General features: G+C 36.6%; 10 protein-coding genes and 1 non-coding gene across 13 annotated transcripts in view; 5 read left to right on the top strand and 6 right to left on the bottom strand.

The window, feature by feature from the left end:
* The first annotated feature begins 4,938 nt into the window (after window positions 1-4,938).
* Window positions 4,939-9,882, top strand: LOC130932555 (COP9 signalosome complex subunit 3). Its single transcript, XM_057861899.1, has 11 exons — window positions 4,939-5,300; window positions 5,598-5,713; window positions 5,823-6,069; window positions 6,863-6,920; window positions 7,076-7,165; window positions 7,462-7,533; window positions 8,097-8,186; window positions 8,343-8,501; window positions 8,583-8,704; window positions 9,391-9,463; window positions 9,546-9,882. The coding sequence occupies exons 1-11, from the start codon at window positions 5,116-5,118 to the stop codon at window positions 9,609-9,611; spliced, it is 1,278 nt and encodes a 425-aa protein (XP_057717882.1). The 5' UTR covers window positions 4,939-5,115; the 3' UTR covers window positions 9,612-9,882.
* Window positions 9,883-10,468: 586 nt separating this feature from the next.
* LOC130933545 (protein TPLATE) lies at window positions 10,469-19,152 on the bottom strand. The gene is made up of 7 exons (XM_057863175.1): window positions 17,648-19,152; window positions 16,720-17,316; window positions 15,579-15,940; window positions 15,005-15,308; window positions 14,006-14,128; window positions 12,069-12,524; window positions 10,469-11,767 (listed from the first exon to the last, which is right to left on the bottom strand). The coding sequence occupies exons 1-7, from the start codon at window positions 18,779-18,781 to the stop codon at window positions 11,264-11,266; spliced, it is 3,480 nt and encodes a 1,159-aa protein (XP_057719158.1). The 5' UTR covers window positions 18,782-19,152; the 3' UTR covers window positions 10,469-11,263.
* Window positions 19,153-22,231: 3,079 nt separating this feature from the next.
* Window positions 22,232-25,686, top strand: LOC130936423 (translocase of chloroplast 34-like). 2 transcript variants are annotated; one of them, XM_057866489.1, is made up of 8 exons: window positions 22,232-22,418; window positions 22,813-22,926; window positions 23,060-23,167; window positions 23,253-23,377; window positions 23,479-23,743; window positions 24,245-24,313; window positions 24,409-24,570; window positions 24,769-25,686. In XM_057866489.1, the coding sequence occupies exons 2-8, from the start codon at window positions 22,828-22,830 to the stop codon at window positions 24,868-24,870; spliced, it is 930 nt and encodes a 309-aa protein (XP_057722472.1). In that variant the 5' UTR covers window positions 22,232-22,418; window positions 22,813-22,827; the 3' UTR covers window positions 24,871-25,686. The 2 variants fall into 2 exon arrangements, with proteins under 2 accessions (XP_057722472.1, XP_057722471.1); XM_057866488.1 differs by having other exon boundaries at window positions 22,264-22,422.
* Window positions 25,687-25,777: 91 nt separating this feature from the next.
* Window positions 25,778-32,671, bottom strand: LOC130936422 (glutamate receptor 2.8-like). Its single transcript, XM_057866487.1, has 5 exons — window positions 32,371-32,671; window positions 28,962-30,199; window positions 28,336-28,633; window positions 26,895-27,295; window positions 25,778-26,300 (listed from the first exon to the last, which is right to left on the bottom strand). The coding sequence occupies exons 1-5, from the start codon at window positions 32,648-32,650 to the stop codon at window positions 25,851-25,853; spliced, it is 2,667 nt and encodes an 888-aa protein (XP_057722470.1). The 5' UTR covers window positions 32,651-32,671; the 3' UTR covers window positions 25,778-25,850.
* Window positions 32,672-36,929: 4,258 nt separating this feature from the next.
* On the bottom strand, window positions 36,930-41,782 carry LOC130935819 (kelch repeat-containing protein At3g27220-like). The gene is made up of 7 exons (XM_057865723.1): window positions 41,334-41,782; window positions 40,733-40,921; window positions 40,122-40,351; window positions 39,696-39,866; window positions 39,342-39,447; window positions 38,937-39,143; window positions 36,930-37,929 (listed from the first exon to the last, which is right to left on the bottom strand). Exons 1-7 carry the CDS (start codon window positions 41,541-41,543, stop codon window positions 37,762-37,764), a joined length of 1,281 nt encoding a protein of 426 aa, XP_057721706.1. The 5' UTR covers window positions 41,544-41,782; the 3' UTR covers window positions 36,930-37,761.
* A 3,238-nt stretch (window positions 41,783-45,020) lies between these two features.
* Window positions 45,021-52,913, top strand: LOC130935818 (transcription factor GTE8-like). Its single transcript, XM_057865722.1, has 11 exons — window positions 45,021-45,349; window positions 45,613-46,923; window positions 47,171-47,219; window positions 47,308-47,439; window positions 48,078-48,148; window positions 48,276-48,348; window positions 51,483-51,563; window positions 51,643-51,758; window positions 51,874-51,940; window positions 52,049-52,179; window positions 52,266-52,913. Exons 2-11 carry the CDS (start codon window positions 45,688-45,690, stop codon window positions 52,533-52,535), a joined length of 2,226 nt encoding a protein of 741 aa, XP_057721705.1. The 5' UTR covers window positions 45,021-45,349; window positions 45,613-45,687; the 3' UTR covers window positions 52,536-52,913.
* Window positions 52,914-76,941: 24,028 nt separating this feature from the next.
* LOC130938431 (small nucleolar RNA R71) lies at window positions 76,942-77,049 on the bottom strand. The gene has a single exon (XR_009069597.1). It is a non-coding gene; the product is annotated as a small nucleolar RNA R71 (small nucleolar RNA).
* A 17,406-nt stretch (window positions 77,050-94,455) lies between these two features.
* On the top strand, window positions 94,456-95,722 carry LOC130933152 (TLC domain-containing protein At5g14285). The gene has a single exon (XM_057862690.1). It carries the CDS (start codon window positions 94,831-94,833, stop codon window positions 95,572-95,574), a length of 744 nt encoding a protein of 247 aa, XP_057718673.1. The 5' UTR covers window positions 94,456-94,830; the 3' UTR covers window positions 95,575-95,722.
* Window positions 95,723-99,877: 4,155 nt separating this feature from the next.
* Window positions 99,878-101,353, top strand: LOC130934607 (protein FAR1-RELATED SEQUENCE 5-like). Its single transcript, XM_057864163.1, has one exon. It carries the CDS (start codon window positions 99,878-99,880, stop codon window positions 101,351-101,353), a length of 1,476 nt encoding a protein of 491 aa, XP_057720146.1.
* A 16,897-nt stretch (window positions 101,354-118,250) lies between these two features.
* On the bottom strand, window positions 118,251-123,094 carry LOC130936078 (lysine histidine transporter 1-like). 2 transcript variants are annotated; one of them, XM_057866058.1, is made up of 8 exons: window positions 122,982-123,094; window positions 122,729-122,852; window positions 122,478-122,635; window positions 121,705-122,088; window positions 119,353-119,852; window positions 119,188-119,279; window positions 118,612-118,680; window positions 118,251-118,498 (listed from the first exon to the last, which is right to left on the bottom strand). In XM_057866058.1, the coding sequence occupies exons 2-8, from the start codon at window positions 122,804-122,806 to the stop codon at window positions 118,400-118,402; spliced, it is 1,380 nt and encodes a 459-aa protein (XP_057722041.1). In that variant the 5' UTR covers window positions 122,807-122,852; window positions 122,982-123,094; the 3' UTR covers window positions 118,251-118,399. The 2 variants fall into 2 exon arrangements, with proteins under 2 accessions (XP_057722041.1, XP_057722040.1); XM_057866057.1 differs by lacking the exon at window positions 122,982-123,094 and having other exon boundaries at window positions 122,729-122,926.
* An 18,690-nt stretch (window positions 123,095-141,784) lies between these two features.
* Window positions 141,785-144,179, bottom strand: part of LOC130932544 (lysine histidine transporter 1-like) — a 7,522-nt gene continuing 5,127 nt past the window's right edge. The window contains exons 4-8 of the mRNA XM_057861884.1: window positions 143,997-144,179; window positions 142,993-143,098; window positions 142,779-142,870; window positions 142,471-142,539; window positions 141,785-142,383 (exon numbers count right to left, since the gene is read on the bottom strand). The exon at window positions 143,997-144,179 is cut by the window's right edge and continues 211 nt beyond it. Of these exons, the coding sequence (XP_057717867.1) occupies window positions 142,285-142,383; window positions 142,471-142,539; window positions 142,779-142,870; window positions 142,993-143,098; window positions 143,997-144,179 (549 nt within the window). The 3' untranslated portion in view covers window positions 141,785-142,284. The remainder of the gene's footprint in view (window positions 142,384-142,470; window positions 142,540-142,778; window positions 142,871-142,992; window positions 143,099-143,996) is intronic.

Genomic DNA, 144,179 nt, shown 5'->3' on the forward strand with positions numbered 1-144,179 from the left:
AAATATTATTTTCAAACATTCTTCGGTTTACCAAGAAAAGGACTTCCAAACAGTCTGTTTCACAAATCACCTCTTGAGATCCACTATTCCGAACTAGAAGTAAATCTCTCCAAATAGCATACAATTCAGCAAAAAGAACACTACACATTTGACTTTTTCAGTACAACTTTTCAACTAACATCCATCAAAATTGCGAACCATGTAACCAAAACTAGCATAGTCAAAAAGAGCAAAACAACTAACATCATAATTCAATTTAACAGAATTAACAGGAGGAGGAATCCAATGCAAACAAAATGAAAGAAGAGACAAAGATTAATGCATAGCAAAAATGGTGTGGAGCTTCCTTATTGAACTACGAATCAAACTCACTACTTTATTGGCACTCCAAGAGTAGTATGTATTAAATAAGGTATAATTCTTGCTTCTCCAAATCTACCAGATGGTTGAAAAAAAATAAAAACATCCTTACTCGTGGTGCTTCTATAGAGCCAACCACCTAAATCTGAATTATCTAAATACATGCCTAAAAGGTTCCAGATCTCTTTGGCATTGGGGCATTCTCGAAGACAATGAAGCATGGTTTCTAAACCACTCTGACACTGATGACAAGTGCTTGATAAAGTTAAGCCATGATCAAATCAAAACTCAACCATAGGGAAAGCATTATGAAGACTGAGCCAAATCAATAACTTGTACTTCTCAGGAATATGTAGTCGCCAAACGGCCCAAATCCACAATCAATTATCATGCTCATTCCAGTCAAATTTTCTTTTGCCTAGCCAACCGTATCCACTTCTAACTGGGTAGAGTATAGAAGATGCCACACATCACGATCAACCCGGACTCTCTCCAGCATTTAAATCCGGAATATAAGCATTCAAACGCTATCTAACATCTTCTAGAATATTAGAGAAAACATCATGGAGATTCCATTGGCCACCTTGCCAAATGTCTCTAATAGTCAAAACAGAATCAAATATAAGGGAGATCCTAAGCAATTGAGCCCTTAATACTCCACTTGTCAAATCTGAAAGATTGATCAAGTGATCTAATGCACCATGAGAAGCCATCTTTAAGAATACCAAGAGCCTTCAAGATACTCTTCCAAACATGAGAAGTATTGCAAGACATAAGACCATCTAAAACTCTCTCATTCTTCAGGCACTTTACCTTTAATAGAGCAACCCAAGACTTGTCCTAGCAATGAAAAAGTTGTCAAATTAATTTACTAAGTGAAGATATATTAGCATATGTAGGATCTTTAACACCCAAGCCATCAAATTTATTTAGAGTGACCATGGTCCTCCAATTAACAAAAGAAAGGCCTCTGCTATCAACTTGATCCTTTGAAAGGAATTGCTTCATCATAGAAGACAATTGATTACAAACCCAATTTTAAAAAAAGAATACCTACATATGAAAGATAAGAATGGATGTCGCAACAGAATTGATTAGGCAAAGTCTCCATACTTTATTTAGAAGCCTTTCTTTTCAATTAGCTAATATTTTCCTCACTTTTTCAATCACCGATTGAAAAGAGGTCCTACTAGCATGGAAATGCTTAAGATTAACTCCAAGGTATCTTCTTAAGTCCAAAGCAAATCTTATTGAAAAAACATTAGTAAAAATATCTCTTCTACGAGTAGTCACATTCTTAGAGTAAAAAACTTTGGTCTTGTCAAGATTCACTTTCATTCTAGACACCTTGCAGAAGATGTTAAGAAAATGCATGACCATTTGGATCTGACCCTTTGTATTCTGACGAAAAAGTAAGAGATCATCTGCAAACATTAAATCAGAAAATTTCGGGCCACTCCTAGAACAGAAGTCAGTTTTCACACATCCTCGACCTTCTTATGAGATATATAGCAAGCAAATCTCTTCATACAAAACACAAATAAGTAAATAGATATTGGATCACCCTATCTAAGCCTCTTTCTAGGAGCAAAATTATCAATTCTATTCACATTCCACAAAATAGAAAAAGATAATGTACGGACACAAGTCATAATCAAATTAACAGTGATGATAGGATAACCAAAAGCAATGAGAGTACTCTCCGAAAACCTCCAATCCACCCTATCATAAGCTTTTCAAGATCAATTTTAAAAGTAAGAATGCCTTTCTTAAATTTTGTATGTTTCATGAAATTCAGAATTTTTTAGGCCACAATCATATTATCAGGGGCACCATAACCTGAGATGAAACCTCCCTATAAAGGACTAACAATATATCTGTAAAAAGGACAAAATCACATAGTCAGGACTTTGGCAATTATTTTATAAATAATATTACACAAGCTAATAGACCTGAAATCCTTCACAAAGATAAGGTTATCAACTTTAGGAATAAACACAATCAGAATTTTGATGATGCTACGATTCAAGTTCTCTCCCAAAAAAGTGCTTCGAAAAATATTTCAAATCTCAGTCCCTGTTATCTCCCAATATTCTTTAAAAAATAAGCTTGAAAAATATCTGGGCCAAGAGCTTTAAAAAGGACTCATACTGAACACTGCTGGCTTGACTTTTGCAAAGGAGACAGGGTCAGTTAACTTAGCACAAGCCTCAGTGCCTAGAGTGGGCATCAGAGCATCCCTTAAACAATCAACCTTTAACCACTTCTATTGTATCAAAGAGATCCTTATAAAAAGAGAGGATTTTTTCCTATAGAACATCCATATCAGTAGACTAAGATCTATCTCTAACATATAATCCATGCACTTTATTATGGTTTTTAAGCACCAAAGTCTGAAGATGAAAGAATTTAGTGGTTCTGTTTCCATACTTGTCCCAATGCTCTCTAGATTTGTGGTACCAAAAAAGTTTCTTTTGCAATAAAAGCCTATTGTAATATTTTCTCAATTCAGTTTCTTTAATTCTTAGAGAAAACACATCGTTAACCTCCAAACACCGTTGAATATGATCAATCTGACTTTTCAACTTACTTTTTCTCACAATTATTTTCAAAGACCTTTGAGTTAAATTCCAAAGAACTTGTTGAACCATCTTTAGTTTTCAGTAATGCTTTTAATTCCTTAATTTCAAGTCTTACTAACAACATGTTTATAAGAAGGGTGTGTTGTCCATGCAGCCCAGAACCTAAAAGGATGAGAACCTTTCATTCTAGAGCCACCATGACAACGAACTAAAATAGGACAATGGTCAGAATGAAGCCTGCTAAGAATTTCAGAATAACCCTCAGAAAATATTATCATTCGCGCCTCATTAATTAGTGCCCTATCCAATTTTTTAGCCAAGTCCCTGCCATTCTGCACTGTTCTATACCAAGTAATCTCCTGCCAATAATTTTAAGATCAAAGAGTTCACAATCATTTAGAGTAGTAGCTAATAGACTAACTATGAGAAGAAAAATAGACATCTGTACTCTCATCTGGCGCCACAATTTCATTAAAATCACCAATGACCAACCACGGTCCATTACGACACAAATTAATAGAACACAAATAATCTCAAATCATACATCTTTTTTTGAATGAGGACTCCCGTACATTGCACTACAATGCCAAACTAAGTTATCCACACTCACTTTAAGCGTAATACATTGGTTAGTTTGGTCAGTAGCCACACAACAATAATTAGCAATAAAATAGAGAAACCAAATGCCACTCCTGTGTCCCACTGCTTTCTCAACACCAACACAAAGGAAACTCAACTTATCTCAAAATTGCTTCAAATTATTAAATACAGTATGAGTCTCAAAGAGAAAGAAAAAAAGAGGATTTATAAATTCTCACCAATTTATTACAATCCATACGGACCATCTTGTTAGATGCACCCTCACATTTCAGGCTAAGATATTAAAACTATCCATAAGAATAGTAAAAAGAGAGCTCTAATAACAAATTCAAGACTCAACATAATGCCTCTGTCTTTGCCAGCGAATTCTGCAGTGAATTCGGGCGAAGACGCTTGCACATAGTGCCATTTGTTGTCTCATCCTTCTATTGATGATGTATGCTATGACGAGTCCTCGAAGAAGCTACACTAACTAGTTTTTCAATATTGATGTCCCGGTTTCATTTTAATTTGGACCCATTAGCACGTGTTGCGTGTTGATGATTAAGCCTTGTCCAAGTATTGGTAGCCTTGTTAGGAGTCTTCATTGCTTTTGTTTGGGTTGATGGGTGTTAAGAGAAGGTATTTGGCCTATTTTATATTTTTCTTTTTTAATCACTTAAGTCTAGCTTTCCAAATCCTCATGTTGTGTATGTTCTACATGATCAACATGCAAATCACTTGCCACTAAATTCGAGACAGCAACAATTACAGTATTAAAGTTGATTAGATAAAAACCATCCAATGAAATTAAAACAAGTCAAAGAGGATAGAGTGATAGACAACTTTCTATTTATTAGAGAATTAAATTTTTAAAATTAGATTAATTATTGAACTAACAAAACTAAAAATTAAAAAATTTAAATGTTTATTGAAATTTAATTATGGTTAAATTAGATATAATAAAATGATATATTTTGTAACAAAATATATATTTTTTAAAAAATGATTTTTATAAAAATTAAATTTTTTAACTGGTTTTTCAATAAAAAATTGGACCAATTCAATTAGTTTACTAATATTTTGTTACCAATTTTTTTACCGATATTTTATAATTTATTTTCTTATGGACCAAAGAATTTTAATTAATCCAATTGGCTAGATACCAGCTTTTTTTTTTTTTTTTTTGGTCAAGGCTAGATACCAGCTTTATTTTTCCATGTGATGCCACATTCAACGGCCTCAACTCATTTGCAATTAGGCCCAAGATATAACTGGGACACTATCCCACTCACGGTACACATGGCTGGGCTTAGTGGTGGCCATGTAGGTCTCTGATGATGGCACCGGAGGCCCAGGGTAAGGTGGCCCGTAACATGGCCTAGCGGTTTCACTGAGTTGAAGCGCCCGCGTTGATTCCAAAAACGATGCAAAGCATTGCAATATGCCAGTGATCTAGTGAGGAACAGAGAGGGAAGAAGCAAAAAATCACCAAAATCCCCCTGAATTGAACTTCGTGTTGTTTAATTACTTTCTTCTATGCACTAACAGTTGGGATCCTTGGAACTTGTGTGTGAACGATTTAGTTAGAGGAATGGACCCTATGGAAGCTCTTGTTGCCCAAATCCAAGGGTTGTCGAGCACCCCTGGAGACATCGCACGCCTCCACATCATTCTCAAGCAAGCTGAGGACTCGCTCCGTGCTGAGTCGACTCGGTTGTCCCCCGTTCTCGGCCAACTCGCTCCCTCCGAGCACTCCCTTGGTTTTCTCTATGTCCTGTAATTACTCTCTCTCACAACTTGTTCTTTCCGCTTTTCTTCGTTTTTCGCGCTGTAAAACCCTCAAATCACTTGATCAAATTCTTTAGGGTTTCTGGAATAATTGGGGGAGTAAAAAGGTTGCAACTTATTTGAATACGAAACTATCGATGTTAAGTTGAAAGCCCTATTTATGGGAGCCAAGGATATTGTTGCATTACATGGCTTACTTATGTCTACTTAATTTTAGTGCGTACGTAAGTGAAATATGGTTATTTTCTTTTTCTGATTTGGGTTACGCTTGTGATATAATGTCAGAGATGCGTTCACATCTGGTCAGATTTCAAAGCAGCAAGCTGAGACATCAGTTCCTATCATTACTGGGTTTATTAATGCTTGCAATGCAGAGCAAATTCGGTTGGCGCCGGAAAAGTGTATTAACCTTTGTTACCCGAGTTTGAATTTCCATTTGAACAATGCTGATGTTGTTTACTTATATATAATTGCTTGGTTTGATAAAGTGTTGTGTTGAAAATTTTGCAGTCGTATTGGTATGCAAGAGACTCAAAGACCAAGTAATGATGCTTGAAGCTCCCATTCGTGGCATTGGTCCCTTGTTAACCGCTGCTAGGAAACTTCAGTTGTCCACCGAACACTTGACTCCTTTGCACTCGGACTTTCTTATGCTTTGTGTGTTGGCAAAATGCTATAAAACTGGCCTATCAATATTGGAGGATGACATTTTTGAAGTTGATCAGCCGAGAGACCTTTTCCTCTACTGTTACTATGGGTGTGTTCCTCTCGTCCCTTTGCTTTTTGAAAGGAGAAAACAAAAGGATTGTGAGGATTTGTCCATAACTATTTTAATTTACTTTATGGAATATATGCTTAAATGCCATTGACTTTGATAATAGTTTATTGAAGTAGTTCTCATCTTAATTTACATCTGTGTAGTGTTTGAACTTTGAACATCTTCCTTATGCATAGTTCTTTTGCTTTTAATCTGAAAAGCATGGGGATGAGAAGTTAGCTTCAGTCCTCTCAACCCTGTCATTCACTAATATAAACAGTGTGAGAGAAATTAAATCCTTCTGTCCAATCCTTTCCACATCTTTTTGTAATTTTCTCACGCATTATCTTCTTTTCTTACTAAACACACCTTCAAGGTGAACAACGGAAAGACTGTACGCCTGTACTTAGCAATCAGCATCTGCATTGACAAGTTGACATTAAGTAAATGCTCAATTTGGTCCCTCAAAGTAACTAGCATGAATCACTTTGGTTCTTACCCCCTTTTCCATCTTGTCATTGGTTGTCCCATGCTGAATCATGTTAGTTAATTTTCTGTCTTCTCTTTTACTGGCCTCTTCTCGAAGTTTGTACTCCTTTCTGAATTCCCTACTATACAATTGCATGCTGGCACCTGGAAACTATGTTCTTATCTGATGTTGATCATGTTTAAATTGAACTTCACAAAGGTAATTTAAAATGATTTTTTGCAGCCTTGTTAGATTATGCTTCTTGTCATGAGCTTATAACATGAGGAATTTGTATACTGTGTCTAACACTTGACCTTTGGACAGAGGCATGATATGCATTGGACTGAAACGATTTCAAAAGGCATTGGACCTTCTGCATAATGTAAGTAATCTTTTATCTTTTATCACTGCAGCTTATATCTGTGATGGTTTGTTCTTTTAACAACCTTCCCAATTTTTTATAAAACAACAACAACAACAACGACCTCCACCTTCCCAGTTTGTCTACTTGTAGTAATTTGTGTGTTATATTTCCAGGTAGTAACTGCTCCAATGTCTACATTGAATGCTATAGCTGTTGAAGCTTATAAAAAATATATATTGGTTTCTCTCATTCATCATGGACAGGTAAGCATTTATATTCTTGTTTTTATCGGTGACATCGCATAATGAAGCCATGAAATTACATTATAGCAGCACACAAAAAATAAAGAAGGCAAAAAATCAACATTAAAATCGAAATCAAAGAAGTGCTCAGTTAGATCTTTCACATTTTTAAGAGATCACACTTGTAGTGTCAAGCTTTATCAGTTTTGTGATCAGGATAGTAACATTGCGAATAGGCTTTCCATTCTTATCAGTTTAGTCTTTATTAAATGAGGTTTATCATTGTAACTAATCACCTGAACTATCATTATGTGTAGTGGCAGCTATCTACAAGCCTTCCTAAATATGCCTCGTCAGTTGCTCAGAGAAGCCTAAAGAACTTCTGTCAGGTATAACTTAGTGAGGTCAGGAAGGATGCAAATCAGTTGACAAACTTTTGTCCTAATGTTATCATTGTTATGTTATGTTGACAAGCTTTGATGTTTGCTAAGAGTATTACATATTTTATATTTATATCTGTTTAACTATATTTTTTTTTATAATTTAAACTTTTCTGAAGGATAAGAGAATTTTCTCGTTTGGGTTTATTTATGTGATTTTCCATTATAATCATTATAATCATTGAAGAATTTTAGATACTCATTGCAAAATAGATTTGCTATTATATATCATAGTTACCCAAAATGCAATACATTTTGGTACGGGAACATGTACGTGGTGTGCCATAGGTAATACATGTTATGTGGGAAGTATACCCATCGCATCCGAGTATGCAAACAAATTGTGAATGGGTATGCACATACTGGTATGCGGTACATGTTGATTTCATGTAATTATGTTATATACTTCATGTTGCTGGATATATGTACATGCTTTCGAAGAGTATTGAGACGTATTTTTTAAATAATAATAATAATAATAACTTAAATGTTTTTTTTTTTTTTTTGAGCAGCCTTATATCGAATTGGCAAATAGTTATGGCACAGAGAAAATTGCAGAATTAGAGGCTTATGTCCAGACAAATACAGAGAAGTTTGAAAATGTGAGTACTTTCACAATCGTATCCTTTAAAGCATTTGCATCGAAACAGCAACTCCTGCACCATGTCGAACTTATAATTTTTGTTTTTGGGTGTTATTAAGCTTTCTCCTTAATTGTCTCTGTGAACACTGATATATCACGTCGTATTGGTTTGCAGGACAACAATCTTGGGTTGGTTAAGCAGGTTGTATTGTCCATGTATAAGCGAAATATTCAAAGATTGACCCAGACATACTTGACCCTTTCTCTCCAAGATATTGCCAACACAGTTCAGTTAAATAGTCCCAAGGAAGCAGAGATGCACGTACTACAAATGGTGGTGCTCCTAAACTCCAGTTTTCGCCCATCTTGTAGCATTAAATTTCTGTTATTTATTATTCACACTTGTGAATTGCAGATTCAAGACGGTGAAATATATGCAACAATTAACCAGAGGGATGGAATGGTTAGATTCTTAGAGGATCCTGAACAGTATAAAACTTGTGAGATGATTGAGAATATTGATTCATCAATCCAGAGGTAAGACTTTTTTATGTGAAGTCAATAAAAGTTCCGGTATATTTTTTCATAAGATTAACTTGCCATTTGGATAGTATCGGAATTGCAATATAGTGTTTCAATTTCTATTCCGATTCATTGGAATCAGAATTGTTTAAATTTTTTATGTCATTGAAAATCTAGATGACTTGTAATTCTATGTTTAATTTTAGTTTTATTAGTATATCTTCAGATTCAAAATGAAATGAAGATTTTAAATTTATATGCCATAATATATTTTGACAAAATAGGATAGATAGCATATAATATTCCAAAAAAAAAAAAACAAAGGGAGAATCATATACAAAGTAATGAGAAAAGAGACATTTAATGATTTAATGAGTCTTGGAATTGATATTAATCATATGGGTATGGTCGTATGGATTAGGATTTATAAAGAGCTTATTTCATTTACTTTTCAATGTCATATAATTATGTGTAACTAATTTTTAATTCCATATTTTATTTTGAACATGAAAATTGAAATTGAGATGCTCATTTCAAATTCCAATTCTCTATTCCGTAATTCTATATTATATTTTAAATCTTTGCTTGAAGACTTAAAGTAAAAATATGCTACCAAAGCAGTATATTGTTATTGTTGATTTGATGGTGATCTGTCTCATTTGCCCTTCCTCATGTAATCAATTTTCTTAATTGCCCCACAGGATAATGGCATTATCAAGGAAACTAAGTGCAATGGATGAACAAATTTCATGCGACCAGTTATACTTATCTAAGGTTTGTGTGTTAATTAATTATTCCCATACTGTCATCAGAAATTATATGCAAGAATAGATAACAAAAGCAGCTTCGTCCACAGGTGGGAAGGGAGCGGCAAAGATACGACTTTGATGACTTCGATGTTCCAACAAAATTCAACATTTAAGGCTTTAAAAATGAAGACTATATATGGTGGGAATGATGCTAGTAGATTTGTTCAGTTGATCATTTTCCCTTTGGTGTTAATGGGTTTTTGTTTATTTTGCCGCCAATTGGAAGAACAAAGTAGTTCATCTTTGAATTATCTTGGGGAATGTTAAACTGTACTTGCTGATGAACTTGTTGACTGTTATCTCAAGATTCTTTCCATTTTTGTGATATTTCCTTACTGATATCATATTTACATATTAAAATTCAATTTACGGGGCATATATTTTGCGGATTTCTCCAGTACTATTTGTGGATAAAAATAAGTTTCCATTGTTATTTTTTAAATAATTAAATCTTGAACTAAATCGCGACTGATGAATATACAATGTTCCAATGTCTATTAAAACGAGTATGGATTCTGTATTGTGGAAAAAACGGGAGCTATTATATTAACCGTTAGGTTATCTGAACACTATATGTACAGAAAAACTGCTAAATGAAGAGGGGCTTGGGAGTGACTATGTGAAAACATTCTGACGGTTTTTCTTTGATGGTTCTGGAAGTATTGGCTAGATGGTTTCTAAGAGGTGCTAAGGAAAGGTTTTGGACTGGTATGGGATGATGGCAATTGAGACAAGAAATTTCTTTCAAAGTTTTGGGACCCTTGGAAGCTACCGCTTGGGTGTAGCTTGGTACGATTGAATCATACAAGGTTGCAAATGGAATTTATGTCTTCTCTTTTTTTTTTTTTTTTTCTCAATAATGAGACTAAAGACTCCACCATCCAAATCAAGGGAGAGAAGACTCTTTGCAAAAGCTCAGCTCTTCACTTTTTATGTAAATGAAGGCCTTAGTTGTTGTCTCCTACTTACCTTTGGCTAGTCCTTCTCCCTCTCGATCTTGTTCTGATGGATATCTTATCCGCCTTGTCAGTTTCGGCAAGCTCCTCCTTCTGAGATATGTAATTGTTGCTTCATCATCACAAGTCATCTAACTCAACCTTTCAATTGAACTTAGGAAGCCAATTCAAAATTTAGTAATTGTTGATGTACATGCTAAGGAATATAGGATTCAGAGATCATTATTCGAGGAAATATGAACCAAATGTAGCCAAAAGTCTGGTCTGTGTAGCCAGAAAAGTCAGGTGTTACTATCTCAACATAATATCAAAAACTCAATGTGAAGGAGTAATATTTTTATTGAGGCCCTTATTCAAAAGCACAGATTTAGATCATTATTCACTCTAATCCTGGCCTTCACTTGACACAGGCCGGATTGGCATACCACATAGGAAATCTTATTGACAAATATGATAGTTATACCACAATAATATAGATTTCCAACATGAATGAATCTGAAATTCTGAATACAAAATCATTTTAACATGTGAATACATTTAAATAAAAGAAAAATACACTAGTAACATTTCTACATCTTCTCAAAGCAAACAATAGCCGGTACATATACAAAGCACTTTCCTCAAGATGTGGTGGAAAAGGTAACAAAGGAATACAGTCAACAATTTCTCGAGCAAACTTCTACTTCTACCTGATTGGTGCATCTAAAATGGAATCAGGGAACACTGAATATACTCACTCATTTGTCGGGCAACCCAGAGGAAGAACAAAAAGAAACAAAAAACGCAAAAAATAATGTAACATAAAAATGTTAGTTAACTTCAGTGGTTCTATCCTTGCATAGCATATGCCACTCCTGTAGCACTGCTGCCTGAAGAGCATGATGCTCAGCTTCCTCGGCGGTTAACTTCGACAGCGTTGAAGGTCCCTTCTTTTTGTCATCATCCTCGCCATCTTTCTTTTCTTTCCTGTCATCATCTTCGCTCTCCTCATCATCAGATTTTGCAGTCTTTCGTGGTTGGGCCGCCTTCAACAATGCTAACCTTTCCATTGATATCCTAAGCCTCTCAGCAGCAGCTGCTTTCACTTCATCTTCAGGCATATACTCCACGCCCCCATCTGTAAGATCATCCAACCAGCCCTGAAGATCTGATCCAATCTCCTTGGTGATAGATGAATCTGATGCTCGCACAACAAACTTGCACAGCATTGTTGTTGTCTCGTCACCCAAGTCGACATTTCTACTCACTTCACTGGCACCAAAAATCATCATGCCCAAGAAGCCACCGTGCCATGTTTTAGCAAAATAACACAACTATGCCAGCAAAAGAGAAACAGGATAAAAGGGTCAGTAAAATTATAGAATGAATGATGCAATGTCTAACAACTCAATGTATATAATCCCCATTGTACCATTGCTTCATCCTATTTGTTGTTCTGTTACTTTGGGTATATATTTACGGTACCCATCGAAGTAGAAACACACTAGTAATACATGATACTAAGAGGACTATGTGATACTGAAGGATATTCAGGGAAGGAAAATAATGAACATGCTTTGAATATTCCAAATAGATGATGATGACAATGAGTGATGACAAGTAAAAAATTCACACCTCAAACCCTGCTACTGTGCGGATAATATGAGAACAAACTTTGTGGAATGGCTTAGAAGATAAGGATTTCAGTCCACTTAAGAAGGGAGAAGTGCCATACTGCTGGGCAGCAGTTGCCTTAAAGCCACTTCCTTCGTATGTATATGTACCGGTGTATTCTACGATAGCTGGCAAACTGGGCCACAGTCGGAAAAACTCGACAGGCGATATTTGATGGGGCAAAAGCATCTCAGTCAATGGAATTTTATAAGGAAGACATCTCAAAATCACAGGTTCGCCTAATTCAGGTCTCAAACTTCTCTTCTGTCTCATGATTTGAGGATCCTCTTCGGCATAGTCACCTTCATAGTCACCGACAGCACCACTACCATAGAAAGGATAATACAAAACTTGAACCCACAGGGCACATCTTTCAAAATGGGAAACACCAACTGTCACACTGCACAGTACTGGATCCTGAATTGGGAACAATAAAATGAGGACCACAGATTAAGAAACTATAGCAAATAGAATATTAAAGAAAAGAAAACAAAGCTTGTAAAATTCAATTGTTAGATGCATTTATGTAGATGAACATCAAACTTGATCTATAGCAAAATTTACATAATGTCCTTCAAACTTTCTATTCCCAAATAAATGGGCAATACAGCAATAGTTTTTTGTTCATGATCAACATGCGCTTCTATATATAAAACTATGAATTGTGAGAAAGGATAGAAGGAAAGAACAACTGAAGCAAATATAATAAATCATCTTTAAAGAGAGAAATGCTAAACAATTACTTCTAGGACAGTAGCATTTTCAAATGTATATTATATGTTTATTCTTGTTTTCACATTATTTTTAAATGTTCAGGATTATTCCATTTTCACCTTTTGTAGAATCCAAGAAATGACACTTTTATCATAAAAAAAAAAGAATCCTTCTAGCTTTTGCAAAAAGAAACCAGTAAATAAAAACAACTTCATTTCAGGTTTTGGTTTCTACAAAAATTAATCAAATTATTTTTTAAAAAAAAGTTGCATATAATATAATATTTAACCGAAAAGAACTTAAAGGAAAGCTCAAATATTTGGTCCAATATAGGTGCTTGGTATCTCAATGATTAGACTACAAAACTCAAACTGCTTGAATTGTGCGGAGGAAACCTATCATACGACCAGATAGTAGCATCATTGTCACCCTTTTCCTTGTTCAGAGTCCTTCTTTAAGGGTTTCGCTAACCAATGCCTTTAGCCATTGGGACACTATGTATGGTTTCTAATTATGGAGAAAGTGTTGAAGCTTTCAACGCATTAGAAACAAATTGTTTCTTGGGTTTGTTCTTCGTTAAAAAATTTCTACCATATTTACCATGGAAACCTTAAATAAATAAACTGGTTAGCAAAACCTATTATTTGAATGTCATGCATGCCTCTGTACTGTAATCGATCACATAATTTTGTCCAATACATCCTTCCATGCTGTATTATCCAATCAATTTTATAACATACATCTTAATGTCTTTATGTGTCCTTTTTATTAATCATGACAGTCAGCTGCACTGCAGGTAACAATTTATCACCTGAAGTTTTTTAAACCAATATTTTTTTTTCTGGGCGAATCCAAGTAAAGCCAGTGCCTCAAGTTTGGAAAACAATTGTGGCCGGCCATGTTCTCATAAGTCCAAAAATTCAGGCAATTCAGAAGTGTGGTTGGACTAGCACAAAGGTCAAAGGATGTAAATCCTTTCAACAATAAAAATAGTTCAATCTCATCTAGCCTTGCCATTTGACACTTCAGCCTAAATCCAATACAAGCATGAGATACTCAAAGTAGAGATGTACCTATCTAAGCTTGCCAGACATGTAACAAAAGATGGAAAAGCAGCCAAGATGCAAATGCAAACTAGCAAAATATCAAACTGGAGTGAATATGCAATTTAGAGGAGAAGCAACCTGTGAAACAAGATTACGCAACTGCCGCACTGCTTGAGAAGAACCATCCATATAATACAATGCACCTGACAATCCCACACGTACATCCACCCGATTTAATTCAAGTTCAGTTAAGTTTAAGACCTGAAGCATTTCCATTGAGATGACAATGAGAAACACTTGGGGGTTAGATCTTTTAAGGAAAAAATTGAGAGCCAAAACCAAAAAATATTATTCTTCAATATAATTTAGAGGTGAAAGAAATAAGCATTTCTAACATGAAATTAACGAGGAAGTCTACTTTAATTTTTCAGGTACTGGATAATGGTAGGCATAATTAACATCAGTATTTCTACCAAGAAACCATTAATCCAAATTTAGGAACCTAATGCATGACAAGATGTGATACTTAACATATTTATTAAAAAAAAAATTGTATTGTACTGTTCACCAGAATAGTATCCACACTAAAGTAACTTCCTCACCAATATATCAAAAGATTAGCATTCACAAAATAACACCAAAGATAAACTCCGAAACTTTGCCTATATCATAGTGATACAAAACAGTAGTATGTAAAATCAAATGTGCCGTGTAAAGTGAATCTTCGTAAAATATATTTAATTAATATATTAGCTTCAGATCAATTGATAACAACTGTCAAACCACTAATCCTTTTTTACAGGGAAACAATATGACCACTACTATGTACTCTATGCAAGTACATCTTATGATATACAGAGTATCTAACATTATACCTTAGAATATTAAGGAGTATTAGAGTTGATCTTTAGGATTGGTTTTCATATTTCCTTGTATTTCATGGTTTTTACATTTGGATAGAATTAGAATTCTAGTGCTATTAGAAATAGAGTTTAGTGTTTTCTATTCTGTCTCAATACAATACATCAAAACAATTATATCATGTGAAGCCATTATTTTTTGCTTTTCTTAATTGAGAAAGAAAGAAATAGATTGAAGCCTTATTAACCTAAAGAAATAAATTGAGGCTTTATTAACCTTTAAATGCAGAGTAATCCTCCCATCACTTGAATCTGTTAAATGATAACCTTCAACATAGCAGGGATCACTGCTTCCAGTCAAAGTAATTGCAGTTGGAGGAACCTTCAGTAAAGTAGAATCAAACCCTTTCGTGAGGAAAAGGGTTAATTCACTGGGGTCAGGTCTCCACACCTCTAAAATAGCCTTGTGAACCAATCCTTCCAACTTTCTATCTTGAGCAGCAGATGCTTCATAAAACTGAACAGTCAACTTGTGGTGGCTAAATGGGTAGTCACCTCTAGCAGCTGTAACACCTGCCCACCTGGAAAAACAACAAGACAATCAAACTAAGTCATCACAGCCGCACAATGAATTAAAATTTATTATTTAACAAAGAACATAAAAATCAAAATGGTCATTAAATTCCAATATATTCTGAAATAGGAAGAAACTGGCAAGAATCTTTTCTAAAACCAATACCAATTACAATTAGAAAATTCCATGATTTTAAAAAGTTGGACTGATGGATTACTCAAACACTACAGTAACAATGACTGCAGATACAAAGGTAAACTTGAACACAAATTCACACCTAGAATCTGGATGACTTGAAGCATATTTGATTTTTTGCAATATAAAACGGCATTGATGCTTGCTGACAGAATCAGCTGAAGCATGGCTCCTATACTCTTCAAGTTCTTTGGTAAGTAACTGCCCAGCCCTAGGATGGCGTGATCCCAACCGCTGAGCAGATATTAGAACTGCTTGTACATCTTGAATTCTATTGGTTGCTTCAGCAGTTGAATCAACATTGAATAGAACTTTGTGAATATTTGATATAATGACATTAAGAGGATCATCTGGATCATCTGCTAGGAGTGGATCCAGTCCCTCTATATCTATGTGCTCTGTAATAGCCCAAATAAGACGGGCCAATATTCTTGGGGTAGTCACCTGTTACATTCAAAACATTAACCATCCAACTGTGGAAACCAGATTTATGCATGACTATAAAAGAGATCATGAAATTTCACGTGTTTCAAGGGGCTCAAGTCAGGTATAGTTGAAAAAGGTGTGTATTTTCTCAGTATTACCAGTTCCGCTAGAGAACCAATTTTTTCTTTTTCCTGCCAACAATCAACCAACATTTCTTTCCCTCTTCAAAAATTTTTTTTCTCTCTACAAGAAAAAATGTGGTCTCGGCTTGGATTATTTCTGCTCAAGAAAAATAACTGAAGCATCATATCATACTAAACAATCCTATTAGTCGATACAACAAAACAAAAACATTTACAACATCGTGTAACAGCAAAGCATATTTATTAAATAAAGCCACAGAGATTCATTATTAGTTACTTACTGAATTATATTTCACCTACAAGAGAGTTCATGCTCTGATGCAAAAATTACATTATGGAAGACATTTTAAACCAAACATTTTTTCTGATGAAATTCATGAAAAACAGAGTAAGAACTTATTATCATCAACTAGCAAATTCAGTATCAAGTTCAGGGGTAAAAGGACAGATATAAAAGAGAGGGATGAAAAGCTTTAGGGGAATTACACAGAGGAAAAATGGAGATTTGTTATTATCATCAGTCTTCTGTAAAATATTCTAATACCTGTAATAATCATCATTTGGATGGTATAAGCTACATGCATGCAATTGTCAAAATAAGGAATCTTTATAGATTCCGGTGCTGCTGAAGTTAAGGTATAAAATTTTAAGTACCTCGCGCAAGTCCTTCACAAGTTCACGTTGCAAGTTTTGCAATCTAGTCTCATTCAAAATTTGGTCTTGAGAAGCTCCATCTTTGACTCTTTTTACACCACCCCTTGTGTCATAAATGCAACATAATCTAACAAGCAACTTCAAGTAGCAGTCAATGGCATAGGTTCGGCCATCACAATCCCATTTAACACAAGGCCGACAAACTTCCACCACTTCTAAAGCAGGTTCCGTCCAATTTAATGCACCATAGCCAGTTCCATATGCCAAAGCTCCAATAACCCTGCTCTCCATTCCCGTGTTATTTTGTTCAGGCAAAGGCAGGGACAGCTGAAAGCAACTTTCCACTAGTGATGCAACTAACTCCTCCCTAAATATGCTTTTACTTGTAATACTGTTAAGATCGTCACTGACTCTGGCATCCTCAAAAAGAGAAGCAATATCAGTTCCAGCCAGAGGTTTCTGCCCTCTTCGGACACTTTCCTTGGCAAATAGGTCAACACAAAGAGCTGTTCTACATATACATGCCAAAGCATGCATCCGATCTGATTCTGCCCTCAAGTTTCTCACCATCAAAAGTAGCCTCTTGAACAGTGACACCTACCAGCAGCCATTTATAGGTAATAAGCATTGCTATGTGAAGCACAACAAACTGTGACATCAAACATAGCTATATTTATATTATATAGTATAATGCAAGATAATATCCAAAACAAAGCACATTTTAAACACTAAAAAGCATAAGATTAATATCAGGAACCATAAGCCTAGTATAGCCACGACAATACTTATATCAATTATGACCAATATCACATTAATATTAGGCTTTCTACCATAAGCATCCATAACTAGTAAAATCATGAGGCTATTCACAATTCATAGGTAAAAATCCGTTAAGCCAAATCAATTAGACAATTAAAAGGGGCATCACCTGCATGTGAAGATCAAGGAGATGAAGATTGGTAACAACTGCCCTAACAATACTCTCTCTAGCAGAGGCAAACTCCTGCCTGTCCCACAGCGTTAGGATTGCGATAATAGACTGCGAGGCCCATTCTGTCTTCCCTCCAGGTACGTCAGCCAGATACAGCATATTGATCCCAACCTCGTAAATCAAAGCAGGCTCCAATGACGAAACCAAGAATGGTGCCAAGTGTGTAACGACATCCGAAACACCCACCAATTTCTCAGCATTGGAATCAATCTGATCGCTGCTGCCACCACTAGCCCCTCTGGAGGCCTTTGACAGCTTCCGAATAACCTCGACGCTGCCAGAAGCCACAGCCTTAACCGAATACACAATGGGGAGCACTGTGGACCGGAAATTCTCCACCGGAAGGATCAAGGACCTCGCCATGAGCGCCCTTCGTTTCTTCCAGACAAAATCAACCATGGAGGACACCCAAGTAGACCTGATCGCGAGGGAATTCTCGCTGTCAACAAGCTTGTCGCCAGCGAGGCGACTCATCCGCTTGGAGCTGAATTCGGAGAAGAGGCGGCCGACAGAGTCAAAGGCGACCTTGGAAACGACGTCAGCCCGGTCGAGCATGTTGGCGCCGATCCGGGTCCACCAGGCGGACACCCTGTCGAGGAGTCCAACGTTGTTTTCGCAGAGGATAACGAGGTCGTCGCGGGCGAGGACGCAGCCGAGGGTCTCTGTGACGGAGAATCGGAGATTGTCGCTTGGGGAATCGAAGCATTCGGAGATCTCCTTATTGCAATCGGCGATGAGGCGAGCGAGGCGGTAGGAAGGGATGGCGGCGAGGATAGAGACGGCAGCGGCGGTGACGTCAGGATCAGGGAAGCGGAAGTCAGCACGGATGCCGGAGCAGACGGTTTCCCAGAGGTCGGGAGTGAGGCGAGTGGAGCGGATGAGGTCGAAGGCGAGCTTCTTGCAGACGGCGGAGGCAGGGGCGGCGACGATCTCCTCGACTGCGGTTTTTGCTATGACGGCGATGTCACGGCCGGCGGCGGACTGCTGAAGAGCCTGGAGGAGGGCTCCGGACTGGCGGAGGGCGTCGTTGGAGCGGAGGTCCGCCTGGATCTGGGCGAACAGGATGTCCATGACCGCTGGACGGTTAAGAAATTGAGGGGCTCAGATCCAAAGATGAATTGGGTAGTGTTGGGGTTTAGGATTAGGGAGTGAAATGGAATATCATTTTCTCTGTGAGAATCGGGAGTAAGAAGGTTGTGAGATTCTCTGGAAGTAGAAGGTTAAAGGAGTTATATAATGGTTTGGTTTGGTTGAGTTGGTAATTATAGTAATTGGTTAGTGTTGGAGTGTGAAGAGGCTCAAAAGAATTTGTTGAAGCTTGAATTCACCGTGTCGGACTGGAATTTGAACACAGAATCGGAGATGAACTCTGGGAAAGGGAGTGACCCAGGGTGGTGGACGTTGCAAACTGTATAGTTAAAACTTACAAGTGTGCTCACTGCTCAAAACTAACAATTTGTGTGTCCATTATTACTATTTTTTTTTAGTTTGAGGGATAAATTTTTTTTGTAACAAATATTTAAGAAATAAAAATACTTTCCATCCAAAAATTTATTTACTGTCAGGCGCCACTTATAACAAATTTTTAAACGCAAATCTTCTCTAATTCATTCTTCTTCAACATAAACGTTCCTTTTCTTTTCTGATTTATCTGTATTTTTATCTGATTAGTATCTCTTTTTTCTCAATTTTTTTTATTTTTTTGTATTCTTCTTAAATTTCGATCTATATTTTCTTTTAAACCGAACCGTATAATTAAAATCGTTTAGATTTTACGTGTTTTAAAATAATAAATGACTCAAACTCAAATCAATTGAATCACTTGAACAAGAACAATTTGGATTATTTTTTTGAATCGAATTAAGTGTACGAGGTTTAGATCGTTCTTAATTTTATTTAATTTTATTCTTTAACAATTTGAATTGAATAGAATGAAATAGAATCTAATGCAATTCAATAAAGAGATAATAAATAATTTTATTTTTCTTCACCAAAAATCAGTATTGTTTATGAATTTAAATTTGAATAGAATGCATGTGTTTCTGAATTTATAGAATGCACAATTTTTAATTCATTTGTTATTACACAATGGTGTCGTTATAATTATATTTCGGTTCATTTGTAGTCCAAGTGTGTTGTCGATAAATAATTTGTCCCAAAGATTGGGATGACTTTTAAGACAAATTGAATGTAATCTAATGCCATTAAATAAAGTGATAATTAATAATTTCATTATTCTTTACTAAAATATGTATTGTTTATGAATTTGAATGTGGATAAAATGTCGGAGTTTCTAAATTTATATAATGCACAATTTTCGGTTCATTTGTTATTACACAATGGTGTTGTTATAATCATATTTCGGTTCATTTGAAATTTATGTGTATTGTCAATAAACAATTTATTTCAAAGATTGGGATAACTTTCAAGACACTTAATGAAAATGAGGATTAATTTCTTATTTGTGTTATGTTTTATTGAATAGCCACTTTTTAATTTAGAATAAATATTTGCTGATATTGGAATTTGATAAATTCATTTAATCTTATTCAGTGTGAACCTAAATTCATTCAAATTAATGTGATCTTAATACAGTTCAAATATTTTCAATAAATAAATAAAAAAAGATATATATATATATATATATATATATATATATATATATATATATATATGTAAAGAGTCAAAGAAGTGTTTACTTTTTTATAATTCTTTATAAAATAGTGTTCAAAAATGTTAATAGAAATTAATTACAATTTAAAAGATTAAATATATTTACTTTCTATATCTCCATATGATAATTTATAGAAAAGACTTGAGAGGACAACGAATGACTTTGAGATTCTTATGCCGTAAAATCTTTCTATGACTTTGTCTCTCAATTTATTTATGTTGTCCAAGAGAATAGTTGGACTATATTCATGCCAGAAAGCATCAATTTGTTCCTACAATTGAAAGAAATTTATTAATATGTATTAGGATAAAGTACTAAATTTGTCTCATACGTTTGGGCGTAATTTTGTTTTGGTACTTAAGGTTTAAAGTGTTCTATTTAAATCCAAAAAAATTTCATTTAGCTTCAATGTAGTCCTACCATGAGATCAAAATTCAATGATTAACGAAATATCCTATATGACAGCAGGTACAAGAATAATGATAATTTGGAGAACAAGTACAAGTTCTAGAGGCATAAAGTCAACCGTGTATGCATCAATATATTTATTTATCATTTATCTTACGATTTAAATGAAATATTTTATATAAAACTAAAAAGAATGATAAATAAATGTATTGATACATCCACGGTTAATTTTGTGCCTCTAGATCTTGTATTTGTTCTCCAAATTATTGATCATGTTATTGTACTACTGTCATGTAGGACATTTCGTTAATCATTTAACTTTGACCTCATGGTGGAACTACATTGAAGTTAAATGAAACTTTTTTAGATTCAAATAGGACACTTTAAACCTTAATGACCGAAACAAGATTACGCCCAAACGTAGAGGACCAATTTCGTACTTTACCCTATGTATTAATTTAGAAGTAGAGGATCAACTATGTTTAATGATACTTATCTGTAAGGAATAAAAAATTTGATCAATACTTAACAATAATATCAAGTGAATTTCAGTTAATTCACAAATGAATCGAAATTAGTTCAGATTTGAACAAGTAGTCAAAAAGACTCAATCATCAACAAAAACACATTGAATTCATTTTTGGATCCACATGAACCTCAAGTAAACTAAGAAATGAAGCGAAATTATTTAATGATGGCACAAGAGAAAATTAAGAAATAAAAAATTTGGTCAATACTTAACCGCAGTATCAAATGAATTTCAGTTGATTCACAAATGAACTGAAATTAGTTCAGATTTAAACAAATAGTCAAAAAGACTCACTCATCAACAAAAATATATTGAATTCATTTCTAAATCCAAATAAACCTCAAATATTGAGTTTTTATGTTTATTGAAATATGCTTTTATATTTTTTAATAAAAGCTCTCTCTCTTTCTATATATATATATATAATTTGCAATTGAGAATTTTTGTGTTTTCTATAATGAAATATTTGTATTCTTTATTATTGAAATTTTTATGTTTTTAATATTTTTTTAATTCTAAAGACAATTTTTACAACAAAAGTTTAAAATAATACAGAAATTTTTTTAGAAAACACAAAAGTTTTAGATGAAGTTATAGAATTTGTGTTTTTAAACTTTGATAAATTTTAAAGGTAAAATTCTTCTAACAAATGCCGTAAAAAATATAAATTTTTAAGAGAAACATTAAAATTATAGATGAAAATATAAAAAATTTGCATTTTTTGTTTTATTATTTTTTCCCTCCTCCTTTTGTCCTATTTCTGTTTTTTTCATTTTTTCCATAAGAGATATGAAGAAGGAGAAAAAAGAAAAAAGAAATTACAGAAAAAGAACAAGAATTAGAAGGGGAAGAAAAACGTAACAAGAATTAAGAATGTGATGTATACATAGCATACGTATATACATACAGTGATAGTGAAACCCTAACAGGCAACACACTTTCCCTTATTGAATTAATCTATACATGCTTTGACGCACTCATTCTCCCCCAACTGCGCGCACACTGCTGCCTCGCCCCTCACTCCCTCCCTCCCTCCCTCCCTCCGACCACCGTCACTCCGTTTCTCGGCGTCAGCCTCTTTCTCCCATCGTCTCCCCGTCAGTGCGTCTCAATCACTGTTATAGAGTCGCTTTAGTTGTTCAACACATGTTTTGAATTAGCTTTGCGGATTTTAAATTGTTTACTGTTTTCTCGTTTCAATGAGATTAACTTGTTTTACACTTCTGAATCTGCAATCACTTGTGTTGCTCTCTTTAATGATTTGGTTATTATATGAAGTGACATTGTGGTTCTGATGGTGAATCTTTCGCAATTGTTGTGTCCTCAATTAATTATGGTTTTATTCGTTTTGGGTGAACAATTGAATTATTAGTAGTTTTACTTCTGTAATAATGCTGAGAAAGATTTTCATGGATAGACAGAGCTGAATTTCATGGCGTTGCTTGTACTTTTGTGTTTACCTGTCTTATTTATTTTGTATTTGGGGATTAGGGCAAGTTTTCAATCATGGCATCATCGATAACCCGTGAGTGGGTGGGACTGAAAACATTTGCGCCGGCAACTCAGACAAAATTGGTTGAACTGTTGGGAAGACTAGAGGAGAAGGTTCAACTTTTTGCTTTCTGATGTCCAATTCACATATGCAAAGCATATGCAAGCATCATATTTATTTATTATTTGGTATATGAATTCCTTGTTTTGAAATTAGTTTCTTGTTTTACTCTATATGTTGGCATAGAACGTGGACAAGTTAACAATACTTGTGATGGGGAAAAGTGGTGTTGGAAAATCATCGACCGTGAATTCAATTATAGGAGAAAGAGCTGTTACCATTAATCCCTTTCAGGTACATGTTTCTTTCCTCCTAAGGATAGATGAGTTAATTTCTAAATGCTGACATCAAATGGGGTGCTCTTTTCTTGGTTTGGAAGTCGGAAGGACTAAGACCTGCAATGGTGTCACGCACAAGGACAGGATTTACAATAAACATCATTGACACTCCTGGTCTCATAGAAGGGGGATATATCAATGATCAGGCCTTGGAGATTATCAAACAGTATGTTATTGTTTGAAGCATGTTTCTGGATCATATTTCTTATCCCTTCTTTTCCTTGGATTGATCTTTGGTGTTTGGACTTATGATGCTTGCTTGTGTAGTTTCCTTCTGAACAAGACCATAGACATTCTGCTTTATGTGGACCGTTTGGATACCTATAGAGTGGATAGCCTTGATAAGCTGGTTGTCAGAGCTATTACTGATAGTTTTGGCAAAGAAATATGGAAGAGGGCTTTGATAGTTCTTACACATGCTCAGCTTTCACCCCCTGATGGAATACCTTATGACGAATTCGTTTCAAAAAGATCGGAGGCACTTCTAAAAGTTGTTCGCCAGGGTGCTCGATTGAGGAAAGATGACCCAGTGGTAAATGTTGCACATTTTCAACCACAAAATGCACCAATTGTTTGCTTTCCCATTGGAATTTGTGTAAAAACATGAGCCCATAATGGTTATGGCTGTTACCTCTGGGTAAGGATGGGCCCAAGGTCATGTTATGACATACTAGGGCCATCCTTTCTCTCGATATAAATTGTGTTCTGAAAATTGGCTCGTTGGGTAAAGACTGTATGCTTAGGATCCATTGGAACTCTTTGAAAATCTATTTTGTAAGCTATTCAATGTGGGCCCAAGTCTATGTTCCATTTGGTCTATCTTGTATTATACTGTGGAACTCCATCATGTCATCATGTGAATCTTTTTTCCGTTTTTCAATTGATTGACTATGTTGCCTTTCTCTTATCCCCCCCCCCCCCCCCCCTTCTTCAATCCATGCTTAACCATTTGCTATAGTTTTAGTTATATTGCATGCAGAATCTTTATACATTCTGGATGTTTAACATATGAGTTTCTTGTCTCCTCTCATAGGTTTCTAGCATTCACTTTGTTTTGGTTGAGAACAGTGGGAGATGTAACAAGAATGAAAGCGATGAGAAGGTTGGCACTTGTCATGTTCCCTTCAGTTAATTGATCATTGGACCTTTCCCTTGTTTTTGGCTGAGTAGCTGACCTATGGTATTTTTTTATGATAGGTTCTTCCAAATGGGACAGCTTGGATTCCTAATCTGGTCGAAAAAATCACAGAAGTTACAACAAGGAGCAACAAGTCTATTTATGTTGACAAGAAGTTGATTGAAGGGCCAAACCCTAATCAGAGGGGAAAGATCTTTATTCCCATCTTATTTGCACTTCAGGTAAGCTTTAAACATTGAAAGATATTTATTGTAGCTTGTCTGCTCTAGATTTTTCTTTCAGTGCAAACCATATGCACTTCCGATGGCCATATACAAGAAGGGAAAAGTTTCTGTTCCTTTTGTTGAATATCTATTTATTTCAAGAGTTTTATAAATCCAAACGGATCCTTACTTGTATATTTGTTCACCTGTACACAGTATTTCTTTGTGATTAAACCTATTGAACGCGCAATCAAGAATGACGTTGCGAATGAGGCCAAGCCGTTGTGGGCAATTAGGGAAGCTAAACGCAGGTTCTAATTGGCAATTTTCATGGGATGGCACGTTCTAACTTTGTAGAGCATAGCTGGTATCAGTTGTTCTATATATATTATCTAGCTGAAGTAGGCACCCTTGTAATGCTGTGAGGCTCAGAATATTTTGTACACTCAAGATTTTGTATTTTGGTTTGCATTTTACACCTACCCGTTTTTACTCTCTTCATTCCAATTTACAATAGTATGAGTAGCATGATACCTTAAAGGCTTAAAAAAGATTATGGTTGTAGCATGATGACAGAGATAACACAACACGTCCACACAATTTTGAACAAAATGATTTTGGAAGAAGGGAAGAGATTGGAATATACTGCAATATCTTTCAGTAACACACATCAATATCACTCTGCAGCTAAGAACTTTATATTTTCCTTAGTTGTGTTGTGGCAGAGGAATGAATTCCTTTAGCCCTCCTTCATGGCACAACAATTCAGAGGAGGGGTGGAAATAGAATAGAAAGATTAAAAGATTACAGTGGGTTCAAGATAGAAATGAAATGATGAGGCTAGTTGAGGATCATTTTTCTGATTTATTCACAAAATCAGAAAAAAGGGAACATTGAGAAATGTACTAAGAATATTCTCTTTTTGGAAGGCAGAAGCCCCAGCTGCGTGATCCTGGAACTTTTGGGAGGAGGAAGGGAATGCCTTGCGTCTTTTGGGAAGAACAAAGTAAGAAGACATGTAATAGTAGCTGTTCTTTGTCTTGTTAGATAGTGTTGTCATTAGTTCTAGGCCTTCTAGTTTCTGAGTTTTTGATATATGTGTTTGCTGAATTTCATCCATGTTTGCATTGTTTTACAGCAATAATCGAAAAAAGATCCTATAAACTACCCCACCAGTTTAACAAATGTCAAAAATAAAAGTATTTGATTCACTAACAATATAAAACTTTTTCACACATAAGGAAATAGTGAATAAAAATTAGTGCACAAGCAACCAATACTATTTTAGTGATACTACATCAAACAACTTCAGCTACACGAGGGACTTGCTCACTATCAATGACTATTTCCGCTGAATTTCTTGCTTCTATGGCAACATTAACCCCTCTCATGCTCCTTGACTGTACTTTAGAATAGATCCCAACACAATGTGTTGTTATCCATCTCCTTATTCTCCATAACTGAGTCAATGCATCTCTCATGTATTTTACCAAGTTCTCAACATTCTTTAAAGTTAAACAAAGCATGATATACAATAGTGCCAAAATAGCAATACTGCCACAAATGCAAAATAGGCCAAGGAAAGGCTGATAACCTAATGGTGAACTTTCTTTTGCTTTTTTATCTGAAAGAGAGCAATGTGAATTGGACAGCATATCCTTTTCAAGTTGCTCTGTTTCTCCATTCTCTATAACACTTAGCAATGCCTCGGATATATCCCTAGCCAAAGAGGAGCCCCTTTGAAACACCTGATGTATCAACAACAAAATTGTATAAAACTTTGTCAGATCATTGTTTTTCGTCCCCCCTAGATATCTAGCACACGTGTTGTTACTTGAACATAAAGTTTGGTAGAAGTGAAAATAAAATGAGTGAATAATGTCTCAAATATAAACCATTCTATTTTGGTAATGACTTGATATCCAATTAAATCCCAAAGTGATTTCTGAGATCAACAGCATGTAATAAAATTTTTGAGACTGACAGCATGTACTAAGACAATCTATGAGATCTCAATTACACTAATCATATCTTTGAGATGACAAAAGTGTACCATGTTAAGACCCTAACGACATGATGAGTCACTTGATGAAAATGGACGACTAACATGATGCATTTTTGGACCTAACTAGTATAATTAGGGTCTAGGAGACTATTTTAATGCACGTAGATAATCTCATAAATCACTTTGGGGTTTAACTATTTGATATACTAATAGTAGAAATTTATGCATAATATTGAATTTTTCTTAGAGGGAAAACATTTATGTTAGTTCCGTTTACTTATTCATTTTCACCTCTACCAAAACAGTGTTGCTATTGAATATGAGATTAGGAACCCACAAAACCAAAGCCACCAAGCCTAAAGGTGCTCCCTGCTTGGACGAAGCCTTCACATGAGTACTTTGCGAGAAAGACTTTGGCATGAGGGGCGACAAAGAAAGCTGCTTCAATCTCATTATTCTTAAATGCTGCAGGGTAACCATTAATGGAATTTATTCTTCTAATGTTCTCAGGTTTGAATTTTAGTATGTCAATCAAATACCTCACAATAAATGAATTCTCATCACAACCAACTGGAGCATTTCTCTTCTGAAGGGTCTGAATATCAACCACTGAAGGTTCAAGTTGCGATACAGTCATCATCGATGTTAGACTCGCTGTGAAGCTACTGGTTACAATTAGGATAACAAATAACCATGGTGCCAACACAGTTCGAGCCAATGGTCTTCTTATTGGTTCTCCTGCTTATCAGAAAATAAGCTACGATTAGTGTCAAATTCTTGTTTAGGAAATATTAATCACTCTTCTAGTTTAGGTGAACACTACACATGAAGCCATGGATATTTCTACAAACATTCTAACAAATATGAATTGCTATATTAAATATTTTGCTTCACCAATTTTGAGGCTTTTTGAAAAAATTTCTATGGTAAAACATCCAAAAGACTTCCATATTAGTTTTTTTAGAGTAAAGGATCGTTTTTGTCTCCAATGTTTCGGGTAAATCCTATTTATGTCCCTAACGTTTAAATCGTCCTATTTGTATCCGTAACGTTTGTAAAAGTGATTCAATGTTATCCTGGCGTCAATTACACATGATGAACGTTTTAATTTGAGTTTTAAAAATCTCTTCTTGAAGTTAGAATACAAATGTTTGGGATAGAATCGATGATCCACTCCGAAAAATAACTCATCAAAAGTTGAAACTAATTCCTAACAGGATTCACTTTTCTAAGGATATAATTGAATCTAAACACAAATAGTGGGTATAATATTAAAATCGAACACATCCAAGTGAGACCTAATTGAGAATGAATACATCCAAGTAAGAATAATTGAAAAATATAATCTGATTTGTTAGTATAATTGATAGTAGGATAACATTGAATCACTTTTATAAACGTTAGGAATACAAATAAGACGATTTAAACGTTAGGGACACAAATAGGACTTACCTCAAACGTTGGGGACAAAAACGATAATTTACTTTTTTTTTTATTACGGATTTAAATTTTGTTTAAGGATTTTTGTTTGGCTAATGAGTTGCTAACTCGATGCATATATAAGACGAGATTCAAATCCCTAACACTTGTTTAAGCGAACGAGTGAACTAATCATTCAACCAACCCAGGTTGGTTAATACTATGATATTAATGGACTAACTAAAACATATTACTATCAATACAAACCATATTTATAACAAAATTGCATCAAAATGGGTGTGACATTATCAATTTTGGAGTGATGTGATCCAAATGAACTTTCATGAGAGAGAACTTACTATGTGCAAGGAATATTACAGTGACTAAAAACCAAAGCATCGCCCCCAGCCCTTGTAGTTCTTCATTTTCTTCGCGTTCAATCAACCAAATGACAAATCCAACCAAAACGTGCATTGCTGCCATCATCAACCACATCTCTTTTGTGAATGCATCCATAAACATCCATGTTTGTTTTGATTTATTTGGCTTCTCAACGACCACCATGTTAAGTCCAGAGTCAATATATGGTTGTGAGAACTCAACTAAATGATATCTATATGCCAATATTGATATATCTCCAACTGCAGCATCTAATGTCTACATTAGAAATAATAAAAGCAACCTTAAAAAAAAAATTGAGAGCATAATATTTGTACGACTTAATTGGCATTCAAAAATACAATTATGTACACTCAAAATCAGTCATCATTGTTTAACTCATTTTTAATCTATATTTTTTGTTTCAAAAAATGAGTGACTGATTTAGTGATTGATTTTTGTTATACACGTAACACAATTGTTTTTCAATATATATATTTTACAAAAATAGAGACCAAAAATTAAAGAAGAAAAAGGGACTAAAATCAAAACATGTAATTATAAGGATCAAGCTTAATTTTTACAAATGCATTAATAATCATATTACCTTATTGTTAACTTGATTAACCATTTCATCATAGGAGCCATTGAAGGGAACAAAATCATAGTGCAAGTGATATGGAAGATTCTTAATAGCTGCTTTGAAGACATTGATTGAAAAACCAGTTATGGAAGTTGCATGCTTGCTGTCACCATAGGTGACATTCACAAACTGAGCAAAGGCATCATTTGCAGGTACTCCTATTTTAAGTGGCATTTCCTCATTACTATTGGTCCATCCCCTTGGAACTGAGTGTAAATCTCCAGGCCAATAAATATTACTCAAAACAACTCCATCATAACCGTTAGATTTATTTACCTCCATTTTCTCATGTTCAACAAAGTTCTTGGAAAAACCATGTGTTGGAGACCAAACTGCCATTTCTCTATAGCTTTTTCCTATCACATTAATTATGGTGAAGGTTGAAGATTGATGTAAATTTTCATCAAGGAATTCTTTCATGTTGAACTTTCCTTGTGACTTGTTTGTAATCTTAGCAATAGCAATAGCTGCATCATAAGCTCGAAGTGCGAAAACACTTGGAGTATTGTTCTCTTCTTCTTCAGGGTACTCTTGAGCAAACCTTGTTCGAAATCTGAACCCGAACTTTCTATATGGTTTGGTAGTTTCCAAAAAATGTGTTTTGAATCCAATAACACCTTGCATGGTAGAGATAACTGAAGAGTTAACCGAATCAAGAAGGGAAGCAACTTCGTTCGGGATGATCCATACATATCCTTTCTCCATCAAACCCATTTGTTTTGCTTTCTTGCAAAGCACGCTAGCCAACTCTAAAGAAGAGTGCACAATCAAGAAGACCCTGTTACTCTTCTTCTTGAGTTGGTTAAGCTCATTTTCGATTCTAGATTGCAAAGACAAGGAAGGCAATGCTAACTGGTTAACGATCTCAGATCCAACATGGCGAAGAGAATTGGAGAGGGAAATTAGTACCCCTGGATCATAAGAAAACCTGCTATTAACTTCATATATTGTTGTCACCTTTTTCCACTTGAAGTGTCCTACAATGGCTGCAAGGCATTGCATCTGAATGTTGATATCATCTCCGAGTTGGATTAGTTGTGGGAATGGAGAAGAGGGTAACTCTGTGATGGGTGCATACGAAGATAGAGATAATATAGGGGTGTTTTTTGTGGCGTTATTAATTTCAGTTGCCAAAGATGCTTCGCTCTGTGTTATTGTTCCTACGATGGCTAGCAACTGCTTCTTCTGTGCAAGATCCATGGCTATATTTATCGAAACGGATTTGGATTCCTTAAAGCGAGAAAGTTGGTAAAGTGGTAGAGTAAAGAGTGAATCACTATCTTAATTTAAGAGTGATTAACTCCACATTTTACGACTTTATCAATTTTCTCACTTTAGAGAATCTTAATCCGAAACAAAACACAGTCAATCAGTAATGAGGCCGAGAAATGGAGGTGAATATAATCGTTTGTACTTCCTAGTTCCTACCAAATAACCATGAACTTCAAAGTAATAGTGAAACAGAGAGGTTGTAGAAGAAACAAGGTATAACATGCTTTTTACTATGAGAAAAGTACATTAATCCTAAAAGTCTAGAAGAACTTCTAATTGAGTATGGTCAAATTAATAAAAAAAGAAAGGAAAAGTATAGTAGACAATGAAAATACTAAACAATGTGAATAATGAATATATCGAATATTTAATTTATTAGGTATGCGGATGGTTATCTAATATTAAGTTTTAGGTGAATAATTTAAAAGTGTAGTGTGTTTTTACTTTATTTAACTAAACTTAGAACTTATTGTTCATGTTTACAAAAACTTAGCTAGAAGTCCAAAAAGAAATTGTGTATTTACGTTCAAAAGATTTTTGTGATTATATGAGTAAAAATTTTGTGTTTGGGTAAAATAATTCCTGTATTTTTTTTTTTCTGTGTTTTTCTTTAAAAAATTTATAGTTTATCCAAAAAGAATTTCTGTATTTAGATAAAAACAATTATGAATTTTTGTGTATATTTTTCTTAAAAATTTTGTATATTTATCTTTCAAAATTAAAGTATTTAGCATACAAAATTTATGTGCTTAAGCAAAAAAAAAAAAAATTGTATTTTCCTTTTTTTCTTAAAAAGTTTATATGATTATCATCAAAAAGTTTGTTTTTATCCTTACAAAATTTCTGTATTTATTATAAAAATTTTTATGTATTTTTTACTACGTTTCTGTTAGATAATTTGTGTATTTACTATTTAAAAGATTTTCCTGTTTACGTCATAAAATATATGCGTTTAGCATAAAAAAAATTATGTTTTGGTAAAAAAAAAAATTGTATTTTCTTCTATATTTCTCTTCAAAATTTGTGTTATCCTTAAAACATTTTGTATTTTGGTAAAAAAAAATTTATTTTTCATTTCAGTTTAAAAAAATTATATGTTTATCTTGAAAAGATTTTATTTTAGCGTAAAAGATTATATTTAGGTCAAACAAAATTGTGTGTCTTCTTTTATTTCATATTTTTTAATGTGTATTTATGCATTAAAAATTTTTTTTCTGTTTAACCTCACAAAATTTCTGTTTGTTGTCAATAAATTTCTTTTTTTATTCGATTATTTTTCTTTGTCATCTTTTTTTATGTTTCTCTTTTTTACTATTCTTCCTTTTTCATAAAAATTTTATAGAAGTAAAAAGAAACACAAAGAAAACGCATAAGAAGAAGGAAATAAAAAGAAAGTCACTCCAAATTAAAAAAAAAACATAAAAAGACGACAACACAAGAGATGAAGAAAAGGAGGAATATAAAAAAAATAAAGAAGAAAATTAAAAGAAAAAAAGGAGAAAAAGTAGATACAGAAAACGCAAATATTAAAAACTAAATGTGTAAGTATAAAAAGGGAAAAAACACATATAAAAGTGTTTAATTAATCTTAGTTACAAAATTAATTACCGATATTTTTGTAAATCAATTGTACTAGTTTAGAGCTAATATATATATATATATATATATATATATATATATATATATATATATATATCCAATTTTCCACAACTTATACAATTTTAATTTCAAATCTAAAAATTAAATACCTCTCGAAATCTAAAAGACAATTACCCACATCAATATATTTTAATTTTTACATATTTAAGTATTAAAAGAACGGATTAGGACTCTCAATCATCAAGAAAACTATACTTTTGTAAATGGAATAGCATTAACTTTAACAAGTAAATATTATTTGTAAACCACCTATTTATTAGTTTTTACAAGATTATAAAATTGAAAAAAAAAATACATGCACAGTCCTCCAAATGTAAACAGCATTTGACACATGCACAACGTCTCTTCAACCATTTATCATTGTTCATCTTTGAAGAGTCACGAGCATATTGTCAACGTAATAATTATCATTTTGGATACTAAAGAAGGAAGCAAAAATTACCGCTAACAACTGTTTGAGCCGAATTCCCGCGGGAATTTTGCACCTCCAAGTGGAGTTTAGTTCTACTGAATCTGTTGAAGTCTCTGATGGCAATTTCCATGGCTATCTTCTGCTGCATACCCATTAGTGAATCCAAATCAAGCACTGAACCTATGCTCTTATTAGTGGCCCTTGGTCGTGGGGTAGTTAAGCAGTGTCCCCTTTTTGATGACCATGCTATTAGTAGTAGTAATAACTTCAAGGCAAGGAAGAGTGATATGGAAGAACAACTTCTTCCCATTATTAGAGGAATTTATGTCTACTGTCTAGCAATACCTAAAGATAATTATTATAAATGTAGTTATGACCATGATTTTGCATTGTGTGTGTGTATTAATAAGCCAAACCTTTCTTTGTTTTGACTTGCTCAACTTTTTTTTTTTTTTTTTTTTTGGCTGATATTATGAATGATATCTGACCTGAAAAGTTCACTCTGGATTTATTATTCTTGCCTCTCGAATTTACCATGCTTCATAGCATATGATTATGATTGGTACTTTGAAATAAAATGAAAAATATTTAGGTAGTTTTACCACTTATCTAAAGGCTTCGAGAGACACGTCACTTCCGGAATAGTATGCACATCAGTGTCGAACTCGTGTTTTTTTGTGAATATAGAAGAGGTAATATTAATTATTAATATTCCATAAATCTCCATTATACACATTGTACAAATATTATATACTTTTCCAAACATTAAATACTAAATAGGAACTCAAATCATCTCTCTCTTCTCCATTAGGAGAAACTAACTTTAATCCCTAATCCCACTTAATTAATTAATTAAAATACTTAAAATTAATGTAATAAATTTTTTTCAATAATTATAAATTTAAAAATAATTCACTATTAAAATATATTAATATTAAATAAATTTATATATAACATAATACACAATATATAATTCGAGATTACACTAATTAAAGTTTTCAACAGCTAATTTTGCAACGACTTGTTTTTACAACTAATTAAAGTTTTCAACGGCTAATTTTGCAACGACTTGTACAACTGCTAATTTTAATAATGTAGTTAGCATTTTAAATTTTAAAAATAAAAATAACCAACCTAACTAAAAATTATTTTGTAAAGTGTAAAAATTAAATATATTTTTTAATGTAAGTAAATTTAATTAATTATAATTTAATATTAATTATGATATAAATAATTAATATAAATTATTAATTAAATAAAAATTTAATTATTTAATCTAATTAATTATTATAATTATTAATAAATTAATTATAATTTTATTACTTAATTAATTATTATTTAAATAATTAATATAAATTATTAATTAAATAAAAAATAATTATTTAATATAATTAATTATTATAATTATTACAAAATTAATTATTATTTAGTTATTTAATTAATTAAAATTTTATATAATTATTTATTTTATATAATTATAGGACAATGGGAGTCCCTTTCTTGATCCATGAGAAAGTATTTTTTTCAACTCACTCCAATGGTTAGTTCCTATTTTTACTGACGTACACAGTAATAGGAAGTAGGAACTCCAAAAAAGCAACTATTGGAGTTGCTCTAAGACCATCTCCAGTAGGGAACTCATCCCAATTCCTGTTTATGGCCCACCTATCATAAAAAGTAATTCCACATCAGCTTTTGCGTCATAAACAGTAAATAGGAACTCAAAGCATCTCTCTTCTTCATTAGGAGGAACTAACTTTGATCCCACTTAATTAATTAATTAAAATACTTGTAATTAATGTAATTAATTTTTTTAATAATATAATTTAAATATTTAAATTTAAAAATAATTCACTATTAAAAGATATTAATATTAAATAAATTCATATATAACAATAATACACAATAGATGAATTCGGGTTACACTAATTTGTAAAATTACTTAATACAAAGAAAAACATAATTAAACTCTATAGTTGACGACAAGCATTGTGAAATTGCCAAAACTTTGATTTTGTAAACTTAGAAGAAGATGAAGAAGAGTTGTAGAGAGTGTGAGAATACAAGTGTATCTAAGTGGTATATATAGAGTAACAAAATATTAATTTATTAATAATAACGGTAACATAGTAACAACTAGTTTCTAACGACTATTTTTACAACGGCTAGTTTTACAACGACTAAATTAATATAATAATATAAATATAAATAATATTTAATATTAATTATGATATAAATAATTAATATAAATTATTAATTAAATAAATATTTAATTATTTAATTTATTTAATTATTATAATTATTATTAAATTAATTATAATTTAATTACTTAATTAATTATTATTTAAATAATTAATATAAATTATTAATTAAATAAAAATATAATTATTTAATATAATTAATTATTATTAAATTAATTATTATTTAATTATTTAATATACCTATTTAGCTAATTAACATTATATATAATTATTTATTTTCTAACTAACTTGCCAAATGGCAAGTTTTGATTGTTTCATTGGAGTCCCTATCCAGAGGGACTCCCGCTCCTTGGAATTCGTGTGGGAACTCCCTTTCTTTCCACTCCAACGCATAAGCCTTCTTTCCTTCTGACACAATAGGAACTGGGCTTCATTTTTTTCTCCCGTTGGAGATGCTCTAAAGTCCTGTCTATACTTTTAATACAAAGTTAACAGATCCAATAAAAAACCTTGAGATAATGAGAGGGAAGAATGAGGGAAATGGATTCTCTCCAGTTTTTTCAACACTTGACAAAAAAACTTGACAAAATACAGTGCAATCTCTCACCTTTGATTTTAATAGTGGGACCAGAAATAAATAAGAGAGAGAGTGTGGTGAATGGTTAGATTAAACACTGCACACCATCCAGTTTTTTATTCACTGGAGAAGATCCATTCCCAAGAATGAGTTCCTATTTAAAGGAACCGCCCATAATTCTTGTTTCATATTAACTTGTACGATCGTTCCTTACAATTATGTCAATTATTTTTAAAAACTGTTACATTTTTCAAGCCTAGTAGTTGCTATGTCTAAAAGTATGTCATGGAGAGAGAGAGAGAGAGCATTTTTTTCAACAGGGAATTTTCCAAGGGGCTTCGTGCTTTAGTATTGAAACCATTTTTTCTTGTTTAAGAAAAGAAGAAACAAAATTATTATTACATCTAATTTGAATTCAATATAATCTATGTGCATTTTGGGGAGCCTTCTGAAGTTTCAACATATATGCTGTTAGTGCATCTTGCAAGTTGCATAAAGATACAATATTGCAGTAATGATATTGATGCCTGCATATGTCTTCTACTCTTTGACATTTGACCCTGCAGCAACTTTCTTGGTAGCTTGCATTTGCTTACAAAATTTGATATAAAAAAAGTCAGCACAGCTCATTCAAACCTGACCTCACTATCTTACTGAAACTTCCAGCAAAATGGATATATATATATATATATATATATATATACATAGTTATCAGAACCGAACCGGTGATCGAACCGGTGAAGTTATTGGGTCACTGGGTTACTAGTTCAACCGGTGGGTCACTGGTTGAACCGGTTAACCCGGTATAATTAAATAATTATATAAAATTTAATTATTTTTTCTTTATTATAAGTACTTTTATTTTGTTTTTATAAAAATAGTTATCATTTTCAAATTTTAATACTTTATTAATTAATTTATATTTATTGTATTATTATATTATTATAAATAAAAACTTAGATATAGTTAATTTTTATGTGAAGTTGATATTTAAAAATAGTTAGATGATTTGATAAGTTTAACTAAATATCATCTAATGATTTTCAACTATCAACTTCATACGAAGACAACTGCATGTGAGTCTTTACTTATTATTATATACTACAATTATTTATTAAAAAAATAATATTAATAGATATCATATAATCATGAAAAAAAAATAATTTGTGATTAATAATTTTTTTTGTTTATATATATATATATATAATTTATAGTTAAATAAAATATAATTGATTTAAAAATGAGGAACTTTAAAATTAAAATTAATTGAATATAAGTATAATAAAAACTTACTATATGTATTATAATTTGGATATATGTTAGCAAGAAGCAAAGCAGCTTGGTGGCATGGGCATCCTACCTGCAACCTTCATGTGCCAAGTTCGAACCCCATTGTAGCCATTTTAAAAAATTTTCCAAAAAACACAAAGCTTTGACACTTGGCACGCTGGAGCATGAGGAGAGCATGGTGTTCTTGCAGAGCCCAGGTGCGTCGTAGCTTCGCCTTCGGTTGGGACCGAGCGGTTCGGTCCGAGCCGGTTTTCATCGGTTTTGGCCGGTTCGTTCCGAGTTTAACCGGTTCATTCCGGTTTTTGGCCTTGAACGGTCCTATCCTTGGACCGGACCGGTATAGTGTCCGGTTTTCCGGTCGAACCGGCCGGTCCGGTCCGGTTCTGCTAACTATGTATATATATATATATATATATATATGACTGTATTACTTATTGCCTAAAAAGGTTTTTTTTAGCTATAGGTATAAATATCAGATTTGGTTCCTGTTAAGTGTAATATAGAGAATAAAATATAATGCCTTATTTGTTGATACGAAAAATTAATCGTTATGCTAAAACTATTGATTTCGTTTTTTTAATCAATGATTCAAATGCTGCCGTTTGCTAAGTATAAGCGTAAAGTCCCCTGTCTGCATCATATTACGCTGAACCAAAACGAGGGTCCTACCAAGGGGGGAAAATGGAAGTAAAATAAGACCATTTCCAACCGAGGCCAAATTTGAGCACTGGTCCCTGTTAGAATATAGTGCTGGTCAGGAGAAACTTTTCGGTTGCTACTTATTTATTTATTCATTTTTTTTCCAAAATATTACATAAGAAAATAAAATGTGAAGAGATAAAATGGTTTGAATAGCTGGGGTTCTGAAGGGCTCTGAAAGAGTAAAATTCGTTTCCACTTTAGTCTTTATAAACCCTTCCCTTTCAAGACCCCAACTTGCAAAAGCACTAAATTTTACTGTGCTTATGACAATCAGCCTCTCCTTTGCAAAATGGAAACCATAATAACATGCTATTTCTTGAGTAAATATCTGATGAGGTTTTCTGCATTAACTATTCCATAGGTAAACTTAGAAGGGGCTAGAGATTTGTCGTCGGTTTCCAGCTGACAGATACCTTCATACCAGAAAGTTTACGACTAGTGACCTAAAAACTATTCCATAGGTGGGAAGTGGGAACCAATTCTATATATTTTGCCAAAAAAGAAGTGGCAAAATCAAAGTTAATAAGTTATCCTATGTACACAAATTTTACTGAACCAATGCCCAAATAGAGCAGTGAAGCAATTGAAAATGGAAAGATAAATAATGTTTGAACCAAAAGATTAGGGGAAGTTTGACATTTCGAAACTCACTTATCTTAAACTTAATTTTGTTCTCCACATATCCCCAACGACCTGTCTTGGCTGCGGATTATCCGGTCCTCTGTCTCGTTGCCCTGATGTGAAGTACAACCATCCATCCCAAAAACCAGTTAATGTGGTTTTGATGCGGTAAGGAAGTTTTCCAATCACTGACCATGTCTGCGGAAGGTAATGCAAAACATAAAATTCAAATGTCAGAAAGGAATATTAATCAACATCTCAAACAACCATGAATAAACATGTTCCAAAATGACATTCTGTCAGTAACATTAATCCATCTCAACAACCAGCAATATTCTAGCAGATTAAGAACGATTTTTACAGTGAGCACAACGGTAACAAATTATTTTTCTTCTGAAGACCACAATAAATTTTAGTTGCCATTAATGGTGATTTTATAAGTTTGGTTTTGAAAGGAATTTGAAGAAAGGAAAGGGCTTCATGTATAAATATTAGTCTCTTTTACAATGTCCACTTAAAAAAGAAAAATCAAATATGTGAATAGAGGACGAAATTCCCATCCAATTTACTAAAAAGCAAAACAAAGAAAGAACACTGCCCAAGCAATGTCATGCTTGAGCTTTAACTTTTAATAATGAACAATGTCACAAACAGAAATTCTTGTATGCTCCTAGAGCATAACCAATGTGTGTTTCAGAAACATTCACAAATCACAACCACTCAATTTCATTTATAATATTTCAAATGCATAAAACCAAGGATGAGTGATTATGCACACAAATGGAGCATGCAAGTGCACCCTTAATAATTTCTTAACTCCAGTACCATAAAAAAAAAATAAAACAGATAAAACAAAGAAGAGAACAAAAATATTCAGCTCCAATACCAAGAGAAAAAGAGTGTCATGATCAACATTAACAAGACTGATAAATGTTTTGCAATGACATTGTTAAAATTTAAAATGGTTTTGTTAATCTTTTTAAGATCTAATATCTGAGATTCGATGAATCATATATATGCATTACATTGACTGATTGACATTCTAACAAAATTGACTGGTGGCTTGTGTCAATGGTCGATTCATAATATGATCATTCACAAAAATACCACAACCAATATATGCAAAGGGGGAGGGGAAGGGCCGAAGGGGCCTTCAAAAGATAAAGAGAAAAATCACAATGCATTTCTAATGCATGAGAGCTTACCAGTGTATCTAAATGAAATTGGAAAACCTCCCCAACCAGGATCATCCTTTTGGTCACTGGGTGCTTTTCAGTTGTACCACCAGTGATGATAATTGAATTATTCACAATCACCCATGCACACTCTATGTGGGAGTCAGGCTTTGGCATAGGTTGCAAAACTTTCCATTTCATTTCGTCATCCAACATATAAACATCGCCATAGACAACCTGAAACAAAATAAATCTTAAGGCCATAAGACACCTTAAAGTCTATATATTATACATGATGAAGGAGTCGCAATCATGCAAAAGATTATTTAGAACACATTACTAGTATTTCAAGTGCCATATCTTCAAAAAAATAAGCCAATTATTACATGCAACAGAGTAATTCATGAATGCTGTTGGTAGCCAAAGAAAACATACTTCATGCCTGCGTGAACACTTGAATATAGGTGAGCCTGGTTTGGGCATAAAGTCACCTTCTTGTCCGCCAATCACAAAAAGCTGATCATTTGCCACAATGCAAGCCCTGTACAAATAAGGTAGTGTTAGAACTAAGGTGAAAGCCAACCAACCAGTTTAAAGAAAATGTATATGAGATTTAAAAAGAAAATCATCTTTTCGCAAAAGATTCTTTGGGTTTCAACGACACAGGTTAGCTTTTTAAACATGAAATTTTTTTTTTTGAAAAAAATAAAACAAAAAACAATCAAGAAATTAAAGATTTTCACAAATTAAACAAGAACAGCGATAAAAGTATCTGGGCAATCTGCTAACCTATGAGGTCCGCCACGAGGAATGGGAATTTCAGTTCGCCATTTTTTCTCCAATGCTTTACCATCCTTTACACCTAGGCTCCAATGCTCTAGTGCAGGTGTATGGCGATTCTCCTTGCCACCGCCCATGACATGTAGTCTTCCCCTCCATAATTGAGTAGCAGGAGCATACCTAGAAACTCCTATGTTAGTATACTATAACTTTTCGTATGACAATTAAATAGTTTAACTTGTTAAAATTCCATCTACCAGAAAAGCTTGATCAATCATTAATGTAGTGGCAGATACCAATTTAACTAGAATTTTTAATTATCAAATAACAAGTCTAGGTTTCACCTCAATGATAAATTGGAAAAATGAACATTTACAGTGCAGTACACAGCACAGTTCACGCATAATTTAATGGTGTACACTGTACATAACATACCTTGGAAGAGGCAATGGTGGCAAACTGCTCCATTGCTTGGTTTTAGTGTCTAAGGCGAATACAAGATTAATAGACCCTCTGCATTGCGGACCATATTGTCCTGAGACCACATATATGTATCTCCCATCAGTTGCAACTCCTAAATGTGAATTAGCCATCTCTTTTGGTGACTCGATCCTATCTACCCATTTGTTACTGATGAAATCATAGACATCAACATGAGAATGCACCTGCAAGAAACATATAAGCACAGAAGATAAATTAAGATCGTTAATAGTCTCAATAAACTGTCAAACGACAACCAGACAATAAAAAACTATCATCTCACTAGCCACATTATATATATGGATCCAAATACTGTGCTATAAAGTCTCACAATCATAAACATGATCTTTAGGATCAAATAGTAAACAATGACAAAAAAAATAAGTAAGTTTATCATCACATTAGCTACATTATACATATGAATCCAACTATTGTGCTGTGAGGTCTCGTAAAACATAAACAAGATTATTCCTTTAGGGTCAGAGATGCAATATGTGCATCAGCATAGGATCATATTGAATGTATTAAGCATTTGCCAATGAGCCAGAGATCGGCGAAACACTCACGTAGTCGAGATTTCTGTATCCTTGAAGAACATAAAACATGTTCTTAATCTGTACAGCATATCCATCCAGCCGAGGCACCGGTGCCGATGGCATTGCCTCCCAATTCCAATTGGGAGCAGGTATATCTGCAAATGTTGCTGGAAAGAGATCTTCAGAGCCATTCTTTTTTGCAACTTCAGCGTGGCCACCCTATAAAAAGCCCCAACATTATATCCAAAATCAGCAATAAAGTAACCACAAAAGCAAACTCAACAAGATTATCAATCAGAACCCAACAAAACCAGAATTTAAAAGAAAAGTAAACAATGAAATGAAATTTCCAAAACAATAAAAAAAATTAAAAATAAAAAGGACGAAAGCAAGTGCTAGAACAACGGTTGAGTTGAAGCTGCCAACACTATAGATTTCCCCCAAATAATTTTAATTATAATAATTAAAACCTTAACATTCAAACGTTCGACAAAATTGAGCTAGTACAGCAACTAATTTATGAAATTCACTCTAGCTCTTAAATCTCCGTTTTCTGTTAAGCTTTCTCCAATTAGGGAAAGAAAACGCAAAAAACAGAGGTGTGCATAATAGAAAGAAGGGGCATTGTCACCTTTTGAAGTGTGTGAAGGGCAGAATTATTCTGAAAGAGAATAACGGGAACTTGGTCGCGAACGACCCAATTGGACGTAGTTGCTACGTGGACATGAGAGAAGGACTCCCAAATGAGATTAGCGACGAGGGCAAGACCGAGAATAGTGGAGAAGCAGAAGAAGAGAACGAGGTTGGTTGCAGAGAAGTGCTTTTGGTGAAACCTTGACATTGGTTTTGTGCGAAAGAGAAGGATTTGGAGCTGAGAGAGTGAGAAGAGCCATTTATTAATTTAGGGGGAAGAAATAAATGAAAGAAAAGGTGTTGGAAGTGAAGAAGGAATGAATGGGAGAAGCGAAGAGAATCCCTTTGAGGAAACAAAGGTTCGGCGCCAATGGTTTTTGCCATCTTGGCGTTTGTTTAATACTTTAAATTTCAATTCCCATGTGTCCTTCGCTCGGTGTGAGTCTGTGTTCCCATGTAAAACCAGGTGAATGATTGAGTAGTCTGTGTATCTTTTTTCACCTAAATCAATGACTAGATGTACAAAAGATATTTTGTCTAACGGCACAGCCAGCTTTTGTCTACTATTTTAATTCATTTGACGCGGAGGTCGGTATTTAAAAGATTCGGATATCGATAAAATTGTATATAAAAGATGTTATTAATAAAAATATTTTTAAACAAATAGTTTCGACAAAAATAATCAGTTGTCAATTAAATTACTTAAAATTAAGATTAAATACTGGCGTATTAGTTAATAATTATTATAATGATAAAATTTACTTATATTTTTAATTTTTATAATTTTAAAAATATTTTGACACGTTAATATTTAACTTTAAATACAGGTAATTCAATTAATAATTAATTATTTTTGTTAAATATAATTTATTTTAAAAAAAATTTTATCCATAATATGTTAGAAAATTATTTTAATTTTTTAATTTATTTGTGAGCAATACATATATTAATTATAATAACAAATTATGCTATTTTAAATTAAATGACTTATATAATGGTAATGTCATTTATTGTTTTAAATGTTAAATTGAATAAGTCATTATTACTTTTAATTTGGAATTAAATGAGAATAAAATCGGATATTATCTTTTGTTCTTTAGATAATTATCTTTTGGATTTTAGATATATTATCTTTTGGACTTTAGATACTATTTTATTTGGGTTTTAGGGTTTAATGGGTGCCATGCTCAAATATAAATAGGCCTCCAGCTCTTTCTCCATCAAAAGAGTCACAATTTAGCTGCCAGGAATACAGAACGTTTTGGTTGAGAAAGATCGAAATAACTACAAGATCCAACTCCTTCCATCAATTTTTGACTCTTACGAGTAAAAATACGCTTCTGCATTATGAAATATTTTTGATGATTCAATATGATAATCTGGGTTATTGAAATTAATTTATTCCAACATAACATCTTTTAAATATCATTGTATCCGCAAGAAATATTTATTCCAACATAACATCTTTTAAATACCATTATATTCGCAAGAAATAAATAAATAGTACTATTAGGGAGTCAATGGTCCAAGTGTACAGTGTTTACCGATAGTACAATGAGTCCAGAATAACCATTGGTAACACTAATGGTTATATCTGTAATACTCCCTAAACTTCCATTGTACAAATATTTTATGGATTTCCTGTACTTTTTTATAAATAAATTCCACTAGGAAATTAATAGAGTATTTGTACAATGGGTATAATTGGTTATTTATTTGGTTCAATATGAGTTAAAAAATAAACATTTAAGATAAAATACTACTAATTTTTTAAATACAATACATCCATATTATCTAAAATAACTATCCGAATACTAAGAATAATCGAACATTCCTAAATTTCTATTATACACATTGTACAAATATTTCAGTGCCTCTTGTACTTCCTCTAAATATTTTACTCTTTGACGCGACATGTCTTTTTCTTCTTTTTGATACTTCATGCATTTCTTTTTTGGTGTCATATGATACTTCATGCATATTCCTAATTGATCACATCTCACAAAATTTTTTAAATGACTCGCATTTTTTGTGGGTAACTCAATGAGTCACATTTTTTTGTGAAAATAATTTTTTTAATTTTATTCTTTTAATGTTAGGAATAATTTTAAAAATTTTCAACATCATTAAAGATAAAAAAACATACTTTATCTTTATTTTTAAATCAAATTAAATGTGATAATTTTAAAACTTTTAAAAGTTTAGAAATAGAAAAAAACATATTTATTTCTAAATAAATGACAAAACCAAACAAAAGAAGTCTTTAATAACTATAAATGTGACTAGCACTTACAATTTCAAAGTAACAAATTTTCTTTAGTTGTAATTAAATTTTTTGTATTTATTTATAGGGCAAAGTATTAAAATTGCACCCGAATTTTTAAAATGTTAATAAAAATAATTTTCATTTTTAATAATGATAAAAATATTTTTAAAATATTATAAAATACGATAAAAATAATTAAAATAATATTATTTTTTAATAATTGACAAATAATTTTTATATTTAATAAATCGCTGATGTATTTGTGTTATGAATGCAATTAAGGAATGAATTTATTGATATCCAGTGTGGATCAGTATCGGTAAGTACAAGTAGAGTTCATGAATGATAAGTATAGTAAGTAAATTATAGGTGTGGGTATGATGTATATTGAAATAAGAAAAATGAAAAGAACATAGATATAATGCACCATCATGTAATCTCACCTACGTAAAAGAGTGAGAAGCATCACCAACACCATGAAGAATAGAGAAACGAAGGAGATGTCAGAAAGAAAAGATTCACTATTCACATGCCTTTCTATCTCCTAGCATTTCTTTGGCTTTTAGATCTGGGGATTCCAATAACAAATTTTATTATTGTTCTTCTTGCACAAATTGTATTCCTTTTTTGTCACTTCACTTTTTACTTTTGCAAGGCTCTCACTCCCCTTTCTCACGTTAGTTTGATGTAAAATTTTATAAAAATATTTAGATAATTATTTAAAAAGTGTATATAAAAATTGGATTAAAATTTAAATTTTATTTTTTAATGTTTAAAAAATATTTTTGATCTTTCATAAAAAAAAATTGTAGAAAATTTTACTTAATGTAAAATCATTACATTATAAAAATAAAACTGTCTTATTTTTATAACAGTATCTGCAAAAAATTAAATTAAAATTTAAGTTTTAAATTATTTTTTGAATTATATATATTTAATATTGAGTATTTTTATTATTTTTAAAATATTTTAAATATATTCTTATTATTAATAAAAATGAAATAATTTTTGTCAATATTTTAATATTTCAAGTACAAATTTAATAATTTATCTTTATTTATATTGCATAAAAAATAATTAATACTAATAAAAAAATAAAAATTTAGATGCAGTAAAATTTATATAAAATTAAAAATGGTTAAATGACAATTTAACGATTTTTATATATGGTAGGGCGTATCGGATGGAGGCCATTACGGTAAATGTGTGCCAGAGAAGTCACAGCACTTCATGGAAGCTTCTCGTCTAGAAACAAATTGCGGCACGAAATAATCGTGAACGTTGATAGCACATCCAACGGCTGATACTCTTTATCAGCAGCATCCGTCCGATCTTCAAATCTCAAAAAGATCAACGGTCCAAGCAAATTGCAAATTAAGGAGGCGGCTGTTATATATTTACTAAAAACAAGGTCAGACTCAAGTCTCTCTCCCTCTTTCGCCCTTCGACTTGGCATTTTGCTTTCTTCTCTTCACTCTTCGCTCAATCACCAAGCTCGCTCTCTGAAACGGCGTCGTTGTGTTCTTCTTCGCTTGCTGCTCCTCCTACAGTCTTACGCTACGAAGTCGTTTGGTACTCCTCCCACTGTCGTTTTCATCAAAACGCGTCGGCGTTTCGTTCATCTGTCTCCGTTTACTGCAAAACAATAGGGTTTCGTCTCTAGGCCTGTGATCTCTCTATCTTGTATCGAATTGCTGCTTCGCTGAGCACGCTGCTACTTCTGGCTTGTGTTTTTCGGTTACTCAACGGTAATTGCTTATGCGTGTTTGGAATTTCCATTCGAATTCGACTTCTTGTGGTATAAAAAGTTGCCGAATTGGTGTGAAACTGCACCATTTGCATAAAGGGATTTGAGTTTCTTTATGTTTCTCTAAAGAATTTCTTTGCAGTTTCGTTAATTTCTCGGTGCAACAATTCATTCCCCTTTCTAACCTCTATCTCTAGTAGTAGGCTAATTTTGAAAATTGCCTTGTTGAATTATGGTTTTTATGTAATTGACATCTCTGAACAGTTATCCTGAACTGCACCTAGCGGTTAGAAGCGAACCGATAAATTGTTATTGGGAACGGATTTTGCTTGTGTTACGATGGCAAAGAGTAGGTTTTCTGGAGGATATTATGGGAACACTGTTGGGACAGCCGGCGAATCCGAGGGATCTGGTAGCTCTGGAAGAATAGACACTGAAATTACTGTTTCAGAGGACTCTTGTGTTCCTACAAGGAAATGTATTAGTTTGAATTCGAGCCGGCGCGATGTGTTTGGGGTTCCAATGCAAGTTGTTCCATTGTCGAAGTTGTCGCACTTTCAAAGAAAAGACCTGGTACTCAAGCTGAGATCAGAGCTTGAGCAGATTCGAGCACTTCAAAAGAAGGTTGAACTACAAGCAGCTAGCGGTGTTGCACTGTCATCCTCCAGTGATATTCTAAGCTGTAGCAATGGGAATAAGCATAATGCATCCCGGATTGAGAACTCGAGGAAACCGTCGATTCCTAGTTCCATACCCGTGAATAAATTGAAAGCATCAGCTGATAAACCTCGAAGCTGGAACCGGGGATCTACCGGCAAGTTTCAGTCTGCCGCAAAGAATTCTTCACCCAGCACTGCAAATATTCTGTTGATGAAAGATTGTGAGTCGCTGTTAAAACGGTTGATGAGCCACCAGTTTTCTTGGGTTTTCAACTCACCTGTAGATGTGGTGAAGTTGAATCTTCCTGATTATTTCACAATTATCAAGCATCCTATGGATTTGGGAACAATAAAAAGAAAGATAGCTGCTGGATCATATAAGGGTCCCTTGGAATTTGCTGGAGATGTGAGGCTTACATTTTCGAATGCAATGACTTATAATCCCCCTGGGAATGATGTCCATTTCATGGCTGATGCCCTCAACAAATATTTTGAAGTGAGATGGAAAACAATTGAGAAGAAAATTCCAAAAATGGATGCTCTGCCACTGCCTGCAAAGTCAGACACTTTTGAAGATGTGAAAAGTGCAAAGCCAATGCCTCCTTCAAAAAGGAGGAAAATTGCATCAGTGCCCTCTCAACCTGAAGTTTTGCCACCTCCTAGGCGGGTTATGTCGGATCAAGAGAAGCACAAGCTAGGTAGAGAATTGGAGTCTTTGCTGGGAGAAATACCTGTCCATATTATTGAATTCTTAAAAGAACAGAGTTCAAATGGTAGAGAATGTGGAGAGGATGAAATTGAGATTGATATTGATGATCTCAGTGATGACACATTGTTCACACTACGCAAGCTATTGGACGACTATTTGCAGGAGAAGCAGAAGAACAATGCAAAGGTGGAAGCGTGTGAAATAGAGGTATATCAATTTCTTAACCCTTTCATAATTTGAGTTAATCAAATTTTATCGTAACGGTGGAATCATCCATGTAACCTACATAATACCCTTTGGGTGCGGATGCTTGTGTACCGAGCTGCCTTTTTGATACTAAGTTACTGAATCCCCCCCCCCCCCCCCCTCCTTGCTTTTCCTTTCTCTCTCCCAATAATGGATGACAACTGAATTTATGATTTTTATTTCTGGTTATCTATGTTTTCTGTTGCAGCTGTTGAATGATTCTGGGCCAAGCAATTCTTCTTTGCAAGCATTTAAAGGTTATACTCTGTGTGTTTGTGTCTCTATGCACATGCACGTGTTTGTGTACTCAATTTGATTTTCTATTTGAATTTGTGCCACTTGTAGCTAATGATCCAGCTGATGAAGAAGTGGACATTGGTGGAAATGAGCCTCCTGTCTCTAGCTGTCCTCCTTTGGACATTGAAAAGGATACAACTCATACTATGGACAAACGGTTAAGTCCTGGTAGCTCCAGTGGTAAGTGGGGTTTGAATTTTTACATGATGCATTGTATACGGAAATAATGTGTGACTTTGTGATACATTTGGTACATGATAGGGGAGTATTACAATCATATATTATATGCTTGTTCTGTTGTTTTATCACAGCTATAAACTGAATTTTCAGAAAAGCAACCAATGCATTCATAGTTAGACCTATGCAAATCTTGAAGTAAAAATTGCTAGTTTTGTTTCCAGATGAGGGAAAATAGTTTTTATTTGTTCAGATGATGTTACTGCACCTAAAGTTTACTTGTTTGATTTAGATTTTGAGTACGTCAAATGCTTTTGTAGCCTTATAGCCTTATAGCTTAGGCAATGAAGTTGAACACTAACTTGGGACATTTGGCTACATTTTACTGCAAGCTAACTGATGATTCATTGCAACATGCTTGAAGAAACTTTCAGTAGCTTTTGATTCTGCATTTTAGAATCTCAAGGCCACTATTACCTCATTGCTGTTTATTATCTTTCTCTCGCTCTCTCTCTCTGGCCATACTCAAACACCATTTGGACAACTTCCCTTTCAGCTAAATGCTTTGGAATTCTCTTTTGAATTGCCCATAATTTTTACATCAACTGGCGACTATAATATCTGATGTGGGCATTGTGCAGATATGGACTCTGGTAGTTCTTCTGGTAGTGAATCCGGTGATGGGAAAGCAAGTCCAGTAAATGTTGCAAAGGTCTGGTTTGTTATTAAGTGGAAGATTTTATTTGGTTATCTGTAATTGCTGGTGCTGTTCCTAATATGTTCTATGATTTCTTTTGCTACATGCTGTAATCTAATCTTTGGTTTGGGTTCTTCCACAGGAACCAGAAAATGTGGGTTCTGGGGATCAATTGGAAGAAAAGCTTAAGGCTACTGATGACCTTGAAATAAATCGTGAGTTCTTGGTTTGTCTTTTTCATACTAATTAAAGGTGAAAAACATGATTCAGTCTGGAAAAAAGAATGCATTTCTTTATGCTAAAATTAAACTCTCCAAGCCTAGATGCTATTTTGATAACTGCACTAAGGTGTACAATATAAAGCGGAAGTTATTAGAGTTCCAATTGCCTAGACAAGGCCTTGATATCACTTATAATTGTTGGGAAATCCTTTCATCTTGAGCTAGTTTAAGAGGTTGAGTTAGGTCTACTCAATTCTAATGAGAGCATTATCCAACTAGGATTATGTTAGGATCCAACTGCAAGTTATCTGATTCAACCCTCAATGGAAATATGGGATTCTGATGTGGGGTTTATAAGCCCTTCAACTCCCAATCACAATAGATAGTGTTTTGATGTGGTTCTCTTAGGGTTCTTTTCAATTCCTACTAGAGACTTCCACCATATCCTTTAAATAAAGTTGGCGATGTGGGTTGTAATGCCAGAACTGAGACGCTCAGGACTAATGAAGGGGCTAGTGAACATCCAGCCTGTTTGGGCAGGGGTGGGATGTTATAACCCTTTCAACGGCTAGCTTTTTACGGTCTTGGTTCCTTGTAAATTTGACATGCAAATAGGGTAGGAAGGGACTTGCCAATGGAGCATCAAGGAAGGACCAACTTTTGGCAAGGAAAGCAAGGATGTGTCCTGGCCTCAAAGGTCCAAAGTCCTATAAATTATCTCGTGACAAAAATGGGTCCTAACTGATTCATATTTTTCTTTACTTTTTTCCCATACACACACACAAATTCTCTCTTGCAAAAATGGGTCCTAATTGATACATATTTTTCTTTACTTTCTTTTTTTCCATTTTATGCAAAAATTCATTCCTTAAAGCTCTAAATAGATAAAATTCTCAATCATCGAAGCTTGAAAATCCAAATTAAAATTGAATTTCTAAGTTCTAAATTTTTCCCATATAAAATTAAACTTCAAACCTTCAAAATCCATATGTTAAGTTCCTCCAAATTTTTTTGTTCCTCTTCCTCACAATCCAAACCCACAAGACATGTTCATTTTCATTTCCCACAACTTTTAACTCTTTGGTGGGTGCACCATCACATTCACCTTCTCTCTGTCCCCATTATGGCTATATTGGGTTGCACACAAAAATTTAGGAAAGAAATTTTATGCAGATGAGTTTTCAAAGAGTAAGTTTTCATGTGAGAAAATATTATCAGAACAGTGTACTTCTAATCTTATTTGGTATTTGTTAAATTATAAAAAATCACAAATTTAGTTCTTTTAAAGCATTTCAAAAACATTACACGACTTAGTGAGTCAAATCTTGCAAAAGATGAAGTCATTCAATCACGGAAAAAGAGCACGAGAGAGTATTGTTCGACTGGGATTGTAGTTGATAGTTATTAAAATCACCAAGTTCTGCTAATCAAACAACAGGTGGGATCAGCTGTTGTGCTCATCGAAACAGGGGGAACTTGTTTAACTTTTGATTTTAATCTTTAAAAAGGAGGCACCAAGATCCTGAAGGAATTCAAATTACGAGAAATGCTAGAGTTCACTTCCATCTAACTATTTCAGAAGGTTTTCCTTGAATTCCATTTCAGAATTATTTCACAGTGACCATACAATAGGTCAAGTTGGCTGCCTGTGGTATTAAAGACCAAGGTTCTGAAAACCGGATCGATCATCGAATTGCTCTGGTTATTGGTTTATTGGTTCAATCATTTCAATCGTGATCCAACCGGAAAAACTGTTTTATAATAAAATAATAAATAAATTATAAATAAACACTCTAAAACATAATTATAGTCTAATATAAACTTTAAAATATCTTCAAAATTTAAAGCAATACATGAAATGTCATCAACCGAAGTCTTAAGATCTTTAGAAAAAGTACAAACTTAAATCCAAATATGAAATATGAATTGCCAACATAAAAGTGTCATCAATCATCAAAATCCGCAAAAATTTGCTGCAGATTTGCGGTGTTGGGATCATCTTCACCTTCATTTCCACCCTTTTGAGCAGAAGAATCAAAAGATGAAGCATAAAGACCACTACTACCACTGTCACTTTGATATAAATGAGCATCAATATCACCTAATAAAATACACATATCATCATATGGAACTTTAGGACACTTTCTAACATTTCCGGTTATCTTTGCTAAGTGTTTTTTCATTCTGTGAATTTTGCCTCCTCCGAAAATTGTAGACAAAATAAACATTGATATTGTGGCTTTTCATTCATTACTTGGTTGATTAGCAACCAAATTATTATCCACGGAAATATTATTATCAGCAAATGCTTCTTGGTTGATATTATTATTCATAACTGAAATCAATAAATTATCAACACAGTCACAATCTAAGTACAATTAAATCACAAAACAATATAGTAAAACACGAGCTAATCACTAATCACTAATATGACTGATTATTGGTTCTTAAACAAATGCTCGTGTTTTACTATATTATTGGTTCTTAATCACACTGTTCTCTGTGTTTTACTATATTATTGGTTCTTAATCACACTGTTCTCTCTGTCCTGCGCTCATAAACAAATGCTCCCTTGGTGTTTGGTGATGGGCTATCATGATGACCCTAACCTAAATACCCCTGTTCGGAAAAAAACATTGCTGATTTCATGGGACCTATCCTGAGCCAAAATGGTATTCGGATCTCTAGATCAAGAGCTTAGACTATTAAAGAATTTGTCAATTCCAAACAATGCTAAAAGTTTAACTTGTTCCATAAATTGTTCTTTTCATCTGAATTGTCAAGCATGAATGAAACACAGCAGTATCCACATAAAATAACTTCAAGGAAGTCCATTTTTTTCCTTCCCTCTTCTATATATTCAAATGAGAGGATGATATATAGTGAATCCACCTATTGAGATTTTAGACATCAATTGGGAATACATTTTTATTATTACTAATGATAAAGCTTACATTATAAACGGTCTCTCTGTAGACATGATACATGACAGAGCACAATGGCGTCGTTTGATTCATGTAGCCGACCCCACTTAGTGGGACAAGGCTTTGTTGTTGTTGTTGTTGTTGTTGATAAAGCTTACATTATCTTTTATTAATCATTGGGCCCTTACCTGTTATTCCCTGCAGAATCTGTTAGTGGCTTAGATCAACTTGAGGATAACTCTCAGCATAAGCCAAGTTCTCTTGATTCTGACTACCGTCAGGATGGTAAGTTTGCGTGGTTTACTGAAGATACATCTTTTAGTGATATGCACTACATGAACACAGAATCTTATTTATGTTGCAGGAGACAGTGGTCCTACCGAGAGACAGGTTTCTCCTGATAAACTTTATCGAGCTGCCATATTAAAGAAGCGATTTGCTGATACTATCTTGAAAGCACGAGAAAAGACGCTCACACAAGTAAGTACATTTTATATTTGAACTAACATGAAACAATATTCTCTATTAACGTGTCCTTCTGATCCTTACTTATATCTAAATTAAATTTAATTTGATTAAATTTGGCTGAGCTCAGGATGAGAAAGGGGATCCAGAAAAGTTGCGCCAGGTTAGAGAAAAACTTGAAATGGAACAACGAAAAGGTAATTTGCATCTTAATACATGTGCCACATAAGAGTGCTGATCACATACTTGCTATCCAACTTATGAATTTTAACTAACCTGTATGAGGTTGACTCGTTCTTGAGCAGAAAAGGCAAGGCTACAAGCCGAAGCAAAGGCTGCTGAAGATGCTCGAAAGCGGGCTGAAGCAGAAGCAGCTGCGGAAACCAAACGAAAGAGGGAACTTGAAAGAGAAGCCGCAAGACAAGCATTACTGCAGGTAAATAGGCAAACTCTGGCTTGCCGAAATGCATCCATTGCCCATTTGCTCAGATTTTATTGGGTTATATACTGGCATCTGTGCAGATGGAAAAGACAGTTGAAATCAATGAGAATTCTCGGTTTCTCGAAGATTTGGAAATGCTTAGAGCTGTGCCTGCTGAGCAGTTGCCGAGCTCTGTTGATGAGACAAGTCCTGATCACTCTCAGGATGGTCTGGGGAGTTTCAAGTTTGCCGGGAACAATCCCTTGGAACAGCTTGGATTATATATGAAAGTGGATGATGAGGAAGAGGAAGGAGAGCCACCCTGTGTTTCAAACCCTGTGAATGATGTAGAAGAGGGAGAGATTGATTAAGTTACTCGTATTTTGTATGATGAACCGGGGAGAAAAGTATAATTATCTTCGTCCCTTTAAATTTCCCGACTCCTTTAGTTCTTTTAATGTTCTTTATTGTTGAAAATATAAAAAAAAAAGAATAAAACGTTATATAGTTCCCAAAATGCACTAAACCCATCACAGATGGGAGGGAGCATATTTGCTTGCCGCACAATCCAGCCTCTAGAATAGAAACATTATTTAGGGTGTTTGAGTGACTTCCATTTAGGTTAAGTGATATTTATATGTGGTTTTTTCTTGATATGTTACTTCATGTATATAATAGTTCATTATCATATGCTGTACAATGCTCATTACCATATTTTTGTAAAATGCAGAAATATTGAATTTGATGGATTTTATCGGGGTTAGTGTATACAGTAAGATTAGTTTGAAAAACTTTATATTTTTGAAAAGTAACTTATACAAAATAATTTTTAAAAGATAGTTTTTTTTTAAAATTGTAATATTTGTGTCTGCTAAATTAAATTAAGAGTAATTTTTAACAAGTACAAACATCAACAAATATATTTGGTAAAATAATTTTAAAAATTTAAAAATATTATAATAAATATTAATATAAGAATTAAATTTAGATATTAATTATTATGAGATTATACTAAATATTTTAATTGTAATAAGTACAAGTGAATTTTAAAGAACTTCTTTCCAAGTATTTTTAAAAGTATTCTAACTTGTAAAAATGGCAAAAATTACAAGCACAAGTACGTACGTATTTTGATTTTAAAGTTTAAACTAAATCGTAGTATAGTCACCAAAAAAAAAACTAAATCGTAGTATAATTTACACAACTTTGGCTTTTAGGTTTGTCAAACAACGGTTGGAATGGTGAGCAATAATTTTGGGTCAATTGTATCTTCCTTTTTGTCGGACAATAGCGTTAATTATCGAGTATATATTAGTTGAAGGTTAATTACTAATTTCTAACTTCCTTCAAATTTAGCTTTCTTTTTTAGGTGAGGATTTAGTTATGAAGCTGCTTGTATATATACCATTCAAATATCAGATTCAAGACATGGTGTAAATTCTACAAAATTATGTCGTGTTAATTCTTGTGTTTATCTAGAGTTTTATTTATCAGAACAGAATGGTACAAGTCAAACGTTAGTAACTTGTGTTTGCTTCCCTTCTAGGTTACGTTGCTTAAAGGATAGGTTTTTAGGTGTTTCCCAATCTCGGAATTCCTTCATCTCCCTACATGAAAACGTGTAGAATTTGTTTTATGGCACTCTGCAAGTTTTGGATACCCGTATAACGGCTTCATGAATTGATATATTTTGGAAAACAATAGACTCTAAGATTTATAAGGCGGTCTGTATTTTATTTAATTTTTGTAAGAATAAACCACTAAAAAACATTTGGTCTTTTATAAAAAAATTGTAAAAAAAAAATCACTTAGCATAAACTCGTCAAATTTTAAAAGATGAAAATATTTCAATTTTCAAAATTCAATCTCTAAGGTTATTTTTAAGAATATATGTTAGAAAATTAAATAAAAAATATTCAAGAAAGTAGTACAACTACAATATACTAGAACATTGAAGAAGTTCAAAATCAAATTGAATTGGAATTGAATGGAAGTTGCACTCGTCACCTCCATACTAGAAGAATCATGAAGTACATTGGAAGCTTCAAGATTGACGACTAAGCTTAATAAAGAATTTTCAAGATGTGATAGAAATTACAAGAAGTTATTTTTTTGAATAGTCAAAGTAAAAAGCAAAGATGGATAAGTACGTGTATTAAGAAGCTAGTAGAATCATGAACTTTTAGTATGAAACTTTGCCTATATAAAGGCACATATGCCTTATGTATTTAGTATGTTCTATGAAATGAAAAAAGACATGATTATGTGAAGTCCTTCTTTGTTCTATTATTTCCTATGAGTATTAGTGAGTTTGAGAGATGAAAAATATGATAGCGTCATTTATATGAGTGAGTGATCCTAGGGCCAATTAAGTGTGGGTACTATACTTACATTTGGTATCAGAGATGGTTAATCCAGCGCTTGGTGTTTGAGAGTTTGTGAGGTGTGGGAGAGTTCTCACATAGTTGTTTATTCATAGAGTCGGTATGACAAACACTTTCAATATTGTGTGGTTCGGTCCCAAGTTAGATGGGAAACTTGATTATAGTTATTGGGAGACTTTTATGTCTACCCATTTGAAGTCCCAAAACCTGTGAAATTTCATTGAATCGGGTTTGTAAGAAGGAGCAGATGCTGCCCAACAGAGGAGAGATCAATTGGCGCTATCTCAAATTCATCAAGGAGTAGATAATACGGTGTTTGGAAAATAGCAAATGCCAAAAGTGCAAAAGAAACATGAAATACGTTGAAGCTGTCGTATAAAGGTGTAGATAAAGCTCAGAAAGCAAAGCTACAATCTTTGAGGAGAGAATATGAAAGGTACGAGATGTCTAGCTCAGAAACTGTTGAGCAATATTTTACTCGTGTTACAGATCTTGTCAATAAGATGAGAGTCTATGGAGAAGATATGCCCAATAGCAAAGTGGTGGAGAGAATTCTTCGCACCATGCCGATGAAGTATGACCATATGGTGATAACGATACTAGAATCACACGATATGGATACCATGACGATTGCAGAGTTGCAAGGAACCATCGAAAGTCACATCAGTAAAATACTGAAAAAATTAGAAAAATCAACTGAGCAAGCCCTGAAAAGTCGAGTGAATTCAACAACGTTGCAGAATCAAGCCGTACACAAGAAGGACAAGGTCGTGGTTTTAATTTTCAAAGTAGAGGCAGAGGAAGTTTCAGAGGTAGAGGTCGTGGCAATTACAACCAAGGAAGTTATAATAATTTTACACCATCTAATCAAGGAAGAGGTCGAACGAATTTTAGGCCTGTCAACCAAGGAAGAGGTCGAGGCAATTTTTATCAAGAAAGAACAAATTTTAATTGCTTTCATTGTGGAAAGTATGGACACAAAGCAGCAGATTGTGGATTCAAACTGGTGAATAATAATCAAGCATACGTTGCAGAAAATCAGCATAAAAATACTGATGATAATCCGGATACTCAGACTTTATTTTTTTACAAGTAATTCATGTGCTGAAGATGAAAATATATGGTACTTGAATAATGCCTGTAGTAATCATATGTTTGGTAGAAAGGAGTTATTTTCTTCAATAGATGATTCAGTCAAACTATTATTGAAGTTTGGTAATAGTACAAAGATCCCTATTGAAGGAAAAGGGGATATACTAATTAGATTGAAGGATGGTTCTCTGAGTTATATTTCTGATGTTTTCTATGCTCCTGAACATGATTACAATTTACTGAGTATGGGGCAATTTTCTGAAAAGGGATATAAGATAATAACTTATCGTGGATATTACACTGTGTTTGACAACAATGGAAGGTTCATAGATAAAGCAAAGATGACTTCAAATAGAATGTTTTCATTAAAAATTCAACATGTTAATTCCTCTTGCAAGAGTTCTGTGATACTTGATGATAACTGGTTGTGGCATATGCGGTTTGGGCATTTTCATTTTCCTGGACTAAACTACCTGTCAAGAAAATGACTTGTTTCTGGTCTACCACGAATTCATATTCCCAATTGTGTTTGTGAAATTTGTCAACTGGAAAAGAAGCACAAAGGTCCATTCCCTACAGGAAAATCATAGAGAGCTAGAAGATTACTTGAAATTGTGCATTCAGATCTCTGTTCTGTAGAAGTTCCAAGTAATGGTGGTAGCAGGTACTTTATCACTTTTATTGATGATTTTAGTAGATATGCATGGGTATACTTTTTGAAGCAGAAATCAGAAGCACGTGATACCTTCAAAACATTCAAGGCATTTGTCGAAAAACAAAGTGGCTGTAAAATCAAAATTCTCATATCAGACAGAGGAAAAGAATATCTTGCGTGTTCAAATTACTTTAAGCATCATGGAATTTAACACCAACTAACAACTAGATATACTCCTCAACAAAATGGAGTTGCTGAAAGAAAGAATAGAACCATCATAGATATGGTCAGATGCATGCTCAAGTCAAAACAAATTCCTAAAGAGTTTTGGGTAGAAGCAGTCACAACAGCAGTTCATATTTTAAACATGTGTCCAACAAAGAGTGTTCGACATAAAACTCCAGAGGAAGCTTGGAGTGGAAAGCGGCCTTCCATTCATAATTTCAGAGTCTTTGGGTGTATCGCTTATGCTACGTCCCAAATCAATTAAGGAAGAAGTTAGATGACAAAGGCGAAAAGTGTATCTTTATCGGCTATAGCACAGACTCAAAAGCATGCAAGCTATACAATCCAAAAATAAAGAAAGTAATAATCAGCAGAGATGTGACGTTTGATGAGAAAGACATGTGGGAATGGGACACAAAGACAGAAAAGCATTCGATTGTAATTTCAAATACATGTGATAATGAAGAAGAAAGACAACCGGACACAACCGAACAACCTGAATCATCTAGAAGACCTCAAAGAGAGAGGAGACTACCTGTTAGATTAGCAGATTATGAAGTTGGCAATGACAACGATCCATCCGATGAAAAAATCATAAATTTTGCACTATTTTCAGATTGTGAGCCCTTAAACTTTGAAGAAGCCTCTAAAGACAACAATTGGAAGAAAGCAATGGATGAAGAGATTTATGCCATTGATAAGAATGACACATGGGAGCTGACAGATTTACCAACAGATAAGAAGCCGATTGGAGTAAAGTGGGTTTACAAAACTAAGTACAAACCCAACGGTGAAGTTGATCATTTCAAAGCAAGATTAGTTGCAAAAGGATACAAACAAAAGCCAGATATGGGCTTGATGTCTTACTTTCTTGGCATTGAAGTGGTTCAAAGAGATGATGGAATTTTCATTTCTCAGAAGAAATATGCAAATGATATTTTGAAAAAATTTCAGATGAAGCACTCAAAACCAGTTTCTACTCCAATCAAAGAGAAGTTCGAATTGTTGAGAGAAGATAAAGGAAGAACAATAAATTCTACATATTACAAAAGTTTGATTGAAAGTCTAAGGTTCTTGACTGCGACCAGACCAAATATTGTGTTTGGAGTTGGTTTGCTTAGCAGATTTATGGAAGAGCTTTGTACCAACCATTTGCAAGCGGCAAAATTTTTTTTTGATATATTAAAGGTACTTTAAATGATGGAATTTATTATGAGAATACTAATGAAATAAATCTTGTTGGTTACACTGATAGTGATTGGGTTGGAGATATAGAAACAAGAAAAAGTACTTCAGGGTTTGTATTTCATATTGGTTCTAGTGCAATTTCATGATTGTAAAAAAAACAACCAGTAGTAGCACTCTCTACAACAGAAGCAGAATATATAACTGCAGCAAGTTGTGCAACACAAGCAGTTTGGCTAAGAAGAATTCTTGAGGAGTTGAACGAGAAACAAAGTACTCCAACAATAATATTTTGCGATAACAAGTCAGCTATTGCACTTTGCAAATATGCAGTATTCCATTGAAGATCGAAGCATATTGATATTCGGGTTCAAAAAATTAGACAGTTGGTAAATGAGAAAGAAGTTGTGATCTAGTATTGTCCAACTGAAGAACAAGTTGCTGATATATTTACAAAGTCATTGAAGACCGAGTTATTTTACAAATTGAAGAAGATGCTTGGAATGATTAATTCTGCAAGCTTAATTTAAGGGAGGCATGTTAGAAAATTAAATCAAGAATATTCAAGAAAGTAGTACAACTACAATATACTAAAACAATGAAGAAGTTCAAAATCAAATTGAATTGGAATTGAACGGAAGTTGCACTCATCACCTCCATACTAGAAGAATCATGAAGTGCATCGGAAGCTTCAAACTTGATGACTAAGCTTAATAAAGAATTTTCAAGATGTGCTAGAAATTACAAGAAGAAGTTATTTTTTTTGAATAGTCAAAGTAAGAAGAAAAGTTGGATAAGTATGTGTATTAAGAAGCTAGTAGAATCATGAACTTTTAGTATAAAACTTTGCCTATATAAAGGCACATATGCTTTATGTATTTAGTATGTTCCATGAAATGAAAAAAGACATGATTATGTGAAGTCCTTCTTTGTTCTATTATTTCATATGAGTATTAGTGAATTTGAGAGATGAAAAATTTGGTAGCGTCATTTATATGAGTGAGTGATCCTAGGGCCAATAAAGTATGTGTATTATACTTACATTTGGTATCAGAGCTGGTTAATCTAGCGCCTGGTGTTTGAGAGTTTGTGAAGAGTGGGAGAGTTCTCACATAGTTGTTTATTCATAGAGTCGGTATGACAAACACTTTCAATATTGTGTGGTCCGGTCCCAAGTTATATAGGAAACTTGATTATAGTTATTGGGAGACTTTGATGTCTACCAATTTGAAGGCCCAAAACTTGTGGACTTTCATTGAACCGGTTTGTAGAAGGAGCAGATGCTGCCCAATAGAGGAGAGATCAATTGACGCTATCTCAAATTAATCAAGGAGTAGATAATACGGTGTTTGGCAAAATAGCAAATGCCAAAAGTGCAAAAGAAGCATAGAATACGTTGGAGATGTCGTATAAAGGTGTAGATAAAGCTCAGAAAGCAAAGCTACAGTCTTCGAGGAGAGAATATGAAAGGTACGAGATGTCTAGCTGGTGCGGTATTTATAACCCACACTACTAACCGGCAAGTGCACCGAGTCGTACCAAGTAATACCTTACGTGAGTAAGGGTCGATCCCACAAGGATTGATGGATCAAGCAACAATAGTGTTTGATAGGATTAACTTAGTTAGGCAAGCAGAAAATGGTTTTGAGATATTCGAAGAGCATTAAACAGCAAATTTGGAAAAGACAGGGAGATAAATAAGTTGAGAATAAGGTGTTGAGAAAGCAGTTAAGGTTTCAGAGTTATCTATTTTCCGGATTAACTTTTATTACTAATTAATTTAATCATGCAAGATTTAATTTCATGACAAACTATATGTGACTAGACCCTAATTCCTTAGACCTTTCTAGTCTCCTCTAAAATTCATTAATTGCCAATTTCTTGGTCAATTAATTCCAATTAGAAAGTGATGATCAATTTCTAGTTTATATGCCAAAAGAATCCTAATTATCTACAAATAAGGGGATTATATGTCACGTATCCCATTAAATACAAACAATTAAAAATTCAGTATAATATGTTTTCAAGCTGTTGTTCAAGTAAAGAGCTTTTCCAAGTTTTACAAGAACTCAATTAGAACATGGGTCATACTTCCGTTCTACCCATATTCATAAAATAAAGAACGAAAACAATTATTGAAATATAAATCAAGACATGACTTAAATTAAAAAGATCAAACGAATCAATCCAAGAAAATAGACAGAGCTCCTAACCTTAACAATGAAGGATTAGTTGCTCATGGTCCAGAGAAGAAAAATAAGGGTTCCAGTAAAAATGTGTTCTCGTCTAAATGTATAGAGTTCTTATTTATAACTAATCCTAATAGATTTAAAATCTAATTATCTAAAAATTAAAAATAATATCTTTTCCTAAAAGATAAGATTTGAATTTTAATTCGAATTATTTAACTACTCCGCAATTTGTACGTGGGGACCACTTGGCTTCACTGGATCTGCGCATAACTTGGGTGCTAAAATGGGGCCCAAAATTCACCCTTCAGCGTTTTCTGTCAATCCTGTGGATCACGCACGTCACGCGTATGCGTCAGTCACGCGTACGCGTCGTTGGTCTTCTTTGCAAGTCACGCGGATGTGTCGGTCACGCGGACGCGTCGCTGAGCAAATCTTCAAATCACGCGCACGCGTCAATCACGCGCACGCGTCGCCATGGATACCTCCAATTCACGCGCACGCGTCAGGAACGCGTGCGCGTCGCTCCTCGCAGCCATCTCCTTTGATTCTTGTGCTGCAGAAACTCCGTCAAATTTTGCCGAATGCTACCTAAAATAAATAAAATTTTCCAAAACTCAAAATAGCATCCTTAGTGGCTAAAATATAATTAATTCTTAATTAAACTCAGCAATTTAAGTGCAAATTCACTAGGAAAAGATAGACAAGATGCTCACACATCACAACACCAAACTTAAACTGTTGCTTGTCCTCAAGCAACCAAAACTCATATAAGCTTATGATGTGAATTTGCATGAGAATGAGAGTTCGATTAAGCTCGTGTCTTGTCTTATAGTGGGGTTTACAACTACAATCCTGAATAGGTTTGGCATCTCACTCTCCTTTGAATTAGAAGAATGTTAATGTCATTCGGAATTAGAATCCGGATAATATTATGAATTTTCTGATCTTTTATATTTCAGTTTAATCCTTGAACACAACAAAATTTACTTTGGTGCTTTGTACCTTGAGCCTAGCCGTGACTTTAAATGTTTTGTTTCAAGAGTTACTTGACACAAAAACACCACAAGCACTTAACTGGGGAACTCTCTTTGAGTTCTGATTTTTCTTTCAGTTACTCCCAGACGGTGGTGCTCAAAGCCTTTGGCATACTCTGTTAAACGCACTTGGTCCTGACTCTAAGTGCTTTGTCTCAAGGATTACTTGACACAATCACACCACAAGCATATGACTAGGAAAACAACTCTTTGAGCTTTTAATCATGTCTGACCTCCCTAGTCATTGATACTCAGAGCCTTGGACCTTGCTTTTATTTTTATTCATTTATTTATTTATTGATTTTTTTTTACTTTTTTTCGCTGTTTCTTTTGCTTTAAGGATTAAATTTTTATTTATTTCAGAGAAGTCATAATAATTCTCTAAATTCCTGTTCCTTATACATCAACATCCCTTGATTCAAATTCAAATATACACTGTTCATATCATGCATTCAAAAATCACAGAAAATACCACCAAATTTAAGTAAATAAGACTATTCTTAAAATTAAACTCAATTTCTCATGCAATGCATCAAAAAAAATTTTGATTTCAAGCTCAGTGGGCAATGCATGTGACATCTTTCAGAATTAAAGCATTTTAAGGAAAAACTAAACTAGTCCTAGGATTCTAACTAATAAAGGATCATGTAACAAACAAAGCAAAATAGCAGAAAATCGGAACATAACGTAGAAGAAGAGGGGGAGGAATAAAAATGAAAGGAACTCAACCACCTTAGTTATCTTAGCGGTCGCTTTATTCTTCAAGTTGTGCTCTTCAGTGAAGATGATTCGCCTCCCTTTTGTGCTAGAAAACCTATAAGCGCAGCGTCAACACCAAACTTAAAGGTTTGCTTGTCCTCAAGCAAAGAAGAACTGAAAATAGAAGAAACAAGTATTATGAGGAGAGAAAGAGAAGAGGATAAAAGAATAAGAGAGAATAAGGATTTGGGGGAGAGAGAGAAAGAAAACTGGGCGGCGCAAGCGACGCGTACGCGTACGTCACGCGTACGCGTGAGTCGCGCATTCTTCATTCTGACGCGTTAGTGTCAGGCACGCGTCCGTGTGTCCTGGATTTTGTGCGATTCGCGCGAAGCCAGCCGTGCGCCCGCGCGACTTTCTGTTCGCATGTCTTGGGAGCCAATTATTCATACGACGCGTTCGCGTCATGCACGCGCTCACGTGGATGGCCATATGTGTAACTGACGCGAACGCGTCAGTCACGCATTCGTGTGCTCTAACTTGTGCTTTTAGCACACTTCGTGCCCCAAGTCAGCATAACTCTCTGCCCAAATACTCCTTTACGTCGATTTTACAGGTCACGCGTACGCGTTAATGATGCGCATGCGTGAATGGCGAAAATTATAAACGACGCACACGCGAGGGGTACGCATACGCGTGGGTTGTTTGTGCTAGAGGCTTGGTTCTGGCGCCATTTCCGCTCAACTCTCTGTCAAATTTTATTTTTCACTCACATATGATCGACGCGTTCGCGTCAATGACGCTTGCGCGTCGTATGCGCTTTTTTTTTTGAAATATATATAGAGCTTGAGGTGTTCGGTTCCTAGAGTAACATAGCTGCATGATTAGAAAATTAGTAAGAACTAAAATAAAAATAAATAAAAAAACTACTACTACGAAAAATAAAAATAGCTAAGGATACAAAATTATCGGGTTGCTTCCCGACAAGCGCTTCTTTATCGTCACTAGCTTGACGGTCAGCTCCTCTAAAGAGGAGGGTCATAGGGGCTCAGCTCTTCACTTCTTACTTTGAACTTCTTTCCTGTGTCTCCATAACGTAGCTCAATATGATCTAGAGAAAGAATTCTGATTACTGTATAAACCCATGTTGGATTACTAGTCAATACCACCTTCATTCTTGGGGAGAAACCTTCAGTGGGGATCTTTTTGTTTCTCCATCCTCTGGGTACTTTCTTCTTTTTGGGAACCTCCTCCTTGGTAGATGATGCATTTCCAACACCAAACTTAGGTTTGATATTAGGAGGAATTTTATTGACTGTTACCAAGGGAGGTTTGAGCTGCAGATTCTGCTGTGCATCATCAGGGGATTTTTGAAGGTTTGGATCAATAAGCTCAGCCTGCATGTACCTCTCTCCTTCACCTGTTGGCTGTATATCTTTGAAAACATGAAAGACCAGTTGCTCATTATGTTTAGTGCAAAATAAGCATGTTTTCATCCATGAGGCAAAATTAGGAAAGGAACACAAAGTCTTGTATTTTCATATAGAAAGCGTGTGGAATTATTAATAAAACCCCTGAAATCAACACAAGATAAACCCTCAAAATGGGGTTTATTAACCTCCCCACACTTAGATTCTAGCATGTCCTCATGCTTAGAGAAATGCAAAAGAAACACAAAAGATCGAGGGATCATGAAGGTATAAGACTCATGAAGTGCAACCTACTTATATGAATGCAACTATGACTAGTGCTATTATCTACTTGGTTAGGAACAAATCGACCTTCCTAAGATATATGCAAGCATATAGGGTCCGATGGTGGTCAATATATAGGACTTACCAATTTTAAGCATCAAATGCAATATATGCACCTTGCATGAAGAACGCTCGTGAGAGCCGGGAATCATGAATTAGAGCCTTCGAACCCTCACCGGAAGTGTTTGCACTCTAGTCGCTCGGTGTTTGGGGTTGATTCACTCAATTCTCCCCTAATCATGCTTTCCAAGATTTGTTTTTCATATAACAATCAACAATTATTCAATGTATGCATACAATTATCATGAGGTCTTTTCTTTAGGTTGTAATGGGGCTAGGGTTAAGGTAGGATGCATATTTGGTCAAGTGAGCTTGAAGTTTGAATCTTCGATAGGCTTAGACTTCCCACCTAACCTATGACATCCTATACAATTAAGTACTAATCTAACTACCCATTCCTCACTCTTTCACATACTCATGCATTTTCTTTTCATTTCACAACACTTATGCATTGATTCTTATTGAGCTTCACTTTGGGGCATTTTGTCCCCTTTATTGCTCTTCTTTTTCTTTCTTTTCTTTTTTCTATATACCTTTTTTTTCTTTTCTTTTCCTTTTTTTTCTTTTTCGCTTTCATTTCTTTTTCTTTTCATTTTTTTTCTTTCAAACTATACACAAGAACATCCATGCATAAGGTCTCTACATTTAATCAATACATGAGTATGTACCAATTCCCCAATATAAAAATACAAAACACAAACACCCTTTTATCCCAACCAATGTCCCAAAGTTTTTTCACTCTTGGATGACACTCACACTCACTAGCCTAAGCCAATCAAAGATCCAAATAAAGGACATTCATTGTGTTCCGCTTTAAGGCTTGTAATGTGCTAAAATAAGAATAAGTGAGTTAAGCGTAGGCTCAAAGTTGGCTAACAAAGGAAGATAAAAGGTAAGGCCATTTGGGTAAGTGAGCTAATGAAATGATGGCCTCAATCATATAAATGCATGAATACACAAAATAATGGACATAAAGAATCAAACAAATCAAGGATCACACTCATAGAGAGAAACAATTGCACACAAGAAGGACAGTAGGTGACTATAAGATGTAGCCACCAAACAAGGCTCAAAGCTCACTAGCTTGTGTTCTTAACTCAAAATCCATGTTCCAAAATATAATTCTTCATGCAAATTTGGCATCAAAATATTTAAAATTGGCAATGCCACGGTTGCCCCAAAGTATTGGTTCCTTAAGAAAGAGTTTCATTGTTCCAACCAAGTAAACTTATCATGCAATTGGTATCAAAGAAAACCTAATTATGCAACCTATCCTAATTACAAAAAAGTTCAAAGAACGAAAATTTATTCGGGTGTTACCTATGAAGATCGGTCGGCCAACCTCCCCACACTTAAAACTTAGCACGGTCCTCCGTGCTATAGGTTAGGCGCAATGGGTGGTCGAGTCCCGAGTGTCCCTCATCTCCAATGTCATAGCTATCTCCGCTTGAAGTTGTGGTGGATGTGGAGATATCTAGTTCCTCCATAGGTGGGGTGACTACGCTTAGAAGTTTCTTCACGTGAGCGTATCGGCGTTGGTTACGCCTCTCATAACGGTCCAACTTCTTGTGAAGGTCTTCAAGGCGTTGGGTGGCTGATTTTTGTGGTGTGGATGATGTGGTGGTGTTGCGAGTTGGTGTGGGTAGTCCAATGTCCTTGGTGAATTCCGGAGGCTTGAGGCACCTCTTGGTCGGAACAACATCGCCCTCGACCGGAATTGAGGTTCTCCTATCCTTAGCCTCTCGGTGGACGCCGGCCATTGCAACTAATTCGGTCACCATAGCGGGGAATGGTAGATTTCCCTTGGCATGAATGCGCCCCATGGATTGGCGAATGGCATGCGAAATGTCGACCGGTTTCTCGGTTAAGATGCACCATATCAATAATGCAAGCTCGGCGGTAATGGATGACCCATGGGTGCTCGGGAGCACGTAGTGAGCTAGAATTTGGGCCCATGCCGTGGCTTCTTGAGTGAGGTAGCGTGCATCTAAACCTTTTGGTCTTTGCTTTATGGTCCCCCGAATCCAACAAGCGTCGGGTAAAGCAATTACGCAGAGGATCGCGCTCCAATCGAACGCACGGTCATCGCATGCAGTCAAAACTTCTTGATAGGCATCATATCCATCCGTTAACGGCCTAATCCTAAGTACTTCTCGGATGGTTTCCACTGTGACTGACACTTGCTTCCGGCGCACAAATATCGATGTGAGAAGGGGTGAGTGGTGGTTGGAGTAGAATTCCACCACCCATGATAGATTAGCCTCCTTTGGTTGCCTCAAGAGGAACGTCCATTGCCTCCGGTCAATGTGTGGCATCACTATCGGAGTGAGGTGAGCCGGTAGGACTAGAAGAGGCTCCGGGTGATAATTTCTCTCAATCATTCTTGAGTAAACAAGTTCGCAGTAGCGGTTAGGGAACTTGTTTGAATCCTTTGGAGGGTTGTCCTTCTCTAGAACATCAACGGGGCCCTTAGCCTTCTTTAGGAGTGGCTTGGCTGTTAGTTCTTGGCGCGCTCTATTGGAAGCTGGCTTCTTCGGGGCTTTCCCTTTGTTCTTTTTGATGACCATCCTGTGATAGCAAAGAAAGGGGATAACATCAAACCCAAAGAAGTGTAATTGAATGCGATTATGCAAATGAAAAAGTTGTGCCATAAGAATATGAGTATCATTATTACATGACATCTGCAACATGTAACTAAGATAACACGTGATAAGCAAGGCAAATCATTGGCATATGGTATAGGGGTAGTTTAAGCATGCAAGTAAGAAGCATGAGAAGCATACACCCTCAAATACCAAAAGTGGGAAGCAAGTTATGAAAAGGTGAGTGGATGGATTGGAGAATGTGGGGATGCACCCAAAAGTGATTAGTTGAGAGGCAATTAGTCAAAATGAGCTCAAAGCTCAAGTATGCCTTTCGTCAAACACTTGGCGTGCATCCTTTTTGTAGTATGTAAATAGATAAAGGTGAAAGCAATGTGACATTCCACAATCCATTATTAATGACTACAGTACACAGTGGTTGTAAGAAAATCAAGCAACACATCTCATCTACCAATGCAAGAGAATATAGGACCCAAATGCCTATGAAGAGTTAAATGGAAAAAAAGCAAAATAACTACCCAAAAGAAAATGAAACTAAAAAGAGGGAAGAGGGAGGAGAAAAGGAAAGAGACTACCTAAAAGAAAATGAAACTAAATGACTAACAATCAAAAAGAGAGGGGTAGAGCAAGAGGGAAGCTTAGTATAGTACCTTGAGAGATGGGAAAGGGTATGGAAGAAGAAGTTGTAGAGTGGAGTGACGGAGAGTGGAGGGGCAATGTAGGGGCCACCGGAGGTAGGTGGTAGGAGGTGGTTGAATGGGAGAACAAATGGTAGTAGGTGGATGGGTAGTAGAGGGGGTGAGAAGAAAAGGGGAGAAGAATGAAGGAAGGGGGGCAAGTGTGCTCCCTGTTAAGTTGGCGTCGATCACCCACGCGTGTGCGCTCGCGCAAGGAAGCGAGGTGGAGTGGGGGCACGCGCGCGCACGCGCCCATGCGCTTGTGCTGGTAGCACAAGAGTGGCTTAGAGGTGGCACAACTCTCTGGACGAAGTACCAGAAGTTGGCTGCAGGGCTGTTGGCGCGCGCGCGCACGGTGCGCGCGCGGGGCAATGTGGTTATGCCCCAGGCATGAGATGGGCCTGGGGTGGGCCTAACTCTCTGTGAAGTGGCCTAGAGGAGGGTGCAGGACGAGGGACGCGTGCGCGGCCTGGGCGCGCGCGCGCACATCGTGTTGCGGGCATATGGACGCGTGCGCGCCAGGTGCGCGCATGCGGCGGAAGTGCTGGGCTGGTGGCTTAGTGCAGGCCCGAGAGTGGCCTAACTCTCTGGAAAATGTATGGAGGGGTGCTTTTTGCAACCCACGCGTCCGCGCACGGTGCGCGTCCGCGTGGATGGTCGTCAAATGCCTCATGGACGCGCACGCGCCAGGTGCGCGCACGCGCAGAAGGGTGCCTTCTTCAAAGTTTGCATGTTTTCGCACCACTTTTAGCATTCCAACCCTCCAAACAGCTACTTAAGCACTATAGAAGGATGTTTTAACTTGATAAACTACCAAATGAACTCAACAAATGAAGCAAAATTAGAATTGAAATCTAGCTACAACTACATCTATTACCTAGCTACCAAATATGAAGTCAAGTGTTAAGCAAGTGTCAATCAAAGAATGATGCAATGGTTATGTACAAAGGAAGATCTTACCATGGTGGGGTGTCTCCCACCTAGCACTTTTGTTTACCGTCCTTAAGTTGGACTTCCACTAGCTCAAAGTTCTTGTTCAAGAGATGCATCCCTCAAGAGGAATACTTCAAATTCCTTGGAGTTCTTTCTTTGCTCACCATGGTACAATTTGAGACGGTGCCCATTTACCTTGAAAATGTCCGGACTTGATGGGTGGCGCAAGTGGTAGACCCCATAAGGTTCTACTTTCTCTACTTGGTAGGGTCCATCCCACCTTGATCTAAGCTTTCTGGGTAGTAATCTCAACCTTGAGTTGTAAAGAAGGACTAGTTCACCGGGTCTGAATTCTCTTCTCCTAATGTTCTTGTCATGGATGGCTTTCATCTTTTCCTTGTAAAGTCTAGAATTGTCATAGGCTTCTAATCTTAAGCATTCCAATTCCACCAATTGAAGCTTTCTCTCTACTCCGCTCCACCCAAGCTCATATTGCATTCCTTTATGGCCCAATAAGCTTTGTGTTCGATTTCTACCGGTAAGTGGCATGCTTTACCATATACAAGCCTAAAGGGGCTCATGCCAATGGGTGTTTTGTAAGCCGTTCGATATGCCTAAAGTGCATCGGAGAGTTTAGCGCTCCAATCCTTTCGATTCGGCTTCACAATCCTTTCCAACACATGTTTGATTTCCCGGTTAGAAACCTCAGCTTGGCCGTTTGTCTGAGGGTGGTAAGCCGTGGCGACTTTGTGTATGATGCCATACTTTCTCATGAGGCCGTTCGTTTTTTTGTTGCAAAAGTGGGATCCTTGGTCACTTATGATTGCTCTTGGGGAGCCAAAGCGACAAATGATATTGTTCCTCACAAAAGAATAAACAACATGAGCATCATCCGTTCGGGTGGGGATTGCCTCCACCCATTTTGACACATAATCGACGGCTAACAAAATGTAGAGAAAGCCATTGGAATTTGGAAATGGTCCCATGAAGTCGATTCCCCATACATCAAAGATTTCACAAAAAAGCATGTTTTGTTGGGGGATTTTGTCCTTCTTAGAAATATTTCCAAACCGAATGCATTGGGGACAAGACTTGCAATAGAGAGAAGAGTCTTTGAGAAGGGTTGGCCACCAAAATCCACAATCAAGGACCTTTCTTGCCGTTCTTTGGAGGCCGTAGTGGCCACCTCCTTCGGAAGCGTGGCAAGCGTCCAGGATTGCTTGGAATTCGGTTTGAGGTATGCACCGTCGCACTATTTGGTCTGCTCCACACCTCCACAAATAGGGATCGTCCCAAACATAGTATTTGGATTTGCTTTTCAGCTTATCCGTTTGATGTTTGTTGAGATTGGGAGGGAGAGTGCATGAAACCAAGTAGTTTGCTATTGGGGCATACCAAGGAACTACTTCCGAGATTGCGTGCAAAGCATCTAAAGGGAAGGAGTCATTGATAGGAGTGGTGTCGCCTTTTGTGTGTTCGAGGCGACTTAGATGGTTCGCTACTAGGTTTTGGGAACCACTCCTATCCTTGATCTCCAAATCAAAGTCTTGTAACAAAAGCACCCAACGAATTAATCTCGGCTTTGATTCCTTTTTGGCAACAAATACTTTAGTGTCGGGTGATCCGAGTACACTACAACCTTGGAACCAAGAAGATAGGCTCGGAACTTGTCCAAAGCAAAAACAATAGCTAGGAGTTCCTTTTCGGTAGTAGTGTAGTTGGATTGGACTCCGTCTAGTGTTTTGGAAGCATAAGCTATGACATAGGGAATCTTACCCTCGCGTTGTGCTAACGCAGCTCCTATCGCATAATTCGAAGCATCACACATAATTTCAAATGGTTGAGTCCAATTCGGTCCTTGCACAATAGGAGCTTGTGTCAATGCTACTTTAAGTTTGTTATATGCTTCCATACATTCCTTGCTCAGCTCAAATTCAGTGTCCTTTTGTAGTAGTCGAGAGAGGGGTAAGGCCACCTTGCTAAAGTCTTTGATGAATCTCCTGTAGAATCCTGCATGTCCAAGAAAAGAGTGGACTTCCCTCTCGGAGGAGGGGTAAGGTAAACTAGATATGACATTTATTTTTGCCGGATCTACGGAGATGCCTTCCTTTGAAACTATATGTCCCAAAACAATGCCTTGTTTGACTATGAAATGACATTTTTCAAAATTTAAGACAAGGTTTGTTTTGGTGCATCTCTCTAAGACTTTTTCAAGGTTACCTAAGCAATGATCAAATGAATCACCGTACACACTAAAGTCGTCCATGAAAACTTCCATACATTGTTCTAGAAAGTCCACAAATAAGCTCATCATGCATCTTTGAAACGTTGCCGGTGCATTGCATAGGCCAAATGGCATACGCTTGTAAGCATACGTTCCAAAGGGGCAAGTAAATGTGGTTTTTTCTTGGTCCTCTAGAGCAATGTGAATTTGGAAGTATCCGGAGTAACCATCAAGAAAGCAATAATACGATTTACCGGCTAGTCGATCAAGCATTTAATCAATGAACGGTAGTGGGAAGTGATCTTTTCTTGTGGCCGCATTCAACCTTCGGTAGTTTATGCATACTCTCCAAGAATTTTGCACTCTTGTTGCTATAAGTTCACCGCTTTCATTTTTGATTGTGGTCACCCCGGATTTCTTTGGCACCACTTGGACCGGGCTTACCCACTCGCTATCCGAGATAGGATAGATGATGTCCGTTTCAAGTAGCTTAGTGACCTCTTTTTTCACAACCTCAAGGATGGTTGGATTAAGACTCCTTTAAGGTTGTCGGACCGGTCTTGCTCCTTCTTCAAGAAATATGCGGTGCTCGCATACTTGGGGGCTTATTCCCACTAGATCCACCAAACTCCACCCAATTGCCCTTTTGTTTTTCCTCAATACATCTAGCAACTTTTCTTCTTGTTGAGGAGTTAACTCTTTTGCAATTATCACGGGGAGCTTTTGGGCTTCATCAAGATATGAGTACCTTAAGTGGGGTGGTAGTGGCTTCAATTCCATCTTTTTGTCATTCTTTGAAGTTTGAGTTTCCGGATGGTTTGTATGGTGTGTGGTGTTTAGTTTGTTTGGACCTTCATTTGCTTCTTCAATCATGTACTTCTCATCTAACTTTGCAAGGTGCACTTCGGCAACCATGTTGTCAATTGGGTCACACCGGAATAGAGAGTGATTCGCCGGTGGATGCTTCATTGCTTCTTCTAGGCTAAAACTTACGACTCTCCCGTCTATTTCAAATGAGCAGGTTCCCGAATAGGCATCTAGCTTAAATCTAGAAGTTCTCAAAAATGGTCTTCCAAGTAGGATAGATGATGCTCTCTCGGTTTCGCTTGATGGCATTTCAAGGACATAGAAGTCAATCGGAAACACTAACCCTTTGATATTCACCAATACGTCTTCCGCAACACCCGTCACGGTTATTATGCTTTTATCCGTTAGGACAAATCTTGCTGTCGACCTTTTTAGTGGTGGCAACTTCAATACCCGGTAGACGGAGAGCGGCATGATGCTAACACATGCTCCGAGGTCACACATACAATCTATAAATTGAACTCCATTGACGGTGCAAGTGACCATACAAGGGCCCGGATCATCACACTTCTCGGGCAATGCTCCCATTAAAGCGGAAATAGAACTCCCCAATGGGATGGTTTCCAATTCAAGAATTCTATCCTTGTTCATGCATAGATCTTTAAGAAATTTTGCATATCTAGGAACTTGATGGATAGCATCAAAGAGGGGGATGGTTACCTCAACTTTCTTGAACATTTCTACCATTTTGGGGTCGAGTTCTATGCGCTTTCTAGCTTTCTTTGCAAGTGTTGGAAATGGGAGTGGTTGAGCACTTTCTTCTTCCAAGGTTCTCTTGGCCTTGGGGGTCTCCTTTGTTGGTTGAGCTTCATCCTCAACTATGACTTGTGGTGTCTCCTCTTCTACTACCTCTTCTATATCTATTCTCTCCTCCTCTTGGGCGATTGTGATAGGATTTGAATCCTTTGCTCCCTTCTCTTTTAATTGTGTTTCGGATCTAAGGGTGATGGCATTGATGCCCCCTTAGGATTGGGTTGAGGTTGAGAGGGAATGACACTTTGGATTGGGGGTTGAGGAGTGGGATTTGTTGGTGTGTCCATTCGTACAAGAAGAGCTTGTAGTGTAGAGGTGAGGCCGGAAGCAAGTGTGTTTTGTAGTTCCTTTTGGCCTTGGATGATGGTCCGGAGTGTTTCGTCTTGGTTGGAGAGGGTGGTTGCATATGTGAGTTGAGGGGTTTGTGATTGGTTGGGTGGTGGTCTTTGATATGGTGGTTGGTATGTTTGGTAGTTTCTTTGTGGGTTTTGTTGGTTGTATGGTGGATTTTGTTGGTTGTATGGTGGCCGGTTTTGTAAGAAATTTTGTGAGTTGTTGCTCCATCTTTGACCTCCTCCATTATTGTTGTTGTCTCTATTCCCTTGTTGATGATTGTCTCTCCAATTTTGATTGTGATACCCACTCCCTTGATTGTAGCTTCCTCCTTGATAAGGGTGCCCTTGGTTAGGATTACCGCCTTGGTAGTGCCCTTGATTTGGGCGGTCATAGAAATTATGGGTAGCCGCCAAGGTGTTATCTTCTTGAAGGCTCGGGCACTCATCCGTGTAGTGGGAATAGCAAGAACAAATGCCACACACTTTTTGAGGGACCAATTGTTGGTTGTGTTGTTGAGGGGGTGGGGAGTGTTGTTGGTATGATTGAGGTTGTTGTGGTTGTTGTTGGTTCAATTGGAGTTGCCTCAAGATGGATGTCATTTCGCTCAAGGATTGAGTTAGAGCGGTAGTTTCACTACTAGTTGATACCTCATTCAAGGTTCTTGGGCGGTTGACTCTTCATCTCATATGTTGATTGGATTCGGCTAAGTCACTGATAAGTTGCCATGCCTCCTCCGCTGTTTTATATTTAGACAAAGAACCATTGCTAGAGGTGTCCAAGAGAGTTCTATCTTGTTCTCGCATCCCTTGACATATGTATCCAAGCAATACTTGAGTATCAAGCATGTGATTAGGGCATGCGTCTAGTAGCTTACGAAACCGTTCCCAATACTCGTATAGCGGTTCCGTTTCACCTTGAACAATACAAGACATTTCCTTCCTTAGCCTATCCATCTTCTCCGGAGGCAAGAATTTATCCAAGAATCCTCTTCTAAGTAAGTCCCAATCGGAGGTGACTTCACTAGATAGAGTGTAGAACCATTCTTTAGCCTTGTCCTCAAGAGAGAAAGGGAAAGCAAACAACCATATAGCAACTTCATCGGATCCTTCCCGTCTAGTTGTTGAGCATATATGATGAAAGTCCTTGAGATGTCGAATAGGGTCTTGTGCAGGAAGCCTGATGAGCGGATGATTTGTATACTTTTTGGCATTGTTTTTAGTATGTTTTTGATATGATCTAGTTAGTTTTTAGTATATTTTTATTAGTTTTTAGTTAAAATTCACTTTTCTGGACTTTACTATGAGTTTGTGTGTTTTTCTGTGATTTCAGGTATTTTCTGGCTGAAATTGAGGGACCTGAGCAAAAATCTGATCCAGAGACTCAAAAGGACTGCAGATGCTGTTGGATTCTGACCTCCCTGCACTCGAAGCGGATTTTCTGGAGCTACAGAAGCCCAATTGGCGCGCTCTCAACGGCGTTGGAAAGTAGACATCCTGGGCTTTCCAGCAATATATGATAGTCCATACTTTGCCCAAGATTTGATGGCCCAAACCGGCGTTCAAAGTCACCTCAAGAAATCCCAGCGTTAAACACTGGAACTGGCACCCAAATGGGAGTTAAACGCCCAAACTGGCACCAAAGCTGGCGTTTAACTCCAAGGAGAGTCTCTACACGAAATTTCTTCATTGCTCAGCCCAAGCACACACCAAGTGGGCCCGGAAGTGGATTTTTATGTCATCTATGTACTAGTTTTCTATAAGTAGGACCTTTTACTATTGTATTAGATATACATCTTGACACACATCTTGGTAGCTATCTTTGAGTTTTATGCTATCTTAGATCATTGGGAGGCTGGCCATTCGGCCATGCCTAGACCTTATGCTTATGTATTTTCAACGGTGGAGTTTCTACACACCATAGATTAAGGTGTGGAGCTCTGCTGTACCTCGAGTATTAATGCAATTACTATTGTTCTTCCATTCAATTCCGCTTGTTCTTTATCCAAGATATCACTTGTTCTTCAACATGATGAAGGTGATGATTGACGCCCATCACCATTCTCACCCATGAACAAGGTGACTGACAACCATTCTTGTTCTACAAGCATCTGAGGCTTAGTGAATATCTCTTGGATTCTTCGGAATCTTCGTGGTATAGGCAGGACCTGATGGCGGCATTCAAGAGAATCCGGAAGGTCTAAACCTTGTCTGTGGTATTCTGAGTAGGATTCAATGATTGAATGATTGTGACGTGCTTCAAACCTGTAACCTACTGGGCGTTAGTGACAGACGCAAAAGAGTTATTCTATTCCGGTAGGGGAGGGAACCAAACCGGTGATTGGCAGCACTGTGACAGAGTGTGTGCATTAGCTTTCACTGCGCGGATGGGAGGTAGCTGCTAACAACAGTGAGACCTTACACGAGCTTGCCATGGGAAGGAGTAAGAAAGGATTGGATGAAGGCAGTAGGAAAGCAGAGAGACGGAAGGGAAGGCATCTTCATACACTTGTCTGAAGCTCTTACACCAATGATATACATAAGTATCACTATCCTTAGCTTCTATGTTATTTTCGTTCATCACCATATATAGTTGAGTTTGCCTGACTAAGATTTACAAGATGACCATAGCTTGCTTCAATACTAACAATCTCCGTGGGATCGACCCTTACTCACGTAAGGTTTATTACTTGGACGACCCAGTGCACTTGCTGGTTAGTTGTGCGAAGTTGTGTAATGCCATGGTATTGAGCCACCAAGTTCTTGGAGCCATTACCGGGGATTATTTGAGTTGTGAAAAAGTATTGTTCACAATTTTGCGCACCAAGTTTTTGGCGCCGTTGCCGGGGATTGTTCAAGTTTTGAGCAAGCTTTTGGTAACATCAGTGCCAAGATCCGGCAACAACATCAAGTTTTTGGTGTTATTGCCTGGGATTGTTTAGGCTGGACAACTGACGGTTCATCTTGTTGCTTAGATTAGGTATTATTTTTTTCGAAATTCTTGAAGATGAATTCTAGAGTTTCATGATGATTTGTTGAAATCTGGCTGGCTGAGAAGCCATGTCTAATCTGATTGGACCGAGGTTTCAACTTATCACCACAAGAGCTTGTTGATTCTCATCAAATTTGCTCTTGGAGCAGTGATCTGCTAAGATTTGGCTGACCTCTGGTCATGTCTAGTGTTTTGGACCGAAGCTTTCTTTGAAAGCTTGGCTGGCTGTGAAGCCATGTCTAATTCCTGGACCGGAGTCTTAGACTAGCACTGCACTGATTCCTGGAATTCTCATTAAGAATTTTGATGCCTTTTCCCACTTAATTTTCGAAAAACACAAAAAAAATTACAAAATAAAAAAAAAAAACCAAAAATATTTGATGTTTCTTGCATAAGTTTAGTGTCTCATCCTAAGTTTGGTGTCAAATGCATGTTTTTGTTATAATTTTCGAATCCATGCATATATTTCTTTGTTTTGATCTTTGAATTCTATTGACTTGAAGTATTTTGTGTGTCTCATATGCATTTTCATATTGTTAGTGTCAGTAGTATACAAACTGCTAAGTTTGGTGTCTTGCATGCATGGTTAATTGATTCATTTTGCATTTTGATTATTAAAAATCCAAAAATATTTTTAATTTGTGTCTTTTCAAGTCAATGATACAAAGAATTGAAGATTCAGAACATACTGCAGAGGAATTATACAGAAAAAGCTGAGCATTCAAAAATGCCCAGTGAAGAAGGCAGACTGGCGTTTAAACGCCAGCCAGGGTACCTGGTTGGGCGTTTAACGCCCAAAAAGGTAGCATTTTGGGCGTTAAACGCCAGAATGTATACCATTCTGGGCGTTTAACGCCAGGATGGTGCTAGGGGGAAGATTTTGTTTTCAAATCAATTTTTTTAGTTTTTCAAAATCAAATCTTTTTCAAATCAAATCTTTTCAATCAAATGTTTTCAAAATCAATTTCTTTCCTTTTTAAAAGATACTTACTAACAATTAATGATTTGATTGAAACATCACAAGATTGTTACCTTTTCTGTTGAGAAAGGTTTAAATGTTTCAAATCATATCTTTTCTTGTTAGGGAAGTCATTAATTTTTAAAATCAAATCTTTTTCAAATTGTTTTCAAATCATATCTTTTAAAATTGTTTTCAAATCATGTCTTCTCAATCACATCTTTTTAAGACCATAACTTTTCAATCAAATCTTTTTAACCACATCTTTTTTTTCAAATAGTTTTCAATCAAATCTTTTTAATTTCTAATTTCAAATCTTTTTCAAAAATCACTTGATTTCTTTTGCACTTTTAATTTTCGAAAATTAGCAATCAAATTTTCAAAATGTTTTCAAAATCTTTTAAATGAATTTTTGAAAATTCTCTTCCCTCCTTCCCTAATCCTTCTATTTATGGAGTACCACTCCTTCTGAATGCACAATTCGAACCTTATCTAACTAAAGTTCGAATTCTTCTTCTCCTTCTTCTTTCTATTTCTCTTTTCCTCTGACATTTCAAGGAATCTCTATACTGTGACATAGAGGATTCCACATTTTCTTGTTCTCTTCTCTTTCATATGAGCAGGAGCAGAGACAAAGGCATTCTTGTTGAAGCTGACCCTGAACCTGAGAGAACCTTGAAGCGAAAGCTAAGAGAAGCCAAGGCACAACTCTCTTTAGAGGACCTGACCGAATTCTTCAAGGAAGAAGAACACATGGCAGCCGAAAACAACAACAATGCCAACAATGCAAGGAAGGTGCTGGGTGACTTCACTGCACCTACTCCTGATTTCTATGGGAGAAGCATCTCTATCCCTGCCATTGGAGCAAACAACTTTGAGCTTAAGCCTCAATTAGTTTCTCTAATGCAACAGAATTGCAAGTTCCATGGACTTCCAATGGAAGATCCTCATCAGTTTTTAGCTGAATTCTTGCAAATCTGTGACACAGTCAAGACTAATGGGGTTAACCCTGAGGTCTATAGACTGATGCTATTCCCTTTTACTGTAAGAGACAGAGCTAGAATATGGTTGGATTCTCAACCTAAAGAAAGCCTGGACTCTTGGGAAAAGCTAGTCAATGCCTTCTTGGCAAAGTTCTTTCCACCACAAAGATGGAGTAAGCTTAGAGTGGAAGTCCAAACCTTCAGACAGAAGGATGGAGAATCCCTCTATGAAGCTTGGGAAAGATACAAACAATTAATCAGAAGATGTCCCTCAGACATGCTTTCTGAATGGAGCATCATAGGTATTTTCTATGATGGTCTCTCTAAACTATCCAAGATGTCTTTGGATAGCTCTGCTGGAGGATCTCTTCATCTGAAGAAGACGCCTACTGAAGCTCAAGAACTGATTGAAATGGTTGCAAATAACCAATTCATGTACACTTCTGAAAGGAATCCTGTGAACAATGGGACTAGTCAGAAGAAAGGAGTTCTTGAAATTGACACTCTGAATGCCATTTTGGCTCAGAATAAAATATTGACTCAACAAGTCAATTTGATTTCTCAAAGTCTGTCTGGAATGCAAAATGCACCAAGCAGTACTAAGGAGGCTTCATCTGAGGAAGAAGCTTATGATCCTGAGAACCCTTCCATGGAAGAGGTGAATTACCTAGGAGAACCCTATGGAAACACCTATAATTCTTCATGGAGAAATCACCCAAATCTCTCATGGAAGAATCAAGAGAGACCTCAACAAGGTTTCAATAATAATGGTGGAAGAAACAGGTTTAACAATGGTAAACCTTTTCCATCATCTTCTCAGCAACAGACAGAGAGCTCTAAGCAGAATACCTCTGACTTAGCAACCATGGTCTCTGATCTAATCAAAACCACTCAAAGTTTCATGACTGAAACTAGATCCTCCATTAGGAATTTGGAAGGCCAAGTGGGTCAGCTGAGCAAGAAAATTACTGAACTTCCCCCAAGCACTCTCCCAAGTAACACTGAAGAGAATCCAAAAGGAGAGTGCAAAGCCATAAATATGGCTGAATTCTGGGAGGAAGAAGAGGCAGTGAACGCCACTGAGGAAGGCCTCACTGGACGTCCACTGGCCTCTAATGAGTTCCCCAATAAGGAACCTTGGGAATCTGAGGCTCAAACTGAGACCATAGAGATTCCTTTAGACTTACTGCTGCCATTCTTGAGCTCTGATGAGTATTCTTCCTCTGAAGAGGATGAGTATGTCACTGAAGAGCAAGTTGCTAAATACCTTGGAGCAATCATGAAGCTGAATGACAGGTTATTTGGAAATGAGACTTGGGAGGATGAACCCCCTTTGCTCACCAAAGAACTGGATAACTTGTCTAGGCAGCAATTGCCTCAAAAGAGGCAGGATCCTGGGAAGTTTTCTATACCTTGTACCATAGGCACCATGACCTTCAAGAAGGCCTTGTGTGACTTGGGGTCAAGTGTAAACCTCATGCCCCTCTCTGTAATGGAGAAATTAGGGATCTTTGAGGTGCAAGCTGCAAAAATCTCACTAGAGATGGCAGACAACTCAAGAAAACAAGCCCATGGACTTGTAGAGGATGTTCTGGTTAAGGTTGAAGACCATTACATTCCTACTGATTTCATAGTCCTAGAGACTGGGAAGTGCATGGATGAATCCATCATCCTTGGCAGACCCTTCCTAGCCACAGCAAAGGCTGTGATTGATGTTGATAGAGGAGAGTTGATCATTCAAGTGAATGAAGAATCCTTGGTGTTTAAGGCCCAAGGATATCCCTCTGTCATCATGGAGAGGAAGCATGAAGAACTTCTCTCAAAACAGAGCCAAGCAGAGCCCCCACAGTCAAACTCTAAGTTTGGTGTTGGGAGGCCACAACCAAACTCTAAGTTTGGTGTTGAACCCCCACATTCAAACTCTAAGTTTGGTGTTGGGAGGTTCCAACACGGTTCTGAACAACTCTGAGGCTCCATGAGAGTCCTCTGTCAAGCTAATGACAGTAAAGAAGCGCTTGTTGGGAGGCAACCCAATGCTTTATAATTAATTATTTTCTTTTGTTATTTTATCTTTTTTGTAGGTTGATGATCATAAGAAGTCACAAAAGCAATGAAAAAAGCAAAAACAAAATGAAAAAACAGGAAGAAAAACAGCACACCCTGGAGAAGAAGAAGCTGGCGTTCAAACGCCAGTAATGCTAGCTGTTGGGCGTTTAACGCCCAGTCTGGCACCATTCTGGGCGTTTAACGCCAGAAAGGGGCACCAGACTGGCGTTAAACGCCAGTAAAGGGCAAAAACCTGGCGTTAAACGCCAGGAATGGGCACCAGCCCGGCGTTTAACGCCAGAAAAGGCTCAAAACGTGGATTTTGATGCCATTTGGTGCAAGGATGCTTTTTCCTTGACACTACAGGATCTGTGGACCCCACAGGACCCTACCATCACTCTCTCTCTTCTTCCCCCATTCACCAATCACCTCAACACCTCTTCCCCAAAAACCCCTCACCTATCAAATCCCATCTTTCTCTTCACCATTCACATCCATCCTTCATAAATCCCCACCAACCTCACCCTTCAAATTCAAACCACTTTCCCTCCCAAACCCACCCTCAAATGGCCGAACCCTCATCCCCCTCTTTCCTATATAAACCCCTCTTTACCCCTTCATTTCCCACTACCTAAACACCACTTCTCCCCCTCCTTGGCCGAATACACCACCATCTCCCTCTTCCTCATTTCTTCTTCTTCTACTCTCTTCTTTCTTATTTTGCTCGAGGACGAGCAAACATTTTAAGTTTGGTGTGGTGAAAGCGTTGCTTTTTCGTTTTTCCATAACCATTTATGGCATCCAAGGCCGGAGAAACCTCTAGAAAGAGGAAAGGGAAGGCAAAGGCTTCCACCTCCGAGTCATGGGAGATGGATAGATTCCTCTCAAGGGTGCATCAAGTCCACTTCTATGAAGTTGTGGCCTTGAAGAAGGTGATCCCCGAAGTCCCCTTTTCACTCAAAAAGGGTGAATATCCGGAGATCCGCCATGAGATCCGAAGAAGAGGTTGGGAAGTACTAACTAACCCCATTCAACAAGTCGGAATCTTGATGGTTCAAGAGTTCTATGCCAATGCATGGATCACCAAGAACCATGACCAAAGTGTGAACCCAGATCCAAAGAATTATCTCACTATGGTTCGGGGGAAATACTTGGATTTTAGTCCGGAGAGTGTGAGGGTGGCGTTCAACTTGCCTATGATGCAAGGAGATGAGCATCCTTACACTAGAAGGGTCAACTTTGATCAAAGGTTGAACCAAGTCCTCACAGTCATATGTGAAGAGGGCGCACAATGGAAGCAAGATTCAAGAGGAAAGCCGGTCCAATTGAGAAGGCATGACCTCAAACCCGTGGCTAGAGGATGGTTAGAGTTCATACAACGCTCAATCATTCCCACTAGCAACCGGTCCGAAGTTACCATAGACCGGGCCATCATGATCCATAGTATCATGATTGGAGAAGAAATAGAAGTTCATGAGGTTATAGCTCAAGAACTCTACAAGGTGGCGGACAAGACCTCCACTTTGGCAAGGTTAGCCTTTCCTCACCTCATTTGTCACCTCTGTTATTCAGTGGGAGTTGACATAGAGGGAGACATCACCATTGATGAGGACAAGCCCATCACTAAGAAAAGGATGGAGTACACAAGAGATCCCACTCATCATGAGATCCCTGAGATTCCTCAAGGGATGAATTTTCCTCCACAAGACTATTGGGGGCAACTAAACACCTCCCTAGGAGAGTTGAGTTCCAACATGGGACAACTAAGGGTGGAGCATCAAGAACACTCCATTCTCCTCCATGAAATTAGAGAAGACCAAAGAATCATGAAGGAGGAGCAACAAAGACAAGGAAGAGACATTGAGGAGCTCAAGCACTCCATAGGACCTTCAAAAGCAAGGAAGAGCCGCCATCACTGAGGTGGACCCATTCCTTGATTTCCTTGTTCTTTATTCTTCTGTTTTTCGATTTTTATGCTTTATGTTATCCATGCTTGTGTCTTATGATCATTAGTGTCTTAGTGTCTATGCCTTAAAGTTATGAATGTCCTATGAATCCATCACCTTTCTTGAATAAAAATGTGCTTAATTGAAAAAGGAAGAATTGCATGAATTTTGAATTTTATAATAGTTTAATTATGTTGATGTGGTGGCAATATTTTTGTTCTCTGAATGTATGCTTAAACAGTGCATATGTATCTTGAATTTGTGGTTCATGAATGTTGGCTCTTGAAAGAATGATGAAAAAGGAGACATGTTATTGAGGATCTGAAAAATCAATAAAATGATTCTTGAAGCAAGAAAAAGCATTGCTATTCAAAAAAAAAAAAAAAGAGAAAACGAAAAAAAAAAATAATAAGAGTTGTGATCCAAGGCAAATAAGAGTGTGCTTAAGAACCCTGGACACCTCTAATTGGGGACTTTAGCAAAGCTAAGTCACAATCTGAAAAGGTTCACCCAATTATGTGTCTGTGGCATGTATGTATCCGGTGGTAATACTGGAAAGACAGAGTGCTTTGGGCCACAGCCAAGACTCAATAAATAGCTATGTTCAAGAATCATCATACTTCACTAGGAGAATCATTAACACTATCTGGATTCTAAGTTCCTAAAGAAGCCAACCATTCTGAATTTCAAAGGATAGATTGAGATGCCAAAACTGTTCAGAGGCAAAAAGTTAAAAGCCCCGCTCATCTAATTAATACTGATCTTCACAGATGTTTTTGGAATTCATTGCATATTCTCTTCCTTTTATCTTATTTGATTTTCAGTTGCTTGGGGACAAGCAACAATTTAAGTTTGGTGTTGTGATGAGCGGATGATTTGTATACTTTTTGGCATTGTTTTTAGTATGTTTTTGATATGATCTAGTTAGTTTTTAGTATATTTTATTAGTTTTTAGTTAAAATTCACTTTTCTGGACTTTACTATGAGTTTGTGTGTTTTTCTGTGATTTCAGGTATTTTCTGGCTGAAATTGAGGGACCTGAGCAAAAATCTGATCCAGAGACTCAAAAGGACTGCAGATGCTGTTGGATTCTGACCTCCCTGCACTCGAAGCGGATTTTCTGGAGCTACAGAAGCCCAATTGGCGCGCTCTCAACGGCGTTGGAAAGTAGACATCCTGGGCTTTCCAGCAATATATGATAGTCCATACTTTGCCCAAGATTTGATGGCCCAAACCGGCGTTCAAAGTCACCTCAAGAAATCCCAGCGTTAAACGCTGGAACTGGCACCCAAATGGGAGTTAAACGCCCAAACTGGCACCAAAGCTGGCGTTTAACTCCAAGGAGAGTCTCTACACGAAATTTCTTCATTGCTCAGCCCAAGCACACACCAAGTGGGCCCGGAAGTGGATTTTTATGTCATCTATGTACTAGTTTTCTATAAGTAGGACCTTTTACTATTGTATTAGATATACATCTTGACACACATCTTGGTAGCTATCTTTGAGTTTTATGCTATCTTAGATCATTGGGAGGCTGGCCATTCGGCCATGCCTAGACCTTATGCTTATGTATTTTCAACGGTGGAGTTTCTACACACCATAGATTAAGGTGTGGAGCTCTGCTGTACCTCGAGTATTAATGCAATTACTATTGTTCTTCCATTCAATTCCGCTTGTTCTTTATCCAAGATATCACTTGTTCTTCAACATGATGAAGGTGATGATTGACGCCCATCACCATTCTCACCCATGAACAAGGTGACTGACAACCATTCTTGTTCTACAAGCATCTGAGGCTTAGTGAATATCTCTTGGATTCTTCGGAATCTTCGTGGTATAGGCAGGACCTGATGGCGGCATTCAAGAGAATCCGGAAGGTCTAAACCTTGTCTGTGGTATTCTGAGTAGGATTCAATGATTGAATGACTGTGACGTGCTTCAAACCTGTAACCTACTGGGCGTTAGTGACAGACACAAAAGAGTTATTCTATTCCGGTAGGGGAGGGAACCAAACCGGTGATTGGCAGCACTGTGACAGAGTGTGTGCATTAGCTTTCACTGCGCGGATGGGAGGTAGCTGCTGACAACAGTGAGACCTTACACGAGCTTGCCATGGGAAGGAGTAAGAAAGGATTGGATGAAGGCAGTAGGAAAGCAGAGAGACGGAAGGGAAGGCATCTTCATACACTTGTCTGAAGCTCTTACACCAATGATATACATAAGTATCACTATCCTTAGCTTCTATGTTATTTTCGTTCATCACCATATATATTTGAGTTTGCCTGACTAAGATTTACAAGATGACCATAGCTTGCTTCAATACTAACAATCTCCGTGGGATCGACCCTTACTCACGTAAGGTTTATTACTTGGACGACCCAGTGCACTTGCTGGTTAGTTGTGCGAAGTTGTGTAATGCCATGGTATTGAGCCACCAAGTTCTTGGAGCCATTACCGGGGATTATTTGAGTTGTGAAAAAGTATTGTTCACAATTTCGCGCACCAAAGCCCGTGAAACTTAGGTAGGAGGTTGATCAAAGCGGTCTTCAATTCAAAGTTTGCATTCAAGTTGGGGTGAGTTACATGAAGGGGTTGAAGGACATAGTCCAGTGCACCCGCTTCCTTGATGGTAACTCTCCTCGGAGCATCCATGGCGTTAGTACCTAAAACAGAAGAGTTGTTTGTGATATTGATGGGAGAATGACTAATGCCTTCTTTGAGTGACGGTTCAATGTTCACTTTTAGTAAGGTGGTTGAGGTGATGAAACAAAGTTCGTTCTATTTCCGAATCAAAGGGGACTAAGCTCGGATTCGGTTGTGAACGCGTCATGCAATGAAGGGAAAATGAGATTCATGGTAACGATGAGGGGTTAGTCACTTTAACAATTTACAATGAAATGCAACCATGTACATATATACACACATTTATTCCAAACAATAACATGGCACACTAAGCAAATTCCCCGGCAACGGCGCCATTTTGATAAACAAAATTTAGCATGTCGATTTAGAATTCAATGATGAATATGATCGTGAATTCAATGATGAATATGATGAATATGATCGTGATTTAGCATGTCCGTTTCACCCACTTCTACATCAATCAAAGCTCTTCCAGTGGCTAGGAATGGTCTTCCTAGAATTATAGAGGCATTCTGATCCTCCCCTGTATCAAGAATCACAAAGTCTGCTGGGAGGAAGAATTTACCTAATTTAACCAAGACATTTTCCACTAATTCGTATGCAGGCTTCATAGATTTATCTGCCATCTGCAATGCTATCTTTGTGGGTTGTGCCTCTTGGATTTGCAGCTTCTTCATCACAGATAAGGGCATTAGATTTATGCTTGCCCCCAAATCACATAGTGCTTTCTCAAAGGTAGTGCTCCCAATGGTGCATAGAATTTGAAAGCTCCCTGGATCTGGCATCTTTCTTGGCAACTTATTCTGAATGACAGCACTACATTCCTTAGTTAGGACTACTGTCTCATCTCCCTTTAAACGCTTTTTCTTTGACAACAACTCCTTCATGAACTTGACATAGATAGGCATTTGCTCCAAAACCTCAGCAAAAGGAATATTGATTTGTAACTTTCTGAAGATCTCCAAGAACTTTGAAAACTGCTTGTCCTTGGTCTCCTTTTGAAGTCTCTGAGGATACGGCATCTTAGCCTTGTACTCAGGAGCCTTTGGCAGTGTAGGATAAGTGTCAAGAGAGTTTGGAAATGGATTGTCCGCACGCTTTGGAGGGGCATGCTCTACTTCTCCCTTCTTCTCCTCTAGAGCTTTCTTTTCAACTAGCTCTTCATTGGCCTTGGTCTCAGAGCCAGCTACTTTACCACTTCTCAATTGAATAAGCTTGCAATCTTCTCCTGGGTTCACCACTGTATCACTTTGAAATGTACTTGCAGACTTTTCAAGTATTTGCTTTCCCAGTTGGCCCACTAGCACCTCTAAATTTCTAATAGAGGTTCTGGTTTCCTGCATAACTTGTGCTTCCGTACTTGCCACGTGTCCACTTATCACGGAGATAGCCTTGCATTCCTCTCTTGGATTTGGAATTGTGTTACTAGGAAGGCTATTAGTGGTCTTCTGATCAATTTCATTAACTCTAGTGGCTATTTGACCCATTTGAATTTCCAGGTTCTTGATAGATGCTCTGGTTTCCTGTCTAAAACCTGTCAATATTGCTTCCAAATTATTGTTCTGTTGGAAACCGCCCTGAGAATTATTGTTGAAGTTCTGAGGTCTCTGAGGTTGATCCCTCCATCCAAAATTTGGGTGATTCCTCCATTCCTGTTTGTATGTCTTAGAATATGGATCATTGTTGGGATTTCTAGGACCACTCCCCATGTAATTTTTCACCTGTTCAAAAGAAGGTTGAGCATAATCATAATTATCATTTTGCACAAAATTACCTGCCATGTCATAGAAGACTTCCTGTGGTGGATTTTGGGTGTTGATAGTTGAGACTTGCATGCCACCCATCTGTTGAGTAAGTAGATTTATTTGCTGAGACATCAGCTTGTTCTGAGCAAGAAGAGCATTAACAGCATCTACTTCTAACACGCCTCTCTTATGAGGGGTTTCAGAATTCACAAGATTCCTGTTAGAGGAGTATAAATATTGGTTGCTTGCAACCAATCTAATCAGCTCAATGGTCTCTTCCGGTGTCTTCTTCTTGTGCAATGAACCTCCTGCAGAATTGTCTAAGCACATTTTGACATTTCACCCAAGCCTTCATAAGAAATATCTAGTTGAGTCCATTTAGAGAATATGTCCGGAGGGCATTGCCTAATCAGTAGCTTGTATCTCTCCCAAGCTTCATACAGAGTCTCACCATCCTTCTGTCTGAAGGTCTGAACCTCCACCCTAAGCTTAGTCAGCTTCTTTGGTGGGAAAAATTTAGTGAAAAACTCAGTAACCACCTTGTTCCAAGTATCCAAACTCTCCTTGGGTTGGGAATCTAGTCATAGCTTTGCTCCATCCTTTAGAGCAAACGGGAAGAGCATGAGTTTGTACACATCTGGGTTTACTCTATTTGTCTTCACAGTATCACAAATTTGCAGAAAACTAGAGATAAATTGATTTGGGTCTTCGTGGGGAAGACCGTGATACTGGCAGTTTTGTTGCACTAGAGTGACCAGTTGAGGCTTCAACTCAAAGTTGTTCGCAGTAATAGGAGGCACCACAATGCTCTTTTCATACAGATCTACAGTAGGAGCAGAGAAAGAGTCAAGTACTCTCCTTTGTTCATTCCCATTCAGGTTTGCTGCATTGGTATTCTCAGTATTAGTCGGATCCATAGTGGATTCTGCAGCCTTATAAAGTCTTGCTTGTTGTAAACGCCGCCTAAAAGTCATTTCAGGTTCAGGATCAAAGCCTAAGAGATGTTCTTTGTCTCTGTTCCTACGCATAAACAAACAGAAAACAAGAAAGAATGGGAATCTCTACGTCAGAGTACAGAGAATTTCCAGTGAGGTAACCTGTGTAAAGAGATAAAAATATTGAATAAAATAAATAGAAGAAAAATAATAAATAGTCAACACCAAACTTAAATTCAGAAATTAAGAAAAATATTGGTGCTATTTATTTATATAGTTTTTTTAAATAGATTTTAATAAAATTAAAAATAAAATGCCTAATCTAAGCAATCAAACAACTGATAGTTGTTAATCACTATCAATCTCCGGCAACGGTGCCAAAAACTTGGTGCGGTATTTATAACCCACACTACTAACCGGCAAGTGCACCGGGTCGTGCCATGTAATACCTTACGTGAGTAAGGGTCGATCCCACGAGGATTGATGGATCAAGCAACAATAGTGTTTGATAGGATTAACTTAGTTAGGCAAGCAGAAAATGGTTTTGAGATATTTGAAGAGCATTAAACAGCAAATTTGGAAAAGACAGGCAGATAAATAAGTTGAGAATAAGGTGTTGAGAAAGCAGTCAAGGTTTCAGAGTTATCTATTTTTCGGATTAACTTTTATTACTAATTAATTTAATCATGCAAGATTTAATTTCATGGCAAACTATATGTGACTAGACCCTAATTCCTTAGACCTTCCTAGTCTCCTCTAAAATTCATTAATTGCCAATTCCTTAGTCAATTAATTCTAATTAGAGGGTGATGATCAATTTCTAGTTTATATGCCAAAAGAATCCTAGTTATCCACAAATAAGGGGATTATATGTCACGTATCTCATTAAATACAAACAATTAAAAATTTAGTATAATATGTTTTCAAGTTGTTGTTCAAGTAAAGAGCTTTTCCAAGTTTTACAAGAACTCAATTAGAATATGGGTCATACTTCCGTTCCAACCATATTCATAAAATAAATAACGAAAACAATTATTGAAATATAAATCAAGACATGACTTAAATTAAAAAGATCAAACGAATCAATCCATGAAAATAGACAAAGCTCCTAACCTTAACAATGAAGGATTAGTTGCTCATGGTCCAGAGAAGAAAAATAAGGGTTCCAGTAAAAATGTGTTCTCGTCTAAATGTACAGAGTTCCTATTTATAACTAATCCTAATAGATTTAAAATCTAATTATCTAAAAATTAAAAATAATATCTTTTCCTAAAAGATAAGATTTGAATTTTAATTCGAATTAATTAACTACTCCGCAATTTGTAACGTGCGGACCACTTGGCTTCACTGGATCTGCGCCTAACTTGGGTGCTAAAATGGGGCCCAGAATTCACCCCTCAGCGTTTTCTGTCAATCTTATGGATCGCGCACGTCACGCGTACGCGTTGCTGGTCTTCTTCGCAAGTCACGCGGACGCGTCGGTCACGCGGACGCGTCGCTGAGCAAACCTTCAAATCACGTGCACACGTCAGTCACGCGCACGTGTCGCCATGGATACCTCCAATTCACGCGCACGCGTCAGGCACGTGTGCGCGTCGCTCCTCACAACCATCTTCTTTGATTCTTGTGCTGCAGAAACTCCGTCAAATTCCGCCGAATGCTACCTAAAATAAATAAAATTGTCCAAAACTCAAAATAGCATCCATAGTGGCTAAAATATAATTAATTCTTAATTAAACTCAGCAATTTAAGTGCAAATTCACTAGGAAAAGATAGACAAGATGCTCACGCATCACTAGCTCAGAAACTGTTGAGCAATATTTTACTCGTGTTACAGATCTTGTCAATAAGATGAGAGTCTATGGAGAAGATATGCCCGATAGCAACGTGGTGGAGAAAATTCTTCGCACCATGCTGATGAAGTATGACCATGTGGTGACAACGATACTAGAATCACACGATATGGATACCATGACGATTGCAGAGTTGCAAGGAACCATGGAAAGTCACATCAGTAGAATACTTGAGAAATCAGAAAAATGAACCGAGGAAGCCCTGAAAAGTCGAGTCAATTTCAACAACGTTGTAGAAACAAGCCGTACACAAGAAGGACGAGGTCATGGTTTTAATTTTCAAAGTAGAGGTAGAGGAAGTTTCAGAGGTAGAGGTCGTGGCAATTACAACCAAGGAAGTTATAATAATTTTACACCATCTAATTAAGAAAGAGGTTGAATGAATTTCAGGCCTGTCAACCGAGGAAGAGGTCAATGCAATTTTTATCAAGAAAGAACCAATTTTAATTGCTTTCATTGTGGGAAGTATGGACACAAAGCAGCAGATTACAAATTCAAGATGGTGAATAACAATCAAGCATACGTTGCAGAAAATCAGCATCAAAATACTGATGATAATTCAGGTACTCAGACTTTAATTTTTCTAGGTAATTCATGTGCTGAAGATGAAAATATATGGTACTTGGATAATTCCTGTAGTAATCATATGTCTGGTAGAAAGGAGTTATTTTCTTCACTAGCTGATTCAGTTAAACTATTATTGAAGTTTGGTAATAGTACAAAGATCCCTATTGAAAGAAAAAGGGCACATACCAATTAAATTGAAGGATGGTTCTCTGAGTTATATTTCTGATGTTTTCTATGCTCCTGAACATGATTACAATTTACTGAGTATGGGACAATTATCTGAAAAGTAATATAAGATGATAACTTATCATGGATATTACACTATGTTTGACAACAACGGAAGGTTCATAGATAAAGTAAAGATGACTTCAAACAAAATATTTCCGTTAAAAATTCAACATGTTAATCCCTCTTGCAAGAGTTCTGTGATACTTGATGATAACTGGTTGTGGCATATGCGGTTTGGACATTTTCATTTTTCTGGCCTCAACTATTTGTCAAGAAAAGGACTTGTTTCTGGTCTACCACGAATTCATATTTCCAATTGTGTTTGTGAAATTTGTCAATTGGGAAAGAAGCATAGAGGTCCATTCCCTACAAGAAAGTCATGGAGAGCTAGAAGATTACTTGAAATTGTGCATTCAGATCTCTGTTCTGTAGAAGTTCCAAGTAATGGTGGTAGCAAGTACTTTATCACTTTTTTTGATGATTTTAGTAGATATGCATGGGTATACTTTTTGAAGCAGAAATCAGAAGCATATGATACCTTCAAAACATTCATGGCATTTGTTGAAAAACAAAGTGGCTGTAAAATCAAAATTCTCCGAACAGACAGAGGAACAGAATATCTTGCATGTTTAAATTACTTTAAGCATCACGGAATTCAACACCAACTAACAACTAGATATACTCCTTAACAAAATAGAGTTACTGAAAGAAAGAATAGAACCATCATGGATATGGTCAGATGCATGCTCAAGTCAAAACAAATGCCTAAAGAGTTTTGGGCAGAAGTGGTCGCAACAGCAGTTCATATTTTAAACAGGTGTCCAACAAAGAGTGTTCGAGATAAAACTCCAGAGAAATCTTGGAGTGGAAAGCGGCCTTCCATTTATCATTTCAGAGTCTTTGGGTGTATCGCTTATGATCACGTACTAGATCAATTAAGGAAGAAGTTAGATGACAAAGGCAAAAAGTGTATCTTTATCGGCTATAGCATAGACTCAAAAGCATACAAGCTATACAATCTAGAAACAAAGAAAGTAATAATTAGCAGAGATGTGACTTTTGACGAGAAAGACATGTGAGAATGGGACACAAAGACAGAAAAGCATCCGATTGTAATCTCAAATACATGTGATGATGAAGAAGAAAGACAACCAAACGCAACTGAACAACCAGAATCATCTAGAAGACCTCAAAGAGAGAGGAGACTACCTGCTAGATTAGCAGATTATGAAGTTGGCAATGACAACGATCCATCCGATGAAGAAATCATAATTTTTTCTCTATTTTTAGATTGTGAGTCGTTGTACTTTGAAGAAGCCTCTAAAGACAACAATTGAAAGAAAGCAATGGATGAGAAGATTCATGCCATTGAGAAGAATGACACATGGGAGCTGACAAATTTACCAGCAGATAAGAAGACGATTGGAGTAAAGTGGGTTTACAAAACTAAGTACAAACCCAACGGTGAAGTTGATCATTTCAAGCAAGATTAGTTGCAAAAGAATATAAACAAAAGCCAGATATGTGATTGATGTCTTACTTTCTTGGCATTGAAGTGGTTCAAAGAGATGATAGAATTTTCATTTCTCAGAAGAAATATGCAAATGATATTTTGAAGAAATTTCAAATGGAGCACTCAAAACCAGTTTCTACTCCAATCGAAGAGAAGTTCAAATTGTTGAGAGAAGATAAAGGAAGAACAATAAATTCTACATATTACAAAAGCTTGATTGGAGGTCTAAGGTACTTGACTGCGACTAGACCAAATATTGTGTTTGGAGTTGGTTTACTTAGCAGATTTATGGAGGAGCCTTCTACCAACCATTTGCAAGCGACAAAAAGAATTCTTCGATATATTAAAGGTACTTTAAATGATAGAATTTATTATGAGAATACTAATGAAATAAACCTTGTTGGTTACACTAATAGTGATTGGGCTGGAGATATAGAAACAAGAAAAAGTACTTCAGGGTTTGTATTTTATTTTGGTTCTGGTGCAATTTCATGGTCGTCAAAGAAACAACCAGTAGTAGCACTCTCTACACAGAAGCAGAATATATAACAGCAGAAAGTTGTGCAACGCAAGCAGTTTGGCTAAGAAGAATTCTTGAGGAGTTGAACGGAAAACAAAGTACTCCAACAATAATATTTTGCGATAACATGTCAGCTATTGCATTTTGCGAAAATCCAGTATTCCATGGAAGATCGAAGCATATTGATATTCGGGTTCATAAAATCAGAGAGTTGGTAAATGATAAAGAAGTTGTGATTGAGTATTGTCCAACTGAAAAACAAGTTGCTGATATATTTACAAAGTCATTGAAGACCGAGTTGTTTTACAAATTGAAGAAGATGCTTGGAATGATTAATTCTGCAAGCTTGATTTAAAGGAGGCAATGTTAGAAAATTATATCAAGAATATTCAAGAAAGTAGTACAACTACAATATACTAGAACATTGAAGAAGTTCAAAATCAAATTTAATTTGAATTGAATGGAAGTTGCACTCATCACCTCCATACTAGAAGAATCATGAAGTGCATTGAAAATTTCAAGATTGATGACTAAGCTTAATAAAGAATTTTCAAGATGTGCTAGAAATTACAAGAAGAAGTTACTTTTTTGAATAGTCAAAGTGAAAAAGTAAAGTTGGATAAGTATGTGTATTAAGAAACTAGTAGAATCATGAACTTTTAGTATGAAACTTTGCCTATATAAAGACACATATGTCTTATGTATTTAGTATGTTCCATGAAATGAAAAAAGACATGATTATGTGAAGTTCTTTTTTGTTCTATTATTTCATGACTATTAGTGAGTTTGAGAGATGAAAAATATGATAGCGTCATTTATATGAATGAGTGATTCTAGGATCAATTAAGTATATGTATTATATTTAGAGTATATATTTAAGAATTGGATATTTTGTTGCGTTTTAAGATATTTTGAAGTATTTTTGTGATAAATAAACTAAAAAAAATACTTTGTCTATGATTTGATAATTCGAAGATCTATAGGTGGTTTACTCTTTTGGTAATCAAGGTTGTTTTGTTATTAGCCTTTTGATGAAATGCTAAGCCAACGTTAAAGCTTGGGGTTTATTTTATTGGATTTTATATACAGTCAATTTATTTAATATTTATTTATAATTGAAAATTGAAAAAAAATACTATATCACATGTAGAGTGATTTAAGTATTTTGGATATATTATTAAGCAAAGTAGAGAAATTGAGGAAGATATATACTACATTATTCAGTTGAGTTGTTCAAAATAGTTAAATACGGATGGATTTATATAAAACAAAAAATATCTTTAAAATTTAAAGGTAAATTTTAAGTTTAATTATTTTGTTGTTCTTTATAGTTTTGTAAAATTTTTAGTTAAATTTATGTACTTTTTTTTAATTAAGTTCTTACACCAAATTTTTTTAATTGAGTCTTTACATTTTTTTTATTTGGATTCCTGTACTAATTTTTTTTAGTTGGGTTTTCATAAAATTAAGTCAATTACTGATAAGAAAGACCTAATTAAAAAAAATTTAATATAGAGACTCAATTAAAAAAATATATATAAAGACTTGATTCAGAATTTTATAAAATTATAAAAACTAACAGAGTAATTAAACTTAAATTTTATGGTATTACTATCAGATCAATTATATTATATAGAATTAGAGTAATAGACAACAAAGAACAAACATATTTAAAAAGATAGTAGAATTTCGTCAAATAATTTAAAAATATAAGGAGATAAAAAAAACATCCATAAAACTTATACCATACATAAAGTGATCAAGAAAAATTTATATATAAAAGATTTTAATACAAAAATAATATATAATAAGACATAATAATGACATTATCTAACTGATAATAAGATAAGAATCTTATTGCCCTAGTGTTATTTGATGGAGGACCAATTCATCTAAGTATTCTAGTATTTTTTTTCTTTCTTAATCGTTTACTCTGTTTTCCAAGATTCCAGCGCTTCAAACACAGCATTTAATGTGAGGTGAATACTATGGTGACTAAAATATGGTAACTAACTTACTAAAAAAGATAAAAAAATAATATTTAATAAATTTTAAATATTTTATTTTTATTTTATACATTTTATCTTTTACTTACAAAAATAAGTTAGGTAATTTAAGTATCACCCTCGCAAAGGGAAGAGACATGAGGCAACACTAGATGTCAATGGTATGAAGGGAATGGGTGGATTGCATTGAATATGTTGGGAGTTGGCAGCACAATTTTTACTATTTCCATCTAAAATGATATCGTACAATCATGTCTCCTTCAATGATTTCGAAACCATCCTCATGAATTCATCTACCTCACCACGTGCTTTAGGCGTTCAAATGTATGTGAAAGGGTTTGAAAGGGTTTTTCTAAAATCTAAAGGAACTAGTCACTTTTCCCTTAGTTACCCTGGAATTGTATACATTAATGGGATTAATAAGAATTTTAGCTTATTTGTGTGGCTAAACTTGGACTCATCGACTTGATTGCCACTATTGTTAGAGCTAGTTATTTAAATGCCACCTTTTATTTTGTTTATATATATATATATATATATTATCAATATGCCACTGAATTCGTATAATAAAGAAAAACCAAAAAATTGATTTAGGTAAAAGAAAAACCCTAAATTATTCAATTTTGATTGGACTATAAAGTAACTCTAGAAAATATAAAGGTCTGAATACAATGAAAATGTATATTTTTTATTTTATTAAAAAACAATGACATTATTAATGTACTTTTAAAAATAAAACTTAAGTAATTAATTTTGAAATAGTGACAATTAAGTTAATAAGTTGCTAAGAATAATCATTGACCTATTAAATTATGCAATAAATTCAAGGCAATTATTTAAGTATCTTCAAAAAAATAGAGGATAATTATCTTCTACATACATACATTTAATTAATATCACATCAATAAAAATAATTATCTCTTGTATTAACTGCATAAATGATTATCCAAAACGAACAAATGTGATTAGAGGACTGTGTAAAATGTTTTAAACAATCAGTGAATCAAAATTAAATTCTAAATTTATTATATATACTTTTAACACATAATAAAATCATCACATCTCTAATCAATTTAATTTATAATTAAAATTTGGACAAAAATAAATTTTGAAAAATACATTAAATTTTTTCTAAAATTATTCAAGTATTTATCAAATTGTATATTTTTGTAAGAGTATAAATGATACCATGATTTAATCTGTTAGAAATCAATTCAAACATAATCTTTCACATTTATAAAAATATATAAAAAAAATTAATTTTAATGTATTATTTGTGTAAAACGTAGAAAAAATTGGATGGTGTCCAGTATTTAATCTCATCCTTAATTGCTCTCTTTCTTCTATTTATATTTAGTCCCACTTATAAAATTAAAGGTGAGAAATTACACTTTATTCTCTCAAATTTTAAAAAAAATGAAAATGATCCATTTTTTCATTCACACAACTAATATAAATAGTAGTTACTTTATTGAAGTAGTCTTACCTAATTAAATACACATATAAAATTATTTTATATTAACAATACATCAAAATTAATACATAAATAAATAATACGTAAATTTATCATAAAAGGATATGATAAAAGATAATTTCCCTTTCAATTTTTGTGAAATAAAAATTGAATAAAATCACTAGAAAAGATAGAACAGTCTTAACAGTATATAAGCAGGGGCTTAAATATAGGTTTCCAGAGCCCAAGAAGAAACCGAAACCCAGTGCCACAATCATCAGTCATCTACTCATCTCCCTTTGATCTTATTAGCTCTGGATACATCGATTCTCGATTATTCCAACTTTCCTTCCCACTCTTTTACAGAAACACATTGTTCTTGTCCACACTCAATCTCAAACCTCAGCAATTTGCAATTATTTTTCCCCTCTTCCCCAAACCAACGCTCACCACTTCACTCCACCGTCGTTATTTAAGCAACGAAAAAATATCTTACACGCACCACACTCTCCCACACAATAAGAACCTCGGAATATTCCAATTAATAAAAAAAAAAAAGGTTCAGTGTTACTCTTATTTTGTTGTTACAATCAGACACTTGGAAGAACAATGGCAACCCTAGGGTTTGAATCCTATGCGGTGCTTCCATTCTTTACAATGTTCCTCGCTATCTATCTCATTGGCTACTTCCTAATTTTCCGCAACTGGAGCCCTAAGATCCGACCCGAAGCATCCAGCTGCCTCATATCCTTCTTCCACGGCACTCCCGCCGTACTTCTCGCCTCCGCCGCCATCCTCTCCGACCCCAACCGTGGCTTCGCCGCCGCAAACACCGCCTTCCAGAAGCTAGTTCTAGACTACAGCATCGCATACTTCCTCATGGATCTCCTCCACTACCTCGTGTTCTTCCCAAGCGACGTTCTCTTCATCGCGCACCACCTCGCCACTCTATTTGTCGTTGCCACGTGTCGCCATGTGGTTTCCCACGGCGCCTTCGCTGTGCTTTTCTTGCTTCTTCTCGCCGAGGTCACCAGCGCGTGCCAGAACGCCTGGACGCTGGCCGGTGCGCGTCGGAAGGAGGATCCGTTTGCGGCGAAGGTGTACGAGGCGCTTTCGCCGCCGTTTTATGCTCTGTATTCGGTGGTGAGGGGATTCGCCGGACCTTACTTTGTTTATGAGATGGTTGTGTTCTATGCGGGCGAGCATGGTGATGGTTTGGTTCCGAGGTGGATTTGGGTTTCTTGGGTGGCGGTTGTTTTGATGGCAATTGCTGTTAGCATCTTGTGGATTTGGAATCTTTGGGTTGAGCTTTACAGAGAGAGGACAAGGAAATTACAAGAGAAGATTAGATAGTAGTGTTGGTTATGAATTTTTAGGATTAGTCCTGTTGTGCTTTTATAGTTTTAATTATTGTAACAATTTTAAGTCTAATTTATTGATTGCATTGACAAATTCTATAACTCTGCATTGCTGTTTTACTCTGCTATGTTTTTCTTTGTTGGTGTGGTATTCATAGAGGGAACCCTTGGCTTTGCATTTTTAGTGGTGGCATGTAATTTTAATGATATTACAGTTTTCAAATGCTTCACCGAGCACTGCAAATACCACAATTGAAATGATGCCCTGCCACTCGAGAAGATGTGAAAACTGGAAACTAATAAGTACTAATCCAACGCCTCCTTCGGAGCAGAGGATATTTCTTGTTATGGTGTAGAAGTAGGCGAAATATTTACACACCTAGAAATTTGCAAATGTCACAAGTCCTTGGCAGGAGACAATTGGCTGCTGACATGCAGCAAAAATGACTAGAAACTTTTTGCGAAACAAAGTGTGTTATGTCAGCTGATTAAAATTGTTAATAGGAATTTTTTTAACTATTAATAATTATTTTGAAGTAAATAAATTGGACTTTTTTTTTTCTCTTTTTGTCCACATGATTCGTTAGTTGGTCTTTTTCTGTCAATGAATTTATTAATTGGTTTGGACATTTATATTTGGACTCAGATTTTGTTCTTTATCACAACTTTTATCTTTTGACACCTTTAAAATTTTATGGGTTAGATACAGTGTACCTAAGTCTTATTAAACAAAAAAAAAAAATAGAATTCTCATATATGATCTGTAACCAAAAATTTATAACCAAAATTAATTTTGACAATATTCATCTAGGAACAATATTTCCCTATTTTAAGAATAAGTGTTGTTGTTTCTTGGAGTCTTCTAATTAACTATTTATATTTTTTGAATTTAGCAGTAAATAATAATCCCAAAGCATAGTTAAGGACATACAAGGTGGATACTTAGAATAGATCAACATTTCAATGGCCCAAAGACCCAAACGACATTATTTTTTTCCCTTACTATACATTTCTTAGTTTTTTTTTTTAATTAAATAAAATTAAAAAATTACAATAATACTTGATTGTCTTAAATTCTCATAAATTTTGGTTCTAATTTACCTAAATCATTACACTTATCTATACTCCCCCTCAAATTAAGGGTGGGATTTGGAAACACCCTTAGTTTGTCCATGAATTTGATGAAAGAAGATTCAAGAATGGGCTTTGTCATTATATCTGCAATCTGAGCATGAGAAGGGATATGAACCATGTGTAGTTTGCCTTACTTAACTTCGATCTCTCACAAAATGAAGATCAACTTTAAAGTGCTTAGTCTTACTATGCAAAACTGGATTGGCGACCAATAGAACAGTTTCAAGGTTGTCACAAAACAAGGTTGGAGCAACTGGAGACGACACTTTTAGTTCACAAAGCAGCTTTTGAATCCAAGCAAGTTCAGCTGCCGTGTCTGTCAAGCAATGATACCTAGCTTCTATAGAAGAACGACTCACCACTTGTTGCTTTCTACTACTCCAGAAGATAGGATTTGTGCCAAGGAAGATGCAATAGCCACTGGTTGAGCGCCTATCATCAAGATCGGTGGTCCAATCCGCATTTGCAACCACAAGAAGGCGAAGGTAAGAAGATTTGGTGAACTGTATGCCATGATCAATCTTACTTGATAGATAACGCGGTATGCGTTTAACCACCTTCCAATGATGAAGTTTAAGAGCATGCATAAATTGATTAACTTTGTTCATAGCAAAGGCAATTTCTGGGTATGTCAAAGTGACATATTGAATTCTACCTACAATTCAACGATATAAGGCTGGATCTTCAAAATTATCGTGCTTCCGCAACGTCACTCTAAATATAAACCACTAAAGACTTAATCCTTCACTCGCTTCCACCATAACCTCCTTGAATCCCTGTACCTTTCTAACTAAACGTCATCGACCATTTGTTCAGCTGCACGAGTTCTAATCTCTTGGTAGTCTCCACCAACAAGTCCATTACCACCTCTATAACCGTTTCTAGCTTGTTGTCTCAACCCGTCAGCAATAGCCTGCATAGCAGCAACCCTATAGTCAACCGTATCACCTCACTTGCGTCCACGAGGCGCCCTTTGGGTCTTATCCACATCGAACAATCGATATTAAGGTGATTGATCTTAATATCTCAATTCTAGTGCTTTGAATCTCCAAAAGTATGCTCATGAACATTTATGCTATATATGTTAAGCAAACATCCTAAATAACATGTACACACACCCAGAGTATGCTCAGAAACATAGTCAGTGCATTCCCTAGACTCTACAGGAACGAATTGCTCTGATACTATAATGTAACACCCTACCACACAAAGCTTTATGCTTAAGTTCATAAAACAGAGGTGGTGAGGTATTACGACCTCTAAAATAAAATATACATATAGTAACAATTGAAATTAATTAATAACGAGGAACCTTGAAAGGAGGTTTAAACAAAGTCGTAAAAAGAAAAGTGGAACACTCACGTACGGATACTAGAGTCAGTTGAAAAACAAAGAAATATAGACATAAGAGTGGAGGGACGCTCTAGTGTACAGATGAAAGTTGGAGAAGGTGTACAAAGATTTTGTTTTTTGTGCCTGGAGGGACGACACGTGTGATGTTCGGTTTATAGCGGAACAGGCTTTCAGGGTGTGGGATTTGTTGTAGGCTTAGAAGGCTTAGAAGGGGGGAGCCTAGCCGATACTATTCATTAGAGAGAGATATGGAATGAGGGATGGATTGATGGGTGGGTCATTGTTGCTGTGGACTTTGGAAGAAAAAGGTTTTTGGGCCAATTTCCAAAAAAATATTGATGGGTTAGTGTAGGATAAGAGATGAATTGTTTAGCTTGTCGAGGATGGTCGGGGAAACACTCTATAGCCCTAATTTCGCAAAACGCCCCACCCACTTTGTACGTAGCAAACCCAACTGTCGCGTTTGCTTCCCGAATTTGAAGAGTGGTCGTTGCTGCCGGCAGATGCGCAGGTCTGGACACCGTGTCGCGGTCACCATGGAGACTGGTGTACTAGTCTCCCCGCAGTGAAGGTGTGTTGCGGCCATTGTGTCTAGTGTTGAACGTGGGTGCGTGTGATTTAAAGCCCATGGTAGGTCTGGTTCCTTGCTCGAGCTCCCCAGGCTAAGGGGTGTTTTGCGCCCGCAGTGTCGTCTGATTTAGAGGTATGGCCGGCGATTGTGCTCCCAACTATTCAGGTTTGAGTTCTTTAGCTCTGTTGCAGTTCTTGGTCATACACAAGTTGTATCTCTTTGCTCCGTTGAGGCCAACTTGTGAGAGATGGTAGGGTGAATAAGTTGTGTGCAAATATTTTGTGAACTTTTCCCGGTGGCAATCGCTATTAGAAGAACAATTTCTGTAGTCGTGCTTGCAAATAGTGGTCTAGAGTGGTTGTTGGAGGGTTTAGTGTGAGATTTGAATTTATTAAGTGCCATGTTAACCTCCACAATGTTGAGATTTGAAGGGAAGATCTCATCCTGAGGGAAACGGATGTCCCGGTCTTATGATGTAGTTGATTGTACATGAGACATTCGGGTGTTGTCCGTTACAGTGGTGTGTGTGCATGGTTGGTTGGCTTTTTAAAATCTTCACCATAATTTGACTTAAACTTTCATGGGTGGAGTGATTGACAGTAACTTGTTGCATGCTTTCAGGTTTTTAGGCTATAACTGTGAACCATAAATCCGATGGATTTCAATAGGATGTTCGGAGCCGAAGCGGAAGACTCGGATAAGAACAACTCTGATGGATATTGTGGCCGTTATTATGCTAGTGATAAAGAAGGTGACAAGGATGAAGGTGGTGAGGGTGGAAGTGGTCAGGAAGGTGACCCAACAGGTCACAGAGAAGATAAAATGGTAATTTCTCAGGTGGTGCCAGTAATACAGGGGATGATGGGGACAATCGTCCAGTTGTCGCAGAGGATTTCTTGGGCAGAGAGTTTGCTGGGGAGGAGGATGCCTATCTTGCATACAAGGAGTTTGCTAGAATGAGTGGATTTGGGGTCCGCAAGGGCGGTGTGAGGCGTGTTGATGGGGTTTTGGTCAGGAGAGACTTTTTCTGCCACCGACAAGACACAAGACATTCTAAGTACTATGACCGTCTTGAGCGAGTTAGGGAGGAGAGGTTGGAGAGTCGAACCAATTGCAAGGCGAAGTTGAAGATTTACTATGATGTGCAACACAGTTGTGGAAGGTTAGGACCATCTTCGATTAGCACAACCACGAGCTTGATCTGGCCATGTTTTCCCACCTCCTACCTAGCCATCAGAAGATGAGTAATGGTGACAAAGCGCAAGTTGATAGCATGAAGCAGTTTGGGATACCAACGTCGAAGATAATGGCTTACATGGCTGGTCAATCTGGAGGGTATGGAATGCTGCGATTTACAAAGCGTGATTTTTATAATTACGTACATGGGCAAAGGCTTGCCCGAATCAGTGATGGCGATGCTGCCGCAACGATCAGTTACTTGGAGAGCAAGGCCAATGCCGACATGATGACAATCGCGCGTTACACCCGAACTGCCGATAATCGGCTGGGGAGCCTTTTCTGGGCCGATGGTGAGATGATGTCAGACTATCAGATATTTGGTGATGTTCTGGCTTTTGATTCGACGTATCGGTCTAATAAGTACAAGAAACCGCTTGTAGTGTTCTCAGGGTCAAATCACCACAAACAGACAACCATTTTTGGATTTGCTCTATTGGAAGATGAGGAAATTCGTAGTTATTGGTGGCTGCTGTTAATTCTTGTTGACGTAATGAGAGAGAAAACGCCATGTGTCATTGTCACAGATGGGGATAAAGCGATGCGCGCAGCCATTGCGGAGGTGTTCCCGGCAGCTAGGCACCAGGTGTGTGGATGGCACCTAGAGAAAAACTATGTGCAGAGGGTTAAGGATACTGAATTCCGAAAGGTCTTTAAGAAGGCTATCTATGCAAACTTCGAGGTGGAGGACTTTGAGGAATATTGGAAGATGGTGGTGGAGTCACTGGGCCTACAAAATAATAGTTGGGTCCAAAGCACATACGCAGTCAAAGAAAGTTGGGCAACAACATATCTCCGAGGCACGTTCTGTGCGGGATACAAGACAACCTCCATATGTGAGGGGATTAATGCATATATAAAGGTTTTCCTGAAATCCACTGATAGCATTTTGGAGCTGGTGCACAGCTTTGATCACGTTGTAAATGATTATCGAAACAATGAAGTCACGACGCAGTTCTATTCTACGTACTATATCTCCGTGTTAAATACCGGGCTTGACTCTATTGAGCTTTTTGCATCAAAACTGTATACACGGACAGTTTTTAGAGAGGTGAAGAAACAAATTAAGGATGTTGCGACCTTGCTATTTCATGGGAGAGACATCATTAGCACAACGGTTGTCTACAAATTTTCAAGGATGGGTGCTCCTGGTAGGATACACAAGGTTTTGTTCGACCCGGATGACAAGAAAATTGTGTGCGACTGTTCGATGTGGAATAGCGAGGGTATTCCATGTCGTCACATATTCTGCGTGATGAAATACGAGGGTTTGGAACAAATACCAGACAGTCTTATAAGGAGAAAATGGTGCAAGGATGCAAAGGATTCCAGACGGATGCCGGTTACTAGGATACACGAACATGAGGGTCGCATGCTTAGGTATGGTGCACTTTGTCCGGCCATAAGATTTGTCGCGAAACTTGGTTCGAGGAGGCTAAAGACTTTGAACTCGCTAGGGAAAGCATCACGAGTCTCATAGAAAAGCTACGTCATAGAGTTTATGAGAGAGCAGGCGGTCAACCAGGGATGTCAGCGTGGTGCGGGATGAAGGACCCGGTTGTGGAAAGAACAAAAGGTGCCCTAAAGAGGACGAAGGAATTCAAGCCAAGCATTCAACCTGACGTCCGAGGGAAGAGACGTTGCTGCACCAAATGTGACATTCCAGCGCATACGAAGAGGACATGCAGTGGGAAGTGTGCACCAGGTGTGTCAGGCGCTGGTACTCCGGTCTCACCGATGTTTGGCAACGGTTCGTAGCACGGTCTTGCAGCTGCTTCAGTGTCGCTTCCAACGGAGCTCGGTGATGCGTACGAGGTAATTTTATCCAGTAACTTGCCTACATAAATGGTTTGCTTCTCGGGTTGCACGTTTGTGTGCAATCGTGAGATTAGTTTCGTGGATCATATCATGCCGTAGACCTTAGCCTTGTTTTAGTGTGACATGATTTGGTTGGTGGCTTAGTTTTGAGTATATTGAATGTTATTCACTTGGTTAGAAGACCGTTTGAGATGTTATTTGTCAGGAATTGGAGTTGTTTGAACCTTGGGTTTGCCGCAGCGAATAATAATTGGGTAGGTGGATTAGTCTTGAGGACATTAAACGTCATTCTGATGGGTTAGAATGTCATTTTGCATGTACTCGTGTTGTTGATGGGTTTATAGCGTTCATTGGTATACCTGTTTCAGTAGTATAACGGCGTCCGTGTCTGGTGGATGCAATGTTACATGAACATGTGAAGTTGTAGTCCGGGAACCTTTCATTTGTTTAACTGTGTCGTGATTAGAACTGTGGAGTATGCTGCGGCAAGTAAGAGAGTTAACGTTGAAATATTAACTCTTTTTAAGTGTACATGGGAGGCTGTGTTGTTTCCTACTTGCTGAAGTTAAGTAATGATATCACTTTTTTGCCTAGCGGATTATATTCTGAATAAATTCTATAACGGCCTTTATACTTGCAGGATCGTACCTCGCCTCACGGTGAAGCTAGTCTCAATAACATGTCTAGCTCAGCTGTGAGTACATCCTCCATGGTGACTCGGAGACGTAGTCCATGTTGTCATGCTCCGTTCGATGTCAGGGAAAGTGGAGGAAACTTCTTCCTTAGAGGCCAACACATCCAGCAATTCTATTCATCCCAACCTTGCTCCGGACACCAAAATGAACAGCCGCCGCACGAAGGCCACGCTAGTATGTCGACTCCGACGAGGGCAACGAATGAGGACTTGTTTGAACGGTGGCTGATCCAGGTAAGCGGGTTATCCTAACATCTACTCCAGTTTTTTCTATTTTGATTTATGAGCATGTCTGATTTGTCAACTAAACCATACGCGTTGTGGTGTCGAACAGAATGTTTTGGGTCGTTGCTCCTCAATCAAGAGGCAGGGTGGATTTTCCACGCATGGAACATGAACTCAAGCGGTGGGATCACGTACCGAATACTTCTTATGTAGCTAGATTATCCCTACATATTGGTATAGAGTGCGTGATCTGTTATTTTGATTTGTTGTAAGTAATTCACGATGACGTTAATGAGGAGAATGAAGTGTTACACCATGAGTTGGTCTGATTTATTGTAACTAATTCACATTGACGTAAATGAGGAGAATGAAGTGTTACACCATGAGTTGGTGGAGATTCTCTTATTGCTGGTAGATAAAACACAGCATTAGTCGAGGTTTAGTTTGCCCTTTTTATTTTCTGTCCAGACAGAGCCTCATAGAAATGTTTGGGTTGCCAAGAACATGCACATAAGGCCATGTTTGTTGCATTAAGGCCAATTGTAAGTACTAGGACTGATGGGCCAGCAATAACATTTTTTTTTCCTTTATACCAAGTTACCAAAATGAAAAAGAGAGGGTTCCAACCCCCTCCTCAAGGAGAGGAATTTTAGTCACAACCACCATATTAACTTGTTTGTTACCAACATATGCGCAAATTAAAATATATATATATATATATATATATATATATATATATATATATATATACATACCTTTCAGCAAATAATATACTTTCATTTAAATTATGGTAATTCTAGTTCTAAACTCACTCATTCTTAACGTAATTATGGTTCTTTGTAAGCAAAAATTATTAACTTATTTTTTCTTTTCCTAATTATATAAAATCTCTTAATATTATTTCTCAGTAAACACTTGTAGACTATAATAGTATATGGATATAAAAAACTAAATAAATTATTGAAATTCGAAAATAATAGTTATTTTAATGTAAAAACAAAAAAATAGAGTAAAGTTAATAAAATAATTGCTGTTGCTGTTCCATATTATTTTAGGGTACCTATTTTTTTTTAACCATATGTATTTAAACATCGTTGTCGTTGTAAGCTTAACACTAAATTCCCTTTTTGTTATCTACACGTAGCTAAAAGTGTTCCAAATTGCCAATCATTCAAAAGAGCATGGCAAGAGTTACATAATCTCTTCATACAAAATGGTGCTATAAGTCTTGCACGGCTTCAAAGGCACTTAATCTATTGGCCGAGACACGTAACAGAATTCGGAAGTGGAACTACATTTTCTGTGCCAAGCCAAGAGCCTAAGAGTTTCAAAAGAGAAATTGGTCATTCAACTTTTAAAAGTGATGTATACAACCCAAATCTGAACCTAACATGGGGATTGACGTTGTTCCCAAGTGGCCACACGCTTGTTGCAGCTGCACCAAAAAAAGGATACACACAGTATAAGATCGTGACCTATTGAAAGCCGATGGCTATGTGGCGTCCACCTGCCAGTGAGCAACGACTTTGGCAAGGACGTCGCTGGCCATGTCGTTGTGCGACTTCATCACCAGATCTACTGCCAAGCGCATACGCGTTGCATTGCTGACGTTCTATAATGTAGGAAAACCGAATCCGACAAACACAAGTGGTGAATGAGGGCCAAACCGATCATGACATGGACTACTTACAGAGGAAAATACCTGGACATTTTAATCCTGCCACAGATGCTCCCTAATCATCCACTGTGCCACCCACACGTCGCAGTCCATTCTGTTGCACAGTCACAGAAAACACAAGTTAGTTTATATTCCAAATGAGAAGCCACCTTTACTCTGAGTTGCGGCACAAGTATTTGTTGAGTCATGTATGCATGTGAGCGGCATGTGGATTGTGTATTGGTAGCTCACAATTTCCGATCTTGCTGGGGCACTTCAGGCTCTTCGAACTCGAACGTAGAAAACCTGGATCGAATGGAGCCGTTGCCGGTGAGCCAGGACCATCCCAGTGTCAGCCCTTCAAGGTACAACACCTAGATTTACAGCAAGAGTAGGACAGGGAACAAGAACCTAGCGTCAACATAAAAAAGAATAGGGATGCAATTCAATAGTTGGGAATTAAAAATAGATACTCACCATGCGCATCATGCCAATCTTCCTTGCTTCCGCTTGAGCACGATCCCGAAGGGAGTCCAGGTAAATGAGTTTCATGCGGGGTACATCAATTATCATGAGATACCAGTGGCTATCACACCATATCGGTTGATGTATCTACACATAAATTGAACAAGATATGAGAATTGAGTAGCTACGTGAAATGATACAGTCGAAAGCATTTGGGTTCGGTAAGAAACATAGCCTCATGACCCTGTCCACTTTGCACGGCATGTAGGTGTTACGAAGCGAGGTGGCGGTCCATGAGGTAAGCGTACGACCTTCGAGTGCGGCTTGCTGAGATATGTCAACAACGAAAACTTCACACGTGTCTCCTCAACAAAATAATTGGTGATCTACAAATCGAATGGAAGACCATTACATACCATGATGCTGGTGGGGAGGAACCATTGAGTATGTTTTGAAGTCCGCGTCAGCAGACGCACAACCACATTTATGACCTGCAGCAAAAATAGTAATCAAGGAAGAATAGAGTCAGTATGTCATCATCAACGCACGTATAAATGAATTCAAACAAAACAACGTTATACTATGCGGTTCGATACGGGCATGCACAGAGTCCACAACCTCCGCTCTCAGAACAAGGTTTATAAGGGCTGCCCTACTGGCGATGCAGTCGCCGACATCTACGAGCAGTTCACTGTGAGGAAACCATACAGTTATGTCACTTAAATCGATTATAGTAAATCATTCCAACCACACAGGGCATATCACAAGACCATGGCATGTTAGCAACCCATGACTGACAATTCGAGTTGAAATGGGATACAAAATAAGACAGAGGAACTTAAAAATTTCATTTTCGCTAGTAAAAGTAACATGTGTTGGCAGCTATGACGGATAGTTATGAATCCACGAGTGTTAATTTGGAACAGGGCTCAGAAACAGCAAAGGCCAGGAGACTAACCTGTGGGGAAGATTGATGATTAGATTTTTGACGGTTTAGAATTTCACTAATGAAATCTCGTTGTAAAGTATAGTTTCTAAACCAAACAATAATCCTTTCATACAAAAAAGTTGTTTGTCATTAGTACAAACCCCTAAATTTTATAAACCGAAGTATTTAAACCTCGGGTCGTTCTCCCTAGGATTTACAATAAAGTATTTTGTTATTGGTTGTGAGTTATTTTGGGGTTTTGGATAAGAAACATGAAAAGTAAATGGTAATGAAAATAAACTAACAACTAACAAAGCTCTTGGCAAGATGTGAGAACTAGAAATCCTATCCTAGTTACCTTTCTCAATTGTGATGAGAATTGTTCATTGCTACCACTTAGTTAACCTCTAACCATGGAGGAAAGTCAAGTGGATGAATCAATTTGATTCCTCAAGTCCTAATCAACTCCTAAAGGAATGACTAGCTTTAGAGGCATTCAAATCAATTAGCAACTTCTAATTATCAATCAACAAAAGAATTAGATAACTCAAGAGTCACTAATTACTCTACCTAGGCCAAGAGGAACAAAACCTACACTAAAATCCAACCAAGCATTTCATCGGACACTTGGAAGGCATAAAAGGAAAACATAGTAAATCAACAACAAGAACAAGATCTAACAACAATTATTGAAAGAAATCAACAACAACAATCAAAAGAAACACATTTATTATGAATTACCTTTATTGAATTGAAAGAGAGTAGAATAAACAATACTAGATCTATAACAAAATACAAGAACAACATAAGAGAGATTATAACAAAAGAATGGAAGAAGAATGAATGTAACTACAAGGAATTGAGGTGTAGAAGTAGAAGAAAGCAAGATTAAAACCTAGATCTAAGAACTAAACCTAATCCTAATTCTAATTCTAGAGAGAAGTGAGAGCTTCTCTCTCTAAAACTCTAAACTAATCCTAAGTATCTTCCCTAATTGACTAACTAACTAATTGATGATTGATTCATTGATGATGCCTTCCCCTTAATCCTTCATCCTTTTTATTCTGTTCCTTTGGCAATTGGCGCCAAAAATGGGTGCAGAAACCCTCTCAAATCGCCAGGCACGTGTTGCCTTAATGAGATCATGTGCCGTCATCGACGCGTGCGCGCACGGTACGCGTGCGCGTCCCTGGCTTGTTTCGCAATGTGCGCGCGAGCGCCTTGTGCGCGTGCGCGTGCATGGCCTAGATCAATTCTTTGGCTTTTTGTGCTTCTCTCCACTTGCATGCTTCCTTCCTTGCTCCTTTGATCCGCGCCTAGCCTATTTCATCCTGAGATTACTAGCAAACATATCAAGGTATCTTATGGAATCAAAGAAGAACTAGAATTCATCAAAATAAGGCTTAAAAAGCATGTTTTTACACTTAGGCACAAATACGGGAGAAATTACAAAACCATGCCAATTCATAGGTTAAATGCGAGAAAAGGTTATCAAAATACCCTAAATTCAATACAAGATAAACCGTTAAATTGGGGTTTATCAAAGATCCCTATAGAAGATGTAAGCTGTCATAGCCAGCTCAACTAGAGACAGATTCATGTCGTTCTGTGGCTGGAATGCCAGGTTCATGGTCTTCGAAATCGAAACAAACTGTCAGAAACGAGAAACTACCAGCAAGTCTGAATTGGCAGAGTAGGGTTGAATTCGTAATTGGCAGTTTAAAAATAGAATAATTGTCGCACCAGGGAAATTTGTTCGACTGTGATCACCACCCCTTGGCAACCGTCGAGCACGTCATCATCCTCAGCGTCCTAGAAATTGCTGTGGACCCTTATGGGGTGACGTGTGCCCCCAGTTCCTTTTTCAGGGGGATTCCCACAGTTTGGGCTATGCCACACATGCTCGGAAGTTAGATCAACCTGCAAGAATCAACTAACTTGTTAGGCTATATACAACAAATGTTTCACAGAATTCTCATATGCATGTTATGAATAAACCCTCTTATCCTAGAAGACCGAACTACTTCCGGCGATGGGCTTGCGGGGGAATTTGTGTTGGACCTGTAGGTCTTTCTTGCGGGTTTCTTCTTCCGCGAAGAGCTGAACGGCATATGGTCAATCGTGAATGTCGTGTAGATGGTAGAACGGGATGCCAGGCCCTTGCCCTACCCCAGAGTCAGTAGCTGGTTGTCGTTGGTCCTCTTTTATGATGTCGCAGTGAGTGAACGTACCGTCGCAATGACCTCTCCCTTGTGGCACTTGTAGGTGGCGCAGAGCCCAATTGGTACCGGGGTCAGTGACGCATCAGTGTTGTTCCTTGTCAGTAGCTTGATTGCGTCTCCAACTTCTTGTACAAGGGGATCATGTCGGGACAGCATGGCAGAAAGTTTCCTAAGCTTCGTTTGCATCCCGGATATGCTTGTCACCATACTCATTGCAATGGTTTTGCTGTCCTGCAATAATGCGTACCACATCACAAAATGTTGCACTTCCAAATATTTGACAGTTTTGTTTCTATGGAAAAGAACCGTATGAAGACGTACCGATTTTTTTGGAGCACGAGAGGATGTGCAACTCCCACATGATGCGACGTGATCGTCATCTCTGCCTACAAAGCCCCTGCAAAAGTGAAGTCACAACATAACTTTAGCATGCTACCCCATCTATATTCCACGCGTTGCACGTGTTGTGCCTTAAATAAAAAACCATAGTTCTATAATTACCTGCTTGTGTTAACACACAACCTCCTCCTTGCACAGGAGAAGGAACATTTGGAACTTGGTCCAGCCGCCATTTCCGATACAAGCAGTGGTCCGTCGCGAACTTTCCCGAAGGACTAGTTACCGAAGGACAAACGACGGGAGCACCTGCAGTAGTCAGCAATTTGGCTAGTTAGCCAACCACAAAGGATCATACGGCGAAGGCATACAGAAACCACCATTTAGGGTTACCGGTGTGCACCCCCAGCTCCTTTCGACTTTCCGGGCCGAAGATCGCTTGGCCAGGCCAAGTAGATCAGGGAAAACATGATTGTGTCCACTAGAAAATGCTCGCCCAGAATTTCACTCGTAATCACAGCATAGATGGGTGGCTTTCAAGACATTCAGAAATCATTGGGCCACACATGCGTGAGCCTATAGCAACGAGAACCCTCATAGGGCCAACCTGATTCAACGAAGGCCATCTCTTACGGGGGTGGTCCCTATGTCTAACGGTTCAGTCAGTAAAAGAATTTCAAAACCAGTCCTGCTTACTAGTTAGCCCAAAATCCCCCAAACTATTCCCAATAACCTTATACCCTTGCAACTGGAAACAACGTCACGTAAGGACTATCATGCCAAACTACACCTAACGGCCATAAATGTGCAAGTACAGAGGTTTTATCAACCCTGTTCTAGTTAGCAACGTCCACGCATTAATACATTCCTCTCTTCGTGGATCACGATACGACACAAAATGAGTCTAACCTGGTCACACATGGTCACGGAACCCTAACCCGGTCACACAAAGCCGTTTAGTGTCAGACTTCACAAAAATCGAATCCTAAACCCCAAACCATGACATTCCATACTGAGAAGAGCCTAACCCTACTAAACGAACACCGCATGTGTTACAAAAATGTATTAGGCAGCAACATAAGCCCCTTCCATGTTTTCTTGGGATTGGGTGGCATTGGGAACAAAGGCATGACTTAGTCAGCTTTCTAGTTACAACGGATCCATTATTGGGTGCGCGCCTTGGCAAATTTCACATTTAGGAAGGCCGGGGTGATTTGCAAGACTGCCGCTCTACCAATGTGTCTAGCGACAGTGAATGCAAGTTTAGCGACGCCCTCTACGGGTTGCAATCTCGTGTGAGTGATCTTGGAGAACAGCAACTGATGTAGATATTAATCTCTTGGTGTATCTCGAGTTGAGACCGTGTTCTTTTATCTGCCACATTAGAGGATTACTAACATATGTTTTTCACTATTTGGCTGTAGCTCGATAGAGCAACCTAGCTCAACGAATTTTTTTAATTTGTTTTCAGGTATGCTAAATCGTGGTTGTGGCCATATGTATGTACAAATTAATTTACACTTCTTCTCATATGTACATGTCCCGTGATTTGTTGACCCTTTAAATCATAGTCTCGGTTGAACTCAACCATTTTTTACATCATGGCCGGACCCATTTCTGAACTGTGACCATGTTGTCTATGCTCGATATTTGCCGGTCAATCTTGTTGACTCATACAGGGTTAATACGTTAAGAATAGGTAATGACTACGTTGATGATGTCGCTCGTTAGAAGAAACACGTATTACACCCCATAACATGGCAAGATCATGACAAGGCTAACCATAAACAGTAGACACCAAAAAGGCCACCGTTGCATTGCAAACCCCATCTGAGTTTGTAACCCGATCCATTAACTCTCACGAGGAGAGACCATACGTTGCGTAGGAGGGTATTAAAAAATCTAACGATGCCATTATTATAACTTTGATCTGAAATGGGGGGGGGGGAGGGGGCGGATGCTGTGGAACACAGCCGGTTTCGCCCGATAATGTGAGGTCTTCATTGCTTTCCAGTGCATGCATCCATGACATGTACATGCCCCGCAAAGGCAAACGCTGTGTTTCCATCTCTTGTTGAATGGCTTCCCAATGCAACGAACGTGCAACCGTAGCGGAAGCCTATGGCATGGACCACCCTCCAAGCTTCAGACGACACGCGCCTGCCGCGCTCCCTCCGTCCCCGAGGCAACCTGGATTGAACCCTACTTTCCAGAACACCAGGTCAAGCATGGAGCGACCTCATGCAACGCTACATACTAGGAACTTATTATTTGAGTTGAAATACTAGTGAAAGTATTTTGAACATAATTTTATTGAAAAAATTTAAAAAAAATGTTTTGACGAAAGAAACATAAGAATTTATAAGAGACGAGATTTCGTGTTGGGATTAAGTTTTCGACCTTGTAAAGAAGGAAATAATAACATTCTGGTAAAAAAAAACAATGAAACATAATTATAGGAAATCATTTTCAAAAATAAAAAATAAGCTAAAAATAATTTCAACGTCATTTTTAGAGGTTATCTATAACAGTTTATAAGGAGAATATGGGACTTCGGTGTCTAATTTTCACTTTCCCATCTTAACCATATTAATAAAGAGTAACTGATATAACTTTTTATTTTGAAAAAGGCCAACAACATAAATTATCAGTTAACTTTTTTTCATTCATATTGTGGTTACTTTTTCATTCTACGCATAATTTTCATCTACTTCGTGTTATTTCTTATTTTATTCTCTTTTTTCATGTCTTTGTCTACTTTTAATAATTTTTTCCATTTCTCTATAGCTTTTCTAATTTTTTAAATTAATGATGTATTACTTTTATTTCTTTTGTCTCTAAAAAATTGTAAGAAAAAAATGACGCACAATTAATCATACCAAAAATGCTTCCATTTTAATGATAACGGTAAGAAAAGTAGTTATAACCTTTTAATAATTTGTGGCAGTTCGAAAGATGTTTATTTATATTGGATTAAGGCATAGTCAAAGAGAGATTGAAAGTAGATGGAGTATATATTTTTTTCATTCATATAGCTTACATAAAAAATTAAGACTGAAGCGACTTTTAAAGGGAAAAAAATGCCCACGGATAAAGACAAGGGAAAAAAATAGTCTTCATTTATATAGTTTTATTTTCACGTAATATTTTATGTACATGTTGATTCGAATAAGAAATTAGAAAAAGAACTTGAAAAAAAAATTAGAAAAACTAGAAATAGAACCTGGAAAGGCCCAACATTGAGGAGCAGGACGAGTACGCGAAGCGGCGGCAAGGACCACAAGCGCCAGAGGTAGGGGCGGTAGCAGCGGCAGTTGAGGACAGGAATCCCTTTAGCTCACGCTTTCCCCTCTCTCTGTCTTCGCGGTCAACAAAGGTGGCTCAATGGCAGCGATGAGCCCAGTACGATGATGCGGCTCAACTGCTGCGACGAACCCGGATGACGACAACGGCCTCCCTTCCCCACCTTCCATTCCCCCTTTGTTATTCCCTCCCCCTGCCTATTCCTTCCCCCATTTAACCCGTTCTATTTCTCTTTTTTCTGTATTATCAATTTTATATTTTTTTTAGTCACGGATAATTTAGTAATAAAAATTAAAATCTTGAAAAAATTTACAATTTTAAAACTAAGTTAAACTTTAGGGATGATTTTGATATAATCATTTTGTTACGCATTATCATGATATAATAATTTTTTTCCATATTTTATTCAATTTAAATTTATAAATTTTATATATTCTAAAATGTAAACAACTTATAAATTTCAATATCTCCGTTTACATATTATTTACTTTTAATTTAACAGATTTATAAATTTAAAACTAAAATTATAAAAAATAATCTCTTAATAAGAATAGAAAAGCGATTGAACAAGCGTGATAGTGTGTGTTGCATCGTGGCTGTTTACGTTACCCTATTTTATTTGAGTATCGAAAATGACATACTAAACCTTAAGTTATGTTATTGTATATTTAAATAAACCTATCTAACCGCATTTCGTCCCCGGTCGGACCGTTACACCATCAACACAGTTGCTCAAACCGTTTAATTAGACAAGTAGAAATCTAACCGTCCGATTGGATGCAGGTACAGAAATCGGACCGTCCGATTTATGGAGGTGCAGAGATCGAACCGTACGATTTGTCTTTAAAAAAAGGCAAGGAACATGACATACAGAAATCGGACTGTCCGATTTCTGAACTTTCCACAACTTTGGCAAAACACCAAAATTACATTGTTTTAATATATCACTATTTTTAATTCCATACACAAAAGAAAAAAATAGCCGTCTTATACAGCATTTAATCATTACATCGCCAACCAGTATATTTTACATATCTAAATCTTGCATTATCTTATTTGGTCAACGTTCTAATAAATAAATAGAATCAACACATCTGAAATGCAACTAAACTGTATTCACTTCAACATATTTTTACATGTCAACATTCCGGCGATACTGCATGAATTATACTTTTATTGTTAATCGAGTAGTTCCTACTCAGGTATTTAATTTTCGTTCAATCAAATATTTAATCATTACTTTCTAAATTATATAGAATTAACCTATAATGAGTACAACACCAAAACAACTACTTCCTGATAAATAACCTAAGGCTTTCTTCTTCGCCAAAAATTTTGTCCTAGCTAGGACTGGAAGTGAGCCGAGCTGAGCTGAGTTGGACCAGGCTCAACTCTGGCTCACTTAAGTTTAGCTTGGCTCACGGGTCAACTCATTAACAATCGAGCCTATTTCTTAACTTCAAGCCCGACTCACCAAAAGTTCACGAACTGACTCAAATAATAAGAACATAATCTATAATTCTATATCAATGGATTATAACTTATATATCTTAAAAATTATTTAAAAGGATCAATTTTATATATTATTTATCTATCAATAAATTATAATTTTTTTATTTATGTCCTACATCAAAATTACATATAAAAAATAAATATAAAATTTTAAACAACTAAGATCATTAATTAATATATATATATATATATATATATATATATAATTAAATATTACTATTTCATACTTATATATAAGAAACAGCCCAAGAACTTTGGCCCGCAGCATCTCTTCTACGAATGGATCTTCTCCACCTAGGGGGCTTTCTTCTCGATCAGTCTGACTATTCCGAATGCGAAGGTTAGTTTATGACTTCTTGAGCTTTTTTCTTCTAGCTCCTTCTGTTGCCTTAATACCCTATGCAATTTTCTTTCAGCTTCTTGTTGTTGCTCGGCTTCATGCTCGAGCTGTTCTAGCCATTCTCGTTGGCCACAGAAGAGACCCATTATCTCTGCTGTCTGCGGGGGTTCTTTCTCCTCGAAATGATGAATTTCTGAATGAATGGATTTGGTGTTCCTTGGTCGCCCCTACTGGTGAGGACCATGGGTTTGGTATGGTGAAGGCAGTATAAGGGCGTTACCCTCTGCTTGGTGTCCTAGCTTCAGATTCATACGTCGTGCGGCCGTCTTCATACTGGTCGTTCGCCATTGTTATAGGTCGAATCACAGGTCCCTGGCAACGGCGCCAATGTTCCGAGGGTTACCTGAAGCGATATGGGTCTGAACATGAGGTCTAAATCTCTTTCCATGGCAGTGTTCAAGTTGTTGATGCCGAGGTGCCGCCTGTCCGAGTTTTTTGTGAGGAGGTGGGGGTGGTACCTACAACAGACTTCGATGCTTAACTTAACAATGGCCTTAAGCAGGTTTTTAGTAGATTAGAACATAAATTATACCAACTAGAGCTGGACTTCCGCAATGATGTCCGACCTCTTTAAAGAGGTCGGGTAAGCGTGAAGACCAACTCTCTCTTGGGTTGGGGCCTTCATTCTTTAGCAGGCCTGCCTTTAAGCATTTGGGTTAGAGTATGAACAATAATAATTAATTTAAACAAATTAAAACAAAAAAAAATTATTAAAAAATAAAAAAGTTAACTTAAATTTTAATATATACTTTATAATACTTTATCCTTATTCATAAATAGTATTTCTCGCCATTTAAAGCATCAACACTAAACAAACTTACCTACACTAAGAAGAATACAATCAAAATTAAGCTTAGCATTCTCATGGCTTCTATTTTGTTAGGATCATGTTTTTCCATACTTAACTACCATGTCTGTTATATCTTGTATTCTTTCAAATGTTAAAAGCCTCAAACTCTTCTTTTTGGAATAAAAAATCTTAAAACACTTCTTTTCTAAACCCGTTAACAAGCCCTGTACACAGCCTAATCTCTATGCTCTATTCATACAGCATAACGGAGCCCACTACCAAGGCCTATTACTGCCTTCGCAACTCCTCACCACTTAGCACAGCTCCATGAAGGCTCAGTCCCGACAATGCAACAAACATCTCTACCAAGCTGCCCCCTTGCAACAAGCTCGATGCCACTTGTCAACAAACCCTTTAACTAAAGCGAATATCTTTATCTCTGTACATGTTAAACTTTGTACGCTATAATTTCCTAAGAGGGGAAAAGCAAAAGATATAGAATATCAAGCTCCGAGCTCAACCTGCGAAGTCAAGGCCGGCCGGAGAATATCATATACATATACATATACATATACATACATACATACATACATACATACATACATACATACATGAGCTCGACCTGCGAAGTCAAGGCCGGCCGGAAAATATCATATACATACATACATACATACATACATACATACATACATACATACATATATATATATATATATATATATATATATATATATATATATATATCCCAAATATCCAAAAATACAGAAAACCAAACTCCTGTTTCTCCAAAATATCCTCTAGGAGGATTAAAGACAAGTTATGTATACATAGGAGAGTCTATAAATATAAATACATAACCAACAACCCAAAATATAACATCCCAACTTCGCTTGCCATAGAAACCTCCAGACGCTTATCGAGGTGCATTTCGACCTGCATCTGAAAATAACAACATATGTATGGAATGAGAACCGGAGGTTCTTAGCATGGTAAAGGTGCCAATGTACATAATATATAAGGTCCCGCGAAAGCCAGAGGCGATCATAGAACCCCAACACTCAGATTTAAAACTTTAAGAATAAACTAAACTAGAATTTAGGTAAATTGTCTAAGGTTCTCAAGTTCCGAATTTAATCCTAATTCAACATTTCACTTTTACCTCCTCCAATCCTCCGAAACACTAGTAGAACTACCCTCGTCACATCTCCACCACACGAGGAATCTCTCGATTGCAAACATACACAATACAATCAAGGAAAATACAAGTATAGATAACAATTACCGCAAACAGATCAAATAACAGTTAATCACATATAAGCAATTAGGCAAGCTAAAACAAATGCAGACTCATACAAAACATACAAATGCATATGATGAATGTCTTTTCTACTGGCCGTGAGCTCACATGTTGATTATCTTGCCAAAACCTGACACACCTGGTAGCTAACTTGGATATTGTCTCTCTAACATGCTCCACACTCTTGGGATATGGTGCCCGTCATACTCTTGAGATATAGTACCCGCCTCTGCCGTATTTTTTAGGATAAAGTGTTCTCACACTCTTGGGATATAACGCCAGCAACGCTCTTGGAATATAGTACCCGTCACACTCATGGGATATAGTGCCCGACGCACTTTCCAGGGTAAAGTGCTCCCACGCTCTTGGGATATAACGCCTGCCATACTCTTGGGATATAGTGCCCGACACACTCATGGGATATAGTGCCCGACACACTTTACAACAGAGAGAAAAAATGATGCAACATAGTGGAACATATTATACATTCATATACCCGGAGCAAGTGGACAACGCCATTGCATCTTACCCAATGTCTCAACTCTTATCTGGAGTAGGTGGATAACGCCACTACTTCTTACCCGGTCACATATATCTCAATCATAATTAGTCATCATCATCTCAATCATATCTCATTCAACTCATTCATCATCATCTCATATTATCATAATCCTTCTCATCATGTCTCATTTCATCACTTTCAACATCTCATCGACTCAATCATTCACTTCTCAAGTCTTCTTTGATATCAAAACTAGCTCCTTCAACATCCTTACCCTTAATCTATATCCTAAAACCTAGCTATCGGACCTTAGAAGGCAATTATAGAGGTTTGGAAGTTAGAAAAATGGGTTTAAATCACAAGAATACAACTTTTTTCAAAAATAGGAGTTTTGCGTACGCATGCATACTCCCGCGTACCCGAAACATCTGGGCAGAGCCTAGGGTCCGCGTCGCGTGTGCATTTGCGTATGCATGCCTAACTAGAGTTGTAAAAAGCTGTTAAGTTCTGCAAAGTTTACTTTTGCACACCAAACTTTCGACGCGCATAACGTTTCCGTTAAAAATTATTTTTAGTCCGTTGTTCGAACGGTATAAAGTTCATAAATCCAATTTTCATTTGAAATAAGTTTGACAAGATTTGAGAGTCCGAAAACTGAGTTATAATCCGCCGAAATTTGGTCAAAAATCAAGATTTTACAAAGAAATGCCAAACCTCTATTTTTTACTAAGCTTCCATTTCAAAAACCATTATACTACACCTCAAAACAACACTAAATATGTTTAAACCACACTCATATCCCTTCTATCCCTTCCACAACACACCAACGTCCAATTTCATCAATTCCAACCCACACAATCATAATCAAAACAACATTACTCATAAATCATCAATATATCATTATCATCATTCACAATTAATCTCAGTCATCATCATTAATCAATAATTCAACAACACATTTACATATTCAACTCAACATTTTCACCAAATTATTAAACCTCAACAAGTTCACATAGTTTAACCTATCTTATGGTCATCTAATCTACGTTTTCACATTACATTATATATTATCTACGAGAAACCAAAACTATACATTGGCTAATTTCTGCTTAAACCACAAACACTACAAATTTTCTTCTCCGCAAGCCTTGAGGTCTCCGGACCAACTCAACAAACTTCAATTCACTACAGCTTTGTTTCCAATTCATCAATATGACTCCAATCATCACAAAATTCAATCTAATACCACACATTATCACAATAATCAACATATGTCTCACTAGGGATCACTTTGTTGGAGCTCCTTGTTTGGAGAACCATTGATGATATGGATAAAGATTAAAGAAGTTGTCGACTAATTGTAGTGACACACCACATAATCCGACTTCTCTATTTATTTAATTGCAAACCCAAATAGCTGCTAGAATCTGATGGAGAAAATTCCATCTCATTGTGTCGTAAGCCTTATTAAAATCCAACTTGAACAACTAACGTAGCACCACTGCTTATTTCTTATTTTAGTTACCCAAAAAACCTCTCCATTCCCTAGTAAAGTGCCATTCATGATTCCCACTATCAATTTAGGCCTCGACATAAATTTCGTCATTGATTCATCTTGTTCAAAATTTTAAAATTATTTGCTCATTATTATAGAATAATATTACAAATTTAATTTTTTTTAATTGAGTTCAATCAAATTAGTTATCATAACAAAAATCAGTTATAGTTAAAATTCAATTTATAAAAAGACTTAGTCACAAAAAAAAAAATTTATAAAAAGACTTGAATGTTTAGCATTACTTATTATTATAAAGGAAATATTGGAGCAACTGCTTAGATTATTTAATTGCATTGTATTATTTAGACGTGCAATCTTTTTTATCATGTTTATTATTAGTCCCTTTATAGAAAATTTATGGCTTGGATATAATTATTCCGTATAATAAAATATTGATATCACGTGTTTTGTTCAATAAAAAACTAAACTTATTCCAAATTTGAATAGTGTAAAAGTCTCGTACATTTCATCACCTAATTAATTATTGAATAATTTTTAATTTTTTATATATACTTTGCCCGTAGGCACAATATTAATGCATTGGTCCTGTTCTAGCTAGTTGAACCAAAACTAGAGAGTAGACAACAATAATCAATATATATTACATGATATGTGTACCTTAAAGCATGCTTATATTTATAAATAAACCACAACTTCATCTAGAACTATCTTGGAAAATAAAAACCTTCAATATGATCATTAAAACCTTACAAATATCGGTCGTCACAACTTCAAGGATTGACGTAAAGAAACCGTAATTAATTACAAAGCGAAAATAAATAGATCAGACCTGAAAAATCATTTTTGGGACATAATTGTTCATTGGTAAAACCCATAGGTCTTTGCATTGAGTATGATACTCCTCAATCCACCAATTGGCGATAGAGTCATCAGAAGGATACCAAGGAAAATGCAAATCTGAGAACATTCAAATCAATTAAGGAAATTAAATTAAAAAAAAAAGAACTATCAAGTTATGACATGAAAACAAATTAAGAATTAATTAAGAAACATGATGTAGTTGAACATACCCAGTTGGTGAACCAGGATAAGCTGAACTTCTTAGGTTTGTAAATTGCAAGCCATATAATGCACGGGAGCTAGAAATTAAACGGTAGTGTTAAAACTAGCATTTTTTTTTTATATGAAACAATAACAATAATAGAATAAATAAAAAGAGAAAATGTAGTTAATTACTAGTTACTACAATCTCTATGTTTAAAAAAGTAAAAAAAAAAAAGGCCATTATTTTATCAGAAAATTAGTTACCGCGGCCATTATGTTAAAATAGTACCACAACTATAACTCTGCAATTATAAAAAATTACTCCCTTTCTCTATAAAAAAGACATATATTAAAAATTCATCAGTGATTACTGAAATAAAAATGTCTTCGTATAAAAATAATAGTTAAGAACCATATATATTTGACTAAATTGATTAATAAAATTTTTTTACCCTTGAAAGTATATTACATGCATGTTTATCATATATATAATGAACTACAGTATAATAAATGGATAATATATAACTAAATAAAGTGAATTAAAATATTGTTGAAGTAATGAAAGGACTTTGAATAATAATAATAGAAGGTGTGAGGCTTACAAAGTATGTGGTTGGAGCGAATGCAAATCCTCCAAAAAATCCAAGGAGCGCACCGAAGAATGGGAATGTAATGCCCACAAACATTGTAAATGCTGAATCAAATGGACTCATTATTAGAAGAGGACAATAATCAAATGACAAGAGGTAATTAATTATTCCACTTACCAACATAAACATTGCGAACAATAAATCGCAGCATTCTACTTGGCTTGAAATTCAATTGTTTAACCAGCACGGTTTCAATCATGTCAAATACTGGCATTGCATACAGCTGGTAACTTCCAATGACATGGATGACAACAAACAAGTTAGCAGCAACAATGAGCCAAGTAGGTTTTTCGAGAGAGATAAGGATGTTATCTTCAACGGTATTTCCGAACATCCAATAACCAACAAGAGCAACAGGAAAGTAGCACAAAGCAACAACTATATAGGCTGCCACCACTCCCCGCCACATAGGGCCCTTCGATGGCTTCTCCGGTGACGAAGGGATAGTTGCTTGGATCTCAAGCACCACGTTGTGTCCGGCGTAGGCGAAAGCCACGTCACCTAAGGCGTTAAAGAAGTTGAAGACTGTTCCGGGTGTTGTGGTGGCTTTGTAACCGTACTCAACTCCTTCTTGAACTCCTTTGTGTGCTGATGCAGCCCATGCAATTGTTGAGTAGCTGCATGTACCATTAAACACAAAAATGTTACTTGTACTTAAAAAAACTAACTTAATATATTTATATTTTATATACATAATTGATTTGATAATTAATGCGAAATATATTTATACTAATACGTCAATACAAATTTTGCAAAATATGTGTCAGAATTTAACCCATTAAATTTTATTGTCTTTTATATCAAATTTGATGATATTTTAATTTTAAATTTTTTATTATTTAATTTTTTTAATAATTCATATGTATGTGATACACATTGCAAAGTCTATGCTGCTCATTATTTTTCACTGGTGTTTTAATTTTAGCTGGTAGATATATATAATTCAAATATTTTTTATATTGTAGCAAAAAATATTTTCGTACGCTTAAAACATCTAGCACTAAACAGAAAATAATTTAAAGGATTGTAGATTTGAAGTAGCAAAGACAAATTGAGGAGGAAGAAGGATAAAAAACTTGTTCTCCTCTTATAAGGTGGTCTGGAATGTGAGGTCCAGATTTTGAATCACATATTCCAAATTCCAATATATACTTAGAAATCCAGGAAAAGGAAAACTGATTGATAGTGTCATATTTTGACCTTAATGACCTATAGCATAAAATTAAAATTAATACAAATTATTTTTCTTTGTATGTTAGAATTCTGGGTGTGATTGATCATATATATCTCTTAATTAGAATTATAGAAAATTCAACTCTCCACCAATTACAGTGTTAATGATGGAGAAAAAGACCGAACCACGCGGTTGCGTTTACTTGACTTGTTGACTTGATAGGCTTGGAAGATTTTGGCAACGGAATAATAAATAATTGTATATTTTGAATTTAGTTCTTCGATTTGGACAAGAAAGACGGTTTCATTTAATGAGTCTGAATACAATGTCTCACTATATATTATTCTAGAAAAGATTGCAAACTATATCTTCTTCTTCGATGATGTTACATATACGTACAACAAAAATCAGTAATCAATGAACCAGTAAATAGAAATATATATTTGATATTTTCTGATTTTTATTTATACTACTCTAAATAAATTTAATTATTTGTATATTACAGATTTAATTATTTAAATATTATATGTTTGCTTCTTACTAATAATTTATTAAAAAAATTACAAATGAATATGTATAAAGTATAAACATACATAAATACATAATAATTATTTTAATCGTCAATATTTAATGTATATAAAATATTTTTGTTTAGAACTTTTAAAATCCATGTGTGACAATTTAAAATTATGAAATTGAACGAAGGTTAGAAATGGATATTTTTAGAAAAAAAAAATATTAGCCAATGTAAGCCCTTAGTATTTCGCATTTTTATGAGTCACCTGTGTGCCATAACTTACATAGAGCATTGTGTTAAGGCATATAATACTTTCAGTTACATTTTAAAAGCTTACCTTAGGCCAAATCATATGTAGATATCACATATCTTATTTGGCTCTAACTAAAAGCTTCTATAGGATAGTACACTAGACCTTATTATTAGTTGAAAAATAAAGAGTAAAAGTAAACTCTAAACAATGATATGTTTTCGTCAAACAAATTAGTTCTAAAATAAATAATTAAGAAATTATTCTCAAACCTTTTGAAATATTATTAATTAGACATATTAATTTTCGATGAAATGAAAGAATAAATTTATCTCTAATAATATTTATAAAGTAAACAAGCGAACCCTCCCCAGTTTAAATAACAATGACTTATTATATGGCATGTTTCTTCTAAAGTTCTAATCAAATGTTTAAATAACATGAGTGTGAATGAGCAGGAGAAAATGCATGGTTAGTGAAATAAAATATGAAAGGAATTCTGATTGATGTATTGTGAAGAGCAGATACCTCAAAGACATGACCGCTGCAGCGAGTGAGATTCCAGAAATGGAATTAAAGTTAGGAAGATGTGCAAGAACAAAATGAACAGACGCAAATATCATAATGAAGTAAGAGGTCTTGAGGTCCTTGCAATTTTTGCACAAAAGTTTATGAACCTTCTGCAACGATTTTCCTCCAGTCACCATGTACACGATGTCCACCCCAACTTCACATATCAGTTGTTGTGGCACCACGATCCACAGCCCAAGCTTCTCGCCGAACGCATGCTGTCCTAGCTCATGGTACCGGTCGAACCGTTTTCCCGGTACCATCTCATGCATCTCAACCATTTGCCACAGCGTATACAAAGTTATTACCCATGACAGTATCAGGATAACCACACCCGGACCCCTGAAATCATTAATTACTCAATCAATTTCCATGTATCTATAAATTTATAGACATTTTTCACATAAAAATATATAATTTATATTTATATTTATTAAAATTTTATATACATAAAATTTATTTATTAAAATCAATTTAATATTTATACTGGATAAATAATAACAAAAATATTAAAAATTATTAACTTATTATTTTTTTTACAATTTAAAATTCTTTTATTTTTTAGGTAATATAGTATTTTACCTTATTGTGTTGAACTTATCTTTTCGGATAAAAATAACAGTTTAAAGAGAGTTTAGAATCTTTTCTTTTGTTTTTTATTTGTTCAATTTTATTGTGTTGAAGTGTTTTCTTTAGTGATCGAAATTATAAAACTAGTAGATAGAGTTTACCATCCAAGATTTGCCATGGCGGATGGAAGGCTGAGGACACCGGCACCAACCATAGCAGTTACGTTGTGAAAAGTAGAGTACCACCATTTGGCGTTCCTGGAAGAAGTGATGGGAAGCCAATCATCAATTGCCTTTTGCTCTGCGGTTCTTTTATCAATCTGGTGCAAACGGAATTCCAACAGTCCAGAGTTAGTTACAACAAATCACTCCGTTTAATAAGAACATAGAAGCAATAGAGAGATAAATAATACCTCCGGTGGTGACATGGGATAAACGGTTCTATTCCCTTCACTAATAGAGTTTGGATTGGTGGGTGACTCACTTCCCATGGTGGCCAAGTTGTGTAGAGTCTGTGAATGAATCACTTGATCTGATCTATAAGAGAAGGGAGAGAATAATGGTCAAAGACACTAAAATGGAAGATAGTATATATGACAACCTATTTATTTGCATTGAATTGAATTGAATTAATTAAATTAAAATTTGAACTCAAAGAGAGCATACAATACTGCTTATGACAGGGACTGTCAAGAGAAGTCCGCCCAAGTGTTGACACACACAATGAGCATTTTGTTAAGCCGGCTATATATATAAACTGATATTTTTTAGGTAATTTTGTGAGCTCATCACAAGCTGGATGGAGTAATTGTGCGGAACGCGCGAATAACTTAGGCTACATTTGGTTATCCCGATAAAACACTGAGATAAAGAATACAAAAATATAAAATCGTATTTAACATATGAGATATGGATAGAAATATTGTGTTTAGAAATATTGAATTAGTGTATTTTATATTCATCTTGATAGAAAAGACACAAAGACACTAACAAATGACATAACTTATTTTTTATTTTTTTAATTATTTTTTTAATTTTTTATAATTATATTTTTTATTATTATATTTTTTTTCTTAATTTTTTATATGAAAAAAATGAGAATAAATTATATTTTTATAATTTATTTTAATTTATTACTAAATAAAATACAAAAACACAAAATTTTATATTTTTATTTTTATGTCTTGTTCTTAATATCTTGTGTTATCATATTCTAAAAAACAAACACAATCTTAAATATTACCACCTTTAATTATTTGTTTCTGGATGGTTTGTTTGGACAAGGAAACAAAATATGAACCCTTGATGTTAAAAAAAGTCCATTTAATGAAATAAAGAATTTGATCTAAAGCTATGTTTAGGAATATTATAAATGATGGAAAGTGATTAGAAAGATAGAGTCAGGGGTGTATTATTAAGGCTTGATGTGGTATTGGTGTGACATTTTAAAAGCCATTAGAATATTGTACCTCTCTTGGTATCATATCAGAATCAAAAATGCCATTTGTATGTTTTTTATATAAATATATTATTTTAATTTATTCAATTCAATTCCCATTAAATTTTAGTTAAACTAAATCCTTAAGTTTTCAACTTTATTAAATTATTACCGGTTCGGTTTTTAAAATTTTGATAAATAGACGTTCCAATTCATGTATACATGTTGTCCAAGCAGTACCTTTCCTAATTTCCTGAAGGAAGTAATACATCTTCAATTTCTTTCCTATATTTCTTGATTTCATTCTTTATTGTGTCTTGATTGCCTTCATCAATTATTTGAAAGGTGCTGCCTGGCTTATGCTGGAATATGTTCTCAATAGAATTATTATTTGTTTCCTATTGTGTCTTGATTTCTTTCCTACTGTGTATTGATTTCCTTCATCAAGTATTTGGCCTTTGCTGCCAGGCTTTATTCTTTGGTTTGGTTTGGTGAAATATAATTAACTTATTAAAGTTAGGCTTGACAACGAGATTAGCATCTTGACGACAAATATTGATAAATTTATAAGAAATTAAGTAGGAAGTTTATTGCTCCTTAAATTCTAACTTTTAAATTGTAAATTTTAAATTTTAAATTCTATATTTTAATTCTAAATTATTAATATAAAATATAATAAATAAAAAATTAAAATTTATTTAGTTAACAAAAAATGTAACACTCCTTACTTAATAAGAAACATCTAAAATGAGACTTATTTTACATATATAAAATAATTAAATATCCAATATTTAAATTATTTTATACAAAAATTTTATACACATTTATCCTTTTTTTAGAGTAAACTACCATTTTTTCCTATCAAAATTAAAAATGCTGACATATCTATCCATAAAAGAAGAAAATTACTATTTTGTATCTATGAAATATGGATTCTGCACAATAAAATTATCCAAACACTAAAAAATCACCTAAAATTCCTAAATTACCCTTATCTTCACCACCACTTTTCTAGTCTCAAATCCTACCACCACCCAAACTCTTCTTCACCACCACTCTCATCCCCAACTACCACCATCACTGTCACCATAAAAAATCCCTCCACGCAATCTCCACTCTCTTGGCCCTCCCTTCCTCCTTCCTCCGCGATGCAATCATCCAATCGCACACTACCGTCACCGCCGTAGCCACTGCTGTAACTGTCACCGCCGTAACCGCAGCTGTAGTCGACTCTCCGCGCCTCCAGCTGGGCGTCCTAGAACTCTTCGTCGGCGTGTCCCTCGACTGCCTCCCTTCCTCCAAACCCTCATCGACCTCCTTCACTGCCGACGACGACAGACCTCCGGTATCGAACTCTCTCATGGCGGCCATAAAACGCTCCCAGGAGAATCAACGGATTGGGATCTGTTCCCAAATGTGAAAATAAATTAGGATCTGTATCCTATGACTGTCACATCTGCTACCCCTTCAATGGAAGGATTCTACCTAAATCCAGATGCGTCTCTTTCTTTTCTTGGAGTTACAACAAGACATGGTTGAAGTTTGTGCTTGTTCTGTGTTTGTTTGAAATAATCTTTGTTTCTAGAATGTTCTTCGGAGGTACGGGAGGCATTTTGAATGATGGTGGTAGTTAGGGTTTAGCGTGGTTGTAACACCCTACCATACAGAGTCTTATACTTAAGTCATAATTCAGAGATGGCAAGGTATTATGACCTCTAAAATAAAAATTTAGTACGTATAGTAGTATGAATGATTGATTATAACTAGGAGCCTTTGTAGAAAAAGGGGTAAACAAAAATCGCAACTCGAAAGCGCAACACTCCGATCGATAACGTAACGAACAAGGATAAACCAACGCGAGATTATATATATACAAAGGAATGTCAAAAACAGGAATATCAAGACTCAAGATCCGGCTGCGAAGAGAACCGGTCCGAGCATAGCAATATATACATATGATAAAATAAGGAAAACCCTAAGGAAACCCAAAGGGACATGAAAACAGAAAACCTATTCTCCAAAATCTCCCATAAGAGGAGTCATCATAGTTTGTATTATTTAATGGAGATAAAAGTATCTAAACAAAATATATAAACTAAAACAGAGTCCCCAAGAACAAGGAATCTTCACAAATCTAGAAGTCTCCAGCATGCCTCAGCGGGAAACCACACGTCCTGCATCTGAAAACCACAAAATCCGCATGGGTGAGAACCAGAGGTCCCCAGCATGGTAACAGCTTCCACATATATAATACATAATAATAGAGGAAAGCCGAAGGCAATCCTAGAGCTTCCTCCAGATAATATCAAAGCTTATAAACAAGCTAAACCATATAAGGGCACCTGACTAAAGATTCTTCAGTCTAACTAATACTTCCCTTTCCAATTCCTTCAAACCTCCCAACCACCAACAGGAGTATAATGTAGCAAACACAGATATATCAAACAAGAAATATACAAGTAGAAACAATTAAGGCATTTAGACAATTAGCAAATAATATGCAGTCAAGTAGGCAATCTCAAACAATTCACATAATATGCATATGATGAATGCCTGTCCCTAGTGGCTGATGATATCATCTTGTCGGTTATAGAGCCAACCCGACAAGTTCTGGTCGCTAACCATTGGACTGTCCCTCTGTCACGCATCCCCAACTCGAGTTATACTCGTTATAAACTTGATAATAATCATGATCTATATCCATCACCCTCACTGGTGAATATTCACGGGGGCGAGCTCATCCGGGTCTTTCACAGTGCCCGGCCACACTTACGACATAGGGTCAACAGAGTATCAAGTCTCAACCTGAAGCACGTGGTGGCTAGCCACTGCTACTACCCGGGAAAACTCGTATCTCAGATAGTGGAAGTGCAAATCACAATTATCAATAATTCAGCATAAACATGCATGAATTCTCATCCATGGATCAACATCCATATCAGTCATCCGACTCACGGTTCAGTCCAGAACCAGCCAATATTCATATCACACACAGCCATTCCGGCTCACGGTTAAATCCATAACCAGCCACCCGGCTCACGGTTAAATCCAAAACCAGCCGTTTCATTAACAATTACAGCCTTTCGGCCCATGGCATAACAAGCACTTCCACCACCATCCTCCGCATCTCACATAATCATCTTGATCCTCATTGATCATTCATTTTTTCCCTTGCTTCACTCGCAAGTTACCACATTCACTAGCCCTTCTTCACATAGCTAGACATATCATAATGATTTAAGACGTAAGTGGTGAGATCGGAGGATTAGAAGTATGAGATTTGGCTTTTAAAACTCAAAAATCAACTTTGGGATGAAAAACAGGGCCACGCGTACGCGCACTCCACGCGCACGCGTGGATGGCCTCGAAAACTCACCGACGCGCAAGCGTCATGCACGCTAACGCGTGGATTAAAAATTTGCCAATTGACGCGCACGCGTCAACCACGCGTACGCGTGGGTGTTCTCGTGCCCCAGGCACAACACTGGCACAGTTCTGGCATAACTCTCTGGAAAATGGTTGGGCATTGGGTGCAGCACAATCGGCGCGCCCGCGCACATCACGCGCACGCGTGGATGGCGCTTTCTGGAAGATCGGCGCGTACGCGCCAAGTGCGCCTACGCGCAAGGGGTCGTTCTGCTAAAAATTTTTCTAAGTTAAAAGCTGCAGAATTCACAAATTTAAACCCCAATCTTCCAACGGACATAACTTCCTCATTTTAAATCGTTTTTCACCCGTTCTTCGAACGGCGTGGACATCCCGGATCCAATTTTATTTCTAAATAAATTTGACATAAAACAGAGATCCGTAGTCCAAGTTATGTCCCGTCAAAGTATGCCCAATAATCATATTTTTCATGCAAAACCACAAAGTGCCCTTTTCAAAACAAGCCATTTCCAACTCATTTCAAAATCAATCAAAACATGTCAATTTCATCCCTTTTCTTTGAAATCAATCAAAATATATCAAATTCAACCTCAAGCCTCCTCAACTCACACATTGACACTTTACCACAATTTACCAAAATTACTATCTCGTCATTTTAACCCACTTCACCCAAGTGGCTCAAACTCAAACACATTGATATATCATATACTCTTCCTCATGCCAATTTTCAACAACACCAATTCCAATAAATCATCATTGTACATAATCAATATCATACTCACCATCAACATGGTTCAACCCACAATTCAACCATAACCAATTATCAAGCATATATCACAACATGCATATTTCTCATACATCATACCTCCAAGGCATCAATAATAATCATCACATATATAACCACATCATATATATCAATCATTCAACAACATCAACCATTCAATGCCTATCTTAGGGCCTCTAGCCTAAGTATTTCCTACCACATTACATATTAGATACGGGAAACCGAAACCAAACCTTAGCCGATTTCACAAGCTCAACCGGAGCACTTCCAAACCACTTATCCACAAGCTCTCAAGGCCTCAAAACCTCCAAGAACAGATTTTTCACCACCAAATCCTTTCCGAGATTTTCAAAATCATTGAGAATCTTACCACACCCAAGGTCCAAGGAGACAAGATTAACCTTCTCCTTCAAGAGAGTTGGGTCCTATAACATCAAAGAGCCCAAAATCTCAACATTTTTGCTCATAAAACTCGAAAACAAGGCTGGAATTTCGAAGAGCAAAACGTGGCTTACCTCAGGATTAATTGTATGGGTTTTGTAGAGCTCTCCGTGGTGAATGCGTGGCCACAAATGGAGCGGCAATCGGAGCTCTAGATCAAAAGTTATGGTGGTTTGAAGATCAAGTGAGAGAAAGAACTTGAGAGAGTGTTCTTCTCCCCCCTTCTCTCTAATTTCAGCGTGTGTGTGTGTGTAATGAGGAGAGAGAGTGCTGAAAACTAGGGTTTTGGTTTAGTTATGATATGGGTCAAGGGCCCACTTTAGGTCCGGTTGGCCCGGTTTGGCCCGTTTGGTCCAATCTTGGTCCGAATTCTATAAAATTGGTACCGAAATTCTTGTCTCGATCTCCTCTATCACATTTAGCCATAAAAATCACATTTTAGGCTTTCTAGAATAAATTCTCATTTATGGGTTAATTAGCCGTTAATTAACCGGGTTTTACATTCTACCCACCTAATTGGGAATTTTGCCCACAAAATTCAAATGCAATTACCTGAGAATAAATGCGGATAATCCGTTCGCATCTCTGACTCAAGTTCCCAAGTGTGTTCCTCAGCACCGCCTCGACTCCAAGCCACTTTGACTAATGAAATCTCTTTTCCACGCAACCGTTTGATACTAGTATCATCAATTCTGACTGGAGCCACTGGAAGCGTCAAATCTTCCCTTAACTGAACCGACTCAGGTTCTAACACATGGCTAGCATCAGGAGTGTACTTCCGAAGCTGCGACACGTGAAACACGTCGTGCAGGTTCGAAAGATGAGGTGGTAGAGCCATCCGATACGCCACCGGTCCAATCCTCTCCAAGATTTGAAATGGACCAATATATCGAGGACTCAACTTCTTTGTTCTAATCGCCCTACCTACTCCCGTGGTCGGAGTAACCTTAAGGAAAACATGGTTTCCTTCCTCAAATTCTAAGGGCTTTCGCCTCTGATCGGCGTAACTTTTTTGACGACTCTGCGCAGTAAGCATCCTATCTCGGATTTTCTTGACTTGTTCAGTAGTCTCAGCTATCATTTTCGGCCCCAACAAGCTTTTCTCTCCAGTTTCATACCAACATAGCGGAGACTGACATTTCCTCCCATACAAGGCCTCATACGGAGCCATTCCGATGCTCGCATGATAACTATTATTGTATGCAAACTCCATTAATGGCATATACCGATCCCAACTCGCCGGTTGGTCCAAAACACAAGCTCTCAACATATCCTCTAGTGTTTGGATAGTCCTCTCAGATTGACCATCTGTTTGAGGATGGTAAGCCGTGCTCAAGCTTAATCGGGTCCCAAAAGCTTTCTGAAATGCACCCCAAAATCTTGAAGTGAAACGAGGATCTCTATCAGAGATTATAGTAGCAGGTACACCATGAAGTCTCACAATCTCCTTTATGTATAACCGTGCTAGCTCCTCAAGGGTGTAAGTCATACGAATGGGTAAAAAGTGAGCTGACTTCGTCAGTCGGTCCACAATCACCCAGATAGCTAGGGATGTCAATGGGGCGGGGCGGGGGCGGGGGATGCTTCCCTACTCCCCGTCCCCGCCTCCAGAATTAATCCCCGTCCCCGCCCCATTCCCCGTCATGGGGGGGTAATTGTCCCCATCCCCGTTCCCCGCATTCCCCGCGTTCCCCGCGGGGCCCCATTCCCCATCTCCCTATGTTTAACATTCATATGGAAATTATAGTAAAAAAAAATAAAAAAAACAAAAAAACAAACTAAAAAATATTATTACAAACACACAAACATATCTTATCTAAGATTATAAGTCCAGAAATACAACATAGCAAATCATAGTCCATAAAATAAAATCTTAAAATGCAACTTCTATTATAAAGAAAGCAATAAAACAAAGTCTTTAACATCAAATATTCTTTCATTGTCGGCATAAAACTTCCAACAAACATCTCCATGTTCTCTGTTAAAACAATAGAGACAAATATGTTAACATACAGTGACGAGAATGGAAGCAAACACGCAAACGCAGAAGTGGAGAGGTGAAGGACGCCGTGCCTGAGGAGAGAGAACGACGCGGTGAAGCTGCTAGGGTGACGGCGCAAGAGTGGCCGGTGGCTAGCTGTGAGGGTTTTGAAGTTTGAACAAAGTGGAGAGTGAGTGAGTGACTGGAGTCTAGAGAGTTGGGGTTTGGATGGGAATAGAGAGTTAGAGAGCGCGCAGCAACAAAGGTGAGAAGGGAATATAGGGTTAAGGTTTTTTAATGGGTGAAATTACTAAAATACTCCCTATGTTAGAAATAAAGTAAGAGTATTTAAGTAAGTTTAACAATTCGGGGAATTATCGGGGATGGGGCGGGGATCCCCGCTCGGGTCCCCGCGCCTGTCTCGGGGGAATTTTGCTCCCCATCCCCATCCCCACGGGGAAAATTCCCCACCATCGGGGCCCCATTTGGGGCGGTCTCCGCGGGGATCCCCACCTGCTGGGGATTTTTGACACCCCTACAGATAGCATCAAAACCAGCCTTAGTCCTTGGCAATCCCGACACAAAGTCCATTGCAATACTTTCCCACTTCCATTGTGGAATCTCTAAAGGTTGCAACATCCCGGAAGGTCTTTGATGTTCAATCTTTGCCTTTTGACAAGTTAGGCACTTTGAAACATATTCCGCCACATCATTCTTCATGCCCGGCCACCAAAACATCGCCTTTAAATTATGGTACATCTTAGTACTTCCCGGGTGAATGGAGAATCCGCTTTTGTGTGCCTCCTTTAAGATATCTTGCCTCAAAGTGCCAACATCCGGCACAATGATTCTACCCTTGAATCTCCATAACCTATCTTTTTCTTCCGACACTCTCCACTGTTTTCCTTGCTCAATAGCCGGTAACACCTTCCATAACGCTTCATCATTTTGATGAGCCTTTACGAGTTCGGACTTAAAGTCACTTGAGATTTCTAATCTGCTCAAACACAAAGTTCCGGATACTTCTTGAGCACCAATTTTCAGACTCTCGAATCCCTTGAGCAACTTCTCCTCTTGAAGCATCATCCCAGCCGCATATAACGACTTCCGACTTAACGCATCCGCCACTACGTTCGCCTTTCCCGGATGGTAATGCAACTCAAAGTCGTAGTCTTTCAACAATTCCATCCACCTTCTCTGCCTCATATTAAGCTCTTTCTGATCAAAGAGGTACTTCAAGCTCTTATGATCAGAGAAAACTTGGAACTTAACCCCATAGAGATAATGCCTCCACACCTTCAAGGCAAACACAACCGCAGCGAGTTCCAAATCGTGCGTAGGGTAATTAACTTCATGAGGTCTCAACTGTCGTGAGGCATACGCCACCACATTATGGTGCTGCATCAGCACGCACCCTAGACCCTTCAATGAGGCATCACAATACACCTCAAATGGCTCATTCGGCTCGGGTAACACTAACACAGGTGCAGTGGTCAACTTCTTCTTCAATGTCTGAAAGCTCTCCTCGCACTCAGGAGTCCAAACAAACGGAGTGTCTTTGCGGGTTAACTTTGGCATTGGCAAAGCTATTTGTGAAAAGCCCTTGATAAACCTTCAGTAATAGCCAGCTAAGCCCAGAAAACTCCTTATCTCCGTTACGGTGGTTGGTTGTTTCCAATCCATCACAGCCTCCACTTTAGTTGGGTCTACGGCTATTCCCTTCTTACTCACCACGTGACCCAAAAACTTCACCTCACTCTTCCAAAATTCGCACTTAGACAGTTTTGCATAAAGTTTCTTCTCCTTTAGAATCTGCAACACGGTCCTCAAGTGTTCTGCATGCTCTTCTTCAGTCTTGGAATAAATTAGTATGTCATTAATGAAGACAACAACGAATTTATCCAGTAACGGACGGAAAACTCTATTCATGTAATCCATGAACACTGCTGGAGCGTTTGTCAACCCAAAAGACATTACAGTGTACTCGTAATGACCATAACGAGTCCTGAAAGCGGTCTTAGGGATATCCTCACCCCTCACCCTTATCTGGTGATAACCGAATCGCAAATCGATCTTGGAGAAAACTCCAGCTCCTTGTAACTGATCCATGAGATCATCAATTCTCGGCAATGGGTACTTATTCTTTATTGTAACCTTGTTCAGCTGCCTGTAATCCACACAGAGCCGCATACTCCCATCTTTCTTCTTCACCAGTAGCACTGGCGCACCCCACGGAGAAACACTTGGTCGGATAAAATTCTTACCCAACAAATCCTCTAACTGAGACTTTAGCTCGTTCATCTCTAACGGTGACATCCTATAAGGAGCACTTGAGATTGGTCCCGCCCCGGGCACCAATTCAATAGCAAACTCAACCTCTCGGTTAGGTGGAAACTCATCAATATCATCAGGAAACACTTCCGGAAACTCACACACAACCGGAATCTGTTCCAACCTTTGATCATCACCCGAAACACCCGCGGTTAACAACATGATACCCTGACATTCGGTTCCAGAACAATTCACCATCATTGAATTCAAGTAATAATTATTCACCACGACCGGCCCTTCTGTATCTTCCCGCATAAAGTACACCGACTTTGTAGAACAATCTAGCAGAACATGGTTCTTGAATAACCAGTCCAATCCCAAGATAAGATCAAGACCGATCATCGGCAAGCAGATTAAATTATGAACAAAATCACGCTGCTTGAACCTAAAGGAAACTTTCGGGCATCCTAGCCTAGTCACCATGGCTTCATGGGTAGCATTGTACACTCTTAGATCATATCCTAAGGTTACAATCTTCAATCCTAACTCATGGGCTTTCTCAAATGCAATGAATGAATGCGATGCTCCCGAATCAAATAAAGCATTTAAAGTTTGACCAGCCATTTCACAGTTACCTCGAATGAGTGTCTCAGATCCCTCAGCACCTATAGCTGAAGTGGTGAACACCCAACCAGTCTGTTGTGCCTTCCCAGCACCTTGTTTCTGCTTCTCCGGGCAGCTTGCGACTTTATGCCCCGCTTTTCCACAATTGTAGCACAAGCCCCATCCGGCCTTGCATGGTGCTCCTGGATGGTGACTTCCACACCTAGTACAAGCTTGATCATCCTGAGATTGCTTCCCAAACTTCTTCCCTTAGAAATTGTTGTTGTTGTTGGGCCTCCTGAAAGAGCTTCCCCTCTTGAAAGACGGACCTCTAGGTGCAAAGCTCTTCCCTCAGTTCTGTGGGAATGATCCTTTGTGACTCCCTTTCTCAGCGGTTGCCCTTTTCACACACTCTTCAGCAACTCTACACTTGTTCACCAATTCGGAGAAAGTCCTGATCTTCATTGGTCCCACTGAACTGAAGATATCACTCCGGAGTCCTCCTTCATACTTAACACACTTCCATTCCTCATATTCCACCGGAGTCCCTTGGCACATACGAGAGAACCTGAACAGCTCCTCAAACTTGTCAGTATACTCTGATATGGACATAGTACCCTGCTTCAGCTGTAACAATTCAAGTTCCTTAGCCGTCCTAGCAGAAGTCGGAAAGTACTTCTTATAGAACTCTTCTTGAAAGACATTCCAGGTGATATAGTCATCACCCTGCTGCAGAAGACGTCGGATGCCTTGCCACCAATGCGACGCTTCACCTGTGAGCATATAGGTGGCAAACTCGACACGCTGTCCTTCAGGTACCACTTGTGCTTGCAGTGCTCGCTCTATAGCCTGAAACCATGTATCAGCCTCAGTCGGACTAATAGTTCCCTTGAACTTAGGCGGATTAACCTTCAAAAAGTTTGCTAGTGTCATCGGGCCCTGAACTCCACCTCCATCATTACCATGGTTGTTCATCTGTTGACTAAGAGCCTGAGCAGTGGCTTGCATAGCAGCAGCCATATTCTCCAACGCAGTCATAAAGTTCACCGGGTCATTAGGGTTATTCTCCGGCGCACGAGCATTCGTACGACCTCTCGCACTACCTCTACCGCGTCCACGAGGCGCCATCTGGTTCCTATACACACCAAACAATCGATATTAAGTTGATCAGTCTTAATATCAGAAGTCTAGTGCTTCAAAGTCCCAAATGCATGCTCATGAACGTTTATGCCAAATATATCAAGTAGATATACTAATAGCACATAACACACATACAGAGAATGCACAGAAGCATAGTCAGTCCATCCCTCAGGCTCTACAGGAACGAACTGCTCTGATACCATAATGTAACATCCTACCATACAGAGTCTTATGCTTAAGTCATAATTCAGCGATGGCAAGGTATTACGACCTCTAAAATAAAAATTTAGTACGTATAGTAGTATGAATGATTGATTATAACTAGGAACCTTTGTAGAAAAAGGGGTAAACAAAAATCGTAACTCGAAAGCGCAACACTCCGATCGATAACGTAACGAACAAGGATAAACCAACGCGAGATTATATATATACAAAGGAATGTCAAAAACAGGAATATCAAGACTCAAGATCCGGCTGCGAAGAGAACCGGTCCGAGCATAGCAATATATACATATGATAAAATAAGGAAAACCCTAAGGAAACCCAAAGGGACATGAAAACAGAAAACCTATTCTCCAAAATCTCCCATAAGAGGAGTCATCATAGTTTGTATTATTTAATGGAGATAAAAGTATCTAAACAAAATATATAAACTAAAACAGAGTCCCCAAGAACAAGGAATCTTCACAAATCTAGAAGTCTCCAGCATGCCTCAGCGGGAAACCACACGTCCTGCATCTGAAAACCACAAAATCCGCATGGGTGAGAACCAGAGGTCCCCAGCATGGTAACAGCTTCCACATATATAATACATAATAATAGAGGAAAGCCGAAGGCAATCCTAGAGCTTCCTCCAGATAATATCAAAGCTTATAAACAAGCTAAACCATATAACGGCACCTGACTAAAGATTCTTCAGTCTAACTAATACTTCCCTTTCCAATTCCTTCAAACCTCCCAACCACCAACAGGAGTATAATGTAGCAAACACAGATATATCAAACAAGAAATATACAAGTAGGAACAATTAAGGCATTTAGACAATTAGCAAATAATATGCAGTCAAGTAGGCAATCTCAAACAATTCACATAGTATGCATATGATGAATGCCTGTCCCTAGTGGCTGATGATATCATCGTGTCGGTTATAGAGCCAACCCGACAAGTCCTGGTCGCTAACCATTGGACTGTCCCTCTGTCACGCATCCCCAACTCGAGTTATACTCGTTATAAACTTGATCATAATCATGATCTATATCCATCACCCTCACTGGTGAATATTCACGGGGGCGAGCTCATCCGGGTCTTTCACAGTGCCCGGCCACACTTACGACATAGGGTAAACAGAGTATCAAGTCTCAACCTAGAGCACGTGGTGGCTAGCCACTGCTACTACCCAGGGAAACTCGTATCTCAGATAGTGGAAGTGCAAATCACAATTATCAATAATTCAGCATAAACATGCATGAATTCTCATCCATGGATCAACATCCATATCAGTCATCCGGCTCACGGTTCAGTCCAGAACCAGCCAATATTCATATCACACACAGCCATTCTAGCTCACGGTTAAATCCATAACCAGCCACCCGGCTCACGGTTAAATCCATAACCAGCCGTTTCATTAACAATTACAGCCTTTCGGCCCATGGCATAACAAGCACTTCTACCACCATCCTCCGCATCTCACATAATCATCTTGATCCTCATTGATCATTCATTTTTCCCTTGCTTCACTCGTAAGTTACCACATTCACTAGCCCTTCTTCACATAGCTAGACATATCATAATGATTTAAGACGTAAGTGGTGAGATCGGAGGCTTAGAAGTATGAGATTTAGCTTTTAAAACTCAAAAATCAACTTTGGGATGAAAAATAGGGCCACGCGTACGCGCACTCCACGCGCACGCGTGGATGGCCTTGAAAACTCATCGACGCGCAAGCGTCATGCACGCTAACGCGTGGATTAAAAATTTGCCAATTGACGCGCACGCGTCAACCACGCGTACGCGTGGGTGTTCTCGTGCCCCAGGCACAACACTGGCACAGTTCTGGCATAACTCTCTGGAAAATGGCTGGGCATTGGGTGTAGCACAATCGGCGCGCCCGCGCACATCACGCGCACGCGTGGATGGCGCTTTCTGGAAGATCGGCGCGTACGCGCCAAGTGCGCCTACGCGCAAGGGGTCGTTCTGCTAAAAATTTTTCTAAGTTAGAAGCTGCAGAATTCACAGATTTAAACCCCAATCTTCCAACGGACATAACTTCCTCATTTTAAATCGTTTTTCACCCGTTCTTCGAACGGCGTGGACATCCCGGATCCAATTTTATTTCTAAATAAATTTGACACAAAACAGAGATCCGTAGTCCAAGTTATGTCCCGTCAAAGTATGCCCAATAATCATATTTTTCATACAAAACCACAAAGTGCCATTTTCAAAACAAGCCATTTCCAACTCATTTCAAAATCAATCAAAACATGTCAATTTCATCCCTTTTCTTTGAAATCAATCAAAATATATCAAATTCAACCTCAAGCCTCCTCAACTCACACATTGACACTTTACCACAATTTACCAAAATTACTATCTCATCATTTTAACCCACTTCACCCAAGTGGCTCAAACTCAAACACATTGATATATCATATACTCTTCCTCATGCCAATTTTCAACAACACCAATTCCAATAAATCATCATTGTACATAATCAATATCATACTCACCATCAACATGGTTCAACCCACAATTCAACCATAACCAATTATCAAGTATATATCACAACATGCATATTTCTCATACATCATACCTCCAAGGCATCAATAATAATCATCACATATATGACCACATCATATATATCAATCATTCAACAACATCAACCATTCAATGTCTATCTTAGGGCCTCTAGCCTAAGTATTTCCTACCACATTACATATTAGATACGGGAAACCGAAACCATACCTTAGCCGATTTCACAAGCTCAACCGGAGCACTTCCAAACCACTTATCCACAAGCTCTCAAGGCCTCAAAACCTCCAAGAACAGATTTTTCACCACCAAACCCTTTCCGAGCTTTTCAAAATCACCAATCAAGCTCCAATATCCACACATACACAACCTAAGCCACAACCATCATACCCATACACAACATCTCAAAACCCAAACATCATAAAACAACAAAATTACACTAGGGTTGAGAATCTTACCACACCCAAGGTCCAAGGAGACAAGATTAACCTTCTCCTTCAAGAGAGTTGGGTCCTATAACATCAAAGAACCCAAAATCTCAACATTTTTTCTCATAAAACTCGAAAACAAGGCTGGAATTTCGAAGAGAAAAACGTAGCTTACCTCAGAATTAATTGTATGGGTTTTGTAGAGCTCTCCACGGTGAACGCGTGGCCGCAAACGGAGCGGCAATCGAAGCTCTAGATCAAAAGTTATGGTGGTTTGAAGATCAAGTGAGAGAAAGAACTTGAGAGAGTGTTCTTCTCCCCCCTTCTCTCTAATTTCAGCGCGTGTGTGTGTGTAATGAGGGGAGAGAGTGCTGAAAACTAGGGTTTTGATTTAGTTATGTTGGGCCAAGGGCCCACTTTGGGTCCGGTTGGCCCGGTTTGGCCCGTTCGGTCCAATCTTGGTCCGAATTCTATAAAATTGGTACCGAAATTCTTGTCTCGATCTCCTCTATCACATTTAGCCATAAAAATCACATTTTAGGCTTTCTAGAATAAATTCTCATTTATGAGTTAATTAGCCGTTAATTAACCGGGTTTTACAGTGGTGGTGAGGAAGAGTTTCGGTGGTGGGTTTGGAATTGAAAAAGGTGTGGTTGGAGTAAGTGATGGTGGTAGGATAATTTGGAAATTTCAATTTTTTTTTTTTGGATTTGGATAGTTTTGTTAGCAAAAGTTTATGTTTTATGGGTATAAATGGTAATTTCCTTTTTCTATGGGTAGATATGTCAATATTTTCAACTTTCATGGATACAAATGATAGATTACTCTTTTTTTTTTTTAATTAGGAAAGTTGTTATGCATTGATAGATCTTATAAGTGAAAGAGATTTTAATTTATGTAAATAACATATCGGTAGTTGATCCCAACAAAAATCGTATCTAAGAATTGAATATTCAGTTGACTAGTGAATTTAATACGAAGGATTTAAGATCTACAAACAAGATTTTAGATATTCAAATTTATCGATATAGGAAAAGATAGAAAGATTTAGTTATTTGTTGAATTTAGTAAACAATAATAACATTTTTTGTGATGACAAACATAATTGTAAATAGGTTGAAAATTCAAAAGTGTTATGATAGTTTATTTAGTATTGCAAGCCCAAATGTCATTGTGCAATGTAAACAATAAAAGCAAGTATCTGAATCATAGCTACTTGGACCAAGCTCTAGTCCAATCTATTGCCATTTTTAAAAGAAATAACATCTTTCTGCTGGTGGTGCTATGTTGCCTTAGGTAAGACACAAAGAAAAAAGAAAAGTTCACTTTTTTCATTAAGCACAAAAAGAAAAGGAAGAAAAAGTAATTCTTAAAAGTTATGTCAAATCAAAATCTACATAAATAAGTTAAGCTAATTTAGAGAATAAAGGTATGAAATTTTCATTAACATGTAATTCAATTACTTGTTGATTTTTTTCCCTCTATACCACCATTTTAGGTAACATAAAGAAAATGGTGGCTACTTTGTCTACTGTAAATCAATGGTTGAAAATAAAATTTAGAGGCAAACCACTAGATTAAGAGTTTTGATTTATTAAACCCATTGAGGATCAGTTACCAATGAAATCGTTGCTACTGCGCTGCACACCTCTGTTTTTTCAATTCCTGATTTTCTGGTCTGATTGATGAAAGAAAAGAAAAGGCCTCAACTGATTCAAGATTCAATCTGTTGACTTAGTTAAGCAAACCCTAGATGTAGAAACAGGACTCATACAAAGAAAAATCAACTTCAGTTTGTATAAAGGAGAATGAACCGTAATTTGAGTTTTATTGAGAACCTTTTTACTGTTCTCGCTCAACGTTTTAGACAATATTTCTACATCAAATTTATCTCTTCTGTCACATCCAAATTTTCTGATGTAACAATTAAGGAAATCATTTTATTTCTTCTGTCACACCCAAATTTCTCAACAAACTCATAAAAAATTGAAAAAATATTGGCTACAAAGTTTAGAAATTTCTATATCTCTTAATTTCAACATTCTAAATCATAAGTTCACTAAAATAAAATGGACCAAATCATAATTGGGACTAAAACAATAAAAATAAAATAAAGTAAAATAAAGGGATAAGTATTGTTTTGGTCCCTCACGTTGAGGGTTAAAATCGAATCCGTCCCTGATGTATCTTTTGATTTAAAATTGTCCTTAATGTGTTTTTTCGTATTAAAATCGTCCTTTTAATTTTTTCTGGATAAAAATGCCCTCCACTACCACCAGCACCTTTTTTTCAACCTTTCTCTTCTCCTTTCACTACCACGAGCATCATGATCTTCAATCATCTTCGAAAGCAAACCCAGTTACACAAACACCTAATTCCACTTGAAATCCCTAATTCCACAAACACCTAACAGTTACACTTGCAGTACACTGAAAGCAAACCCAGTTAACACACCAAAAACCCATTCAAATCAAAACCCATACAAAAATAAAGGTCTCATAGTGCATAAGGTAACCAATTTCCCTGCAAGAACCACAGTGTATTTCACAAATTCACCAAATCCAAAAATCAATTCAACAAATCCAGAAATAAAAAAATCAACAAATCAACCAAAATTCAATAAATTCAACAACCAAATCAAAAAATAACAAATTAAAATCAGAAGCAGAGACAGTCACAAATGCAGAAGCAGAGATAGTCATAGAATCAGAAACAGAAACTCAAGCAGAGGCAGATGCAGCAGAATAAGAAGCAGAAAAGCAGATGCAGCAGAAGAAAAAGCAGATACAAAACCACCGGCGCTTGGCCACCCATCCCCAGCGGCGGCAACGGAGTGTCCGAGGACCGGCGACGCACTCCACCCTCGGATCCCTCTCTGTCCTCGGCCACCCATCACCCGCGGACCGGCGACGGAGCATGCGGGGACCAGCTCAGCCTCGGATCCCTCTCTCTCTCTCCTTCGCGCGCCGCCCTCCTTGCATCGTGCTCCTCTTCCCAGCGACGCACTCCACGGCGGCAGAAGCATGCATGAACGGTCTTCCCATCCACCAGCGCTCCCTATCTCTTTTCCCTCTTCTCTTCACCCCGTCGCAGCCCCTCTCCTTTCTTCTTTCTTCCGGCGACGGTGACGGCAACTCCAAACTTCGCCAGCGCCATGCCCTCTCCCCCCTTCCCTCCCCTCCCCCTTCGCATTTTCTTTCGGCCCCCACCCCCCAAAAATGCGTCCCCCCCCAAACGTGTTATTTTCTTTTTTATTTTATAATTTTTTTATTAAAATAGGGGTATTTTAGGAATAAAATTAAATTTTTTTACAAATGACGATTTTAATACAAAAAACATGTTAAGGGTGATTTTATATCAAAAGATACATCAGGGACGGTTCGATTCTGACCCTCAACATGAGGGATCAAAATAATACTTATCCCTAAAATAAATATGAAATAAGTCGTAAAATAAATATTAATAAGATGCATATTTGATTCAACTTGACTAATTAGAACTTTCAAGGCAACTTGAAAAAATAAGACATTTAGTTTTCTATAATTGTTAACTACCATTTTGACTAATTCTTGATGCGTATCTTGAACAAATAATTTAATCATGTTTGTAAAAAAAAAATTATTCTCTTAAATATTACTCCATTAATTAGACCAATTGACATATGACACTTTTCACTTTGTCCCACAAAACTCATATCAACAAACTTATTCAATTTGAAGCTAGATTAACTCCTATGTGAAATTTCAGCTCCTTCCCTCTATAATCTCCATACATCCAAGAGACTCCTTATTTGTTGCTTCAGCTTTTCCTTATCAAACTTGTCCTTCCTGAAAATTATGGCATTTCTGACGCTCCATACAGCCCATATGACAGCTAAGAAAATAGTACCCAATTTTGACATGTTCATACCCATTCAAAGCTCAAGCAATCTTTGAAAGATCGCAACCACACCCACATCAGATTCCAACAATCGATTATCTTTTTCCACACCTTCCAAACTTGGTGAGATGAGAAAAATAAGTAACAAATAGTTTCAGACTCTAGTTCACATATCACACATTTATCCATGTCTTGCCGGATTATTATAGCACATCTATTTAGCTTCTCCTGTGTGTTCAGTTTTTCGAGGATTATAAACTATGTGAAGAGTTGTTCGTGAAGTAGTGAAAGGGAAAAAAAATATATATATATGTAAAATATTCACTCCAATAATAATTTCATAAATATTATGATAAAGCCAATCAATACAGATAAATTTAGTTGGTGCAATTTTTTCTTTTGCCTATTCCAAATGCAAGCAGCATATATATATACATATATATAATTAGAGAGAAGAAAAAAATGAGGTTCCTATCAAATTTACTTTCCAAAACTTTAAGATGTCAAATTAATAAGTCTCTCATCTTATAAACTCATCACTCTTCTTTGTTTTCTCTAATGTGGGATTAACCTCATTCATTCCTCGTACTTGCAACATTTCGTTGTCCTCTATTATGTATAGTGTGTTAATATAGTTATTAACATCCATAAACCACAATTCAAATGGGTATGAAATTCATTTAATTTTTAAAAGTTTAGTCGCACTCGAGATCAAGTAGAAAAGAGATGTCTAAAAAGATCACACTTTGACAACATCAATTAAAATTGAGAGTCAAACTAGGCATTTTAATTTCTTGTCCTTTTTCTTCTGGGTATGTACTTGCATGCATGTCGCACCTTCACATTATTAATTAAGTGGTGGAATGAGTTCAAGAGTAAAACTTGTAGGTCTTTGCTTTGATTATGATTGACCTCAAACCTCCAATAGGGGATAAAATCATTAATGCTACGCCAAGCACAATGCAAATCTGTCAACAATGGAGCAAGATCAATCTTGGCTTAAAACAAAACAAATCAAGTAGAATAAAAATTAAAACAAAACATATGTAGCATACCCAATTAGTAAACCATGACAAGCTGAATCTTTTAGGTTTGTAGATTGCAAGCCACATGATACAAGGGAGCTGAAATTTGAAGGGGAAAAAATATACAGATAAGTGAAAGAATTGCATTGTCCATCAAGTTGAATACATAAATTATTATAATTTTTTAAAATTAAGGTGAAAACTGAGGTGCAAATTTAGTTAAATAAGTCAAATCATTTAACGGCTTTCAGCTATCAATTTCACGTGAAGTCGTCTGCACGTGAGTTTCCACCGTTTCCATTATATCTCAAAAAACTTAATTTATATGCTAAGCTTACAAAGTACGTTGTTGGAGCAAAAGCAAACCCTCCGAAGAATGCTAATAGGCCATCAAAAAATGGTATGGTAATAGCAACGAACATTGTGAATGCTGAAACCCAAGAGAATCATGTGTTAGATTCATAGAAAAGGAAAACACATTGGAACTTATCAAGAAATAAGTATTTGTTAATTGTTATATATGTTTGTTAAATGTTAGAAGAGTTTACTTACCCACATAAACATTGCGTACTACGAAACGAAGCATTGTACTAGGTTGAAAATTGAATTTCTTCACCATTAAAGTTTCAATCATGTCAAATACTGGCATTGCATACACCTGCAACAAATTATGATGAAAAAAAGAGTGTTATCTTTTGGAAGTAAAGGTTTTCAAAAAATTTTCGCAGGATTCAAATTAAAAGAGACCATATCCAAAAGGTGCAATGTAAGAAAATTAACGCAAAATCAATGGCTGATTTCAATTATGGCTTAAACGACAATAAGTCAAAGTTTAGGAGAAATATTAGCTTTCTTTTGACTTTTAGTCTTTATTCAGTCTTTTTAAAAATTTATTATTATTTAATTAATTTAAATATTCATTTTTATCTATCAATAGTTAAAAAAATTAAAAAAAATTATTTGTTTTTTATTTTTTTTTAAATTGAATAAAAAATAATATTTAAAGGATATTTAGTTACACTGAATTAAATATCGTCTTTTATTCAACTTTTAAGAAAAAAAATAAAAAATAAGTAATTTTTCTAATTTTTTGACCTACTAATACGTAAAAATAAATATTTAAATTAATTAAATAATAATAAATTCTTAAAAATTAAAAACAATTAGTATTTTTGGTTATTTTATTTGATTTATAAAAATATTATGTACACACAAATTAATTATCAAATCAACTATTATATATTTATATATAAATATATGTATAGTTTAATTTTTTAAAATATATTTTATAATATATATTTTATATAAGTGATTAATTTAGTAGTTATTTTTTTATATACACATAATATAATTATTTAATTTTATATGTATAATATCTATAATTACACACTTATTTTATTTAATATTATTCAATTATTTTAACAATAATTACATAATACAAAATAAAATAAACTGTAATTAAAAAAATGCAAAATAACATAATTTTTTGAATTATTTTAGATTAATTTTTTATTATCTCTGAAAATAAAAAAGAAAAAGTAGAGAATAAATTTGACCTGATAGCTTCCGATGACATGGATAACAACAAACATGTTGGCCATTGCAATAAGCCAGTTTGGTTTGTGTAGAGAGAAGAAAATGTCGTCCTCAACAGAATTTCCGAAGATCCAATAGCCGATGAGAGCGACCGGAAAGTAGCAGAAAGCAACAACAATGTACGCAACAATCACTCCTTTCCA

The sequence above is a fragment of the Arachis stenosperma genome, chromosome 6 (assembly GCF_014773155.1).
Source record: "Arachis stenosperma cultivar V10309 chromosome 6, arast.V10309.gnm1.PFL2, whole genome shotgun sequence".
Taxonomy (NCBI): domain Eukaryota; kingdom Viridiplantae; phylum Streptophyta; class Magnoliopsida; order Fabales; family Fabaceae; genus Arachis; species Arachis stenosperma.

Bases quoted from the DNA above. Each gene is read 5' to 3' on its own strand.
- LOC130932555 (XM_057861899.1), top strand. From the start codon at position 5,116: ATGGACCCTATGGAAGCTCTTGTTGCCCAAATCCAAGGGTTGTCGAGC. The intron at 5,714-5,822 runs GTATTAACCTTT...AAAATTTTGCAG, and splicing joins TCGGTTGGCGCCGGAAAAGT to TCGTATTGGTATGCAAGAGA. The intron at 7,166-7,461 runs GTAAGCATTTAT...CATTATGTGTAG, and splicing joins CTCTCATTCATCATGGACAG to TGGCAGCTATCTACAAGCCT.
- LOC130933545 (XM_057863175.1), bottom strand. From the start codon at position 18,781: ATGGACATCCTGTTCGCCCAGATCCAGGCGGACCTCCGCTCCAACGAC. The intron at 15,941-16,719 runs GTACTTAAAATT...TGAATGTAACAG, and splicing joins TTGTGAAGGACTTGCGCGAG to GTGACTACCCCAAGAATATT. The intron at 15,309-15,578 runs GTGTGAATTTGT...TTGTTTTTCCAG, and splicing joins TCAAGTCATCCAGATTCTAG to GTGGGCAGGTGTTACAGCTG.
- LOC130936423 (XM_057866489.1), top strand. From the start codon at position 22,828: ATGGCATCATCGATAACCCGTGAGTGGGTGGGACTGAAAACATTTGCG. The intron at 24,314-24,408 runs GTTGGCACTTGT...TTTTTATGATAG, and splicing joins AGAATGAAAGCGATGAGAAG to GTTCTTCCAAATGGGACAGC. The intron at 24,571-24,768 runs GTAAGCTTTAAA...ACCTGTACACAG, and splicing joins CCATCTTATTTGCACTTCAG to TATTTCTTTGTGATTAAACC.
- LOC130936422 (XM_057866487.1), bottom strand. From the start codon at position 32,650: ATGGGAAGAAGTTGTTCTTCCATATCACTCTTCCTTGCCTTGAAGTTA. The intron at 27,296-28,335 runs GTAAGTTCTCTC...TCTGATAAGCAG, and splicing joins TGTAATATTCCTTGCACATA to GAGAACCAATAAGAAGACCA. The intron at 26,301-26,894 runs GTGGGTTCCTAA...TTGATACATCAG, and splicing joins GGCTTGGTGGCTTTGGTTTT to GTGTTTCAAAGGGGCTCCTC.
- LOC130935819 (XM_057865723.1), bottom strand. From the start codon at position 41,543: ATGTCAAGGTTTCACCAAAAGCACTTCTCTGCAACCAACCTCGTTCTC. The intron at 39,448-39,695 runs GTTAGCAGATTG...TTATTTGTACAG, and splicing joins CCTCGTGGCGGACCTCATAG to GGCTTGCATTGTGGCAAATG. The intron at 37,930-38,936 runs GTAAGCTCTCAT...TACCTTCCGCAG, and splicing joins AATTTCATTTAGATACACTG to ACATGGTCAGTGATTGGAAA.
- LOC130935818 (XM_057865722.1), top strand. From the start codon at position 45,688: ATGGCAAAGAGTAGGTTTTCTGGAGGATATTATGGGAACACTGTTGGG. The intron at 46,924-47,170 runs GTATATCAATTT...TTTCTGTTGCAG, and splicing joins TGGAAGCGTGTGAAATAGAG to CTGTTGAATGATTCTGGGCC. The intron at 47,220-47,307 runs GTTATACTCTGT...TGCCACTTGTAG, and splicing joins TTCTTTGCAAGCATTTAAAG to CTAATGATCCAGCTGATGAA.
- LOC130933152 (XM_057862690.1), top strand. From the start codon at position 94,831: ATGGCAACCCTAGGGTTTGAATCCTATGCGGTGCTTCCATTCTTTACA.
- LOC130934607 (XM_057864163.1), top strand. From the start codon at position 99,878: ATGAGTAATGGTGACAAAGCGCAAGTTGATAGCATGAAGCAGTTTGGG.
- LOC130936078 (XM_057866058.1), bottom strand. From the start codon at position 122,806: ATGGGAAGTGAGTCACCCACCAATCCAAACTCTATTAGTGAAGGGAAT. The intron at 122,089-122,477 runs GTAAACTCTATC...TAATGATTTCAG, and splicing joins GCCATGGCAAATCTTGGATG to GGGTCCGGGTGTGGTTATCC. The intron at 119,853-121,704 runs GTATCTGCTCTT...TGGTACATGCAG, and splicing joins GCAGCGGTCATGTCTTTGAG to CTACTCAACAATTGCATGGG.